We start from the raw sequence: 144179 nt of genomic DNA, 5'->3' as shown, positions 1-144179 counted from the left end.
CAGAATTTAACTCCTTCAAAAGAAAAGTGCAACCAAAACTTAGACACAGTATTCATGACTAAGAAGGATGAAAATCAGTTTTATGCTCATACTAACAATCCAATGAACTTTTATAATGCCCTGAAGCCTATTTATGGGTTAACGATCAATGGTGCATCTCAACTAGTCTGTTCTTATGGAGCCACATAGATTAGTAGTAAGGATATGAACCTGGAAAGATGGAGCATTTTTAACAGACCATCATCAATCAATGCTGAAGCCATTGATTATTTACCTCAGGTTGAAGTCAAACCCTTTCTAGCTAAACTTCTAACTGAAGAAGAGGTTTTGAATGCCATTTGGCTCTGATAGCATGGTAAAATACTTACTGAGTCTATTCTAACTGAGATTTATAAATAAAAGCGTCCATTTCTCATATAAAAACTGGCTTAAATCTTCTGGGATATATGATATTCATGAATTAAAGAATTCCTCCATTGTCCATCTCACAAAGGAAAAGGAATTATGACATCTTGTAACAATCATGAGGATGAGTGGGTTGGGTGACTCTCTCTTAGTCATTGTCAACAAGATTCTTTCCAGTGAGCTCTTTAACAGGCTGATCCTTCACCTGGAAGATATTTATCAAAGAATCAGTGTAACCAGAAAGAACCAAGAAATTATTGATATAGTCTTTCCTGCCTGGTAACTCCAAGAGAAATTCCAGGAGCAGAACAGAGATATGTACACAGTATTTATTGTATATCTGTCAAGGCCTTTGATACTGTTAGTAATGGGTGCTTGTGGAAGATCTTGATGAAATTTGTTTGCTTGAAGAAGTTCATCAATATTGTATACCAATTCTATAATGGCATACTTGGAATGATGTAGAGTTATGTGCTTACTCCCATGCATTTTAGCATAATGTTATCTGTGGTGTCAGACATCTTCAATAAGGATGAAAGTGGCATCAAGGTCAACTATGGTATTGATGGTAAATTATTTAACTGGAAAGCCTACAAGCGAAGACTAAAGTGGAAGGAGAGCTGGTGAGTGACTTTTTGTTTGTAGAAGATTGTGCACTCAATGCAGCTTCTGAGACTAAGTTGCAATAGAGTATGGACTGATTTTTCTGCCATTCATGATTATTTTGGTCTGATAATCAATATCAGGCCAATAAACAGAAGTTTTCCTTCAGGTAGCACCACATCAATCCTACATGGAACTATTGGTTCCAGCAAATAGAGAAATTTTGAATGCTGAGAATAAGGCTACTTAGGTTGGCAGTATATTTTCCTGGGATGTACACATAGATGATGATGTTGACACATGCATTGGCAGAGCTAGCTTAGTGTTTGAGAGGCTCTGGAGGAAAGCATGGGAGAGAAGAGATATTAGGCTGCCTGCCAAACTGAACGTTTACAGAGCTATTGTGCTGACCTCATTGTTATATGCCTATGAAATCTAGACTGCCTACCAGTTCCATGTCAGGAAACTGAATTACTTCTATTTGAATTGTTTTAGGAAGATTGTGAAGATCAACTAGCAAAAGGAATTCTCAGATATTGAGTTCCTTTCTTAAGCAGAACTTTCAAGCATTCAAACTCTATTGCAGAGAGTGCAACTCAGATGAGCTGACCTTGTTGTTCTTATGCCAAATGTATATTTGCCTAAAAGACTACTTTACAGATAATCCATATAAAGTAAGTGTTCACATGGAGGTCAGAAGAAGTAATACAAGGATACTCTCAAAATTCTCTCTGAAGAACTTTGGAATTGACTGTGAGATGTGGGAGACACTGGCACAGTATCACCCAGCATAGCATGCCTGCATCAGAGAAGGTGCTGTATTCTATGAACAAAGCTAACTCAAAGAAACTCGAGGTGTGAAAATTAAGTGACATCTCAACTCCACATGGACCATTTGTGTCATACCTGTGGTAGAGCCTTCCCAGCTCATATTGCTCTGGTCAACCAGTTGGACACATTTGATCCTAACATAATGATGTTATATTGGTCCTCTTTGAGCACAAAGGATAACATTTTATTAGTACTTAACTATATTCCCGGAACCATGGTGCCTGTGATACATAACCAGTGATCCAAAAACAGAAGTGAAAAGATTGACTGACAGTCCTTGCCCTCCAAAAGACTTATATTCTTCTGGAAGAGATAATGCCCATATATTATATATAGAATATATTGATACTTAGGGGGTACCTGGGATCAGTAAGACCTAAATTCAATTCATGTCTCTAATAAATGACTAATTGTATGACCTTGAAAAAGTCACCTAGCCTCTATGTATCTTAATTTCCTTATCTTTGAAATGGAAATAATGATAGCACCTTCCTTAAAATATTGTTGTAAGGATCAAATGAGATGGTATCTGTAAAGTATCTCACAAACCTTAAAGCATTATATAGTTGCTACTGTTATCATCATCATTTTTATTATTAATATTTGTAGAATGAATATGAAATAGGTTTGCTAGTTACCAGGAAGCCAAAAGTAGGTAAAACAAAGCACAGTTAAAACTTATAAATGTAATAGTATATTTTCCCTAATTATTGATTGTGCCCAAATATATACATGTGTGTATATATATATATATATATATATATATATAGGTATATAGGTATAATAAATAGATATATTTATATAGAGAGAGTATATTTATAGAATATAGAATAATTCTATTTTATGAATAGAAGTTATTTTGGGTGCAGACTTTCTTTTTGTATCCATAGTATCTGACATATTGACTGTCACACAGTAGGCATTTATTAAATGTTCATTGATTAGCATATGAATTATGTTTATTTCTTAAGTAAACAATAGTTCATTACTTAATTGTGTCTATGGACATTCCAGTCAATGATCATGTTCATTGCCTATCCATGCCTTATCTTCTGTGATTCTTGTCCATTTCTCATCAATCCATAAAGGATCTGTCCAATGTGCTGGAGGCCTTCCTTTAGGCCTTTTAATATTTCATGGATACTAGCACAGTAGCACTAAGGCTGGCCATCTGTTATCTCTGAGATTGACTGGAATATAGAGTACATTGAATGAGGGGAGTAGTGACATGAAATCAATATGGAAAGAAAGGTTTGAGCCAAATAGTGAAGGACTTCAAATGCCAAAGGAGTTTGTATTTTATTCTAGAGACAATAAGAAGGAGAATAACATAGGATCACGGCATTCTAGACTTAAAGCTGAAAAGGATTTTAAAAGACATCCAGTCCAAACTGAGTTCATGAGAGGTTAAGTGACATTACCAAGGTCATACCAGTAATAACAGAGGCTAGATTTAAACCCAGGTCCTATGACACTAAATCCAACATTTATTTTTATTAAAAGTCAGACTCATGCTTTGAGTATATAAATTTAGTGAATACTGAGAATATGACTTGAAGAGAAGACACTATAGGCAGGAAGAAAAATAATGAGACTATTGAAATAGTCCACTTGAGATGTAATAAAGACCTGAATTAGGTTAGTGGTTATGTGAGTGGAAAGAAGGGCATGTATGAGAGAAATGTTGTGAAAATAGGATAGCTAAGATTTGATAAGTGATTGGATATTATTAGTAAAGATATGGTAAATGAACTTTTGAAAGGTAATCAGCAATTACAAAGCAGTCTATATGGCTTCATCTAGATATATCACACTCCTTTTCCTTTTAAATGAGTCACTTAATTGGCAGATTAAGAATGCTATAGATCAAGATTATCTAAGTTTTAATGAGGAATTTGATAAAGTTTTATGTACTACTGTGGAAAATATAGCTAGATATGAACTATATAATTATTAAAATCCAAAGAATTCAGAACTTGTTGAATAGCAAGACTTAAAATAGTAATTAATTAATTCACAACATCCTGAAAAGAAATATTCTGGGATCTGTGTTTGACTCTGTGCTGTGTCAGTGATTTGGATAAATTCATGGATGTCATGCTTATGGAATTTGCCAATAACACTGAGCTCAGGGAGATAAATAATCCATATAAGGACAAAAATCAGGATACATAAAGATATTAACAGGTAAACATATTGTGTTGAATTGAAATAGATAAAATTTAATGAGGATAAAATAAAACCTTACATTTCTGTCTTGAACTTGGGCTCAAGGAGTTGATTTCACAAATACATAATGAAGGAGGCATGCTTAGCAATATGAATGAAAAAGTTCTCAACTTTTGATATATGTAGATTCAATAGGATATGTACAACCACACATGTTTTTATGCATGTATATGTCTTATAACATGGTTAGCTATTTGATAAGAAAAAAATAAGTACCATAAAATGTAGCAAAACATCTTCCTAATTATTTCTTGTAATAATTTTATTTATTTTTAATACACATTGCTTTATGAATCATGCTGGGAGAGAAAAATCAGAGCAAAAGGGAAAAACCATGGGAGAAATAAAAAACAATAGAAAAAAAGAAGTGAACATAGCATGTGTTGATTTACATTCACTTTCCTTAGTTCTTTTTCTGGAGGAAGGTGGTATTTTCTGTCCACAACTTCCTAATTGTTAAATGACTATAAGAGGTATTTTAAAGACTCCTAGTTTTGTTTTTTTCCAGATATATTTTAATGAAAAAAATCATGACATATAAATGCTATTTCTCACCTTTTCTAGTATCCCACAGAGCTGTTCTCAGTATGGAACACCTTTTGACATCAGTAGGAGCTTATTGTTTGAATTGCCACTGGGGCCCGCTATAGGAGCTGTGTAGAGCAAAATGATAAATGAAACTATACCTACCCTTATTTTCAGTGTCAATTTTCATACTCCTTGATTTTTACCCACAAATTTCTCATAAGATAATGATCATATGAGGCCACTCAAGGTGGAAAAATCCACATAAACATGTCCAAGATAACATAAAAACCTTTTTAAAGGCAATACTCATAAAGTGATGTGATAGTAGGAACAATGGGAATATGGGTTTGAATCCTGCATCAAAAATGACAGAATGCTATCTCAATCTAAGGAAAAACACTCAACATCATAGTAATACTAGTCTATGCTCCAACCACTGATGCTGGAGAGGCAAAAATTACTCAGTTCTTTGAAGACCTTTAAAATCTTCTGAATTCATACCAAAAAAGATGTCACATTCATAATAAAAGACTGAAATGCTGAAGTAGAAAGTCAAAAGATATTGGATTAACAGGCAAATTCATCCTTGAAGTACAGAATGAGGCAGGTCAGAGATTAACAGAATTTTGTCAAGATTACTTGTTAATCATAACATTCTTTTTCAGCAACTCAAAAGGTGACTTCACAAATAGATATCATCAGATGATCAATATGGAAATGAGATTGATTATATATATTGCTATCAAAGGTGGAAAACTATCTAGTCAGTTAAAAGAAGACTTGGAACTGGCTGTAGATCAGGTCATGAACTTCTTATTGCAAAATTTAGACTTAAATTGAAGAAATTAGGAAAACCATCAGTTTTTTTTGGCTATCCCTTAAATGATATACCTTATGAATATGAAGTAGAAGTGACAAAATTAAATCTGGTAGATAGGATGTTCATAGAACTATGGACAGAAATTTGTAGTACCAAAAGACTTCCCAAAGAAAAGAGCAAGAAAACAAAATGGCTATCTGATGAGGTTCTTCAAAAAGCTGAAAAAAGAAGAAAAGGAAATGGGAAAGGGAAAGAGAAAGGAAAAGATATATTCAACTGCAGAATTCCAGAGAATAGCAAGAAGATTTTCTTAAATAGCATTGTAAAGAGAGAAAAGAAAACAATATCATGGGAAATGCAAAATGTCTTCACAAAAGTTAGAGGAATATTTCATGCAAGAATGGACATGACAGAAGACAAAAATGGTAGGGGTTTAACAGAAGATGAGATCAAGAAGAGGTAGCAAGAATATACAGAGCTATGAAACACTGATTCTCATAATAGTGTGATCTAGAACTAGACATTTTTGTATAATGAAGTCAAGGGAATCTTGGGAAACATTGTTAACAATAAGATTAGTAGAGGTGATAGAATTCCACCTGAATTATTTAAAATCCTAAAAGATGATGCTGATAAAGTGTTTTACTCAGTATGTTAGCAAATTTGTAAAACTCAACAGTGATCACTGCAAGCTAGGCTTTAGCAATATATGAACTGAGAATTACTAGAAATTCAGAATGATTTTCATGGAGGAACTGGAGACCAAATTTTCAATTATATTTGTAGAATCTAGATTATGGAGAAAACAAGAGAATTCAAGAAAAACAAATCTACTTCTGCTTCATTTACTATACTAAAACCTTTAATTGTGTGGATCACAATAAAATATGGCATGTCTTCAAAGAGATGGGAGTACAAGATCATTTTATTTGTCTCCTGAGGAATTTGCATGCAGTTCAAGAAATAAGTTAGAACCAAACATGGAAACATTGATTGGTTTAAGATTGGGAAAAAAGCATGAAAAAGCTATATATTGTCACCTTTATTTAACTTATATTCAGATTACCTCACATAAACTATCAGGCTGGGCAATTTTTTTTCTTTTCTTCCTTTCTTTCTTTTTAAATCATTATAACATGTTGACAGTACATATGCATGGGTGATTTTTTACAACATTATCCCTTGCACTGACTTCTATTCCAATTTTTCCCTTCTTTCCCTCCACCTCCTCTCCTGGATGGCAAGCAGACTTATACATGTTAAATATGTTATAGTATGTCCTAGATAAAATATATGTGTGCAGAACTGAACAGTTCTCTTGTTGCACAAGAAGAATTGGATTCAGAAGGTAAAAATAACTTGGGAAGAAAAACAAAAATGCAAACAGTTTATATTCATTTCCCAGTGTTCCTTCTCTGGGTGTAGCTGCTTCTGTCCATCATTGATCAATTGGAACTGAATTAGATCTTCTCTTTGTCGAAGATATCCATTTCCATCAGAATATATCCTCATACAGTATCGTTGTTAAAATGTTTAATGATCTCCTGGTTCTGCTCGTTTCACTCAGCATCAGTTCATGTAAGTCTCTCCAAGTCTTTCTGAAATCCTCATGCTGGTCATTTCTTACAGAACAATAATATTCTATAATATTAATATACTACAATTTACCCAACCATTTCCCAATTGATAGGCATCCATTCATTTTCCAGTTTCTAGCCACTACAAAGAGGGCTGCCACAAACATTTTGGCACATACAGGTCCCTTTCCCTTCTTTAATATCTCTTTGGGATATAAGCCTAGTAGTAGCACTGATGGATCAAAGGGTATGCACAGTTTGATAACTTTTTTGGGCATAATTCCAAATTGCTCTCCAGAATGGTTGGATTCGTTCACAACTCCACCAATAGTACATCAGTGTCCCAGTTTTCTCACATCCCCTCCAACATTCATCATTATTTTTTCCTGTCATCTTAGCCAATCTGACAGGTGTGTAGTGGTATCTCAGAGTTGTCTTAATTTGCATTTCTCTGATCAATAGTGATTTGATTACTTTCATATGAGTAGAAATAGTTTCAGTTTCATTATCTGAAAATTGTCTGTTCATATCCTTTTCCCATTTATAAATTGGAGAATGGCTTGATTTCTTATAAATTAGAGTCAGTTCTCTATATATTTTGAAAATGAGGCCTTTATCAGAGCCTTTGACTGTAAAAATGTTTCCCCAGTTTGTTGCTTCCCTTCTAATTTTGTTTGCATTAGTTTTGTTTGTACAAAGGTTTTTAATTTGATATAATCAAAATTTTCTATTTTGTGTTCAATAATGATCTTTAGTTCTTCTTTTGTCAAAAATTCCTTCCTTTTCCACAAGTCTGAGAGGTAAACTATCCTATGTTCCTCTAATTTATTTATGATCTCGTTCTTAATGCATAAATTATAGACCCATTTTGATCTTATCTTGGTATATGGTGTTAAGTGTGGGTCCATGCCTAATTTCTGTCATTTGGCAATTGGTCCCATCACTTCTTAGCATTTAGAGAGAGAAGAAATGGCCTCTGTTTTAGACTTTAGACTCTTGGTCCCAAAGATCATTGCAGAAGGTGATTGTAACCATGAAATTAAATAATGCTTGCTCCTTTGAAGAAAAGTCATGGCAAATATGGAAAGCATAGTAAAAAAGTAGAGATATCACCTTGCTGACAAAGGTCTTTATAATAAAAGATATGATTTTTTCTAATAACAATGTATGGCTGTGGGAGTTACACTATACAAAAAGCTGAAGCTGGCAGAATAGATACTTTCAAACTGTGATTATGGAGGAGACTTTTGAGAGTCCCATGGAAAGCAAGGAGTTTAAATTAGTCATTACTTGATTTAATTCAGACTATTTATTGGAAGGCCAAATGCTGAAGTTGAAGCTTAAATGGTTTGGCCACTTTGTTGTTTGTCCTTCAGTTAGAAGATGATCAACAAAAATTCCCAGGATAATATTTTGACTTCTGTGTGAATTGAATTTAAGTGAAGCAGAGTTGCATAAAATCATCACCTTTTTTCTGGAGCCATTGAAGTCCAGTGGCAAGATAAAAGTCAAGACAACTGGTGATAATCCAGGATGTAGTGGATGATGTTGGTGTCTTCTGTGTCTGAACAAACTCATAAGTGTTCCACAATTCTCTACCTTCATGGATATGGGGTCTTCACATGTTTGGGGGAGACATCTGCCTAATTTACTAATGGCTTTGAACCTTTCAGTAGCCCTCAACTTAATTTTGCCTGATTTTGCTGATATGGTTTTATTGTGAGATGGCTGCTGTGTATCCTACAGCTTCTTAGAGTCATAGGGGAGAGGTAGGTGAGATGTGGACCAAAGCTGAATAAGTAGCAAATTCTCACATTAGAGATAGACCTCCATGAATATACTATACATACTTTTGGTCCCAGAATGACAAAATGGGACTCATTGGAAAAGATACTGGTGTGGGGAATGATTGAAGGCAAAAGGAAAATGGAATGCCAGAGGATGAAATGGATAGAGAATGTCAAAGAAGCAATGAATAAGAGCTTGAGCAGACTTTGAGAGATGGGGAAGTATAGAGGACCTGGCATGCTGTAGTTCATGGGGTCATAAAAAATCAAACAAGATTGAATAACACCACCACCAAATAATGCTGGTGTTCTGAAGTAATCTAGTATGAAAGAAAGACTACTGTATTTGAAATCAGCAATCTGGGTTTGAATCCTAGTTCTTCATAGCTATGCATTGTAGAACTGTCATAGGGTCAGAGAAGAAGAAATATGCTGTTAGTTACAAAAAACTCCAATCTGACACAGATCAAGCTATGATTTATCAGCAACAAACTAAAGAATCTGGAAAAGAAAAAAAGGCAAATATGATGATTATCAGAACTGATTTAATGGTGCCTAAAGAATCACATGCAACTTTGATGTTGCTAAAAAGCCACAATGGAGCTTGATGGCACTCAGTAAAAACAAGAAAAAAGATGGTTTAATTGAGAACAACTTATTCAAGAGAAAGTTTAACAGAAAGGTTTAAATATTATCCTTGAGTTGTAGTTTGATTTGGACAAAACAGGTGATGATGTAGTAGAAAATGATTCAAATAATATTTAATCCCTTCTTCATTTTTCTCAGCTGTAAAGTTTTGAAGTTGGATTAAACCAAGGATTACTAATCTGATTTTTGGTCTCTATGCCTGTTGACTTTAAGCAAACTTCCTTATGCCCTTATTCATTGTTAAAAGAAATATACTCTTACTATTTACATAAACAATGAAATAGAATAACAGTTAATTGAATTTTCATAAAGCTTTAATTCAACATTTTTGGTTTTATAAAAATTGTTTTCTTTTAAATCTAGATGTTCCCAAAACTAACTATACTACTTTTTGAATATGTCTATAGGATGAAATAGTTATTTATTCTTATGATACCTGGACAACTTTTTGTATCTTTTGAGGGTATGTATAACCAGGTTAAGAGCTTAAATGATATTTGAGGTTCCTTTGGACTCCAAATATTGTTACCCATGGAAGTCACAAATTTAAAAGCTAGTAAGGAAGACTGAAACAACTGATAGCCAAATTAGAGGGAGGAGGAAAAGCCCCTAGAAAACAGATAAAAACCTCAATAAAGCAGTCTCAATTGGTTAGGGTCATTCAGCGCTAGTACAAATAATTCTACATACCTCAATGACTGCTGCAGAAGTCATTGGATTGATATTAACAATGATGACAATGAATCTTCAGGCAAAAGTTAGGTGACATTCATTGTCCCTTTTCCAATAAAACTGGGGAGTATATACTCTATTTGCATAAAAAGATTATCATAAAGTAGTAAAAAAATTTAAAAACTCAAAAAACCCATGGTAATTCAATGATCTAGAATGTATACATGTATTCGGAAAAGCTGCATTTCCCAACTCAGGAATCATCCCTCATTAATCCAGCATCTTCATTCAGGGATGATTCCTGAGTTGGGAAATGCATTTCACTTGTCCAACAAAGTGCTTTCAGAATCAGTAAAAGAAAAATGTTTGAAATGAATTCAAAGAACAAGAGAAATATTACTCTCAATTTTCCAAAACAAGATAAACAAACCATGAGATCTCCATTGAGAAGTATGTTCGATAAAAGAAGAACTAAATTCCTAATCTCGCTGCCAGAAATCAGGCATTGATTTAAATTGAGAGCAGTTTCTGCTGAAATAATAACTGATGAACTCAAAGTAATTACTAAACTGTGTATTTTTATGCCTACTAATCAATTATAACAGACTTCTTTTAGAGAGTTAATAAATAAAACCTTTTTGAGACTCACTGAGTTAGACTAAGTCAAGAATAACTTGGCTTTTGCTATAGGACATCTCACTCTAATGCACAACAATTTTCTCTGTGAGAAGCTATGAGAGTGAATTGAGCATGCTCCATTTCTCTTCATCAGTGTGGTCTTAGAAAAAAGTACCTATCAGAGAGAAGAAGAAAGTGTTGTAAAATCTTATATTGACTAGAAATGAGTATGTGAGTACTGCAAGGGAAATTAAATTATCTGTCATTTGGCAGTCAGATTTATTGAGTATAGAATTGCATGACCAACTCTTTGCTGAAAGTTTGAACTTTCCTACTTTGGCTTTTTGTGCTCTAGTGCTGTGTTTGAAAAGGCAGCCTCTAAAGTATAGATTCTTTATATGTCTCTATCAGTAGACTTAAGTTCCTTGGGATTAGGAGTGGTTTCTTTTTGCCTATTATAGCCTCAGGCCTCAATATAGTTCTTAGCACATAGTAAACACTAAATACATATATGGTGACGGTTGGACAGCATAGTATATTAAAACTATGACATGGTAATAGCAAACTCTGTAGTTGTAATGGTCTTTTATATTTGTTCTGAAATGGTGGTTGAGTTCTCTGCAATGTTTCCTATCTGGAGAGTTTATGGAAAAGAATCATGTATGATGAGGAAGTATTGTCAGAATAATAACTCACATTTATGTAGCATTTTTAAGATGCTTCATCTTAAGTGCTTCAGAGACATTCTTTTATTGGAGCCTCACAAAAGCCCATGGGGTAGTACAAAGAGAAGAACATTGGCTTGGAAGTCAGAAGATCTGAGTTTAAATCATATCTTACTATATAATCATAGTAGCAAGGAACTGGAAATTGAATGGATTTCCATTAGTTGGGAAATGGCTGAATAAGTTACAGTATATGAATGTAATGGAATATTATAGTTCGATAAGAAATAATCAGCAGGCAGATTTCAGAAAAATCTGGAAAGACTTACATTAATTTTTGCAAAATGAGTAGAACCATGAGAACAATGTACACAGCAACAAGATTATCTGATGATCAACTGTGATGGTCTTGGCTCTTCTCAGCAATGTGGTGATTCAAGACATTTTCAAAAGACTTGGGATGGAAAGAGATATTTGCATCCAGTGAGAGAACTATGAACATGCATCAAAGGATAGTATTTTCACATTTTTTGTTATTGTTTTTCCTTTCCCAGGTTTTTTCACCTTTTGATCTGATTTTTCTTGTGCAGCATGACGAAGGTGGAAATATGTTTAGAAGAACTGCATATGTTTAACCTATATTGAATTGCTTGCTATGTAGGTAGGGAAGGAGAGAAGGGAGAACTGAGGGAGAAAAATTTGGATCATAAGATGTTGCAAAGGTGAATGTTGAAAACTATCTTTGCGTGTGTTTGGAAAAATTAAAAGCTATTATTAAAAATATCATCAACATAAGCAAAAACTATTTAAATGACTCTAAACAAGTCCCTTCCCTTATTGAAATCTCAGACCTTTCATCTGTGCTTCTAGATGGCTTCTGAGAGTCCTTCAAGCCCTATTTCTATTTTTGATTTTTAAAGGTAGGTCATATTGATTTTGTGAAATAGGCACTTTTGTTATTTTCATTTTATATATGTGAAAACTGAGGATCAGCGGGGTTAAGTGATTTGTCTAGGGTCATTAGCCATAAGTTTCTATGAAAGGATTTGAGCCTAAATTTTCTTCACTTCAAGTTGAGCACTCAAGCCACTGTACTGCCTGAGGTATAGGGTGTACTCATATCAATGAGATCATGAATCCAAGTTCCTGAGCACAGAGTGAAGGTGATGCTATCTTCCCAAATACTATATTAGCAGGTACAATGGAAAGAACACTAGATTTGGAGTGAGAGAGCATGGGTTGATTATACATATTGTTCAGTCATTTTTTACTTCTGTCTGACTTTTTATAACATCATTTAGGGTTTTCTTGGCAGAGACCAAAGTGGTTTACAATTTTCTTTCCCAATTCATTTTACAAATGAGGAAACTGAGGCAAATAAGGTTAAGTAACTTGCCCAGAGTCATACAGCTAGTAAATGTGTAAAGCTGGATTTGAATTCATGAAGATGAGTCTTCCTAACTCCAGACCTGGCACTTTATCCACTGTACCACCTAGTTGTCCCTGTTTATACACAATGGACATTTAATAAATGTTAATAAATAATAAATGAATTCCTGCTCAGCTACTTATTTCCTACAGAAACATGGAAGGCCTTTACTAGGTCTTAGTTTCCCCATTGATAAAAATATAGGGTTGAACCAAATAATCTTTAAAATCATTTCAACTCTCTATTTAAATCTTAACCATTTTACCCTCTGCTGAACTGATTTGTTTACAGTGACAGATTTTCAGACTTAATGCCTGTACTTTGAGGACCAGAGTAGCTGAATTCATAAAAGATTATCAATACAATCTTGGCCACCAAGGGATAAAATTTTTAGGTTTAGGCAGCCCATGAAACTAAGAGATGTGTGTGTGGGGGGAGGTAGGGGAGCAAAGATGGACTGCAACCTGTAAAGCACCAATACCAGTGAAATCACCCAGTTCTTTTGAAATATTGAAGAATATCACATAGTACTTTCAAGAAAAGATTGGCTGTCTTCCTGTCAGGGCTCTTTTAAAGGAAATTTCTGCACTGTACTGACTGGGAGATTGAACTCAATGACCTCAGAGGTCCCTTCTAACTCTGTGATTATGAAATGTCAGGTCACAAGAAAGATTCATGAGGAAAAGGTCACAGTGAGATGACTTTTCAATTTGGGCACCTTTTAACTGGGTAAAAAAAAGAGAGCCCAAGCCACAGTTTCTTCTTCCATTCATTTAATGCTTTTAGGAATCTTTGCTCAGTGCGTGAGAGAGAGGGAGTAGAGACTAGCCTATAGTATATGAGTTGAGCTAGATGGCGGCTAAAGTCCCTTGTTCTCAAATTCTGTGATCATACGACTTCCCTGACTTCTTCAAGAAGAGCAGACCACTTTATTCTCTTTCTGCTTGGGTAAGTAAGTTATCTTGGCTTGTCAATTATCTTGGTTCTGATGTGTCAGGTAAGGCGGAGGGCTATGCCTTTAAGAGCGACAATTGTCTGTCTCTACTAATAGCCTTAAGACAGGAACCCATTCTGTTTGGTCAGTCTTGCAACAGGATGGCAGAGCTGACAGTGTTGCTGGCAGCAGCAAAACCCTTTAATGTCTTAGGAAGATGTGTTGCTAACAGCCTTGCTTTCCTACTTGGGTTACCCTACCAAAAAAATCTACAAAAATCCACCAAGGTAGAATTATATCCATGTCTTTTTTCTTCCATTTGCCACAAGAAAATCAATCAATCAACATATATTTATTAAATTCTATTATGTGCCAGGCACTGTGCTAAGTTCCAAGTAAACACAGGTTTTATTTTTCTGGCCTTAGTCAGCCTTCACAAAGTAGCCTGGGTAAGATCCCATGACTTCAGGCTCCTGGGTAAAGGTCCCAGGGTAGCAGGCTACTTAAAATAATAATAGATCATATTTCTGCAGCACTTTACAAAGCACTCTCCTTCCAACAACCCTGAGAGGCAGGTGGTACCAGCATGCCTTTGGGAAATTGCACAGTTCTTTTAATGACCTCAAGCCTCTCCCAGAAACAATGGCTCATCTTTTTAAACATCAATTTTCTTCCAGTGATAGTGTATGATTGTGAGTCATGGAACACTATAGCCCCTGGAGAATCTGAGTTGATGATCACCCAAAGGGCAATGGAGAAGCATATAGTGGGTATGAGCAGGCTGAAAAATTATAAATGAAGAATCATTAAATATGAGAGGATTAAAGGATGTTTATAAGAGAAATATGTATGTATAAAAACTGGCATGCAGACACAAATGTGAGTATTTGTGAATACATACACACATACACACAGAAGCTTGGGGCAAGAGGTTTTGTATATCAGGACTTGATGAATTGCTTACTAGCAGTGAGAACCAATTTATTAGATGGAGGAGAGGTGTTTGATTTGTACCTGGAAAAATATGTGAACTAATTACAGCATAAGAGTGAGGACTAACCATTGGATAGTCCACACATTCTACCAATATTCAAATGATTTTAGAGAAATAGAGTAAAACTCCCAACGCAAAGAGACACTTTATCTTACTCTCTGGACTTAGAGGAGATTACGCACCTGCATAAATTGTAACTTGTATTGTTGAAGAGGTTACTTACATTATTAAGATTATAGATCCTTTGAAATATCAAAGTAAGATCATACATTTGGAACAGAAAGGGATGTTAGAGAGTTGCTTAATCCCCAGCTTGTTAAAATGTGATTTATGACCCTATATGAGGTCTTGTATTTGGGGCTGCAAAATCATGATTTATTATCAGTAAATGTAAATTTGTATACCTATTTTATATACCTGGGATCATATGAAAATTTCTTGGGCCAAAAGGTATGATGAGTGGAAAAAGTTTAAGAAGCCCTGATCTCATTCAACCCCTACTTTTACATATGAGAAAAGTGGAGTAGCATGTTAATTCAGTTGATAGAGCACTGGCACTGGAGTCAGAAGGATTTGAGTTCAAATCTGGTCATAGACACTTACTAGTTGTATGACACTGGGCAGGTGACTTACCCCAATTTGCCTTCCCTCCCAAAACAAACAAAAATACATATGAGTAAATAGAGGCCCAGACTTGTTAAGCAGTGTATTTAAAGTCACAAAGTTTTTATATATCCAAACCAGAATTTGAACCCAGGTCCCATGACTCTGAATTTAGCACTCTTTCTGCTGTATCATGTATTTTCTATTACATGAAACAATCCTATAAAGATTACAACATTTACTCATCTAGCAAAAGTTCTAGTTTGAAACAACACATTCTTAGCGCTATTCAACAATGAGATGATTCAAACCAGTTCCAATTGTTCAGTGATGAAGAGAGCCATCTATACCCAGAGAGAGGACTGTGGGAATTGAGTGTGGATCACAACATAGCATTTTCACTCTTTTTGTTGATGTTTACTTGCATTTTGTTTTCTTTCTCATGTTTTTTTTTTTCCTTCTTGATCCTATTTTTCCTGTGCAGCAAGATAACTGTATAAATATGTAAACATATATTGGATTAAACATATCTTTTAACATATTGACATGTATTAGACTACCTGCCATCTAGGAGAGGGAGTGGGGGGAAGGAGGGGAAAATTTTGAATAAAGTTTTGCAAGAGTCATTGTTGAAAAATTACCCATGCATATGTTTTGTAAATAAAAAAAAAAGAAACAGCATGTTCTTACCATGTTGTGTTCTTTCTCCTTTTCTGTAGTGCCTTCTACTCAGGGTTTTAAGATTTAGAGTTAAATGAGGTCTTAGAGATTGTATATTCCAGGGTCTTTTTTAACACATGAGTATATTGAGGATATGACAGGTTAAATGATTTTCCAAGGTCATGTTGATAGTAAGAAGCCAGGATCTCAAGTCAGAATCTCTGCTTCCAAGTCCAGCATCATTTCTAATATATGATGCTTCTTTCTACTTGCATTTCAATATTTCCCTGCTTCTACCAAAACTGTTACCACCACTACCACACCTAGTTCAATAAATTCCCTACATAGACCATAAAAATGTTTAATTTTAGTTGGAAGCCATCCAATTTGGGTTTATCTTTTGCTTATTTCAAGTACTTTCCTTTATAAAGAATCAACACACATGCACCCCCATATATATACATAAACACACATCTAGAATCTCCTTTCCCTCAAAACACACACACACACACACACACACACACACACACCCCTAAAAGTGGCAGGAAGTACTGTACACCAAGACCTGCTGAGTTGCTGACCAGCAGTAAAAACTGATTTATTAAATGGGAGACAGTTGTTCAGGCTGCAACTGTTACCCAACATGCAACCATGGAACTCCATCATACCTGTCACTCTCAAATATAGTTGTGCAGGGCTATAATTAGAGTAAAAGCCAAATGAAAATCGAGCCTATATAGCCACATTAAGAAAGAGTGACTCATTTATTCTCTATGGAACTTTAACCCTTTCAGAACTAGTAGGCAGGAATTTTGCCAAAGGAATCCATTCTTTAGAAAGGAGACTCAATAGCATGATATTTGTGGAAATATGTAGAGAGGAATCACACATGTTCAACATATATTGGATCACTTGTTGACTGGGGGAAGGGAGAAGATGGAGAAAGGGAAGGAAAAAAATTAGAACACAAGAGTTTTATAGGGGTGAATGTCAAAAATTATCTATGTATATATTTTGAAAATAAAAAAACTTTAGTTTAAAAAAAGAGAAAGGAGACTCAAAATTTTCTTCCTTTAAGCATGGGGTGGCCTTTTAGTCACTGGGTAAGCCAGAAAAACTAGTAGGGAAAAAAGGTCTATGTGAAACAGCTTTAATGGCAAAGGGAAAACACTCCATATCAACAAAGGCTATGTTTTCTAAGCTTTATTTTCTGAATCTAATATAGCATAAGCTTCTTGAGGTCAAGAGTTGCTTTTCTTTTTCTCTTTGCAGCCCTAGTCCATACCACAGTATCCATCATGTAATAGTCACTTTAATGACTACTTTTTGATTAAGTTTTTTTTTTAATCTCAAGTTTGGGGCAGAGAGGTGGTACAGTAGATAGAGCATGGACCCTGGACTAAGTAGGACCTGAGCTCAAAGCTGGCCTCAGACAGTTGTGGTTATATACACACATACTCACGGAAACTTGGGGCAAGACGTTTTGTATATCATGACTTGATGAGTTGCTTAATAGCAGTGAGAACCAATTTAATAGATAGAGGACAGGTATTTGAATTATACCTGAAAAAATATGTGGCCTGATTAAAGCATAAGAGTGAGGCTTAACCAATAGATAGCCCACATGTTCTACTAGTATTCAAATATTTTAGAGAACTAGGAGACAAGTCACTCACCCCCAATTGCCTTGCAAAAATAAGAAAGAACATCTATTAAAAAGTATTCAGTAGATCAGCAATGCCCAGTGGTTACAGATTTATTAAGTGTCAGAGTTGGAATTCAAATTGTACTCTTTCTAACTCTCCAAGCTTAGCAGGCAGTTCACCATATCCTGTAATTTTTTCTGGCTGACAGAACCCAGGGGAAAAAGAACTCAAGAAAATGGATTTTTTTAAAGGATTCTACATCAATTCAATTTTCTGAATATATGTATAAATGAAATTTTGTATAGCACTGTGGTGAGGATACAAAGGCAAAAATAGAAAGGGCATTTATTAACTACCTACTGTGTGCCACACAGTTATTGTGCTTGGTGTTGGGGATGAAAGACAAAAATCAAGTAATCTTTGTCTTTACATTCTATGGTAGGAAACAGTATGTATGTACATATGTATATATGTGTGTGTATATATATGCTTATATGTGTGCAAGCATATATACACATGTATACAAGAATGTATGCATGCATAATTTTCAAAATAAAAGGTGATTTTGTTAATAACAGCTGAGATAATTAGAAAAAAAAAACTTTATGACCAATAGAAAGTGATATTTAAAGTAAACCTTGAAGGAAGCTAGAAATTTTAAGACTGAGAAGAGTAAAAGGATTTTATTCCTGGTTTGGGGGGACAGCTAGAATGAAAGTAATGAAATACCCTATAAAAAGAATGGAGGGCAAATCAATTTGGGTAAAATGGATAGTTCATGAAGTGGAGTAATAAGTCTAAAAAGGTAGTTTGGGGATAGGTGGTGAAAGGTTTTCCATAACGAATGGACTTTACGTTTAATCTTGGATATAAATAGAGAGTCACAGAAGTTTATTGAGTAGGGGAGAATTGACGGTCAGATCTATGCTTTAGGAAAATCACTTTGATATCTGTGTAGAGAATGGACTGGAGTGGGAGATATGAGGTAGGGTAATTGATTGGGAAAAATAATTTAGGCAAGAGGTGATGAAGACTTGAACTAGGATTGTAGGTTCTGTAATTGGAGAGAAAAGTACAGATGCAACATGTGAATAAAGAAATGACAGGTAATTAAATGGATATTTGAAGTGAATAAAAGTAAGAGTTTGAAGATAACACCGAAGTTATAAATTTGGTGGCTAGAATGTTGGTGGTACCTTTAAGAGTAATAAAGAAATTTGAATGAGGGATGGGTTTTTAGAGAAAAAATGCGTTCTATTTTTGGACATGTTGCAATTGAAATGCCTTTGGGACATCTAGTTAGAAATGTTCAATATGCATTTGTGAGGTATGATTGGTACTCAAGTGAGACTCATGCTGGATATATAGATCTGGAAGTTACCTTCAGAGACATAATAATTAAACCCATGGGAACAAATGAGATTACCATGTAAGTAAATGTAGAATAGAAGAGATCCCAAAATAGAGGCCTGGGGTGTACCAACATTTAGAAAGCATGATATAGAGAATGATACTAAGAAGGAGTAGCCAGACAGGTAGGAGGAAAACCAGGTGAGGTTAGTGTTATGTACACCTAGAGATTAGATGGTCTTCATGAGTTGCTATGATTGGAGTTCATTGTTTTACTGTAAATATTTTTGTGTTAAGTCTCTTTTCAGAACTAGGCCAGCCCTTACAAATTGTTGCCAGATTTTACTCAGGTTTTCTAGGTGCTGTGAAACTGTGCTCAAGTGGCATAGACTTCAGGAATCTAGGGTCACTTTCATGCCATGATGAAGAATCCAAGGAAGACATTGACATTGGTTCTATATTTGTTTAAATTAATATGAATATTGCTAACAGTGACCAAAGAATTTGCCTAAAAGCCCAAAGTAAATTGCAGAGAAAGGGCTCGTATTGGTGTTCTTAAACTATGTCTGATGCTCTTTGCCATACATAAGAATGTTTGGATTGAGATTCTTATATCAAACGTGGACTTTCCATAAAAAATAATCCATATTGCCTTTCTCCTAGCCTAAACATCATTGTTTAAAACCTTAGTTGGTCTAATATAGAATTTTTGTTTGATTCATGTAATTTAAAAAAAAGGAGCTGTGGAACTGTACATTAATATACACATTTGTGCCACTTTAAGACCACTTCATCTAAAAAAAATCCAAATTTGATTAACCAGCAAAGTTAAATTGCCAAAGGATCCAAAAGGGGTAAGGGAGTGATTTTTCACTTTTATAATAATTTGTGTCTACAATTTCAGTTTCTTTATATAAAAAGAATACTTTTGTTGATATCTTTCATTTCCAAATATGTCATCTATTCCCAAATGGTCATGTATTTTGTTTACAATTCTATGTTACTCCCATAGTGTGCTGCTAGGAAGAATTTGATGTATATGGAATCTTTATTTCTTCTTCAATTTCCATATGGTGTATGCCTAGAAGTCTCTTCTAGTATTGTTTAAAATACTACTAAATATATTAAAATAAATTTATTCATTAAAAAAGAAATACATCTCTGGAATAAAATAAGGCATCTTTCTACACATATTGGATCTTACCCTGTTCCCATCTCCCTTTTGCTAGAATTCAGCATACCTAATATGATAGTGTCATTCTTCTACACTTTCACCTCAGACAGAATTAATTGTATTTTATTTCTCACACCTGTTTGTTCCAGTATTAAGCTTACTTCCCCAATTTTGATGAGGTCATTTTGGCACAAAAGGTGAAATTCTTTTTTTTTTTAAATTCATATAAGATTATTTTTTAAATAACAAGCTTTTTATTTTCAAAACATATTCATAGGTAATTTTCATTATTCACTTTTGCAAAATCCCAAATTTCAATTTTTTTCTCCCTCCCTTCCCTCTACTTCTTCTCCTAGATGGCAAATAATCCAATATATTAAACTTGTGCAATTCTTCTATACATATTTCCACAATTATCACACTACACAAGAAAAATCAAATGAAAAAGGAAAAAATGAGAGAGAAAACAAAATGCAAGCAAGCAACAATAAAAAGATGAAAATACAATACTGTGATCCACATTCAATCCCCACAATCCTCTCTCTAAGTGCAGATGGTTCTCTTCATCACAAGACCTTTGGAACTGGCCTGAATCACCTTGTTGAAAAGAGCCACATCCATTACAATTAATCATTGTATAAACTTGCTATTTTTATGTACAATGTTCTCCTGGTTCTACTCACTAAAAAGTAAAATTTTTAATAGAGAATTCCAAAGGGCATATTTGTTAGTTTGCTCACATTAATTATTTTTTTAAAAGAATGGCTGTATGGAAGAATTAGCTTACTGATGAATCCTGACAGGCTGGAAGAGGAGGCTTAAAATAACAAAATGGAACTTGATCAGCATAAATACAAAGTTTTTTACTCAGGGTTCAAAAAATCAACTATCATATTGAACCATTTTCAAGAAGTTCTATTTAACAAACATTTATTAAACATCTAATATGTATATAAAAGCAATGTATACTTTGTATCCATAAATGCTGTGCATACAAAGACAGAGACAGAGAAAAAAAGTGACAGATTCAGGTGATCTGGGCAGGAAGGATGATGATGGCATCAGTCCACATGGCCTGATGATCAGTAAAAGAAATATCTGTAGGTGAAGTTAACAAGTTGCTGTCATACTTCAGAGATTTTCTGCTTTTTATATTGCCTTCACATTAGGGTCTGGCCCTTAGCAAACAAGTATAGATTATGACTTGAAGGAGGTAAGAGACCTGAAGGTGAAACAGGTCCCTACTTAAGAAAAGCAATGAAAATGCCATAATTACCTATCATCAAGTTCTTTAGCAGCTCTTCTACTTAAAAATCAATAGCTCCCTCAGGCTATATAGATAGCAGATCCCAACATCATTATCAATGACACACATGTACATTATTGGTCTAGTATAATCTTGTCCCAAAGCAGCTCTCAGTTCTGAAAGTCAAGTCAAATTAATTTGTATGCAGTTCAAGTAGAATTCAGATCTCTAACACAAAAGGTGAATGAAAATGCTCTGGATGTTATTTCTGTTTCTGTTATTAAAAAAATCTATTTTATTTTCAGATATTCTCTCTCTCCCACTTCTAAGACAGCAATAAAAGCAAAATCTGTTATAAGCATGTACAGTTTAGCAAAACAAATTTGCACCATGTCCAAAAAAGATTCCTCATGTACTTTGAGTCCATCATCTCTCTGTCTGGAGCTTTATTATGAGTCTCTAGAATTGTTGTGGTCATTTTGCTGCTCTGAATTCCGAAGTCCTTCAAAGAGGTTTTGAGAATTGTTTTTAAAAATATCTTTTAGGGTGGAGGGAGGGAGGGGAAAAATTGGAACAGAAGTGAGTGCAAGGGATAATGTTGTAAAAAATTACCCTGGCATGGGTTCTGTCAATAAAAAGTTATTTAATAAAAAAAAATTTAAAAAAATATCTTTTGTCTCAATTTCTTGTTTCTTGCTTTTGTTCCCTAATTCTGAATGATTTGTGAAAGATTCCATTTATGCTAATAGGAGTTGGACTCGATAATGATAGATACAAATCCTTATTGAATGATATCAGGGACTGTTAAATGAAGTTTTGTTTTTCCTTTAATTTTTTAAATGAGTTGTTTCTTTTTACAAGCATTTTGAAATTTCACAAATATTTGACATCAAATTAAAATACCTCTAAGAGAGTGACCCAAACCAGATGGGTTCTTCTTCACTTGGTGATGTTGTTGCTGCTACTATAAATCCAATAAACAAAAGTTGCAGTCATCTATCTGACTGATGTTTTAACCAACTCAGAAGAATAAATTATCCTTTTCAACTAAGTTTGATTTAAAATAAGAATTGAGCCTATTGCCTTCATTATCTGCTTACTTGCTGCAACCTAGAAAAAATGTTTGTATTTTTAGCCAGAATTTGAAATTACAGGAAACTATTAAATTATTCAAAATATAATTCTCTTCTTTTTCCTTCTTCCTCTTCTTTACCTCCTATTCCTTTTCCTTTTCCTCCTCTCCTTTTTTAATCTTCATTCTTATGAAACTTGAAGTCAGTCTCTCTGATTGGAACTATGAATCCCAATTTTAAAGGTAATCTAAAAAGTCTGGAGATCTCAGAACACAAAGGGAGTCTGTACATCTCAGAAGTACAGAATTTCAGAACTATGGAATTTGCAAGTTGGTATGGACCCTAGTGTTTTCTAGTGCAATGTATGCAATAAAAGTATTCTTAACTATAATTTACATGATAAATAGTTATTCAGCCTCTGCTTGAAATCTTTAACAGACAGAAAGTAACTATCTTTTGAGACTAACCATTTAACTCTTGGACAGCTGCTATTGTTAGAATGTTTTTTTAAATGTTGGACCTAAAACTTTCCTTTATAATATCTTGCTCTGTTCCTAGTTCTTATCCAAACAGAACAAGTCTAGTTCCTCTACCCCATCTTCAAATACTTGAAGATGGCTATCATATCATTCTCTGAGTTTTTTCCTCTAATTTAAGAATTCTTATTTCTTCCTACTAAGACTTATTCGACATAGACTCAAGGTCTTTTCCTATCCTGCTTGCCTTTTTTATGGACAGTCTCTAGCTAACTAATATCCTATGGATCCAAAATTGGTGCATTACTCCAGATGAGGAAGTTAGAGCACAGTGATATTCTATTACCTTCCTATTCCTGTTAGCTAAATCTCTCAATGCAGGCCAAGAGTGCATTAACTTTTTGAACTGCCACATCCTACCGCTGACTCATCTTGACTTTATAGGCTCTTTTGTTAGTGTTTTCTGAGCTACGTTAAAAAAAATTATAGGGAAAAACAAATCAGTTATTCACTATTCTGGTACTTTAAGCCATTTTCCCCTTAAACAATCATCTTACTGGTTTTTCAAAGTCCATGACCATGTCATTTGTCTCTTAGTCATCCCCCAGTGGGGGAACAGAGCTATGTAATTGCAAGCTTGCTATTTTATAGTGTTTAAGATTTAAAAATATTGTATGCTCATGATCCCATAGCACAGTATGTCAACGTATTAGCGCTTGTTAGGTGCTCACTGTATACCAAATATTATGTGCTAAGTGTTAAGAATACAAAGAAAGGCAAAAACATAATATCTTACTCTCAAGCAACTCACATTCTCATGAAGAAGACAATATTGAAATAATTATGTATGTACCAGATATATAAAGGGTGGATTAAAGGTACTTCAGAGAGAAGGCACTAGTAGGATGGAGAAGCACAAAAAACTCTTTCAGAAGATGTGATTTGAGGTGAGAATTGCAGGAAGGCAAGGAAACTTGGGAGCAAAGATGAGGAGGGAAAACATTCTAGACATGGGGGACAGCCATCACAAAGGCAATAAGGAAAGAGTATTAGTGTTTGGAATATTAATGATATTCTGAATGATACAATATGAGGAAAGGAGTAAATGATGTGGTGGGAAGAGGCCATGTTATGAAGAATTTTAAATGTCAAACAGTAGATGTTCTACTTTATCCTAGAGATAAGATAACCACTGGATTTTATTGAGTAAGAGTCAGAAAGGTGAAATGATATATTTATACTTTATGAAAATTACTTGGACAGCTAAGTGAAGGAAATGAAGAATCCTGAGTCACAAGGAGTCAAATTGCAAAAGTCCAAATGAAAGGTGATAAAGGTGATTAGGTGGAGCCTATATTTGTGGAGAGGAGATATATAGAAGTTATATCCAATGTGGCAACAAATTGAATGTGTGGGATAAATGTGAAAAGTTGAGGATCACACTGAATTTAGTAGCCTGGGTAACTTGAAGGATAATAGTGCTTTAGGTAGTAATAAGGGTAGTTCAATGGTAGACAAGTCTCTAATGGAAAGATTCATCTTCTTGAATTCAAAGATGACTTATGAACTGGGCAACAGGGGCAAGTCACTTAACCCTGTTTTCTTCAGTTTACTCAACTGAAAAGTGAATTGGAAAAGGAAATGCCAAACTACTTCAGGATCTTTGCCTAGAAAATCCCTAATGGGGTCATGAAGAACCAAACATGCCTTAAACAATACAACAACAAGTAATAAGGAAGTAAGCTACATTTTGAACAGTTAGTTGAAGGTGCTTGTGGCCCATCCAGTCCTAGATGCCCCAAAGACAGTTTATTAAGCACCATACACAGTATACCAAAGGTGCTTAGTCAATACTTATTGGCTAAAATAGTGGTTGAAAGTGCATATTTAGTTAAGATAGCTCTAAGATACTACTACACACTTCTCAAACACACAGGAAAAGATAATGATGAATACTGGAGGGGATGTGGGAAAACTGGGACACTAAAACATTTTTGGTGGAGTTGCAAACTGATCCAGAACTATGCCCAAAGGGCTATCTAACTGTGCATACAGTTTGATCCAGCAGTGTTTCTATTGAATCTATATTCCAAAGAAATAGTAAAAAATGGAAAGGGATTTATATGTGCAAAAATGTTTGTAGCAGCCCTTTTTTGGCATGGAAAGGAACTGGAAACTAAATGGATGCCCTTCATTTGGAGAATGGATGAATAAGTTATGGTATATGAATGTAATGGAATATTATTGCTCTATAAGAAATGATCGGCAGGATTATTTCAGAGAGAATTGGAGAGACTTACATGAAGTGATGGTAAGTGAAGTGAGTAGAACCAAGAGAACATAGAAACAAGAAGATTATACAATGATCAATTCTGATGGATATGGCTCTTTTCAACAATGAAGTGATTCAGGCCAGTTTTAATGATCTTATGATGAAGAGAGCCATTGATACTCAGAGAGACGAATGTGGATACTGAGTGTGGATCACAACATAGTTTTTTCACTCTTTTTGTCGTTTGCTTTTTGTTTTCTTTCTTATTTTTTTCTTTTTTGATCAGATGTTTCTTGTGCAGCATGATAATTGTGGAAATATGTATAGAAGAATCACACATTTTTAACATATTAGATTGCTATCTAGGGGATGGAGTAGGGGGAAGGGAAGGAAAAACATTTTAGAACACAAGGTTTTGCAAAAGTGAATGTTGAAAATTATCTATTCATATATTTTGAAAATAAACAGCTATTTTGTTATACATGTTTAAATATATGTTAAAATCCAATATGTGTAAACATATTTATACAATTCTCTTGCTGCACAAGAAAAATCAGATCAAAAAGGAAAGTAAATGAATAAGAAAACAAAATGCAAGTGAACAACAACAAAAAGAGTGAGAATGTTATGTTGTGATAACACATTCAGTTCCCATAGTCCTCTCTCTGTGTATAGATGGTTCTTTTCATCACAAGATCATTGGAACTGGCATCAGTTATCTCATTGTTGGAAAGAGTACTGTTCATCAGAATTGATCATTGTATAATCTTTTGTTGCTGTACAATGATCTCCTGGTTCTGCTCATTTCACTCAGCATCAGTTCATATAAGTCTTTCCCAGGTCTCTCTAATCCTCCTAATCATTTCTTATAGAATAATAATATCCCATAGCATTCATATACCATAACTTATTCAACCATTCATTCTCCAGCTGATGGGTATCCACTCAGTTTCCAGTTTCTTGCCACTACAAAAAGGGCTGCCACAAACATTTTTGCACATGTGGGTCCCTTTCCCTCCTTGAAGATCTCTTTGGGATATGGGCCTAATAGATATTCTGCTGTATCAAAGGGTATGCACAATTTGATAGCTTTTTGAACATAGTACCAAATTGCTCTCCAGAATAGTTGGATCCATTCACAATTCCACCAACAATGTTTCAGTGTCCCAGTTTTCCCACATCCCCTCCAAAATTCATCATTATCTTTTTCTGCCATCAGAGTCAATCTGAGAGGTGAGTGGTATCTCAGAGTTTCCTTAATTTGCATTTCTCTGATCAATAGTGATTTAAAGCACCTTTTCATGTGATTAGAAATGGTTTTAATTTCTTCATCTGAAAATTGTCTGTTCATATCCTTTGGCCATTTATCAATTGGAGAATGGCTTGAATTCTTGTAAATTTGACTCAATTATATATTTTAGAAATGAGGTCTTTATCAGAACTCTTAAATGTAAATGTAAAAATGTTTTCCCAATTTATTGCTTCTCTTCTAATCTTGTCTGCATTAGTTTTGCTTGTACAAAGACTTTTTAACTTGATATAATCAAAATTATCTATTTTGAAAAAGATGGGATAAAGCTAATTTTATCCAATAAGTTCATGAATTTACCCAGGGTTCACCCAGCTAGTAAGTATCAGAAAAGAATTTGAATTTGGTTTTACTGACCTGTGTTCTATTCCACTGGGTCTTGATGCCTCTCTAGGAATCAGTTTTCTCATTTATATAAGATGGGGTTTATACCAGATAAGCTCTGAAGTTCCATACAACTTTAAATCTTATTGGTGATATTATACCAGGGAAATTCAGTTAAATGATTTTAAATCCAATGATCTTAAAGCCTTATAAGGGTCCCTTACTGTTGTTATTGTTCAGTCATTTCTGATTCATTGTGCCTGCAAAGATATTGGAATATTTGCCATTTCCTTCTCTAGAAGGTCCCTTATACAACATGGTTAGGTGTATATTGTTTCCTTTATTTTTGGCTAGGCATTTTAATGGGGCTTACTGTTTGATCATTTTGACAACTCCCTGACCCCTTTTACTGGTCACTGATGCTTCTTATTAAAATCTTCCTGGTGTTGTGTTTGCAATCACCTTAAACAATAAATAAAATAATAACATGAAGATCCTCTGAAGTCTCATAAAATTATAGTTCATTAGACCTTGAAGGGGCCTTAAGGATCAGTTCTGGATTTCATGTAAAAAAAAAAAACTGAGAGTAACCCACTTCTAGTGGGTTTTGTAGTGATTTGTCCAAAGTCAAGTAGAAAGTTAACAGAGAGAGTTAAGGCTACTAAATCCTCATTTGCGACTTCTCTGATTGATTTCTCCACTCTGCCCCTGCATCCCATCCTTTCCTTGACCATTCCCAGTCCTTCCCTCCACTTTTTAAGTTTCCTGTTGTGTTCTGTCTTCCATCCCCTATTAGATTTGAATGTCCTTCACAGAAGTGATCCTCTTTTATATTGGCATCTCTAGTATTTAGGACAGTATCTTGGCATAGGAATATTGTATGTGTTTAATAAATGTTTATTGATGAGATTATTCATCTCATAAGTCGAGAATTAGAAAGTGTTTTCCACATAGTGTCTTTGGAATAAAGTATAAAACAGATATTTTTACCTGTTTTATGGATGGACAAACTGAGGCTCAGATATATCTCAGATTGAAAAATAACTTTCCTATGGTCATACATTTCATTGATGTCAGAAAGAGGACACAAACTTAGGTCTCCAGATACAAAATTCAGCATCCTTTTCACTACATTACCCAGAACTCATATGTTTAGACATCAATCCAGCAACTATTTCCATTAAACTTCACTGCCGCTAATCAGTGAAGAGTAGTCAGGAAGCATGACAAAAGTCATATGTGAAAGAATGAAAGATGAATTAATAATGGAGACCTGAGATAAGGGAATTAAAAGAAATGCTTACAACCCAGAGTAGTTCTCTGAATATAACTTTAAAGACTTCAGAAATGTCCATTTAAAAACTTAATACCAACAACTTTAGAATAATTTAGCTAATACATAACTATTACTCTACTCTGGAAATATACCTTCCATTCAGATATTTCTTGATTAAGGAAGATGTTCAGTTCTTCCATAGGTATGATTGACTTTCCTTTGACTATTGAGTTACAAATTTGGTCTCTATGTACTTATTTGAGAAAATTTCTAATTTCAGGAGGTTATGCTGATATTTGTTGGAATTTTTTATTGACGAAGTTTTTGGAAATAAATTAAAAATATTCCATTTTTCATGCATGTGTAACAATGGAGTATTTTCAAAGATCTATAATTGCAGTGGAGTGAAAACTACTTTCATCAATACAGATTGTAACCTACTTAAAACTTGCATAAATCTTAGAGTTAGTTTCCTGAGACTCAGAGAATTTGGGTTTTGTCCAAGGTCATAAAGTCAGTAAGTATTAGAGGTAGTATTTGAACTCAGGTCTTTCTGGTTCTAAATCTAGTACTCTATATGCTATATTCTACTTTTTATGATAATTATACATGTCTATATGAAACAATGCTATGACAATGTCCTTAAAGTACCTCAGTAGTAGCTCCTCAGATTAAGTGCATTCACTGGAATCATCAATGAACAGCTAATTGTCACTGAAGTGTGCTGACATTCACATTTCTGGGATTCCACTGGAAGCAGCTGTATGAACTCCAGCCACAAAGACTGGATTTTTCCAAGTGAAACCAACAAATGCATTTTCCTGCTGTAATCTATTAAATTGATCCAAGTATTTTAAAAATAAAATCTCTTTTAAAGGGGAAATATGCATGCTAAAAAACAGCACTAAGTGTAGGTTATACTCAGATTTTATTTGAGTCAGAGTGGGTTAAAAGTGTTACCATCTTGGTTTATGATAGGCTGTGGATTTTATTCACAAAATTGCTCACTTCGGGCCTACTAGAAGACAGATACTCATATAGGGCTATTCTAAACCATTAATGTTATTTCTTCTATTGGGAGAGCTGGCAACATTTCTCTGCCTTTCAAAGTAATCAAGGTCTGAATATCTTGTGTCTTCTAAAGCTGAATCAAATCAGAGATAATTTGATATTTGCATTATTCTTAATCCTTCAAAGTAGGTTTATGCTTCTAAAATGTCCCTAAGTGGTTGGATAGCTGCCCCACTCTGCGAGTGGTCACATTTACCTATATGGGTTATAACATATGTATCCAGGAAGGGTTTGTTTTCCAAAAGTTCCCTAAAATATAAAATAGCTTTTTATGACTTCTTAATTTGGGGCCCCTCAAGGGAAGCACTACTTAGTATTTGTTCACACTATCTCCTTTGGCAGGAGATTTTGAATACAATCAAAGGAATAAATTGGAAATTTGATACATCCCCCAGTGTTGATAATGAGGTTTCAAGTCTACTAAAGATGTTAGTCAAGCCTTTCCCTTGAATGATAGATAGGTCAGATGTTCTCTAATAGTGTTCAACACCCTGGGTGTGCCTGCTTAGAATTTCAAAGTGAACCAAAGTGAGAGTTAAAGATTTATGTTCTGAGCCAACATTAAATTGTCTAAGCTAAGGCCTAATTTTTTTTTCCAATTTAAATTAATCTTTAGGTTGGGACTTTTAATTTTATGTTGTAAAGAGATAGAGTAAAAATTAGATACCATATGCAAATTTCATAAGTGATTAAAAGTATAATGGGAAAAAATCATGTAGGGTATTAGTGGGCTATAGTATATAACCAGTTGGAACTTGTTTGAGAAGGGATCATTAAGAATCTGTATGATCAAGAATTTTTTTTTAATTTAATAGCCTTTTATTTACAGGATATATACATGGGTAACTTTACAGCATTAACAATTGCCAAACCTCTTGTTCCAATTTTTCACCTCTTACCCCTCCACCCCCTCCCCTAGATAGCAGGATGACCAGTAGATGTTAAATATATTAAAATATAAATTAGATACACAATAAGTTGTATGATCAAGAATTAAGAAAAGAAGAAAGAAATAAAATGAAGGAAAGAAAGAAGGAAACAAAAAGGAAAGAAAGAATAAAAAAGGAGAGAAAGAAAGGGAGGGAGGGAGAGAAAAAAAGAAAAGAAGAAAGGAAAGAAAGAAACCAAAAGGAGATAGAAAGGAAGGAAAGAAAGAAAAAAGACGGGAAGAAATGAAGGAAGAAAGAAAAAAGAAAGAGGATAGGAAAGTATATCATGTAGCAAGACTATACCTTTTCCTCACTTCTGCTCTTAGAAATCTAGCATACTTTTCATTCTATCAGTTCCCTTTCCATTTTCTGTGAACTGTTAAATCCCTAGCAATGAGTTAATAAGTATAAGTGTCAATTCTTCCAGAACCATGGATTATAATATTCAGTTTAATAAGAAAAATCAGCTATATAATCTCTTTATTTTATATTTCAACTTCTTAATAATAATTTTGTTTTGTCCTTTCTAATACAAAAATGTGTTACTTTGAAGGAAAAACAGAAATAAAATGAGGGTTGAATAGAGAGGCAGCAATGGAAAGAACAATCATTAAACGTTTACAAATTGCCTGCTATGTACCAAGCACTGTGCTAAGCGTTAGGGAATGACCTTTTTGCTTCAATCCCAGACTTCCTTTTTTTCCTGTCTTCTAACTTCACTTTTGAAACATTCATCTATCTTGGTTTTCTAACGTATCTGACCATTCCAAGGAGATTTTTTTTTCTTTTTGTCCTCAGATAAAAGAAAACAGAGCTCTATAATCTCGTGCAATTCATTGTGGAACTTATCAACTTGATCGAAAACTCCCCTATCAATCCCTCTCACCTCTGCAATAAGATTCTTCTTCCTATGTTGTATCATTTACTCTTTGTGCATCTTGGGGAAAGTATGTAGGCAATTTTCTCTTTTCCTCTGTATTTAAAACTCTCTTTTTCAAATATGTGAAATTCATATATATGTTTATATACAATTTCTATATGCTCCTATATGTTTATATATAGGTGTTTAGGTTTAATTTATATATACTCATATATATATATATATATATATATATATATAAGTTTATATATAGTTGTTAGAATGCATACATATATCTATGTGTGTGTGTGTATATATATATATATATATATATATATATATACAAAACACTGTGTGTGTGTGTGTGTGTGTATATATATATATATATATATATATATATATATATATATATATATATACATACAGTGTTTTGTTTTAAAAGCTTTTGCTTTTATGGCACAATCATTTCTTAATATTTCCTGCCCTTATCGCCAATGAGTTTTCTCAATCATATAAGACAGTACATACAGCAAAAGTCCAACTCTGAAAAAAAAAAAAGATTCCAACTTGAAGTATATTTCTTCATCTCATCCCCAGGGCAAAGACTGGACATTTTAATTCCTCAGTGACAGATTTCTTTTTATTGTTTTTTTTATATCGATTGTTTTAGTCATCTTCATACTCACTTCCTGAGAATCAGTTCATATGACTTTTCCTATATATCTCTAAAGGCTCTGTTTTTGTTTATTCTCTTTTTAGCAAAATAATGTTTCATTATATCCATATAGTACAATTTCTCTGGCCATTAATTTTCACTTACTTTTTTCCAGTTCTTTGTTACTATAAAATATGTCACTATGATTGCATATATATACATATATATTTATGCATATGTATATATGACATACCTATATAAGCTCTCTTTATGTGTGTATATGCATGTATGTAAATGTGTATATGTAGTATGTATACATATATACTTATACCATATTTGACTAACACTATGATTTCTGAGTCACTTATTTCACAATTACAATTATATATTATATGTGTAATATAAATTGTTATAAGTATACATGTACATGCGTGTACATGTATTTGTATATACACGTAATATTTCTTTCTGTATTTGACTTTCTTGGAATTCATGACTAACTGTGATTTCTGAGTCAGTGCATAGTTTTATTACTTTTTTCCCCACACATAATTACAACTGTTTTTTAAAATGATGCTCTACCAACAATGTTTTAGAGTATCTGTCTTTCCATAGCATATTTAGAATTTCTATCTTTTATCATATCTGGTCATTCATATATATGTATATTATTTTTTACTGGTACTTGTTATATGCACATCTTTGGTCAAATGCCCATTATTCCTATATTTTAAGCCTTGGTCCAGACATCCAAATCTCATTTTCAGACACCATTTTGTTAACCAGCTGTTCACTTTCCAAATCTGTTTTTCTCCTCTAAAGCCCCTACCTTCAATCAGTAGCAGTGATGAAAACACCATCTGTGTCCCTTTGGTCTTCGGTTTCTTAGCCAGGACTTAAATGTTTTCTGGGTTCTTTCTGGTGGTTTTACTTGTCAAATGAATAACCAGGCATGGATGATGGTTATTGTGTTTGACAATTCTCAGGAATCTACCAGTCATTCCCAGGTACAACCCTCAATATCAGGTTGACAAATGGCTGCCTTGATTTACCTCAGCAGGGAGTGAATAGCTGCCACAACTTATCCCTTTTTCTTCTTCATTATTGGATGACCTTTTGTGTCACCTGATGGTCCATATCATTACTTCTTATAATACTAAAGTACAATTCCTTTCAGTCACTTCTCAGACATCTTCACTTAGACGTGTCATGGACACTTCAAATTCAACAGGTTAAAAATGGAACTAATTATCTTTTCCCTCTAACCCTGTCTTTTCTGTAAATTGCTCTATTTTATTTCCAGTCCTTTCCTATCACCCCAAATTGAAACACTGCATTTATTTCTCCTTTTTCTTTTCTCTAATCCTAATACCCAATTCAACTGCCAAATTATATTGATTCTAATTGCACAACATTGCTCATATCTGGTCCTTTCTGTGTACTCACAGGACTAATATTCTAGTTAAAATCCTAATTTATTGCTTAGATTATAGAAATAATCTCACTACTCTCCTAGCCTCAGGTCTTCTCTCTCCTTTGTTCTTGTGGTGGCCAAAATAATATTTTTTAGTCATGGGTCTGATTATTCCACTTTTCTGTGCAAAAGCCTTTAGTAGCTAACCTACATTTTAAAGATATAAAATTCCTTAACCTGATCTGACTTTCCTGAGCAAGATTACAGGAATTTATAGCCAAATCATTTGGGAATGTTGTTAGCTATAAATGATCACACATACTGTTTGAGATTTCTGAGTTCAAGGAGAGATTTTCCAGGAGCAAGTGTGTGTGTGTGTGTGTGTGTGTGTGTGTGTGTGTGTGTGTGAAAGAGAAAGACAGCCAGATAGACAGGCAGACACAGAGAGACAAAGGCAGAGAAAGAGACAGAGATGGAGAAAGAGAGAGATAGAGAAAAAGTCCCAGAGCTCACACTATTAGAACCTAGGTAGTGGCAGTGCAGCAAAATCCCTTGTATACCAAGTGGAGAAAGGAAAACAAAGGTGATTATCAGAGAGAATGACTTGCTTAAAGACTTACAATTAATAGGGAAAAGAACTGGGAATTGAATTTAGTTTTCTTCCTTCCTTTCCTTTTGTTCCTCTCCTCCTCCTCTTTCTCCTCTTTCCCCCAGCTCATCCTGAACTCAATACCATTGCTAATAAAAATAGGGACTATGACCACCTTTATTTCTAACCTAGAATAGTTTGCCTGCGTTAGGTAGCTGAGGGGTACTTTCTTTTAAGCAGCTCATCATTTTTTCTGCTTTACATAACATAGTTCAGACATCCAACTGACTTAGTCTACTACATCTCAGAACTCAATTTATCAGCCTCACCTTCCCTCCCCCCCCCCATAGCATGGCTTAAAGAGGCACACCAACATAACTTGCCATTGTTTTGTTCTTGCTTTTTTATGAATAACCATTATGGTTATATTAAATTTTATAAAGACATTTAGACAAGTAACCAAAAATCAAATTTATGAATTAAAAGCAGGGTATAAGTGCAAAAATTACTGACATTGGGGAGGAAGCAAAGAGGAGATATATAATAAACAGAAGTCAGGAAAGATGTCCTTCAAAAAAGCTGGGATTTCAGAAGTCATTTGAGTGGGAAGAAAAGAGTAATGCTATGGGGGCCAGAAGAATATTTTGGATACTAGGCATATCTTGTGAGATGGAATAGAGGCAGAATTAAATATATAAGATGCAGAATGCTTCAAATATATTTTTCTTGGAAGGAAAAAGGTGAAAAAGAGGACAAAACAATCAAACACATCAGAATTCTTGAATGCAGAAATTTTTTATTAAAATGCATTATTTATTTATGATTCTTTTATTTTAAATTTTTGAGTTCCAAATTTTCTCCTTTACTACAACCTGGTTCTAAAACCACTGAAAAGGCCAATAATATATCTAATATCCATATGAAATCATGCAAAACATAATTCCATATTTGCAGAGAGACAGAGACAAAGAGATAGAGAGAAAAAAGAAAGACAGAGACAGAGAGAGAAGAAGAAAAAATAAGAACAAGAAGAGAAAGAAGAATAAAAAGAATAAGAACAAGAGAAGAAGAAGATGATGATGATGACTATGATGATGAAGATGATGAGGAGAAGGAGAAAGAGAAGAAGGAAGAAGAAGAGGAAGAGGAGGAGTAAAAGGAGGAGCAAAGCAAGATCAGGGGCAGGAGAAGAGAGAGAAACCAGACAAAGGAGAAAGAATCTAACCACACATGGTTACTATGGGGATAGAGAAATTTGGGCTTTATCTTCAAAGAAGGATACTGAAGCCAAAAAAAACCAAACCGTCTCCTTCCTTAGAATAATGTCAAATGGTCATCTGCTCAAAAATTCATAGAAAATATTTTAAAAGTCAAATAAGTGAGATTGAGGAAAAATTGTTAAAAAAGAATAATTCAAGAAAAATAAGTTTATAAAAAAGCAAGTCAAACAACTGGAAAAAGGAGATCAAAAATCTTAAGGAAAAATATGACTCCTTGAAAATTAGAACTAGGCAAATGGAAGCTAGCAAAGTTATGAGAGACTGAGAAATAATTTAAAAATATATAAAGAATGAAAAAAAAAAGAAGGCAATGGGAAAAATCTTATCAGGAAAACAATAGATCTGGAGAACAGATCAAGAAAGGATAACAAGAAAAATAGGACTGTCTAAAAACTACAGTCAAAGGAAATATTTTAACATAGCAATATAAGAAATAATTAAAGAAAATTATCTTAAAATATTAGAACATGAGGGAAAAGAAATAGAAATAGAAAATAAAAATAGAAATAGAAAAAAAAAAACTAGTGATCAGCACTTGAAAGAGATTTTAGGAGAAAAGCCTACAGGAATATCATAGCCAAATTTCAAATTTCAAGGAGAAAATATTATGATCATCAAGAAATAAATTATTTCAAATATGTTGAATCTACACAATTAGAATTACACAAGATTTAGCAACATCTATACCAAAAGATAGAAATTCAGATAGATCTTGCAACACTATATATCAAAGACCAAAAGACTGGATTGCAGCCAAAACTATCATGCACATCAAAGTTAAGCATGATCATGAATGAAAAAAAAATAGATATTTAATGAATTGCCAGACTTTTCAGGACTTTATGGAAAAAGATGAAAACTTAATAGAAAATCTAACATATAAGATCTGATAGATATATAAGGTAAATATCAAAAATAAATTACAAATGACTTACTAAGGACAAATTACTTTTATACATGGAATTATAAACTGTATGTCCTTAGTAAATGGATCATTTGAAAGAAAGATTGAGCTGAATATGGAGGTAAAGTTGAGGATGATGTGATTCTAAAAAGCAAAATCATGTAGCAAAAATTAGTTATTATCTCATACAAATGAGATGGGAGTGGAAGTACTGACCCAGAGGAATTAGACAAGGGAGAAGGGTTGGTAGTTCTTAAATCTTATTTTCATCAGAATGGGTTAAAGAGGATACAATATATAGGTATCTAGAAGAGTATAAAAGTCTTCTAAATTCAGAAAGAAATAAGAGCTTAAGGACATAGGGAGAGACAAGAGAATAAGGGAGTGATTTTTGGAGGGATTCCTACTCACATCAGATTTGGGTTCTAGAGAGAACAACATATACATTTAGACAGAGAGTGAATAGGAAAGGAGAAGCATAGAATGGTATGTAGATTAATGGGAATGGAACAAGAATAATGTATATTTGGAAAGATATAAAAGTTCTAAATTCAGATAGAAACAAGAAAGAAGGGAATAGGGTGGGGGGGAGGATAATGACGGAATTCTTCAAGTGGGAGTAGGTTAAGTAATAGGAGGTCAAGGTAATGGGTAGAAGTAAAAAGAGGAGTCAGAAAGGATAGGAATAGGCTCAGAAGAATAGGGAAGAAAATAGGGAGGATAAAAATAAACTAGCAATTATAGCTTTGAATGTGAATTGAATGAATTCATCCATAAAATGGAAACATATTAGATTAACAATTTGAACTCAAAAATATATTGCTTTCAGGAAATTTTGTAAAAAAAAAAAAAAAAAAAACAAGAGATATATGAAACAAAATAAAGAACAGGAGTAGAATTTATTCTGTAAAAAAGCAGAGATGGTAATCATGATCTGAGACAAAGTTGAAGTTAAAATATATTTAGTCAAAAGAGAGAAATAAGGAAACGACATTATATACAGCCATATTAATCAATATGGTTTTAGACTATTTAAAATAGACAGTAGAAGGCTGGACTATTGCTGTAGTATAAGGAATGATGAACTGGTGGATTTAGAAAAATAAGGAAAGAGTTGGACTTAGGAAGGAAGATTCTATCTACCTTCAGAGAAACAAAGAACAAATGGAAATAAGCATAGTACAGTTTTACATATTCGTATATGAATATATATGTTTATATATGGGCATTAGAATTAACTATGCATATATGTATCTATGTTTATAGATGTGTGTTTTGTATCTATATATCTATCTCTATATCTACATCTATCTATCTATATTTGTACTTAGCCTTCTTGGGGGATAGGGGGAATGAAAGGGAAAAAATAAAGTAAAAAGTGCATATCAGAGAACAAAATAAAACCTATAAGTAAAGCAGAGATGGAGCTCTGAACATTATGTCAAGTATTTATTTTATAGACTGTATGGAACAGAGAGAGATAAGGTAAAGAACTTATAGGAATGTATGAATTCTTTTTTCCGTATTTTATTTTCATTATTTCTGTGTTTCCCCTATGACCTGTATAAAATGTGCAGGCTCATATTTACTTGAGCCTTGGCCAGCTAGAAACGTATTTACTTAACCTGAGCTGATGACATTTATTGGTACTTGACATTTATCGATATTTAGTCTATTAGCTGGACCACTATCGGCTTGATTAAGCCTGAAGGCCTGATTTTCTGTTTCCTAGAAATCAGGAGATTTCCTGAAACCTTCCATTCCAATCTGGTCTCCAAATAGCAACAACCAATTAGATGCCTCCCCTCCCCTTCTCAATGCTTTCTCTTTCTTATCTCACGATGGGATGGTTCATACTCCAAAGGTTTTTAATAAACAAATTTTCTGCCTTCTACTGAGTGATCTCTGAGTAGTCATTTTGGGTAAGGGTCTTCTACATCCCTTACATAAACTTTCTTGAAATTTATTGCTTTTATATTTTGAATCCTATTGCATTCTATTGTGCAAATGACATTTTTTTCTTTTTCTTTTGTTTATATTTAAGTTTAAAATAAAAAGGAAATCCTGAAAAAGGAATTGTCTAACATTATTGTTTGGACCAAAGGAGCCAAATCTTTCACAGTTGTTCATCATTACAGCATTGCTTTTACTGTGCATAAAGATCTCTCAATTCTTCTCATTTCATTTTGTATCAGTTCATGTAATTCTTGACAAATTTTTTTCTGAAATAATACCTTTTTTTCCCCCACAACACAACAGCAGTCATATGCTGCAATTATATGCCACCATTTATTCAAGCATTCTCCAGTTGACAAGAATCCTGTTGATTTCCAATTTTTCACCATCACAAAAAGAGCTGCTGTAAATATTTTATTATACAGATAATTTCTTTTACCTTTTTTATTTCTTTGGGGCACAAACCTAGTAATGGATTGTTGGGTCAAATAGTATGCACAGTTTTATAGTACTTTGGGTCTAGTTCCAAATTGTTTTCCTGAAATGTTAGACTAGTTTATTGTTCTACCAACTGTAATGTTCTCTCTAAAATGTAATGTTCTCTACTGAGGTTTTCTTAGGCCTCTGGAAGCAGCCTTTGTTTCAGTTCAGTAATCACCACAAATGCAGCCAGGTGTTAAAGTCCAATCTTTTATTGTCTCCTTCAAAGTCTTATCTCCATTCCTAGGGCCTGGTTAGCTTTCTTATAGTTCAGATCCTTTATTATCTCCTTCCTGAGGCTGGACAACTTTCTGGAGAGCCTTTCAGTCTGGCCTTGATCTTAGTGGGGGAAGTGCAGGAATCCAGGCCAGCCACTAGGAAGATCGAATTGAATTTCTCCCCTTGGTTCTTAAGCTCCTGCATGCCTTCTCTGGCTTCTGAATCTCCCCGAATGTCAGTCCAGGCTAAGGCTCCTAGTTTATATGCCCCCACATTGAGTATACACCAGTTAATGGCTATCACTAGGAAACCATTATTTGTTGTAAGATTAAATCAATGCTAAACTAGATTTAGTCATTGTCTCCTCAATTCCACTTAGTATCTTGTTTCAAATTCTTGCCCATAATATCTGCTTGTAGGATTAAATCATTCATACTGAACCATGCTAAATTAGATAACTATTGTCCCTATCAATTCCACTAACTTAGTACCTTGTAAGAATCATTTGTTTCAAGTTCAGAGTTCTGGCCCATAACAACCAACAATTCATTAAAATATCTACTTTTCTCTCATCCTTTCCAGCAATTGTATCTCTGATGGATTTGAGATGGGACCTCAGAGTTAATTTAATTTACCTTTCTCTGATTGATTGTGATTCAGAGCATTTTATGTGACTATGAATATCTTCTTTTGAAAACTCAGTTTATATATATATGTGTGTGTGTGTGTGTGTGTGTGTGTGTGTGTATCTTTTATTGATTTAAAAATGGGTCTTTTAAAAAAATTTGACTCAGTTCTATACTCACTATATTTCAGAAATATGGCATTTATCAAAGAAACTTTCTATAAAAACATGCTGTTATTTCATTGTTTGTGGTACTTTTTTTTTTTTTTTAGCAAACTGTAGTTTTCCTAATTATCCCTTTTAATTAGTTTTATTTTTGCTTTTGTTTTGTCTGAGATCATGATTGCTACCCCTAACTTTATTTTTTTTAGTTCAACTGAACTATAGTAGATTCTGTTCCAGCCCTTTGTTTTAACTCTGTATGTGTCTTTCTATTTCAAGTGTGTCTCCTTCTAATCCCTTCAGCTATCTGCTTCTGTTTTATTGGTGAACTTATCCTGTAGAATGTAGAATTTTGAAGCCCATCTTAGAACCCTAATAAGGAATGCCTAAGGCAATTGGCTAAGATGCACAGTTCTAGAAAATGATTATTGACACTATTACGAAGAAGAAGTTGGCTGTGAGCAAATATAAGAAACAGGGCAATATCCTGGTTTAGGACTAGCTAGCCCAGATGTAGAAAAGATTGGACATGTTCAAGATCAATCTTGAGAAATTTCCAGTAAACATAAGCTGAAGATATAAAAAAATTCCTAGTTCTGGATATAGTTCCAACATATGAGAACTATGACTGAGACTGACCTCTTGGCCTTTGGAAAATGATTTTGGACTTAGTTGTTGTTAATATTTATTATAAACGAGGTGTCCAAGTTATAATATGCCTGGCCCCTATGTATCAGAAGATAGATCTGATCACCTTGGAAGATCTATATCTTAAGGAACTAAAGAGAAGAGGTAAATTTACTCAAGATATTAGCCAAAGAGTTATGATCTGAGTCACTGAGTTCAACATGGATTATGGTATAGTTTACAAAGAAAAATGGCTATGTAACAACTAATGAAGTCAAAGCAAATGTCGCATGGAAAGAATGAACCAGTGGGAAAGTAATGGAGTATCTCCTGAAAGAAAGCTTGACTAGACTTGCAGGATCCAGAGAAGGAGGTTAACAGTTGCCTGCTCTCTCTGATGATTTGTACCCCCATCTAGTCAACAGATCACAGATGAGGAATTTTCTCTAGGAGATGTAGTTCACTAGAGAGAGTCTAAAAAGAAGAGAGAATAAGATTTTCTAAGGAAAACTAGATTATAATTTTTTAGAAGAAAAATCTTAATTTGCCTCTGCTCACTGAAAGATTTCTAATTTACCTCACACTAATTACTCATTTTTTTTTTCTAGTGCTAGAGGACTCTTAATCCTTATATAATGGTCAATTTTTCTAATATCCTGACAATAATCTGATGATGGAGGTAAAGCAAAAGGGGCAACTGAGACAAAGAGGTGAAACATCCACATGTAAACCCCTTTCAGGACTGTTCATCTTCCATGTTTGGTATCTACTTTCACCCATTTTTCAGCTGTGGTTTCAAGAAGTTGTGCCATGGATAGTGGTCATACTCTGGTAAAATTGTCCTGGTAAAGAGACTAAAACCAGGTTGAGAGTAACCTGATGGGCTTGAAACACATCCCTGAGTTAGAAGCGTGTCTACCTAAGCATGTGAAGATTTCCCCAGTGAGAATGGGTGGATGAAAACACTTTGTTCTAATAGCCATGATAGTGGCTGAAGCAGGTAACATGGAGTGCTTAGAGCTTGGTCGTTCATCACACATGTCAAGGTTATCCACTGCATTCTGAGCCATTGCCTGTTGTCCTGATATTTCTTTTGCTGCTGGACTTTGATGACTAAGAAAGTGAAGTTGATGACTTTGTGCAACCCTGACTCACAAATTCAATTTGTGCATATCAGGGAATTACCCATGATGACGTTGGTCCTCTTAGAAATGGATAAGCTTAGCATAGAAACAGGGTTATGTCTTCTAGTCCAGTCTTTCAAGTATTTTGAAAATGTGTGTGTGTGTGTGTGTGTGTGTGTGTGTGTGTGTGCATGTGCACACACACACATGAAAGCAGGCAAACTATAAGGTTTGAGAGTAAGTATTGTCTCATTATTTATGTTTTGCATTTTTATTGGCTGTCCCTCATGCTTGGGATTCTTTCTTTTTTATCTCCACCTTCTGACTTCCCTAATTTCTTTGAAGTCTTAGCTAAAGTTCCATTTTCTACAGGAAGTCTTTTCCTAATTCCTAAATTTTAATACTACTCTAAGTTGATTATTTCTTATCTGTATATTTTTTATTTGTACATAATTGTTTGTATGTTATATCTCCCATAAATTGTGAGCTCCAGGAGGGCAGGGATTGTCTTTTTTAGCATCCTCAGCACTACAACACATAATTGTTATATAAAAAGTTCTAAATAAATGTTTATTGACCAATATATTTCCCATGATTAGCACAGTAGCAGGCACAGAGTAGGCACTCGATAAATGATTATTGATTGATCAAAACAGGTATATAGTCAGGACATAACACCACCAATATAGAATTAGAAGGGACTTTAGCCATCATCTAGTTCTGCCCACTATTTTAGAAAGAAAAGAACTCAGGCATGGAGATTTTATAATTTGCTCAAGATCGTATTTAGTAAAGTGACAGAATTTCAACCTAGACCTCAATATATATCCAATACTCTTTCCACTATATCTTTTTTTATTATAATAACTTTTTATTGACAGAACCCATGCCTGGATAATTTTTACAACATTATCCCTTGCACTCACTTCTGTTCCGATTTTTCCCCTCTCTCCCTCCATCCCCTCCCCTAGATGGCAAGCAGTCCTATATATGTTGAATATGTCGCAGTATATCCTAAATACAATATATGTTCCACTATATCTTAAGGATAATAATTCTGATTTAAATATCAAGAAAACTGACAATTAGGGCTAGGCAGAGGTGAAAAAGGACAATATAGTTAGAATACTTTTTGGGCAGTGGTAGCGAAGAGTGACCAGCCTGATATCAAAGTGATATTGTGATCAGTGTTTGTGCCAGCTCAGGCTCTCCAGTCCTATGTGGATGAAGTAGGTTTGACAGGCAGAGAGCTCCAAGAAATCCTCAAGAGAACAAGTAATTTCTACATTGATGTCACTCAACAGATTCCCTTCTGACTGTTGTATTTCTTGGCTACTTGACCCTACCTTGGCATTTTATAAATATTTTGAGTCACAACCGAACCTGTGGTCTTTATCCTGTACTATTTGGACTACATCTTGGCTAGGAGTTGGTATTTCCTCAATTTGGAACTCACACTATTTCATTATCTGTTTTTCTCTCTATTCTCTCCTCTTCTAGGCAAATTTTCTGGCCTTATCATGACTTAAATACCGGATTTGTGCCACTGGTCCAGTCCTGGGGGCTTAAATCAAAGTTTGGACTATTTTTTACCCAATTAAACCATCAATATGTATTTTTGAACACATACCATGTGGTCAACACTATTTTGTCCTAGGGAACTAAATAAAGTACTAACTAAAACCTCACTTTTTACAGCAGGGGTAGGGATCTTATATAGTCTGTGAAATCATTTGCTAAGGCAACCGCAGACAATGGTAAGCTAAAAGCTAGGTACAATAACCTTCCACTGCATTAGTTCTCTAAGTTGATAATTTTGTATGGCCCATGAATGATATTATAAATATCCAAATGATCCTTGACAGAAAAAGTTTCCCCAGCCCTGTTCTGCCATAATTCTTTTCTAACTTCTCTTAATTCCAGTCTTTTCCTTTTAAAATTATTTCCTATTTATCTTGTCTAGAACTAGCTTTGTATAGATTTATTTGCATGTTGTGTTCCTCTTTAGATGGTAAACTCCTTGAGGACTGCAACTGCCTTTTGTCTCTTTTTGTCTCTTCGTGTTTCCTTCCTTTGGGAAAATAATAATCCATCTACAATATTTCATCCTGTGTGGCTCTCCCTGTTTCAAAGCTCTTCCCACTCCAATCCATCCTCCATGCTGCTCGCAAAGGGATCTTTCTAAAGTATAGGCTTGATCATATTGCTCTCCTCCTCAGTAAATTCCACTGGCTCCCTGGGTCAAATATAAATCTTTTGTTCAGATTTAAAGGCCTTCACACAATCTTGCCCATTCTTACTTTATAGTTCTTCTGATACTTTATTTCCCCCTCCATATATTCTAAAAGTTAGTCAAATTCTCCTTCTGTTCTTCTTTGCAGATGATACTCCTTTCTTCCAACTCTTTGCCTTTTAACTTCTTCCCCAATCCTGGAATGCTCTCCCTTCTCACCTCTTCTCTTGGTTTCCTTGAAGACTCAATTTTAATCCTATCCTCAGCAGAATTCTTTGTTATTCTCCTCCTTTTGCTCCCCTTTGTTGTGCCCCCAAAATGTTTTCCAATTGACCCTGTGTATATCTCATATTACATCTATGTACATGGCTGCTCGTCTCTTTGTGAGATTTTTGATGGCTGGAACCATGTTTTTGCCTTTCTTTCTACCCCTAGTTCTTAGCATAGTGCCTGACATATAATAGGTAGTGTTTATTAGATCTGATTTCTTTTACATGGCCTTCCATGAATCCTTCAAAAGGCATTCTGGAAGCTTTCATGTAGTCCTTTCTGCATTGCAAAGTGCTTGCTCTATCCATCTGTTACCCTTTTGTGACTTTATCTGTTTAGCCTATCCTGTTTTGCAGTCATATATATCCTTGATCATGTCTTTTATTCCACATTTATATATAAGAATAGAACTGATAAAATGAGAGATCTATACCTATCTTCTTCCCCCCCTAACTGGTGACTCAATTATTTTATGTTTGAAAAGGCTGGATTGTTGTTATTGATCTTATTTACCTTATTTATCACCTTTCCAAAATTTCCATGGCTTTATTAATAACTTTGCTATCTTTGTGAAAAAGAAGTCTAGAGAATTCCTCTCCTTCCCCTGCCTAAAATAAAAGAGGAAGAAAAAAGAAAAAGAAAAGAAGGAAACACAGAAAGAAAAAGAAAAAAAAGATCATGGGGTTTGATATTACATTGTAACAGACAATCCCAGAAGTGAAAATTGCACCTGGGAATTTTTTTTTTTCTTTTCTTTTCAATTTTTTTCCCTTCCATGATCACTGAACTATTGCATATGCTCTGATTAAATCACATTTCTCCTATCTGCAATCAGGCAACAGGAAGTAATTTGACACAGCATATTGCATCAATTATGATCAGATTGTGGCAATGTCGCCTGATAAGCATTTCCCGCCAACTTGTGCATTTCCCTTTTCATGGTAATCAGTGCTAGAGGGAAAGCTATTTCATTTTCAAAGCTTTCCAAGATTCTGAGATCTGAGACTCATGCATTTTGGAAGCTAGAACCCTCCTTTGCTTCCAGTGATGGCCAAAAGTTTTCTTCTTTCTGAAATTCAGTTGTTTGGCCCAACAACCTTAATTTTCATAATCTAGAGTTAGAAGAAACAAGTGTGATTGTCTAGTCCATTCCCATAATTTCACAGATGAAGAAACTGGGGCAAATGAGGTCAAATGATTTGCCCAAGGTTGGATTTGAACACAGGTCCTCCTTTTACTGTTCAAACCATTTCTATAGCATTTTAAAGTTTACCAACTGCTTTTCAAACAATGTTATCATATAGAGAGTACAGTTATATAGATAAGGACAGTCTCTCTCAAAGAGAAGAAATCACTTGCTTTTCATCATATACACCAACAGGATAAGTGCCAGACTTGAACCCAGTTTTCCTGATGCTATATTCAGGGTGATTTCCATAAGTAGTCCAATTCAAAATCCTATCTGCAGACATAGTTCACATATCCAAGATTCCAACATATGTTAAAGATAGTTAAAGAAAACATGGTTAGAGAGAAGAGATATGAAAGAAAATACATGCCCAGGAGTATACTGGAACCAGGTCCTTTTGCCTCACAAAAATTCATTTAAAAATTTTCATTGTGAGCATTTTATCCTTTGTTTTTCATTCTTTTCAGTCATGGCCAACTCTCTGTAAACCCTATTTGGGGTTTTCTTGGCAGAAATGCTGAAGTTATTTGCCATTTCTTTCTCTAGCTTATTTCAAAGATGAGAAAACTGAGGCATACAGGATTAAATGATTTGTCCTGGGTCACATAGTAAGTGTCTGAGGCTGGTTTTGAACTCAAGTTTCCTGACTTCTAGACTTGGAGCCCTATCCACTGTGCCTCCTATGTGATTTGGAAATTGACAAATGCTACAAATCAGAGCTTTATCTGTTTTTTTTTTTTTTGTGAGTGTCCAGACCTAAGAAAGTGATAGATACAATGTTAATAATGCAGATTAAAATATATATATATATATATATATATATATATATATATATATATATATATGTGTGTGTGTGTGTGTGTGTGTGTGTGTGCATGTATGTGTGTATACATATATATGTATATATATATATACTGGGAATTTTTTTGTGTGTGGAGTGCTGCTTGTTAAACATTTCCAGCATGCTCCTGATTCCACATTACATCTTTGTCTAAAAATGTTACACAGTGCATACATTTGATTATACTAGTATTTCCTCTTTTTCTTTTCTTTTATCTTAAAACATTATTTCTTATAGTATTATTATTGGAATAGATCCCTGAGAGGAGGAAGGATAAAAAGATGGATGCTACAGAAAACTATATGTAAAAAACCCCCATATTTTAGATTTTAAGAGGACATATTTTAGAAAAAGATAGACATTTTTCTTTTATGCAATGCTAACAATCCATTGTTATTGTAATTATTATTGTATATTTATGGATTTTTTTACCCTTCTATGAGAGTTAGTATGATAAAATAAAAAGAACACTGATTTAGAGTCAGATGTTCTGGATTCAAATCCTAAAACTGTCATTTGCTAGCTATATGACTTTAAATAAATTGGTTAGCCTCTGCAGGCCTCAGTTTCTTTATAAATAAAAATATTTGCTTTACCTACTTGATAAAGTTGTTTTGAGGATCAACCAAGATAATAGAGAAGAAAACACTTTATATATTGTCAAGCATTATAGAAGTACAGAACTTTGTCGTCTTTCAATAAGACTTCATGAAGAAAACAATAAAGTAACAATAATTCACGTTTTGCTTTCTCTTTTCATGTTTGTATCATGGTGATATCATTCCTGTAGGAGACTCTCACAAAGGAATATTCCATTTCCCCTGCACGTTCAATGGAAAGTAGTTATTGAGCCAGATTCCTGTTCAGTAAAAGACTTTCTAAGAAAAGGAGCTTCCTAAAGTTGAATAGGTTGCTTCAGGAAGGAATAGGTTTCCTACCACAGGAACTTGATAAAACGAGCCTGGATGCATGTGTTCATGATTTAGGCATAAAGAACGAGATTATAGATAAATTAGAGGAACATAGGATAGTTTACCTCTCAGACTTGTAGAGGAGGAAGGAATTTGTGACCAAAGAAGAACTAGAGATCATTATTGATCACAAAGCAGAAGATTTTGATTATATCAAATTTAAAAGTCTTTGTACAAACAAAACTAATGCAGATAAGATTAGAAGGGAAGCAATAAACTGGGAAAACATTTTTACAGTTAAAGGTTCTAATAAAGGCTTCATTTCCAAAATATATAGATAATTGACTCTAATTTATAAGAAATCAAGCCATTCTCCAATTGATAAATGATCAAAGGATATGAAGAAAATTTTCAGATGATGAAATTGAAAGTATTTCTACTCATATGAAAGGATGTTCCAAATCACTATTGATCAGAGAAATACAAATTAAGACAACTCTGAGATACCACTACACACCTGTCAGATTGGCTAAGATGACAGGAAAAGATAATGATGAGTGTTGGAGGGGATGTGGAAAAACTGGGACACTGATACATTGTTGGTGGAATTGTGAATGAATCCAATCATTCTGGAGAGCAATCTGGAATAATGCCCCAAAAGTTATCAAACTGTGCATACCCACTGACCCAGCAGTGCTACTACTGGGATTATATCCCAAAGAGATATTAAAGAAGGGAAAAGGGCCTGTATGTGCCAAAATGTTTGTGGCAGTCCTGTTTGTAGTGGCTAGAAACTGGAAAATGAATGGATACCCATCAATTGGAGAATGGTTGGATAAATTGTGGTATATGAATGTTATGGAATATTATTGTTCTGTAAGAAATGACCAGCAGGATGAATACAGAGAGGCTTGGAAGGACTTATATGAACTGATGTTGAGTGAAATGAGTAGAACCAGGGAGGATGTATTCTGATGGAAGTGGATTTCTTTGACAAAGAGATCTAACTCAGTTTCAATTGATCAATGATGGACAAAATCAGCTACACCCAGAGAAAGAACATTGGGAAATGAATGTAGACTACTTGCATTTTTGTTTTTCTTCCCACGTTATTTTTACCTTCTAAATCCAATTCTTCTTGTGCAACAAGAGAACTGTATGGATCTGCACACATATATTGTATCTAGGATATACTTTAACGTATTTAACATGTATAAGACTACTTGCCATCTAGGGGAGGGAGTGGAGGGAGGGAAGGGAGAAGTCGGAACAGAAGTGAGTGCAAGGGATAATGTTGCAAAAAATTACCCATGCGTATGTTCTGTCAATAAAAAGCTATAATTAAAAAAAAAAGATGCTCACATGTTTGGAGTAATGTATTAAGAGATTCCTGCTTAGGTACAGGTTGAGCTTAATGACCTCTGAGTTCTCTTCCATTTCCAAATTTCCACAATTCTGTTATACAATATTAAGAAATTAGAGCTGAGGTCATTCATTAGTTTCATGAAGATAGTAGAGCACTAAAGTGAAAGTCATATGCTTCTAAAGTCATAAGAATTTATTTTCAATTACTGACTGGTCTTGTTTCTCCCCATGCCATTATCATATTATAGCCATGCAAGGCAGGATGTATTCACATCACTATTAAAGATATAAAAATAACCAAACTTTTTCTTCATCTTTCCTTTTTTCAAAATCCAATAAATATATTTTGGTAGTTTTTATCTAATATTATTTGTGTAATTTCAAGACTAGATGAACAAAGGAAATCAATATAAACATTTCAATAGACTCCTGTCAGATATTATAAAAAAGCATAATCTTAAGGGTCCTGGAGGCTTGGAGTCAAGAATAGGTGAATTTAATTCTTGCCTCTGATACATAATGGCTGTGTGAACAAGAGTGGATCACTTTACCTTTAAGGCAGATACATAAATATATAATCTTTATCAGCAATTCATTTCTTTCAGCTTGGACCTATGATTCCCTTGCATCCAATAAATCATAAACCCAGCCAAATAATAGGAGCAGCAACAACATCAATAATAAGTCAAAAATTTCAAGGAACAGAAGAGAATTTAGTGATTGTTTAACTAGCCCCTTGATTAAACAGAAAAGTAATTGATTTTTTAGGGAAATTATAGAATTTGCCAAAGGTGTCACTTGCCTAATGCAAGTAGCCCAGTCAAGAAGTGACTCCTCAATCGACTGTTTATTTAGTCTGAACCTGCTGCTGTAGGTTCAGACTTTCCCAACTCCCTCCTGTAAGCCTTCTCACACTTAGAAATGCCTATGTTTCTGATGTGCTCCTTTTTTGACTCAAAAGTTACTTCACAGAACTTGCATTTGAGGGCCCACACTCACTTCTCTTGTAACTTTGCTTCTTATCCCTCAGATTCTTATACCCACATGGGTACCTTCAACATTCTTCTACTCTGGCTTTTCAACTCCCTTTGATATGCTGTCTCCTTATTATAATTAAAATTCCTCAAGGGTAGGGACTGTGTTTTTCCTTTTATTTGTATTTCTAGCATTTAGTACAGTGCCTGACTTATAGATAGTGATTAATACTTTTTCATATATCTGTGTTTCATATATCTACATACCAAAACACATGACTCTGTGTTATGATTATTGCAAGGTGCTAACTCACTGGAATTGATAGAGACACTGGGAGATTCACAAGTCAGGATTCAGTCTAGGAGATTCACAAGCCGGAAGGACAAGCCCATGAGAGGAGAAGCCCACAATCCCACTCTTGGAGGAGGTGTCAAGATTCATTCCATTTTCCTCCTTTGTGCTGGCTGGAGGTGTTGCATTCAGAGGGAGCTAGAGGCTGAAGCTGGAAGAGACAAAGGACTAGTAGCAAGAGCTCTTGCAACCAAGGAGAGAGAGATAGGCCTCTAAGAAAACTAACCGGGCTATTTTGAAGGAGACAATACAGGATTTGGATTTTAACAGCTGACTGCATTTGAGGTGATTATTACATTGAACTGAAACAAAGGCTGTTCCTAGAAGCTCCCCAAGAAACCTGCTCACAGAGAACAATATAATTTAGAGAAGAGAACATTACAACTCTGTATATCTTATATATGTCTTTTGATAAATATTAAAAACAACCCATGTTTGCTTTGTTTTTTTGCTGTTCAGCTATTTTAAATGTGTCTCATTTGGGGTTTTCTTGGCAGATACTGACATGGTCATTATTAATCAAAGAAATGCAAATTAAGACAACTCTGAGATACCACTACACACCTGTCAGATTAGCTAGAATGACAGGGAAAGATAATGATGATTGTTGGAGGGGATGTGGGAAAACTGGGACACTGATACATTGTTGGTGGAGTTGTGAACGAATCCAACCATTCTGGAGAGCAGTTTGGGACTATGCTCAAAAAGTTATCAAACTGTGCATACCCTTTGATCCAGCAGTGTTACTACTAGGCTTATATCCCAAAGAGATCATAAAGAAGGGAAAGGGACCTGTATGTGCACGAATGTTTGTGGCAGCCCTCTTTGTAGTGGCTAGAAACTGGAAAATGAGTGGATGCCCATCAGTTGGAGAATGGCTGAATAAATTGTGGTATATGAATATTATGGAATATTATTGTTCTGTAAGAAATGACCAACAGGATAATTTCAGAAAGGCCTGGAGAGACTTACATGAACTGATGCTGAGTGAAACAAGCAGGGCCAAGAGATCATTATATACTTCAACAACAATACTATATGATGACCAATTCTGATGGACTTGGCCATCCTCAGCAATGCGATCAACCAAATCATTTCCAATGGAGCAGTAATGAACTGAACCAGCTACACCCAGCGAAAGAACTCTGGGAGATGACTAAGAACCATTACATTGAATTCCCAATCTCCATATTTTTGACCACCTGTATTTTTGATTTCCTTCACAGGCTAATTGTACAATATTTCAGGGTCTGATTCTTTTTGTACAGCAAAATAACGGTTTGGTCATGTATACTTATTGTATATATAATTTATATTTTAATATATTTAACATCTACTGGTCATCTTGCCATCTGGGGGAGCGGGTGGGGGAAAGAGGGGAAAAATTGGAACAAGAGGTTTGGCAATTGTCAATGCTGTAAAGTTACCCATACATATAACCTGTATAAATAAAAGGCTATTAAAAAAAAAAGATACTGACATGGTTTGCCATTTCCTTCTCCAGGAGACAGAGTGAAGTGATTTACCCAGGATCACATAGCTAGTAAGTGTCTGAGGCAAGATTTGAACTCAGGAAGATGAGTCTTCTTGACTTCAGACTCAGTACTCTACCCACTGCACCACTTAGGTGACCAGCTTACTCTAGTATCTTCCAACAACCATCTTAATAAGAATGAAGTTGAAATTAATTGATTCACCATTGTAAAAACTAAGGGGGAAGGGGGAATCCTCAATAACTATTCTTAAAACTGAAGAAACCCTTTTCCCATTTTGCTTTGGAATATTGAAAGAAATGGATAGGTCTCAGGTAAGACTGATTCTTAAATATGCTTGTTTTCATCTAATCCAGCATTATTTCCATCTGAAGATTGCTTTGCCTTTGTGGAGTGGACCAGTAATGTCCCTTGTTAATAGTTCATGTTGTTTCTTTAAAAAACAGATTGGGGTTAATTGCAGTAGGAAAAATAATGATTAAATCACACCACTGCAGTATTTGTTTGCTTGCCTAAACTTAAAAAATCAGCTGATGTATAGTGTCAATAAGTTCAAAGGCTGTCCTTTTATACAACCTAACAAAATATAGAGGAAGTTTACAAAGCTTGAATTTTTCTTTTAGAGAATGGTCTGTTATGTATTCAAATTAAACATGAAAGAAGCCAATACAGGAGAAAGTGATGAGGACTAAGATTCAAAGGGAATTATCTTTCCTCCCAAACTTTCCTTTTTTCTTCTAACTAAGATATTTCTATCTGTTGTGCATATGGATTTAGATGCTCCACCTCCCATTTTCCCAGACAAATCAGATTTTCAGATTAACATAGCATACATAGTATCTCCACTCAAAGGTCAAAGAGTACTTCTGTGGGATTGGGGTTTACTTTTTCTCACACTTAATCCTTTACCAAAACACATTTAGTCAACTAGTTTTTAAGAAGATTTTAATGAAAATACTACAAGGAAAGCTGGTGCAAAATATGCTTCCAAAAGTCTTTGACAAACCCCTTCAAGTCGAGTCAAGGGTAAAGTGTGTTCAAGCTTAGAAAGTGAATGTGGCTAACAAAAACGCACAGCTCCTGGTCTTTCTCCACTCCATTGCTGAGATAGTTAAAAAGTTTTCTCAGGTGTGCCGTTGTGCCTTTGCTCGGATTCATGTGAAACAATTATTTCATCTTGTCCTGAACTTCTGACAACGCAGACACTGCAAGTAGCTGAACAAAGCAGTGGAGAAGATGGAGCTGCTGGCCTTCTTCCATGTCTGGAATACATTCCCTCCTCATTTCCACCTCATAGGATTCTTATATTGCTTCAATATGCATCTCTGGTATCACCATGTGAAATCTTTTTAGGTTTTCCCCAACTGTTAGTACCCTCTTTCTCCAAATGCCTTATATTTAATTATTTTGAATTTTTAAAAATTTTATCACTTCATATTTATTCTGTATATGTTTATTTAAGTACTTGTCTTTTTCATTAGAATGTAAGCTTTATGGGAGTAGATATTGTTTCATTCATTGTCTTTGAATCCCCAGAACCCAGTGCAGTATCTGGAATGTAGTAAATTCTTAATATATGCTTGCTAATTAATTGACTATGGTGTAGCTAAAAAAAAATTTGATTTGGAATCACAGAACCTGGACTTGAATCCTTCCTCGGTGTGACATTATACAAGCTACTTTCCCTCATTTTGGATCAGTTTCTTATTTTGCAAAATAAGGAAGTTGGACTAGATGACTTCTCAGGTGCCTTCCAGTTCTCAATTAGGATTATATGGCCAAGCTGGAAAGTAGCTCTTTAACTTCCTGTATGACAGCTACAATCCTTCAGGCCCTTGTCACCAAATTGTAAAATTCAGTAAATGTACTTTGTAGTTGCAGCCAGTGATTTGTGTAATTGCAGCACTAACTGTACAAAGGAAATTAATGTAAACATCTCAAAAACCTCTCACCTTGACCACTGTAAAAGTCTACTGACTGATCTCTCTGTCTCTAACCTTTCTACTCCCCAATGTCTACCAAACGAAGTGCTTCTTAATACTCAGTTCTGATGATGTCACTCCCTTGTTCCAAAACATTCAGCAGTTCCCTGTGGCTCAAAGGATACAGTAAAAACTCTTCAGCCTCACAGTTAAACCCCCTACAGTTAGGTTCCATTTTATTTTTCCGTTCTTATTTCATTTTATTCCCCTTTGCACATTGTATGTTCCTGCTAAATTGCCTCACCAGCTGTTTCCCCAAATTGCTGCATGCTTTGACCACTATGGAGACTCTAGGTATTCACAAATTGTTCCCCCTGCCTAAAATGTTCTTTCAGGTCTATTGTATGAAATACTCCTTTTCCTTTGAGGCGCAGCTCAGATGCCACCTTCTCCAAGATGACTTCCGTGATCTCCTCCACTGCCGAAAATGATTTCACTGTCTTGAAATTTTCTTCCAACAATTTGAATGTTGCCTTTTCCCCATTGTACTCTACTTGGTACCATATTTGCCTATAGTTGAAACAAACTACTCCAGCCCCTAATTTTTAGATAAATAAATGTGAGGAAAAATCTTAATGATTGGTTGAATTCACTAAGCCTCTAATTTAGTATTGCTTGGGATTGATCAAAACTAATGATGCCCATGCTAGTGTATTCCACAAAATATCTGATATATGAACAACTTCTGCTATAGGAATTGCTGTAACAATTTTTGTTATATAGTCCGGCATAATTATTCCTTTCTTTTATAATAGCCTTAAAAAAGTCTTTGTAATTTACAATATCTTTATGTCATCCTGAAGTCAGTCAGTTTGTTCACAAGCATTAATTAAATTCTTCCTTTGTGCAAGTTTCTGCAATGAATCAATGAAAACTGGTTAAAAACAACAAGAACAGACCTTGGTCTCAAGGATCTTATCTCTTTTTCTTTTGAAAAAATAGTATTCTATTTTTCCAAAAATATGCAAAGATAGTTTTCAACATTCACCTTTGCAAAACCTTGTGTTTCAAATTTTTCTCCCATTCTCTCTGTCCTCTCCCCAAGGCAGCAAGCAATTTGATATAGGTCAAACATGTGAAATTCTTCTAAATATATTTCCATATTTGTCATGCTGCATAAGAAAAATCAAATCAAAAGGAAAAAAAAAACAGGAGGAAAAAAAAACAACCAAACAACAAAAAAGGTGAAAATACTATGCTTTGATCCACATTCAGTCTCCATAATTCTCTCTCTGGATGCAAATAGAACTTTCCATCAAGTCTATTGGAATTGCCTTGAATCATCTAACTTTTGAAAAGAACCCAGCCTATCATAATTGATTATCACATAATCTTGTTATTGTGTATAATGTTGTTTTGGTATTGCTCACTTCCCTTAGCTTCAGTTCATGTAAGTTCTGCCAGGCTTTTCTGAAATTAGACTGTTCATCATTCCTTACAAAACAATAATATTCCATTACATTCCCCAATGATGGGCATCCCACTCAATTTCCAGTAAGGAGATCATTTCTAATTGAGGAGACAACATGGAATAACTGTGTACATACAAGCCATATATAAGAATAGAAGGAATGCATATTTCAGAGGGAGAAGGCACTAGCTGTCAGAGGCTCAGAAAGGACTTCTGTAGAAGATGAGATATGAGTGAGTTTTGAAGAAAGACCAAGAACAGAGGATTTAAGGCTTGGGGGAACAACTAGAGAAAGGAACTTTTGGGTGTTAACAATTGGAAATGGGGTATGAAAATTAAGGAACTGCAAATAGACCAATATAACTGGATGCTAGAGGACATGTCCTATTTAAGGAGGAAAAAGAAAGTCATTGTATCTGGATCACAGAACATTCATGTCCAGTGAACTGGTGAGGATAGATTAGAGACTAGCTGTATAGGACTTTAAAAGTTAAATAGATTTTTTAATAGTTTATTCCAGAGACAATAGGAAGCCATTGGAATTGATTGAGAAGGGGAGTCTCATGGTTGGTTTTATCCTTAAGAGAAATTACCTTTTCAACAGTGTGAAGGGTGGAGAGACTTGAGACAGAGACAAATTAAAAGGCCATTCCAATAATCCAGGCAAGGGGTGATGTGAATCTGAGCTAAAGTGGAATCCACTAAAGGTAGTGAAATGTGATAGAAGTAGAAATGAGAAGATTTGGCAAATGATTGGACATGTAGGATGAGTGTAAGAAATTGATAACAATGCCAAAATTACAAATTCGGGCTATTGGGCTAAATAGTTATGTCATTAACAAAAACAAGGAAGTCTGGAAAAGAGGAGAGTATGTTGTTTTTATTTTTTGCTCTATGTTGAGTGCTGTGATCTAACATAATGCATTTTTAAGTTGTTTACCCTTTATGTTAAGTAACTTGCTCTCCTTTTATCAATCTTCCATTTCTTCATATTAATTACAAAACAGTCTAAAAACATTATTGACTTAGTCCACTGAACTTAGGACTCCCAAGTTCAAGAGATCCACCAGCCTCAGTTTCCCCAGGAGCAAAGAGTATAAATATGCCCCATGTCTGCCTAACAAATGACTTTATAATGCTTCTGGTTCTTTCCTGTCCTATTTTCAGGGAAACCATCTGGGGACAAACTCTTAAGCCTTCATTTTGGATGCAGTATACTTACAGGAATGTTTTCTCCCTTAGTAGAAATAAGTGCCACTCTGCTCCCACTCTGTCTCCTCATCTCTGAATGAGTCAGTGGCAGTATGGTTTTAAAGGTCTCTTCCCTTTTCTGAAGAAAAGAAAGTCTGTGCTGCTGCTGAGTAGATTATGAGTTCTATATTTCTGACTTACAGACATGCTGAGTTGAAAAGAGAAAGGATTTGGAATCAGAAGATTGTGGTTGGAATTGAAGATTTCCTAGGAAAGTCCCTTAATCTCTATGAGTGAAAATTACTTTATTTTATATGCGAATAAAATTTTTATCCTATTTTTATGTAGTTGTTCTTTTTTTTTGGGGGGGGGAATCACAGGATATAAATAAAGCACAGATCTGAGCACGTTACTCCCCTAAACAAGAAGACCGAGTATTTCAATGTTGCCTTTGGGGAAAAAAAGAGAACTGCTTCAAATTATGCCATAAATTGCTATTATATCAGGGGCAGCTAGATTGCTCAGTAAGTAGTGCACAGGACCAAGAGTCAGGAAAAATCTGAATTCAAATCCAGTCTCAGCAACTTACTAGCTATGTAATGCTGAGCATATCACTTACCTACTGTCCCTACTGTTTGCTTCAGTTTCCTCTACATTTGTTTTTTTATACATTTATAAAATGAAGATAATAACAGCACCTATTTAACAGAATTGCTGTAAGAGTCAAATGCAATAATAATTTTAAAGCACTTAGTACAATATGTGGCACATATTAAGTGCTATACAGTTTCTATTATTATTATTATTATTATTATCTGGGCTTCAGCCTATCTCCCAAGGTTGATTACACATTATTCCCTCTTCTATACTCTATGTTCCAGTCAAGCTGACCTACTTGTTGTTCTTAGATACTTATGTGCTACCTCCTACAGGAGGTTTTTCCTGTTATTAGTTTTATACTGTCCCCAAATTGAGGGAGCTGAGTGGTTAAGTGGATAGAGCACTGCAACCAGAATCAGGAAGACCTGTGTTCAAATTCATGTGATTCTGGGCAAGCCACTTAACCTGTTTGCCTTTATTCAATAGAGTAGGAAATGGCAAACTATTCCAGTATCCTGGCCATGGAGAGTATTGCCAGCTATGGATGAATTGGACACTCATGAATGAATGGAGAACAGTCTGTATTTACTCTGTATTTATTTTATAATTATTATATTATTATTATTATATAGTTACATAAATCAGATAAAAGGGAAATAAATTATATCTATGGGGTGAGAAAGTAGGCCAACTTGATTCTTCAAGCCAGAAGGGGTAGCTTCTTATAGCATGGGATTTTATGCACACACAGAGACATAAACAGACATCAAATATATTTGTATGGTTATATTATAGATAATATATGTACACATGTTTTATATATAAGTCTCTCTATCATCTATCTATCTCAGGGATAGCAGCAGTTAGTATAGGTTGGTAAAAATTAGTAAGAACAAGCTAAAAACAGGTTCATATGTCACCTTCAGTGAATTTCTTTAAGATGTGGTATAAAACTTGTTAAAACCAGGTGGTGATGTTTAGGCAGAAAGATGTAGCACAGATCACTATTCCTGGATATCCTTAGGCAACTAGGGTAAGTAACTCTATGAGAGCGATTAGGAGAAAACAGCTTGGGAAAAGTGGCTCAGAATGAAAGCCTCTACTTTCATGTCACCGTCTTGTAATTATCTTTCAGCAAGCACAAAGTCCCTTCCAGGTACCACACCATGAGATGCCAGATGTTTAATACTGGAAACATGAAATGTGAAAAGAGTGAGATCCTTAGAGAAAAATTATCAAGACTTGATCCCTATTTGATCTTAGCCTTTAATGGACCAAGAAATAGATATTTTATATTGCATATGTTATATATCTTATATAGTGTAGCATAATGCATAATAGTGTAGAATATATTGCCGAGGTATCAAATTCAAATAGAAATGACAGCCACTAATCCATATGTAGGGATCCCCTTCAGGGCCTATACTGCCTTAATTTTGGAATATAATATTATTTATGTAGGCAAGTAGGTACTAGAGTGGTTAGCACACTGGGGTTGGAATCAGGAAGACTAATTTTCATGAGTTCCTAACAGTATAATCTTGGGCAAATCCCTTAACCCTGTTTGCTATGCATATCACACCACACTTTACTAAGTTAAAATATAGTATGTTTTACTATTATATCAAGAGATTATATGTGTTGTTTTTGGAATAGTCAAGAGATCAATGTCATTGAATTGAAAAGTACATGATGGGGGTAAGGAATAAGAAGACTGGAAAGGTAGAAAAGGGCTAGAGTACAAAGGACTTTGAATAATAAATAGACAATTTTGTATTTGATATTGGTGGCAATTGGGAGCCACTTAAGTTTATTGAGTAAGTGAGACAAGATGGAAGTACTTATGCTTTAGTAAAATCACTGTCGTGGGTGAAAGATATATGCATTGGGATGGGGAGAGACTCCTCTATTCTAGTGAGACCATATGTTATTATTATGTAAAGTTCTAGGCACAATATCTTTATTAAAGTCTGACAGGGGTCCTCAGACTACAGCCTGTAGGCCAGATGCGGCAGCTGAGGATGTTTATCCCCCTCATCCAGGGCCATGAAGTTTCTTTATTTAAAGGCTCACAAAACAAAGTTTTTGTTTTTACTATAGCCTGGCCCTCTAACAGTCTGAGGGACAGTGAACTGGCCCCCTATTTAAAAAGTTTGAGGACCCCTGTACTTAGAACAATCAAAGCTTAACTGGAATACATCCAGAATAGAGGAAATAATATATTTAAGGAATTAAAAACATATCATGCAAAGATCAGTTGAAGAAATCAAAGATATTTAACAAGAAAAATAGAGGGAACATGATTATTGTCTTCAAATTCTGAAGGGATGTCAAATACAAGATGGATAAGAATTATTATTGGACACAAGCTAGATCAGTGAATAGAGGTTATAGTAAAACAGATTTCAGCTTAATATAATATATAACATCTTAATAACTGAAGCAGTTAAAAAATTATTTGCTTATGAGATAGAAACTTTCCTGTTAGTAGAGATACTCAATCAGTACATTGTTAAGGATGTAAACATCCTTAGAAGAAAATCCATTTCTTAGGTTAAGTTGGACTTCTAAGGTACAACTTCTAATTTTTAACTGAAAGAATATTTAAGGCAGAGCCAAGGTGGCATATTAGAGGCAGCAACTCTGTCAAACTCTCTCAACATTCCACTCCAAAAAAACTTCAAAATAATGCTTCAAATCAAATTGTGGAGTGGCAGATCCAAAAAAAACAGGGTGACTCATTTTTCATTCTAAGACAACTTGAGGTCAGCAGAAGATGTCTGTGACATAGGGTGGGAGCCAGCCCAAAATGCACGCAAGTGGCAGTACCAGTGGATTTTGGAGGCAGCCAAGACAGCTGCAACAGCAGCAGGAATAAAACCAGTAGCAGCAGCTTCAGGAGCTCTCAACTCAGAGGTAATAAAAAGGTTGTACAACAGGTCAAAAAGAGATTGCAGAAGGCTCTTTCTTGGCACTGGGTACAACTGGTACTAACTAGCAACTCTATGCCCAATATGTAGTTCTGGGTCACAATTCTATGTTGGCGAAGAACATTAAGGAGGAGGGGCCATGGTCACAGTTTTAGGGCAGAGAGGAGCATCTGCGTTTAGTTACAAGGGAACAGAAGGTCAGAAGACAGTAAAAAACTTAAAATTCAAAGGCTAAGAGGAGGTATAGTATGTGTGGCTGTAGGGGACTAAGGTTTCTTCCTGAATAAAGACAGAACACAGACCAAGAGAATGGTGACCATACCTCTCCCCAGATAACACCACCTTGGAAGTACCACAAACTTGCAGACCTCCAGAACTAGTTCTGAAAATAGTAGCACAAAAAAGCATAAAACTTAAAGACAGTGTATCCCTGGACTCAGATGAGTAGAGTCTTATTTTAACATAAAGTTAAGCCTCTAACAATAAGCTGTAAAATAAGGAAACAACAGCAACAACAACAAAGAACTTGACCACAAAAATCTGATATAGTGGCAAGGAAAACCAGGACAGTCAGAAGAAAAGACACAATATTGAAACAGTAATAACCAGTCTCAAAGAAAAAAAAATTAACTGGGAATCAAGTCCAAAAGAAATCCTATAAGAACTAAAGATGGAGATAGGAGTAGTAGAGAAAAATGGAAAGAGAAATGTGAATTATCCAAGAAGTTTTTGAAAAGAGAATTAATAGGTAGATAGAAAAAATACCAAAAGTGCTAAAGAAAATAACAGTGAGGCAGCTAGTTGGTGCAGTGGATAGAATACCAGCCCTGGAAGTAGGAAGCCTGAGTTCAAATCTGACCTTAGACACTTAACACTTCCTGGTTATGTGACCCAAAGCAAGTCACTTAATCTCAATTGCCTCAGCAGTAAAAACAAAAACCAAAATCTGTAAGAAGCAGAATTGGCTTAATGGCAAAAGAGACACAAAAAGCAGAATAAATTTAAAAAAAGAGGTATAAAAATTCAGGGAAGAAAATAACTTAAAAAGTAGAATTATCCAAGTGGAAGAAAAAAGTTCTTAAAAAAGAGAACTGATCAAATGAAAAAGCTCACTGAAGAATATGATTTTCTAGAATTAGGATTGGGCAAAAGAAAGCTAACGATTCCATGAAACACCAAGAAAAAATAAAACCAAATAAAAAAATAATAAAAACAGAAGAATGTGAACTCTTACTGGAAAAAAACCAAAGAGAAATGATTTAATAATTATTGAACTACCTAAAAGCCATGATTCATAAAATATATGAATCATATTTCAAGAAATAGTATAGGAAAAGTGTCCCAATATCTTAGATTAAGAATATAAAAAAGAAATTGAAAGAATCCACTGATTATTTCATGAAGGAAATACCAAAAATATTATGGCTAAATTTTAGAACTCCTAGGTCAAGGAAAAAATATGTTACGATCAGTCAAAAGGAAATAATTAAAATATCATGGAGTCACAGTGAGGATCACAAATTTCATGATTTTTACATTAAAGAAGCAGAGACTTGGAAAATGATATTCTGGAGGATAAAGGATCTAGGATTATAACCAAAAATCACCTATCCAGCAAAATTGAATGTAATCTTTCAGGGGAAAATGGATATTTAATGAAATGTAGAGGACTCCCAGACATTCCTGATGAAAAGACTAGAGAATAGAATAGAAATTTTGACTTAAAACACAATACTGAAGAGAAGCATAAAAAGATAAAGATGAAAGAGTAATCATAAAAGAATCAATAAAGTTTAATTGTTTAAATTCCTATATGGCAATGATACTTGCAACTCCTAAGAACTATATCATTATTAGGGCACTTATAAAGAATCAGAGGGTATGGGTGCGAGTCAATTATGTTGGGATGATGTAAAAAATGAAGAGGTGAGAAAGAGGGATTCATTGGGAGAAGGGAAAAAGGAAAAATAGAATGAGGAAATTTTCACATAAATGGGGTATGCAGAGAAGAGCTTTTACAATTGAGGGGAAGATATGCGTGTGATAGTTAATACTTGAACTTTAGTATCATCAGAATGATAACAACAACCACAAATCACACTATGTATATATATACACACACACTCTTAATTGGGTAAAGAAATCTATTTTACCCAACAGAGTAATAGGAGAGAGAAGGGAAAAAAGAAAAAAAAAGGTGATAGAAGAGTATAGTAAGGGAACCAATGCTCAGAAGCAAAAGAGACTTGAGGAAAGAATAAAACAGAAAGTGATGAATAAACAGAAAATAGAGGAAATGATAGAGGGAAATGCAGTTAGTAATTGTAAATATGAATACGAATGGAATGAACTCTCATTAAATGAAAGTAGATAGAAAAATAGAATAGAAATCAGATTCCAACAATATTTTATTTGCAAAAGACATCCTTGAAACAGAAAGACACATATACACAGAGTCAAAACAAGGAAAAAGAGCAGAATCCATTATACTTTAGCTGAAGTAAAAAAGGCAAGAGTAGTAATCACAATCTCCAAGAAAGCAAAAGTATAAAAAGATAATATGTGAAAGTATGTTTTGATAAAGAGTAGTACAGACAGTTACTAGTAGCAAAAATTTGATAAAAATTTTATCAGAGAGGTCTCTGATAAAGAGCTCTTTTCTCAAATATATAGGGAACAGAGCCAGTTTTATATTAAAAAAAATAAAAGCCATTTCCCAAGTGATAAAATGTCAGGGGATATGAATAGGCAGTTTTCAGAATATTTCAAAGCTATATACAGTAATATAAAATGCTCTAATCACTCTTAATTGGAGAAATGCATTTTAAAACAACCCAAACTTATTCAAACATGACAGATGTCAAAGAGATGAAGGAAAATTGGTATACTAATGAATTGTTGATGGAGTAGTGAATTAGTCCAACCATTCTGATATCAACTTGGAACTATGCCTAAAGTTCTATAAAACTCTGCATATCCTTTGACCCAGCAATACCATTAGATCTCCACATGAAAGAAATCAAAGAAAAAAGACCTACATGTACAAAAAGATTTAGAATAGTTATTTTTGTGGGATAAAGAATTAGAAATTGAGAGTATGCCATCACCTGAGCAATGGCCAAATAACTTGTGGAATATAATAGTGATGGAGTACTATTGTTCTATGAGAAATAATGAAGGATATGGTTTCAGAAAAACTTGGGAAGACCTGATGAACTGATGCGAAGTGAGTAGAACCAGGTGATCACTGTATACAGTAACAATGATGTTGTAATGATGATAAACTGTGAAAAACTTAGGTACTCTGATCAATATAATTAAGAAAATTCCAGACTGTATCATGAAAAATGCTTTTTACCTCTAAAGAAAGAACTGATAAACTCTGAGTGCAAGGTGAAGTGTAGTTTTTCCACTTTATTTTTCTTGCTTTTTTATTGTGGATATGGTTGATATGAAAATATGTCTTGTGTGTTTTTATATGTATAATTGATAAATTGCTTGTCTTCTCAGTGAGTGTGGGAAGTGTGAGAAAGAATTTGGTACTCATAAATTTTTAAAATGCTAAAAATTAATAATGTTTAAAAAACTATATATATGTATATATATATATACACACATATGTCAAACCAACTTTGGGAATCCTTGCTCAATTTGCATTGCAGTGGCAGATGATGTTCCCAGAGCAGAGAATGTTACTTTTCTCTTCAAGAATCTAGGGATTATCTTGTGGGATTGTGACTTGTAATATTATTTCTCTTGAGGTCCTATTTTGTGTACTCATCATATTAAACTACCAGGTGATATTAATTAGCTTCTGTCTATGAAGAACCTATAGAAAGAACGATAGTTAACCAAAAAATTTCCCAAATGAGGAGGAATGAGAAGAAGACATAATAATTTATATAGCAGTTAGTCTGTTCCAGACACCATAATAAGTACTGTTACAAAGATTTGAACCTTACAACAAGGTTCATGCTAGTTAGGTAGCTGCTAGATGCTAGTATTGTCCCTATTTTTATCACTACACACATCTCAAGTTGGCTAAGATTAAAGGAAAAGACAATAATGAATGTTGGAGGAGAAGTGGGAAAACTGGGACACTAATACATTGTTGGTGGAGTTGTGAACTGATCCAACCTTTCTGGAGAACAATTTGGAACTCTGCCCAAAGGACTACCAAACTGTGCATATCTTTTGACCCAGCAGTGTCTCTTCTAAGTCTGCATTCTAAAAAGATAATAAAAAAGAGAAAAGGATGTATGTGTGCAAAAATATTTGTAGCAGTCCTTTTTGTTATGGTGAGAAACTGGAAATTGAGTGGATGTCCATCAATTGGAGAATGGCTGAATTAGTTTTGGTATATGAATGTTACTGAATGTTATTGTTCTATGAGAAATGACCAGCAGGATGATTTAAGAAAGGCCTGGAGAGAATTACCCAACCTAATGCTAAGTGAAGTGAATAGAACCAGGAGAACATTGTTCACAGCAACAGAAAGATTATATGATGATCAATTCTGATGGGCATATTTCTTTTCGATAATGAGGTGATTCAGGCCAGTTCCAATGTCTTGTGATGAAGAGAGCCATCTGCATCCAGAGAAAGGACTATGAGGACTATTTTACATTTTAATTTTTTTTCTTTTTGATCTGATTTTTTTGTGCAGAATGATAATTGTGGAAATATGTATAGAAGAATTGAACACATTTAACATATTGGATTACTTGCCACCTAGGGGAGGCAGTGGAGGAAAGAGAGGGAAAAAATTTGGAACACAAGGTTTTGCAAGGGTGAATGTTGAAAATTATCTTTGCATGTATTTTGAAATAAAAAGCTTTAATTAAAAAGTCAACTCAAAAAAATTAAAAAAGTTTTATTTTTATAGCTAAGGAAATAATCAGAGAGTAAGTGATTTGTCCAGAGTCACAAAGCTAGTCCATGTCTGAGGTGGGACTTGAATTTAATTCTTCCCTACTTCAGTCCCAGTTCTTTTTTTTTTTTTTTAAAGAAACGTTAAATGTTTCATATTTATTGACAAAAAGATAGGAGGAGGTAGGTTTGGTGATCAGCAGGCTAAATTTTAGAGGGCCATATTTGGGCTCCCCTTTTCCACCATTCCCCACTATAATCAACAAAACAGATCCCTTCACCCCCCTTTTGACAGATAGCACTTGCCTCAGAATCAGAATGTTTCATTGGCCTCCCAGAGGGAGGGAGGCAGGAAGTGTGTGTGCCATGCAGAACACACCTTGAGAAATCAAAAAAAAAAAAAAAAAAAAAAAAAAAAGAAAGAAATTTGGCCACTGTGTTCAAAAAAGACTTAAAAAAAACTGTTGGGTGGGGCTATTCCCCATTCTGGGGTGGTAAAGGCTGGTGACCAGGTAGCAGGGAAGGCCCCTGCTTGCTCCTGGCTCAGAGAGTTTTGCCTCTGCCCTTTGAGACGACATCCTCAGGCCGGGCCCATATGTACCACTCCACCTAGGCTCTGTCACAGATGGCCACATCAGGTTTGCAACAGAGATAAGCACCCAAGGCTACATGGCAGCAGTGACGCCTGAACCACAGGTTGCCGCCAAGGGCTTTGACAGGTCTACCTTCTTCTCCGGGAACAGTCTTTGGATGGCTTCAGAGGTTTTCTGCAGGCCTTTTTCAGTCAAGAAGTAGAGGAAGGGGATGGTCAGGGAGCATCTGGGGTTCTGGCTCCAAATCCTTGATACACCCTTCAACACGAGCATCTACAACCTGGAATTGAGCGATTCAATGTTATCTTTCATGTCTTCATAGGTTTTCACAAACAAGGGGTTGAAGGTGACGTAGAACTCTCCTTGAATTGGGTGGGCCTTGCCAGAACTCAGGGGGTACCCCTCTCGCTTCCAGTTCCTTAACCCTCTATCCAGCAGTGAGACAGTATCATGCCCAAAGGCCCTGAACATCCACCACACGGGGGGGGGGGGCGCAGAGAAGAGGCCTTGATCACTGGCATTGTACACTACCACATGGGTGTTGTTCCCCACCCCCAGCTTGCCAACATACTCAGCAAAGTCTACAGCCCTGGGCAGTATGTGGTCATTCTGGTCACTGAAGATGTCATTGTCAAAGAAGGCTGCTCCGGGGATGTGAGGTCATTCAAACTCCTGCTGAGGGTTTCGGTTCATCTTGGGTAGATAGCATGAGGCATCTCGAAGCCTCAGGGGCTGGGACTCCTTTAAGGACTTAGCACCCTGTTGGCTGATACTAGAGCTCTGAAGAGGGATCCTGCTGCCATGATGCTTGGTTCTGGCCAGCTTCTGTCTCTGGAGGCCTCCTGGAACCTTCCAGACTGAGAAAGGTATTCTCAACTCAGATCCTGATTCCAAAATCAACCTTCCTTCCCCTGTGCTACACCCTAGTGGGCAATCTGAACTTCCTCAGCCATGTACAGCTCCTAGAGCAGATCAGCGTCCCTTCCTGGTAGGATTCTCGGGAAGTCTGGATTTTGCTCTCTGCTTCCTTATTAAGGATGGTCAGGAAAGGTGAGACTAAATTTAGTGCACACCCAGGTATATCTTCATTCAAGGCCCAGGCTGGCTGCTTCTTCACCCAATCTCAGTTTTTTTATCCAAAGTACCACCATAAGTTTTTTATGTGGGTCAAGTGGGTTCAAGTTTTTAAAATTTTATTTATTTATTTAATTAAAGCTATTTGTTTTTACTTTATTTATTTATTTATTTGCTTGTTTATGTATTTATTTATTTTTTGCTGAGGCAACTGGGGTTAAGTGACTTGCCCAGGGTCACACAGCTAGTAAGTGCTAAGTGTCTGAGGCTAGACTCATTTCATTTAGCATCAGTTCATGTAGGTCTCTCCAAGCCTCTCTGAAATCATCCTTATGGTCGTTTCTTTCTTTCTTTATTTTAATTTAATAGCCTTTTATATTATGTATGGGTAACTTTATATTATATGTATGGGTAACTTTATAGCATTGACAATTGCCAAACCTCTTGTTCCAATTTTTCCCCTCTTTCCCCCACCCACTCCCCCAGATGGCAAGATGACCAGTAGATGTTAAATATATTAAAATATAAATTAGATACACAATAAGTATATATGACCAAGCTGTTATTTTGCTGTACAAAAAGAATCAGACTCTGAAATATTGTACAATTAGCCTGTGAAGGAAATCCAAAATGCAGGTGGGCAAAAATATGGGGATTGGGAATTCAATGTAATGGTTCTTAGTCATCTCCCAGAGTTCTTTCACTGGGTGTAGCTGGTTCAGTTCATTACTGCTCCATTGGAAATGATTTGGTTGATCTCGTTGCTGAGGATGGCCAGGTCCATCAGAACTGGTCATCATATAGTATTGTTGTTGAAGTATATAATGATCTCTTGGCCCTGCTTGTTTCACTCAGCATCAGTTCATATAAGTCTCTCCAGGCCTTTCTGAAATCTTCCTGTTGGTCATTTCTTACAGAACAATAATATTCCATAACATTCATATACCACAATTTATCCAAACATTCTCTAATTGATGGGCATCCACTCAATTTCTGGTTTCTAGCCATTACAAAAAGAGCTGCCACAAACATTTTTGCACATACAGGCCTTTAAGATTTCTTTGGGATAATAGCACTGCTGGGTCAAAGAGTATGCAAAGTTTGATAACTTTTTGAGCATAGTTCCAAATCACTGTCCAGAATGGTTGGATTCATTCACAACTCCACCAACAATGTATCAGTGTCCCAGTTTTCCCACATCCCCTCCAACATTCTTAATTATCTTTTCCTGTCATCTTAGCCAATCTTAGGGGTGTGTTGTGGTATCTCAGAGTTGTCTTAATTTGCATTTCTTTGATCAATAATGATTTGGAGCAGTGGGTTCAAGTTTAAAAGAGAAAAGGGATGAAGCATGCTTGTAGGTAAAATGTGTGGCCATGTGATTCTTTGTGATTCCTGGTCCTATGAATTATTTTCTTTCTTTATTGAATACCAATTAGAAAGCTTTTCATCTTTACATGGTACTAATCTTGAATCATCATGGCTGAAACTGGTTTCATTATTGAATAGATATCAGATAGATTTTTGTGCATATTTCAGGGACTGTATCCTCACTGACCAGTCTTTTCATTGCATATGTTTAGTTAAAAGAAGATTTAAAAGGAGAAAAGTAGGTTCCTTTAAAGGAAAAAAAAGTAGTCATATAGCAGCTTTTCTTAAATAATAGATATGTGGATGGGTATAATAAGATGCTTGGTGGAGTCATTATCAAAAGAATTAATTTATTTAAGCTATATCCAGTCAGCTTATTTAAGTGAAACAAATTTCTATTTAGGCAATAAAAACAAATTTTTTAAAAATGTCATTTTATCTGAAGCCAGGGTTGATTATTGGATTGAGATCATAGTTTCTGCTTTTCTTGCAAATCTTACTGTCATTGTCATAATCCTAGTTTGGCAGTAGAGCTAATTTGAATTGTTAAAATGTGTATTTTCTCTGAGATAAATAAAAGCACTTAATTATGTACAAAACTGCATGTTCAATTTATATGGGCCCACATTTATAGAAAGAAATTTGTCATATACCACAATCTATTCTAATACTATTATTTTGTAAGAAACAACCAGCAAGGTGATTTCAGAGAGGATTGGAGAGACCTACATGAACTGAAGCAAAGTGAAATGAGCAGAACCAGGAGATCATTACACACTACAACAACAAGACTATATGATGATCAATTCTGATGGATGTGGCTCTCTTCAGCATTGAGATCAAATCTGTTTCACTTGTGCAGTGAAGAAGAGAACCATTTATACCCAGAGAGGAAACCATGGGAACAGAGTGTGGAACACAACATAGCATTCTCACTCTTTCTGTTGTTATTTGCTTTGTGTTTTTTTCCCTCACTTTTTCTTTTTCTTCCTTCTTGATCTGATGATCTTGATCTTGTGTAACCAGATAACTGTATAAATATGTATACATATATTGGATCTAACATGTATTGTACTACCTGCCAGCTAGGGAAGGGGATGGGGGGAAAGAAGGGAAAAATTTGGAACAAAAGACTATTCAAGAGTCAATGTTGGAAAAATTGCCCATGCATATGCTCTGTAAAATAAAAAGCTTTAATTAAAAAAAGAAAGAAATATGTCCTTTGTATTCTGAGACTCAGTCAGTGATAGTCTTGGAGGCATGAGACCTGGATTTGAATCCCACCTCTCACACTTACTTGGTAAGCAACCTTCATTAAGTTACCTTGCGTCTCATTTCTTCATCTCCACTCATCCCCACTCATCAAAGTGGGAGTTATGATTATTGTATTACTATCTTCAAAGACTTGTTGTCAGGAAAATTGAATAACTCAAAACCTTATATGAATGTATGTGATTATTATATGAAATTAGGGATAAATGTACCTAGTTCCCCATAGACTTTTCTCTCCTTATTGCCATTTAGTTTCAGTCAGTCAGTGGATTAACAAGAATTTATTAAGTGCCTACTATATTCTAGGTATTATGAGAAGTGTTGAGGATATAAAGAGAAAAACCATCCCCTGCTTTTAAGGAACATAGACTAAGGAGGGAGAGAGATAATATGCAAACAACAATAATAAAAAAGCATATAAATTATGTATGTATGCCCATACATACACACATGCATATATATGCATGTACTGTTTGCATGTAGCTATTTGCTCATTTTATGTGTGGAGAGAAATCTACATTTATTTATTGATCTATCTAATTTCCTTTGGTTAGCTAGGATAATAAATGGTTTTTAACCCAAATGAATTTCCATATTTTTTAATCAGAGAAAAGTGAAATCATATCAGAAGAGACAAGTGAGAAAAAAATTGAGAGAACTAATTTCATTTGCCAGTTCAGAGTTATCCTTAGATGTGTGATATATCAACAATGAAAAGATTCTGCCAGGGAAAATAATGGTCATGTCTACAATAGTTGGGAAGTGTTTGCCCCTAATAATAGTTTTATTTTTATTTTTTTTATTTAATAGCCTTTTATTTACAGGATATATGCATGGGTAACTTTACAGCATTAATAATTGCCAAACCTCTTGTTCCAATTTTTCACCTTTTACCCCCCCACCCTCTCCCCTAGATGGCAGGATGACCAGTAGATGTTAAATATATTAAAATATAAATTAGATACACAATAAGTATACATGACCAAAACGTTATTTTGCTGTACAAAAAGAATCAGACTCTGAAATATTGTACAATTAGCTTGTGAAGGAAATCAAAAATGCAGGTGTGCATAAATATAGGGATTGGGAATTCAATGTAATGGTTTTTAGTCATCACCCAGAGTTCTTTTTCTGGGCATAGCTGGTTCAGTTCATTACTGCTCCATTGGAAATGATTTGGTTGATCTCATTGCTGAGGATGGCCTGGTCCATCAGAACTGGTCATCATATAGTATTGTTGTTGAAGTATATAATGATCTCCTGGTCCTGCTCATTTCACTCAGCATCAGTTCGTGTAAGTCTCTCCAGGCCTTTCTGAAATCATCCTGTTGGTCATTTCTTGCCCCTAATAATAGTTGAGAAGTGTTTGCCCCTCCTGGTACTAAACTCAACAAGAAAGGAACCTAAGATCTATGACATTATCAGTCTATCTATAAAGGTGAACATTAGGTGCAAATATCATGTTGGAGGTTTAGTTTACAGTGGAAGAATTCCCAAGGAAGGTCAAGGACCTGAAATTCAGAAAAGATAGGGTACATAATTTACCAGATTTAGTGCCTCAGAAATGATCATTCTAAGGTAAGTCTCTGGATGTTTGGAAATTTAAACTGTGTAAACTCTCTCAGAAGCTATTCTGATGTGGGCATATGTGTGTCTTTTGGTACACTGATCTTTAGGAAGAATTGTTCCTTTCCATTTGACAGTTTGCATTTTATACTTAATACCAACATATTTGTGTCAAGGAGTCAATTTTATAAATCAGGTGAATATGTGATAAAGCTATTCTAAGACAATTCAGGCTGCATTCTTGATAAAATCTCTGTCTAAAAGTACCTCATCACTGCTGGGATGTCCTTGGGAGTTCAGACATAATAGCTGAATAGACAATTTAAGTTCTACAGATATTTGTAAATAAGAGGTTAGCTTTAAGCGAGTCCACTAATCCTGAAAGAACAATCACCAAGAATCTTCTTTTCTAAGGCAAAAATAATCTTTTTTCTTTTCACAATTATCATAGCACTTTTAAAAATATCATTTATGTTCCAATCATGTTCTATTTTGTATCTTAGTAATTTTTCTTCTTAGACTGTAAGCTCCAAGAAAATAAACTATTTGTTGATAGAATTGATTAGACAATTCATCTGATTTTCAGATCAAGAGGGGAACAGACGGGACTATTTCACTGACTGAAAGCACCAGCATTTTTGCCTCTACCAAGAATTCTTTGTACTAGTACACCAAAGGACAAAAAGCAATGTTGGCCTTTGTGATGCATACAGGACTAAACGCCATCATTTTTGTAAGGAAAGAAAATTTTATTACAAAGAGAAAAAAAAAGTAAGTTGTTGTTTGATCATGTCTGATCCTTCTTGACTCAATTTTTAGTTTTCTTGGCAAAAATACTGGAGTGGTTTGCTATTTCTTTCTCCAGCAGATTCCTTTTGTCAGGCAATCAGGGGTTAAGTGAAGGCTAAGTGACTTCCCATAGCTGGGAAGAATCTGAGGCTGAATTTGAATTCAGGTCTTCCTGATTCTAGGCCCAGTGTTCTATGCACTAAGTCACTGGCTGTCTCCAAGAGACAAGTAGAATCTGGTTATGATGTTAATGTGGTTGCCATAGTTCTATGTTCCTTTGTTTGTGCCCTTTTCTCTCTGTAATATGATTTTCTACTGGTGCTCTGACCATCACAGAAAGACTGCCAGGAAAGTGGAGAGTATTTGTGTTCCCCCAAAAGTGTCTCATTTGTCTGAGGCCTTGGCAACCTGCTGTGTTGGGATTTGAGCACTGCTAACATTATTCAGAATAGTTGATGATAACTCTATTTTTCCCCAGGGTCAGCAGGACCTATATATTCATTAGAGCTGCCTGTGACTACTCTGCCTGAAGACATGCTCAATAAGGGTTAAAGGTACAGAACCAGGTTTTATTTATTTTTGTATCTTTCAGTGCTGTCTCCACACACATACACACATGAATAATAATATTTATAAAGTGCTTTGCAGACCTTAAAGTGCTAGGCAAATGATATCTATTGAAAGGACAATAAGCATTTAATAAGTATCTCTCATGTGCCAAAGATTGTGCTAAGTGCTTCATGCTCAGTGCTTTACCAATAATATCTCTCATGATCCTCAAAACAATCCTGTGATAGGTGCAGCTATTATCTCCATTTTATAGTTGAGGAAACTGAGGCAGAGAGACCTTAAGTGATTTGCTAGTAAGTACAATGCTGTCTTGTATGTTGTATACTATTCATTCAATTGTGTGATGCAGGGATGTGATCTTCTGTTTGTAAAATATTATTGTAAATATTTAATTGTACAATTGTAATATTGTAAAATATCATTTGAAAAAACTTCTCTGTTGAATGAATGAAAAACATTAATCTGTTGTTCTTGATATTTATATATGATTCTTATTGGTGGGAAAGTAGGCAAAAAGATCAGTAACTGATTTGCTTATCTATGTTTGATATTTATAAAAGCCAAAATTTTTTCTGTTTTTAGAACTTTCCCCTCATTTAGATCATTTTAATGACAAGATCATTCTCCTACCTCCCTTATAATTTTTACACAGATATGCTCTATGTACTTGACTTAGTTCTTCTTTCATAATTACTATTAAATGTTCTAGTAAGCATCTGAGGCCAGATTTGAACTCTGCCTTCCATACATCAAAGCTTATACTCTATGCACTGTGCCACCTAGAAGTTTTATTATTATTTTATTATACAGTAAATATTTGAGGATCATCATAATATGATGATCTTCAAAAACCTACTGTTTGTAGAACTTTGTGCAATACAATGGGTTAAATTCAAACTTTAGGTAAGATACAAAGATAGCCAAGGAATTGTAGACTACATAAAAATCTCATTGCTCATATCATAAAAGCATTCTTTAAAAAAAAAAAAAGACCTGTATTTGACATAATGAGTTTACTTTTGAAATTTGTGTTGACTTTGGCTGCCATGGTAGGAGACCAAAAGAACCTTAGTATGGTCAGAATCAGTAGGTACTTCTCAGGAGGAGAGAGATAGCTGTTAAAGGTAATACTGCAGATAAATTTATTTGTAAAATCTTACATATGAAGGAAATGATGGAAGTTATTAGCATAAGAGCTTCATAGAACTGAGAAACATTTTATGATAGACAAAATCAGAAAGATCAGAAAGGCCTCCAGTGTGAGACCTAACTAAGCAAAATCATCTTGAGAACATTTAAAAATAATTATTTAAGGAGGACATCAAGCAGTAGAAAATGGAAAATGGACTTACATATACTTATAAAATGGGCAGAAATGGCATTAAAGCAGATTAGGATGGGGACAACAGCTGAACTGAAGCAATGTGAGGGAGTTGGGGGAATGATCTTGTCATTAGTCTTGTCACAAAAAAGTTATCTAAATGAGGGAACAATTTTAAAAAGTTAGAAAAATTCTTGGCCTTTATTAATATCAAAAATAGGTAAACAATATCAAATATTGATCTATATGCCTAATTTCTCACCAATATAAATTTTTATGACAATTATCTATACACATCAAGGGCATTTTCAATGAAGGTATGACTAAGGAATAGAGTAATACTTTTCATTCATTCAACAGAAAGGTTTTTGCGAATATTTTACAAATAGAAGGTCATAGCATTGCCATCACCCAATTGAACGAATGATATACAGTATAAAGGATATCAATATACTTATTTTTGTTGATTATAAAACAATATTTGGAACACTAAAACTCTACCTGAAAGGCTACATACATTAAACTTATTCAAGCTTCCTTGAAAGAAATAAAAATCAGGTAACCTTGCTTACTAAATCTTTGATCATAAATGTCAGGTAAGGCATAAAACAGATAGTAAGGTGCAACTCACCAATGATTCTCTATTTTTGTTCATATCTATTCTGTTCATCCTTTGTTTTTGTTCATCAGTGGAGGAAATCACATGCAATGACCCTCCTTCTACTAAGGCAGTTTATAGTCATAGAGAGTTGTCTGGTGCCCTGAGGATTTAAGTGACTTACCCATGGTCATTCAGTCTGTCAAAAGACTTGAATCTGGATATTTCTGACTCTTGAGTCCACCATCCACTATATTATAAAGTCTTTTACTTTTCTACTTCCCTTGCTTAATTTTCAATCATGTAGCTAATGTTTCTCCCTCTTAATCACATGGATATGGTGGTAAGAAGCTTTGCCAACTGCTTTGTGGGAATGTAGATGTAATACATCTTTGGTACTTCTTAGTTCTGCTAGTTTAGTTATTTTATTATAATGGAAATGGGATTAATCTGGCATGATTTATTTTTGATGAACCCATATTGTCTCAAAGTGATCCACCTTTCCCCTTCTAAGTATTAGTGCTCTGTTCTAGAACTTTGCAAGGATTGACAATCAGTGAACCAGCCTATAGTTTTTTATTTTATTCACTTCTTTCTTTTTTGAAAATCAAGATGATATTTTCCCAGTTCCTCTGCTATTTTCTTAATTCATGAAGATGATGATGGTTGAATAGTCGCATTTGCAAATTCAATCAGTACTTTAAGATGAAGTTTGTTTGGGCCAGATAATTCATTTCATGCTAATCTATGCTCTCTCCACTCATCTTGATTTCAATTCCTTCCTTAACTGCTTTTGTTCCTGTATAATGATGATTCTCTATGATAGAAAAAACAAAGTGAAATATTGGTTAAATAATTGCTTATATTTGTCAGAGTTTTAACCTACCATTATACAAATGGAACTTTTCATCAGGGCAAGTGGAGGCAGGTGGTAATTAGTTCCTTCCCTACCTTGCCTAATCTCCCAGTCTTAAAATAGTCTGAGTGATAGATGCTCTTCTCCTAGACTATCTTCCCTTCTCCAGTATCTAATTGCAGTAGTCTTCTTCTTAGAGGGCCTGAGTTCTTCCCAATTCCTGTGTGAAGCAAATTTAGATTGTTCCCTCTCTCATTGAAATTGAACCCATTATTGAACTGACCTCCTAATCAATAATATCCTACTCCCTTTTTTAAGTAGGAAAGGGGGATATGGGATATTGATTCCATATGTAAGGAAAAGTATGCTTTTATTTTAGTTGGCAGAAAAGGGAGAGAAAGGAGAAAGCCATATAAAGAAATGCCAAGGTTTCTATCCACCCATTATTCTTGGATGCTTAAGATGATTGTGGGTAAAAACCCTTTAGTTTAGATCTTGAATTGTCTCTGAGTGAAAATGTTCCTTCTCAGGATTATATCCTCTTTTGCTTATTTGGTTTTCTTCATCCTGGCTTCAAATAGGTCCCTTTCTTGTTCTTTTACTTGACATAAATATAGCTAGTAATGTTGCTCTACTTTTTCCAAAAAAAAAGTATTCTTAGAACTATTAAAAAAGCATCATTGATGTCCATTTAAGTTAATTTGACTGAGTACTTGGTAGATAACTTCATGACACCGTGGAGAGCTGCAGAACTTGAACTTAAAAATCTATATGTTGAAAGCCTCTTTCTGTTAGGTTGGCTCACTTTCTGCATTTGACTCTTCAAAGGTGGTCAAATTCTTTCATTAATTCCAAATACAAGAGAAAAGGTCCTGTATTAATGCACAAGTTGTGCAAATATATGCAAATTATCATTCAAATGATTTAACACTAAAAGGGTCAGGCTTCCCTGAGTAAGTCATTTTCTTTCTTGCCTGTCTGAATTATTTCATTAAGTTGCAGTGATAAAGAGAAGCCTATACTGATGTATAACTTATACAAATGGATGCAAATTATTTGCTTGGTCTGGAAGACCTCAGAATTATATTCCTGTATTCCTTGGAGACCGCTTTCTTCCTCTGCCCCCCCCCCAATTCCACCATTATATATAGATAGGCTATCATTATTATTATAAAGGGAAAATGAAGTAAGAGCAGGAATATGATTATTATAAAGAGTTTTTGTGTGTGTGTTTTGGGGTGGGTGAGGGGAGAGGATCATTCATGCAGAGGAATTCTTGATTCAGGCAGAAGAAAGCTTTAAACTGGTGCCAAACTTTGCACAGAGGTCCATGAACCTAGCTATAGCATGTTTCAAATGTCCCCTGTTGTTATAAATTTGTAGGAGTCATCCTAATGTTTACAGTATAAATCAGTGTTCAATTTTGAACCTTTTTTAGTGGAAAGGGGGAGAATGGGATGTTGATTCCATATGCGAGAGAAGGTATTACTTTTATTTCAGTTGGGGGGAAGGGAAAGAAGGGAAAAAGGGATATAAAGAAATGCCAGGGTTTTTATCCACCCACCATGTTATTTGCTGGAACGTTTAAGATGATTGTGGGTGAAAACCCTTTAGTTTAGATCTTAAGTTGTGTGAGGAAACAAGGGCATTGTTAACATGTTCCACTTTAATAAAAGTGACACTTTTAGAACTTCTATTTAAAATTTTCATTTTTGTTTTTAAGTATGTATGTATTATCTATCTACTTTAGCTCCAGATTACTTATTTTCTAAATAGCCAAAGATAACCTATATTTTCTGTATGTTCCTAACTAGATAATGAGAAATTCTCCCTTGTGCAAGGTTACTACTTTCAATTTGGAGACAAAAGGGAAAAGCAGGAAATCGTGATAGTTCACATTGTATATTTTGCAGTAAGTTCTGCAACATGCTGTGTCCACAATGCTCTTGAGAATTAGGTGGAAAGAACACTGAATTTGCAGTCAGCGGCTCTCAGTTTAAATCCCAACTTTGCCATTCACAATCTATGTGACACTAAGAAAGTTGCAATCTCTCTGGGCCTCAGTTTCCAGATCTATAAAGGGAGGGATTTTGATTGGATGCCTTTGAAGGTCCAACTCTAGATAAATGATCCTGTGATCCTGTGAAATGAAAAGCAAATATACAAATATTAATATTACCATTTTATAGATGAGGAAACAGATTAAAAAAAAAGAATTAGGCCAAGTTACACAGCTAGCAATTGTAAAAGAGATGGTATTTACTAAGTACTTTATCTATCTATCTACATATATGTATGTGTGTATATATATTATATATAAACTGATACATATAGAGATAGAGTGTGTATAGATAACATTACTTGGGATAAAATAGGTAATTAATAAATGCTTTTTCATTCTCAATTACTATGCAGATATAATTATCAACATTGATATAGTGTGATACGGTAGAAAACAAACTCTGGTCTTAGAGAAAGAAACTCTTGGCTTGAATTTTAGCTCAGACACATATCAAGTTAATAAAGTGTGTTTGTAGTTCAGTCATTTCAGAATCTTCATGACCCCATTTGGGGTTTCCTTGGCAAAGTTCCTGGAATGGTCTGCCAATTCTTTTTCAATCCATTTTATGGATGAGGAACTAAGGCAAAGAGAGTTAAATTACTTGCCCAGGGTCACAAAACTAATAAGTGTCTGAGGTCAATTTGAATTCAGCTCTTTCTGGCTCCGAGGCTGGTGCTTTATTTACTGTGCCACCTAGTTGTCCATAAAATGTGTTATTAAACTGACAGATGTCTGTGACATTCTCTCTCTACCAGTTTGTAGCTAACAAAACATCTATTTCATATTCATTTCATTTGATCCTCACAGAAATTCTCTGAAGTAGGATTTTAGTTTTAGTATTTGCATCTTAACAAATGAAGAAACTGAGGCTCCAAGGAGTAATATCTACTTGAAGGCAATATGGGCTAGTAAGAACTAAGACTCCAAGGATATTCTTTTGCCTCCAAGATTAGTCTAAGCTGTGCTGCTTCTCAGAAGGAGGTGATGAAATAGTTTACAGAAAAATAAAATGAGATTTTTATTTTAAAAAAGCAGAGTTGACACTGCCTTAGAAGGGGGAAAAATAACCAGTATCAAAGGAAGAATCGGAATCCGGATTTTCTTCTCATTTAATCCTTTCTTGACCTGTACATCTGTGACCTTGTAAATCCTTGAGGACTCTGTAACATAACAAAGGTGTAAAGGATGTTGACAGGGAAGCTAGTAAGAGCCTTCCCCTTCCCTTATGTTGGGCTGCAAGTCTGCTCAAGAATGTGAGGCAGAATTCAGGTCTGAGGTTTTGTCCTTCAGACGCCTCCACCTGTTTTTGAGCCCTTGCTGTAATCTGTCATGCAGTGAGATGAGGCGTCAGCCTCCAGAGGTGTGAGACATTGCCTCAATATTGGTGCTGCTGCCCCTGAGAAGTGCACTGAGGATCCCAGCCTTGGAAATCTGAGGTCTTAAAGGGGAATTTATAATGAAAAATGACTCAGTTGGGGAATTACATCAAACAGATGATTCAGACAGAGACCATAAACTCTGATATTCCGGTAAGCCAGGCCCGGCAATTGCTGGAGCTAATGAACTCTGCTTTCACATTGGATCCAGGACATCTAACAAAACTCAAAGCATGCTGGGAGCAATAATGGCTATTAGGGAAAATTGAAGGTGATCCAGGAAGTCTGAGGCCTGAGACATTGCAGAAAGGGACACCCATGAACAAACATCAGAGATCACTCAACACAGTACTGAAAGATCTGCATTTTCAAGCAAACTTGGGATTTTAAAAAATAAAATGATAGCTTAGAAATGTTACTGGGTATGTTATTCAATATTTAAAATAACTTAATGTAAATAAATTTGGAGTGTGAAAGTAGAAAGAAGCTGGAAGGAGAAGAAGGCAGAGGGTCAAAGTACTAACAGGAGAGAAACAATTCACTGGGAAATACTGCTCTTGGTAAATACTTACATTCGTAAATACTTCTCTCCAACATTTAAGGAAAATGGCACAGTAAAGGAGGGAGCATTTTTATCCCTTAGCCTGATGTAGTAGGATGAATATAGGAACTGAAATCAGAGAATCTGTTTTTGAATCTTGACTTGATCACTACTTGTATAACCCTGTGTTATACACCTGTTAACCCTGTATGAAAGTCATTTTTATTTCTGTACTCAATTTCTTCATGTGGAATAGATAATCTCAACCCTATTAAATTTTTCCTGCCTTGATTCCATGGTAAAATAAGTATGAATGATAAGTGATAAGTATAGATGGAGACTGAGGGATGAATAAATCATTCTGATCATTTCAGAATTTTCACAAAGGGTCCCTATGTTAGTTGCTATCCATTTTCTCCATCATTACAATTGTTCCTTTCCAATTGTTTACAAAGATGGACACACTCAGGTTATTGTGTTCCTCATCTTCATTTTCAGATACCACCTACTCTAATAACTCGGGACCAATAGATCACAGTACCCACAAACTTTCAGCTTCTGATATCATTCCATATGGAATTCTCTAACAAACAGGCTCTTTTCTCTTTGTTATTCAGTCATTATAAGTCATGTTTGACTCTTTATGACATGATTTTGGGGTTTTCTTGGTCAAGATAATGGAATGGTTTGACTTGGAAACAAGACATTCTCAGAAAGGATAGGCTACCCTCAGCTTCAAGATTGGTGCTTTATTCATAAAATAGTCTTGCTAAATTTCCCCTAAATGTCTGTCTTTCCTATTAGAATCAAGGAATTATATACAAAGAGCTAGAAGGTTCTTTGGCAGTCATTTTGTTTAATTCCCTGATTTTACAGATGAAGAAATTGAGGTCTGGATAGGTATAAAGTAACTTTCCCCAAATTACATAAGTAATAAGCAGCAAAACAAGATTGAAACCAAGATCTTCTGATTTCAAATTCATTCTGACAGGACATTGTATTATGAAAAAACTTGACAGGCTGAAATTATGAGATTTTTAGGAGTAATATCTGGCAATGGATGAGGGTGATATTCTGGTCATATGAACAAGCATTGATTATCTGGGCTCCACAAATGGGTGGAATCTTGACACAAAACATCCTTGTCTAAGGGCTATCCTGGAAAAAAAAAAACTTTATTTAGATTCAAGAAAGACCTGGATTCAACTCTCAATTTTGCCATTTAATATCTATGCCATCTTGGATAAGTTGGTCCTCTCTGAACTTCATTTATTTCCTCTGAAAAACCGTTTGGAAGAAATGATTTCTAAGATCTATTCTAGTTTTAAACCCGATGGTTCCACATGGCTGCATCTCAAATTGTGGTTGTACAGGGAGTCATTATAGCATGTGGGGAGCTGCTTGGTGGTACCAGGAAAGAAGATACACTGTTGATGGTACTACTGTTATAACTTGAAAATTTGAGTCCATCTCTACCAAGAATAGAGAATTGCTAAAAGAGGAGGATGAATCCTTTAGACTCCAGAGACAAAATTTCCTTTGCTTCTCCACTAGAATATAAACTCCTTGAGGGCAGGGACTATTTTACTTCAATATTTGTATGCCGAGAGCCTGGCATATAGTTAAGTACCTAATTGACCCTTTTTCATTCTTTCAAATAATAGTAACATATGTATAGCATATTTAGGCTCATAAAATACTTTCCTCATGAGAAAAAAAATAGTGCAAAGTGAATAGTATAATCCTTATTTTGCCACAAGGAAAATGAGACTCGGGTGAATTGGCTTGCTCAAGGCCATCCAGCCAATGAGGATCAGAAGTAGAATTTAAAGCCAAGTCTCCAATATATCAAGTTCAGACCTCTGCTCACTCAGCCTTGCTATCTCTAGACTTGAACTAGATGACTGGAAAAGAGAATAACTTATTAGAGATGGTAGAGTGAATTACAGAGGAGATAAAGACAAATTTTCAATGATTTATAATAGCATCATCTTCCCCTCAAATTTGCAATAGCATCATACCTCCCCAAATAGATAGGGTGTACATCACTTCATTAAGATAAGGTCACTTTGTGGAGCACCAGTGGTAACCTTTTAAAGAATCCACTCAGGTTGTTTTAGTTTTCATCTCACAACCAGAGAAATGACCTTGTTTTATCAAGTTTTTGATTCTTGAGAAAAATTCAAAAAATGAACTATCATTATTTCTATGTAAAATTGAACTCCCTTGCTTTGCAGAATGAGGAATATTAACCAAGTTTATTTAAAGCCTATTTAAAAAATTATTTCCTGTTTCAATCAGTCACAAATAATATCTCCAGGGCTTCTCCCGAGCTGTATGTCCCTTTTTCTAAAAGCATACAACCTTTTGCCCACTCACATATGGCAAACTGTCTAAAAGAGATTGAGCAATCAGCATTTGATATCAGGGTATCAGTATATGCCTCTGATGTCTGTTCCCTACTGTTTTCCTTCTTGACATTTTGACTGACATCCTTAAAGTGAAACTACCCTGTATTTGCAGTCAGAGGACTTAGGCTAAAATCTCAGCTCAGCTGTAACTGTCAATAAGTCATTTTACTATCAAGGGTATTAGTAAAATGAGAGGACTGATTTCAAAAATCTCCAAGAATTCTATCAGCTTTAAGTCTTCTGATCTACATTCTCAAACTTACCTGGCCAGACCTACAATAGCTAGAGTCAGAGATCCTAAGAACTAGAAAGTACTTTAGTTATCATCCAATTTAACTGGTGTGTGTGTGTGTGTGTGTGTGTGTGTGTGTGGAGGGAGGGACAGTGACAGAGAGAGACAAAGAGAGAAGGGGAGAGGCAAAGGGGAGAGGCAAAGGAAGAGAGAGGGGGAAAGGGGAGGGGAAGGGAGGAGGGGGAGACAAATAGAGACAGTGAGTGACATAGACAAATAGAGACCATTCATTTGGAGATGGAACCTTACAGATTTTTTAATCCACCCCTCTCATTTTGCTAATGAAGATTCTGAAGAGGCTGCCCAAGGTCACACATCATTTAAGTAGTAGAAATGAAACTTGAACTCAGGTCTTCTATAATAAATGCTCATCCACAGCTCACTTATTTTGCCATAGTGCCTTTTTATGTACCCTTCTATGTGGTAGCTGATTTCCCTCCATATGCCTGCTTAACCCATACTGTCTATAAACCCTATCTAGTAGGACTTATAATCTGTTAGTAGACAGTTTGTCTAGTTGCTCATACGTAATGTTAAAAATAGTTTACTGAATTAATGAATTTGTTAAAGATTTGTTCAATTGTCCATAAATGGTATACATGCATCACAAAAGGATAGAAATCACCATATCTTCTTAATTTCCTTTGTATAAAGCATCATGAGCAGATCAGCATTTCAAAAATGCTATTTTTGGATAAAGCAATCTTACTGGGTTTCATTTCTTTCATCTGTAAAAAAAATGGGATTAAATTATATCAAATGTCTCTTTGTATGTAGTTTATATAGTTCAGAGGAAGGAAATAGGTACATTTTTCAATCCATGAACTGGATACTTTGGGATTAAAATGGCCAGTCAATAGGCTGAAATCTTAATGGGATTTATCAAAAGTTAAGCTTTAGGTAGACATTAGTAAGAGGACTTATTTTAGAATCAAAAGACTCGTAAGTCCTCAGAATGATGCTATCTCACACTAGCTGTAGAAGTCAGTTTAACTATGGACAAGTCACCATGATTCTCTGAGCCTGTGTTTCCTGACCTCTACCAATGGAGGATGGAATATATGATGCCCTAACTTCTTTGTCCCAAATTAGGCAGTCAATAAACATTTTACTGATCACCTACTATGTGGAAGGCACCATGCTAAGTAAGTACTAGGGATACAAAGAAAAGTAAAGTATTTTCCATATTCAAGGAACTTGTGATCTAATGGGGATATGGTATGTAAAAAACCATGCTAAAAATAAGATATATTGCAAATTGGAAATAACTGACAGAGTGAAGGCTTTTGAACAAAGAGGGATTGGGAAAGGTTTCCTGTAGAAGGTAAGATTGTAACTGGGACTTCAAAGATGCTTTAGAGATCAGGAGACTGAGATGAACAGAAAGAGAATTCCAAACATAAGGGGGAGCCAGTAAAAATAATGCCTATGGAGTCCCAAGTACCAAGCCAAGACTAACCATTTGACTTTTATTAATTGCACCTCCATTTGGGGAAGAATCCTAGTCCCAACCTGTTTAACTGCCCTTTCCCTCTGGTTGAGTTTCTCACTTTCTGTACTTTACTACCATGTCTCTGTACTGGCACCCTCACTGCCCTTGCTTTACCTATATCCTATGTTTTCCAATATAGCATGGGTGGAAAGAAAGAAAAATAAATCCTTGAAAAAGGAATAAAATTATTTCTTCCCTATTCAAGTTATGTGCTAGGATTTTGAAATTGGAAAATATCCATGCTGTTGAGTAGGAAGTAGGGAGGCAGGACTACTATTGAGGGTCTCTGGCTCAGGATTCTGGGCTATCTTTATTGAGGCCAGAGGAAAGATGGTACAAAGAGTGGTTTGATCCACCTGGCATATGCTGCCTCCTGTCTCTCCTTCAGGATGCCTCGCTGCTTCAGCTGCTGCTGACTTGTCTGCCCCTCTCCTATCAGTAGTCATTCATCATACTATATGCTAGTATTGTGCTAAATTCCAGAAATAACAAATACCAGCAAAAAGAAAGACTTCCTACTTTCAAGGAGCTCATATTTTAGTGGGGGGGGGGGGGAGAGACAACATGTAAAAGGCAGCTGAATGCAGGATTGGGAGGGGAGGAGATAATTTGACTGAGATCAGTGGGTTCTCAGTATTGGCATTGGTTGTAGTAGAGTTTACAATCTGATTATGTAGGTGGTGCAATATAAGTCATCTTGATCTATATATGGCCACTGGACTCAGATGGCTCTGGAGGGAAAAATGAGGCAGGTGACCTTGCACAGCCCTCCATCACTTAAATCCAATTCACTTGCAAGTCATAGCATCATCTCCCTGATGTCATGGTCCTCTTCAATAACAAAGGACAAAGAACAACAATTGTAAGATAAGTGTATTTAAAAGTTACCAAACAAAATGCTACATGAGGTACTAAACAGGAAGGGAACAATAAAATCAGGAAAGATTTCATGGAGGATGCAGAATGGCAATGTTAGGAATATCAGGAGGACACATGAGATGACTTTATCTTGAATAATCTGATTCCTTTGGAAGGAAACCAGAATAAAAATTAAAGGTCTTATTGTAACTGTTGATTTATCTGTGAAGGTAATTTTGGATGCATGGAGCACCGCTCAGAACAAAGACAAACTATGCTTCTCTAAATATAAGGAAGTCCCAATTGGGGATGCATTTCTCCTTCTACAGCTTTCTTGGGCAGCAGAATCTTTCCTAATCCATAATGATGGGTCTGAAAAGAATGCTAATAGGAGAGAAGGATGGGAATACACACATAGTATCAATCTTTGCCCACTCTGAAAGGCCATCTGGGTGAGGCTACGCATCAGACATTGATCAGTACACATGTGAGAATCCCTTGTAGCCCTTTGGTGGATAAGCTAGGAAAGATCTTTGGACTTAGTAAAAGTAGGAAGGATTAAAATACTGTTGTAGAAGGAAGCAACAGGGGCCAGGATGGCCTTGAAAATCTAGTAATAGATTGGGAGTCAGAGACCTGGGTTCTGGTTCCAAATTCAACTATATAACCTTATTTAAGTTGGGGCAACTGGGTTGTACAGTGGATAGAGTGCTAAGCTTGGAGTCAGGAAGACATGAGTTCACATCCAACTTCAGACACTTACTAGTCATTTGACTAGTAAATTGTGCAAATCACTTAATGCTGTTTGCCTTAGTTTCCTCATCTCTAAAATGAGCTGGAGAAGGAAATGGAGAATTGCCATCATATTTTTGCCAAGAAAATCCCAAATGGAGTCATGAAAGGTCAGAGATAGCTGAAATGACTAAATTATAAATTGTTCTCTATTTTGACTGTAGTATTATGTTTAATTCTGAGCACCATATTTTAGGAAAGATGAGAGCATCTAGAGAAAGGCAATTTAAATATCAGAGTTCTTTGTGTTCCAGTCTCATGATTATATGAGGATCAGTTGAAAGAATTAGGGATATTTAGTCTGGAGAAAGAATGATTGAGGGGGGAATATGAAAACTTCAAATATCCAAAAGGACATTAGGTGAAAAGAGTTAGATTTGTCCTGTTTGGCCCCAGAAGTCAGAAGTGGGATCAATGGTTTGAAAGTGCAAAGAAGCAAGTTCAGAGTTGGTGCAAAGAAAGATTTCCTAACAAATGTTTCTTCAAGTGGAATGAACAAAGAATTTTGCCTTCACTAGATGTATTTACACAAATATTCAATGAATATCTTTCAGCTATCTTGGTGAGGAGAGAAGTAACTGGAGGCACAGTGAATAAACCACTGATGCTGGAGTCAGGAAAACTTGAATTCAAATCTGGCCTCAGGCATTTATTAACTGTGAACCTGTGCAAATCACTTAACCTCTGTTTGTCTTAACAGTAAAATGGGAATGATAATATTACCAACTTTAGCTGCTGTGTTATTCAATCTGATGAGATAATTATAAAAGCACTTAGCACAATCCTTAGTACACAGCATTATATAAAAGTTTATTTCTTTTCCTCTTTGCCCCAACATACGTTCATTTGTCTCTTTGTTACCCTCTAATTCTCAATTTCTGTAATTATGTAACTCCAAATCTAGAGCTCTTTCTACTATATCACAATCAAAATCTTTAGCTGCTCAAATGATTATCTAAGGTTACAATTTTAACTATTAGCTACCATCAGTAAAAACTTTTAAAAGGTTAAAGGGGACTTCCCAGCATCACAAAAATCATTGTGACTCTACTCAGAAGAAGAGTGATCTGTGCATCAAACTTTTCAAAGAACACAAGAATGTAGTTTGGATTAAAACAAAACAAAACAAAACAGAAATTACTTATCATTTATGACCATTTCTCTACCCAGGGAAGAAGTAACTGCTTATTACATGGTATAAATTGCGTAGCCCAAGGTCTCCCAAATCCTTTGCCTGCACATCCAAGCATATTGGTCTAAACTGCCTACATTTCTTGGTCTTTTGAATTGAGTTCCTAAAATACTCTAATACAGATCTTTATATACAAAGAAATAAATGACATAACATAAGGAAAAAAATGTTTGATCTCTCATGTGGAGTGAGACCCATGACTAGAATATGACTTTAGATAGATATATCTTATTAAAAACAAGATCAGAATTAGAAAACTGATGAGAATTTTAAAGAATTCCAAAAATAAAAGTTTTTTTTTTAATCTTAGAGACAATAGGGAGCTACCCAAACTTTTGAACACAGGAATTATGTTGTCAGATCAATACTTTATGTTAATCAATTTGATCATTCTATGGAAGTGGAATGAATCAAAACCTCCACAGAGGAAAAAAACCCAAGGAAACCAATTGGGGGATATTGAAAGTCCAAGAGTAGGGTAATGAAGGCATGAACTAGGGTTGGTAATTGTGGAAGTGTAGAAAAAGGGACAGATTAAGGAGATATAGAGGTAAAATGAGCAAAATGTAGTAAATGATTGGATTGGAAGAATGAGGAAAAATAATTCAAGGTGATAGCTTCCTCCATAGAAATATATAAATGCCCAATAAAATGTTTTCTAGAAAATAAATACATAAATGAAAGATATAGTATTCAATTCATTATCGTTGAATGCTTATATAATATGTTGTATTTGCAAAACTGGTCACCATCATTTTAGTAGTTAGTTCTTAAGTTTCCTTAGAATTATTAAAGCAGATGAGGCCCATAAAACAGTAAGGATAACAACTCACAGCTAGGAAAAGTAATTTGGCTAGTAAATATTGTCAGAATGTGTTCTCTCTATTTTAGTCCTCTAATATACTATTCACAAACATATTTTCTAAATTGGAATTGTAGTGTGGCTGATAATAACTTGAAAAAATTGTGGAAAACATCTACAATGACTACAATATGGAAGATTTAGGAAGAAAGGTTATGAGGTTTATTTTAGATTGAATAAAGATATCTATAGGACTTCAAGATGAAAATAAGTAGGGTGTAGATGGTGACATGGGATTAGATCTGAGAAAAACAATTTACAAGTAAAAATGTAGACTTGGGGGTCATTGACTTAAAAATGATCATCGAACTCGTGGGAGATGGTAAAAGCAATGAAAAAGAAGAGAAAGGAAGAGAGCTGAGTTGAAAAGAAAAGAAATAAGGAGAAAAGAGAAGAAAAAAGAGAAGAGAAGGGAAAGAAGGAGTGTCCAGAAGAGTATAGCTGGTAGGAAAATCTATTTATTTAAAGGAAAAGCTAATCAAATTGCAGAGATAGATAGTAAAATTATAATAGTGGGAGACTTCAAAGTATTTTATTCAGACTTAGGCAAATCTAATAAAAAGATAAACAAAAATGAAACTGAATAGAACTTTAGAAAAGTTAGATATGAAGGACAATTGGCAATTATTGAATGGAAGCCAAAAAGAATTTCTATATTTTACATCTGAATATCTTTATAAAACTTTACCGTGAATTGGGGGATATCACTTTTTTGTTTGAATTTTATTACTTTGAAAAGTTTTAAGTGATATTTAACCGCTTGTTATTACAATGAATATTATTGTCAAACTATCTAGAACCCTATACTTGACTAATAATTAATCAGCAAACTATCATGTGCTAAATGGTGGGATAAAAACAATAGGAGAAGAAGAGGCCTAATATTAATCTGCTCTCAAGGGACTTAAAATCTAGTTGGGCAGATATGATTAGTATTCACAAAAATGAATGATTAATGTAAGACAAAATTTAATTAAATAGTAAATTATCTTGTTTAGATTTATAGAAGGATAGAAGATGATAAAGTCATCCAAAGAAATGGTGTCATGGAAAGAGCCTTGGATTTAAAGTGAAAGGAGGGAAATTTAAGTTATAATTTGACTACCTGATTCCTTTGTAACCAAGAGGTAGGATGCAAACTCAAGTATTCCTGACTCTCAAGTCCAGTGCTCTAATGCATTGAACCACCAGCTCTCTTTCTAAAGGGAAGAATTATTATTTATTCCTAGGTGATATATCTCTGTGAATGTAGTCTAAAAGAGCATTAGGGTTTTTTTTTTAAATCATGTCTCACTGTTGATATATATTAAGCTTGCCATCACCAAAATTTTCAAATCTTCTTCACATAAACAACTGTCTAACCATGTATCCCCCTCTGTCCTTCTGCTGAAGTTGATTTTAAAAAATCAAGCATAAAACTTTATATTTATTCCTATTAAATTTCATCTTATTCAATGCAAATCGTGCATAGAACAATATCGTGTTCTAGCCTGTCAAGATCTTTTTGAATCCTTATTCTGTCATTCACTGTGTTGGCTATCTCTCCCAGCTTTGTGCCATCTGCAGATTTAATTAGGATTCTGTCTAAGCCTTTATCCAAGCCATTGATAAAAATGGTGACTAGCACAGGGCCAAACACAGATCCTGGGGCACTCCACTGGAGATCTCTTCCCAAATTGGCAGTAGATTTTAAAAAGACATGTACAGAGGATGGAAGCAAGCAAAAATGAACAGAAAATGAATACAAACAAGGCACACTCTTAAAAATAGTGTAAAGAATGCTAAAACTCACAATAAGCTGAGGCTGATGGGGAAAAGAACAAGGGACATCAAAGTTTATTTTGTTTTATTTAAAAGCTGCATCAGATAAAATGAATGAGCAGACAGAACAAGTTGAATGGGATGATGATAACTGACAGAATGGAAAGCAGAACTCCTCAAATCTCATTTGGCTTCTTTTTTCTCCATCAAGGAGAAAGATCTTTGGATTGGGAAGAACAGGAAAAATGACTAATAGGGAGTTGATAACCTAGATGAGAAAGAATAATTAGAGAGTTTCTAGCTACTCTTGATAAATTCAACTCATCTTGCCCAGTAAACTACTTCCTAGATTGTTAAAAAGTTGGGCAGATTTGATTGCCCAGACACTGTCAGTGATCTTTGATAGATTGTGAATAATTGGAGAGATACTATAGTATTGGAGGAAGACAAATATCCTCATATCTAAAAATGGGAAGAGTACAGGCTATAAACCACAGGCTAGTGAGCTTGACTTTGATTCTTGGCAAAGTTCTAGAATGAATCAGGCAAGAGACTATTAGTGAACATCTAGAAATGCAAACAGGGATCACAGAGAGTCAGCATGCTTTGGTTAGAATAGATCATTCTAGACTATTTCATTCTTTAACAGTTACTAATCTTATCAATAAGAGGTATGCTATATATCTAGATTTTGTAGATTTTTACAAAATGACTGACACATGAAAAGAAGAGGGAGGAAGATAATAATCATGTATACCATGTCTGCTATGTGCCAGAAGTTGTGCTAAGCTCTTTACAAATTCTATCTCATTTGATCCTGACAACAATCTTGACAGGTAGCTTGATAGGTAGCTCTTTACAAATATTGAATCATTTGATCCTGACAATAACCTTGATACAAGAAATTAAGATAAATAGAAATTAAGTGATTTCCCTGGTCACACAGCTAATATGTGTCTGAGACTGTTGCTAAGTGGTGAATAAAACACTGAGTTTGTGATATATGAATCTTATGAAATATTATTGTTCTGTAAGAAATGAACAACAGGATGACTTCAGAGAGGGCTGGAGAGAGTTACATGAACTGATGCTGAGTGAAATGAGCAGAATCAGGAGATCATTATACACTTCAACAATACTATATGATGATCAATTCTGATGAATGTGGCTCTCTTCAACAATGAGATGATCCAGACCAGTTCCAAATGTTCAGTAATGAAGAGAGCCATCTACACCCAGAGAGAGGACTATGGGAAATGAGTGTGGATCACCACATAGCATTTCTACTCTTTCTGTTATTGTTTGCTTCCTTTTTTGTTTTCCTTCTTGGGTTTTTTTTTTACCTTCTTTCTAGATCCATATTTTCTTGTACAGCAAGATAACTGTATAAATATGTATACATATATTGTATTTAACATATACTTTAACATATTTAACATGTATTGGACTGCCTGTCATCTAGGGGAGGAGATGGGGGGAAGGAGGGGAAAACTTGGAACAGAAGGTTTTGCAAGAGTCAGTGTTGAAAAATTACCCATGCATATGTTTTGTAAATAAAAAGCTATAAACACATACACACACACACACACCACACACACACACACACACACACACACACACACACACACACAAACACACACAGAGTTTGGAATCATCAAGACTCATCTTCATGAGTTCAAATCTAACTTCAGATATATCCTAGCTGTTCAACTCTGGACGAGTCATTCAATCCTGAATGCTTGTTTCCTTATATGTAAAAAGAGTTAGAAAAGAAAATGGCAAACTACTCTAGTATCCTTGCCAAGAAAGACCCAAATGGGGTCATTGACAGTTGGACACTACTAAACTGACCAAACAAGAACTTCTTGACTCCAGGTCTACTATACCAACTAGCTTTCCCACATGACAAAGAATAGTGACTAAATGACCCAAAGAATACTCAAAGCATAGTAATTAATGATTTGGTAGATGAGCACTTTAGTGATCATTCTTTTAAGGCATTCATTCCCCTTTTCCTATTCATAATAATTATTTTATTGTATGTCCTAGGAATTTCATTCTCAAGATTTTATCATAATTTCCCGACTTATTGTCCTTATAGAATGTTAGTATATTGGCATGGCCTCAGTGGACTTTTTTTGTTATCCAGTGGTTATTTTGATTCCTGTGACCCATTTATTTTAATTACATTTATTTTAAATTTTCAAAACATAAGCATAGATAATTTTCAGCATTCATCCTTGCAAAACCTTGACCCATATAGTTTCAAGGTAGTCCAAGCCGAGTGATTTCCATTTTTCAAGTGTAGGAAACTTTTATATTAAGAATGGTTTCTTGTATTTCCTTTTCTTTGCATATTAAACATCAATAATCTTTAAACTTATCATTTGTATGTTAAAAGTTTAACAAATTTTTCCCTGACTGAAAATTTTGTAAAATGTCTTATCTCAACATTTGAAAATATGGGTGCCTTCTTCCAAACATGTTCTCAGGGTAATTATTTGTATATAATTGTGTAAACTACCTATACTGAGATAAGTGCTGTTTCTCAAAGTCACTAAATATGTGTCATTTTTAGGCTAATGCTGAGACAACTTCTCATTTTCTCTAGAAAAAAAAGTGGTTACTTTTCCATTTTTTTCCCAACTCTCCAACCAAAACCAAGTACCTATTTCTAAGCTTGGAGGATTGGAATGTAGGGTGAGTTCCCTAAAAGACCAATCATAAATTCAGGAAAAAGAAGTCTTAAAACAAACATATAAAATAACTGTCTAAAAGATCAGGAATCAGTTCTCTAGTTAAGTATAGTTCCCAAATATTCAAGACCATGAAGTAAAACCTACATAAGCTATGTTAAAATTGAAGCTTTTTTTCCGAGATAAGCAAGATCTGCCCAGACTTAAATTGCTTTGTTGTCAAAGACTTGTGCTGTGACTTTTCAGTGGCTGCTAGTGTTTATATTGGTGTGGCAAAAACTTGTGTATGAACAAGAATTCTATAGGTCTAGTGAAGATAAGTGGAAGGAAACAAATATTTTGTGATTAGAATATATTACAAATCACCTGGATAGAAAGAGGAAATGGAAGATAAGTTTGGGAAATAGAACAGAAGTTGGGCCTCAGTAATTATCCAGAGTTTGTATTAGAGATGGGGGATTTGGAGAAAGCAGATAGGAATAAAATATTTATGAAGCCAAGATAGCTTAGAAGAGATGGAAAATCCTTCAGAAAGAAACCATGAAGACATAAAAGAAAATAATTCTAATGAGAAAGAAAAAAATGGATGCTGTCTTTTAATATGTATGTATATAGATCTCAAAAACATATAGTATGTATGTATGTATATATACATGTACATTTTAACAGATATGTATAGATTATAGGGAAAAGAATAGGGAATAGAAACTAGTGAATACAAGAATGTGGCATGGTCCTATAAAAATGTCAAGAGTATTAAAGCTCAGAATGATTTGAGGATATTGAGGTAAGTTAAGGGGGAAAATGTTATATTAAAAAAAGGAAGAATATCAAAGAAGTGATAGAACTTTTGCCCCAGGGAATAGAATGATGATAACCGATTACCAAGAGAAGGAAGAGCTGGTCAAGTCTCATTTTGCTTTTCTTTTCTCTTACAAGGAGAGCAGATTTTGCATTGGAATGAATTTTTAAAAATAACTAAAAAGGAGTTGGAACCCAAGATAAGTAAGAAAATTGTAAAAGAGCATCTAGTTTCTCTTGAAAAATTCAAGTTACCCAATCTAGAAGAACTATGTCTTTGGATACTGAAAAATTTGATGGAAATGATTATGGAACTGTTGTTGGTTTAATGGAAAACAAGAATGTTACCAAAAGATTGAGTAAGGTCAATGCCATAATTTGTGATATGTTTCTTGAAATTTTTATCCACATCCTATGTATTACTAAATGGTCTACAATCCAATTTTTTAAAATAGTGATTCTTGACCCCATATGGGATCTTTTAATACAATGTGAGGGTTGCAAAATTATGACTTATTGTCAGTAAATGTCTGTTTTGTATATCATCTTTATATATCTATATATTTGATGTCACATAAAAATTTCTTTGGCAAGTGGAAAAAGTTTAAAAAGATTTAATAATTCCCCGAGAATATCCTTTCTCTTCTTACTACTATTGACCTTTAACCGAAATTTTTCCATTACTCTGGTTCCTGAATTTCCTCATTTAAGAATATTTTTTACATATTCATCAGGACTCTATACCAGAAGTCAAACACCATATAATGCTGACTCCCAAATGCAGCCCAAACCAGATGAAAATGTAATTGGGAAAATTTAACAAAATAAATAAAACTATAATAGAAGATAGATAATATTAATATATGATTTTCTAAGTCAATATGCAGCCCACAGAGATCTTTTTCTAGTGTTTATTACCCTCATTTCTATCTGAGTCTGACATTACTACTAAACACCTCCTTAGCCCATAATTTTTATTTATCTGTTTTTTTTTAACCTATATGTTTTGTTTTTCAGTGAATAAGATACTGTAATGCAGTTACTGGTCTCATCCTATTTTTCTCAGTAATGTTTATGAGACCACATTCTTCTTTGTATTAGGATATGTAATTCCTTTTTCTTGTAATGTTTAAACTTTTTATTTATTTTTAGATATCTGAAGCCATGAAATTTATCACTCATTCCTTTTCTGGATCTTAACTCCTGTGAACTTCAAGACATCTTATCTACAATTTTTTCTTCTCATCTAGTACCTACCGCCTGTGATTTTCAACTTAGTGGGTATAACTCCATTTTTTTTTTTACATCAAGTTTTAAAATTAGATTTTCAAGATGCCTAACAAAAGCATCATAACCAATCTTTTTTATAACGTTGTCCATCCCTGAATTGTCCTGTATGTTTAGTTACTAGTCCAGAAATAGAAATACTATTCTCACTTTCTTAATCAGCAAATGATTATCAAAGTTTGCATTTTGCCTCTGAACCCATTGGCTTTGATGTGCAGCAACGATGAAGACTCAAGCCTCCCGTCTAAGACTTTTCAGTTTTGAGAAATGTTTTTGTGCCTTCTAGTCCTAACATTTGTGCCTATGTGAACCATAGTCAGCCACTTTGATAAATCCTTGGTAATGCTACCATATTTTGTGTATGTGTTTTGGGAAGAGCCTTATACCTCATCTGAATGTCACTGACCCTAAAGAATAGTATTTTCATCCAATGGCCTATATTCCATGATGTCTTACTTGACAACACTGGTGGAACCACAACATTGCTCCAAGGAGAACAAGCAATCACTTCTTTAGATTATCTAGCTTTCACCTCTTTACTTTATACTTGTTTCTTAGTCTTCTATCCTCTTCCATCTCAACACACATTAGTCAGGATTCTTTTCTGCACCTATTTCTCACTTTGTTTTCAGTCAGGTCTTCATTTAAAAAAAGAAAGAAAGGAAGGAAGGAAGGAAGAAAGAAAGAAAGCAAGAAAGAAAGTTTTTTTTTTTTTTTTTTTAAGCAGACCTAATTCAGTCCAGATCTGTTCTCTCTCAGGGGCTCAATTAGTTCAATATCCTAGAGCTCTGGGAAGGGTACCTGCTTTGAAGTAAGATGCTATCTATGACCTTTATTACCTAGGTGATTTATAAATCACTTAACCTCACTAAACCTTAGTTTCTTCATCCACAAAATGAGGGGACTGCATATGATGGCTTCTAAAATCCCTACTTGCTTTATATGTATGGTCCAATGCACGTTTCTCCTTCCAAAACACATTTTGATTGAGAAATAAGGTGTTTATGAAGTTTGAAATGTTAAAGACTAACTGAAATATTGCAAAAATTACACGAGATTAGAAGTTTTGATGGTTTGGGATATGCATCATGGGGACAGTGATGGCAGGGAATACCTGTGGTGACGAGATTAATATGAAACACTGCAAGAAAGAAAATTCGCTTGTTATTTGGACGGGTTCATTCATTGTGCCTAATTGATTCAAGGGCAGTGGGAAAGAATCCTATTCAAGAAGCTCTAAGTCTTGGTGGAGTGGAAGGAAGTGAAGGGGAAAAGAGAGGTTGAGAGAAAGGAGCAGGATGACATTTTGGGGAGGCAAGAATTTTTGCACTCCTTGGCCCTGAGTTTGAGAACGTATACTTTGCAAGATCACTCCCGGCATGATGCCGAAAGGCTCTTGGCCCCTGCGGAGTGAGTGGGTGATTGATTGCTGATAAGACTGGTGAAATACCGCTGGCTGCTCGATGGAACTCTGCCCTGGAGTCGGGGGCTACCTGTCCCTCCGAATGACTTCATTTCCAGCGATTTTCTGAGGTTGAGCTTAGTGGTCTGCAGGGGGCCTAGCAGCAAGCTGGCTCCAGAACAGCTGGGAAGCTGCCTCTGCGTGGCCCCCAGAACTGCGCCTCTTTCTCTGGCTCCACGGCTGCTTTGCATGCAGCGAGCGGCCCCGGCGCAGTCCTGCTGATACGGCTGTTGTAGAGCGGTTATTGCTTCAACACATTTAGACACAGCACCTCTGTAATTTGTCTCGACGTGATATCATCTTTTGTCTCAGCAAACTGACCCTTTTATCAGTCTTCGTTCTGCTTTCTTTCAGCTCCTCCGGATTCCTTGCCAGCACCAGTCTGGGACAATGGAACAGAATTGGGGGGAGGGGGAGAGGAAAGATGCAGATGTTGATGGGAGCGGGGAGGTGGGGAAGGGATGGAAGAGGGAGGATGACCAATTGATTTCAAAGTTGTTTACTGTTCAAGGAAAAAAATGCCCAAGCAGCAGCCTTCTTTCTTAAAGTGCCTTTCAGTTGCCCTGTAGGCTTGTATGGGTAAGGTGTGAGGGTACATCTTACTTCTGTTCTGGAAGTGGGTGGGAAAGAGAGTCTAGATAGAATATAACCAATGATAAAGTGTTTCTGGGACTGGGACCTTGAAAACCTTTTATTGATTATGACCTTTATTAATTTGCCTTTTCCAATTGAACCCACAACTTTTTCTTACATCTAGTCCAGTGAGAATTTTTAAAATTCCATTTACTTTTATGATCTTTGTCATTTAGCAGTCATGTTAACCTTCTACAGGTACTGTATTTATTTATTTATTTGGTCCTTTTTTAATCAAGGCCTGGTACTTTCCCAAAGGGAGTGTAGGGACTTCCCTGCATGATCAATCAAGAATTTTACTCTTTAAAACAGAAGGATTTTACATACAAGCTGAAAGGAGTTAAAATGAAACCCACCCAAAGCCCAACTATCTGTCTGTCTCTCTGTCTCTGTCTAGCCTCTTTTTCCCTCTGTCTTCTTTGTTCCTTTCTCTGTGTATCTCTCTCCTTCTCTTCATCCTGTCTCTTTCTTCTTTATCTTCTCAACCCCCCACTTCTTGTTCTCTCTTCCTGTCTTTCTCCTAATCTTTTTTCTTCATTTCTCTCTTTTCCTCTGGTTGCATCAATCTACTCTGTCTCAATACTCATTTTTCTCCTAATTACCTCATCTTTCCCCCCTTTCTGTTTCTCCCTCTTTCTGTTTTTATCTCTGTCTCTTTCTGTCTGTTATTTGTTTCAATCCTGAATTTTCCCCGATCACCTCACTTCTCTATTTCTCTGTTTTCTTTCTGTCTGTGTCTCTTTTTCTTTGTCTTTCTAGTTGTCTGTTTCTCTCTTTGCATCTTCTTGCCTTTCTCTTGAGCTTCTATCTGGGTCTCTGTCTTCATATCCCTGCTTTGCTATTGCTCTCTTTTCCCTCTCATTTCATATCTCTCCCAGTCCCCTCCCCCATTTCTGTTCTTTTCTCCCCCTTCTCCATGCTACTTTACCAATCCTTCCTCAGTATATTCTATTTCTTGCTTCACTCTCCCCACATCTACTTTTATCCCCCCTCTATCTCTCTGTGTTTCTGTCTCTCTGATTCTGTCTTTATCTCTTTCTGTCTCTGTCCCACCTCCTCCCCCTTCCTTTTCTCTTTGTTTCTGTCTGTCTGTCTTTCTCTCCCCACTGCATCAATTCTGTCTCTCAGTTCTTTCTTCCTCTCTCTTTCTCTACAGAAGGGCAGCATGTGCTCTCTCTTTCTCTCTCTCTCTCTCTCTCTCTCTCTCTCTCTCTCTCTCCTCTCTGTCTCTCTCTCTCTGTTTCTCTCTCTCTGTTTTACAGTTTGACATAATAACAGCAATGGTGGCTCTTCAGCCATTTCCCCCCAATGCCATAAATCGTAGACTGCAAATAGAATTTCCAAACAGGCACTAGGGGAATTTGTGGCGCACTCCCACTCCCTTTTTATTGAAGGTTTATGAGACATGGCAGAGCAGTTATCAGCAGGTTTACAGTAGTGTCCAGGGAATGACTTTGAATATCTTGCCTTGGATTTGTCTCTATTCTCCCTCTGTTCTTTCTGGTTCCATGACCTTTCACCAAAATCAGTTACCCAGAAACCCCCAAACAACAGAAACAAAAACAACAGCCCACTCCAAATCTCTTCAAAACTGATTTCAATCTATTTTAAATATTTAGATGTTTAACTTTTTTTTGGTTTACACTTAAATCTCAGGTTTAAAATAGTTAAAGGGTAGAGTCTGCTTGTTCTGCCAGTACCATTTGCATTTCTATTGTTAGGGCTGTGTTTCCCTTTGTGTGAATAATTAATGTTTATGAAGCACTCTAAGGTTCCCTGCTGCAAGGGGCAAAGTACTCTTTATTATTGGACTCGTTTTGGAATCAAGAGATCCTTTCCCCTCTCTACCCCAGCTTCCAAAGTTTTATCTAGATTGAACTTTGAAATGCAGTCATGGTGAGAAAATGAAATTTGGTTCTTGCATGCCCTGAGTGATGACCGCCCACCTTCCCAATTGTATGTAGGAAAGGCCAGTGTGTACCAAGATGAATGGTAAGATCTCAAAAAGGGAGGGAGGAAAAGAGCAAGGGATGGGCTCTAAACTGCCACAATCCCTGCAATTTCACACATGCTGGGTGGCTCATTACTTTCCAGCTACAGGCTGGGGTGCCAGAACTCCCTGATTTGCCCAATTCTCTTCTGCTTTCATGCTATGGAATTCATTTTCCCATACAAACAGTAAGAAATGGTTCTTAGGCTAGTTCATAAAATCTCATTTAATGCATAATGAATCTGAAATATAGCAGGAAGGAGAAAAAAGAAGGGGAACAGGAAAGAAAGAGGGGAAAGAAGAAAAAGAAGAGAATATGTGGAAGCAAGGAAAGGACAAAAATTGTAGAAAGCAGAGCACAGCCAGCTCAAAAGGACTATGTAAATCAGGGAGATTCCATCCACTTTCTGGCCTTAATAAGCTTCTTGGGATAGCTTGGGATCCTCATTCCTCCTGCATTTTATTTCTGGAGAAAGGTGAATTACCCACTTTCTAAGTGACTTCCAAAGAAACTTTTGGAACACGATCTATTTTGTACACAGATCCATCCTATATCTCTGAAACTGACAAATGAAAATGATTTTTTAAGACAAAAGGAGCGTTTGATTTTGGGTCTCCCTGATAAATTTTTAAGTCTAAACCTATCTAAATTTTTTTGGAGATTTCAAAATAGCTAGAGTCAGTTGTTTTCATCATCTATCTGCTTTTTCTTCTTTCATTTAATTTTCTTTGCCTCTTCTTTCTTCTCTGTTTATTTTATCTAAATTGGTACATCTCACATCATCTGGTGTATTGTTCTTAACACAGTTTTGTTGTTGTTTAGTTATGTTCACTCATGTTTAACTCTTCATGACCTTATTATTATTATTTTTTGTTTTGCTTGTTTGATTTGGGCAAAGATAAAACGTAGTTTGTCATTTCTTTCTTCAGTTTATTTGACAGTTGAGAAAAGTGAGGCAATCAGGATTAGGTGACTTGCCCAGAGGCACAGAGCTGGTAAGTATCTAGTTATTCAAATCTAAGATAGATTTGAATAAGGGAAGAGTCTTTCTGACTTCAGGCCCTGCACACTATCTACCTCTCTCCCATGACATCGTTGGTGTTTAAATATTAGCTGTCATTTATATAAAGCTTTATGGTTTGCAAAGCACTTAGCATATTTTATATAATTTCATCTCCACAGCAGCCTTTGCATGGCAGATGTTAGAAAGATGACTATTTTACAGAGAATGAAATTTGAGTTTCAAAGAAGTGGAATTGATTTGTCTGTGGGTAACAAACCTAGGAAATGTCAGAAGAATTTGAACTCAGATCTCTCCAGATATCAAATTTTGATCTCTCTCCTCTATGCTTCACCATATCTATAGTAATAAATGTTGGTTGAAAAATAAATGTTGATTGAAAATCCCATTTGCCCCTCTCCAGTTGTAATGCCACAGTAATGCCATAGTCTCCTTGAATTGCCCTACCTCAGTCATTCTGCCTCAAACCTCAGGCTATCATACTACCCTTCCCCCTTGATCATCAGAATAATTGATAAGGATAAAAGATCTTATATTTTAGAATATCAGATGCTGTTCTTCCCAATCTATTAGAATAGCAGATACCCTTCCCCATCAGAATATCAGATAATCTTCCCATCTCCAGTGCCTCCCTATCATGTCATCCGCTCCCCATTATGTTATTGTTTCTGACTCCCTATAAAGAATCTCTGTACCCCACATTCGATACTGGATACTTGGAGACAATAGTCCGATCCAATCAATTGAGTTACTCTCCAATAATTTAAATATAACTCTCTAACCTCTATCTCACCTCAGTTTCTCTGTCATTACACAGTGAAATTAAGTGGATTATGGTAGGTTGCAAGAGCATCCAGAGAAAGTGATACACTGGTGAATCCGTAGGCAAGATAATCATAAACTTGGCAGGTTTGCTTCAATATCACTTTGAGCAAGTCATTTAACTTCTTTGACTTTTAGTTTTCTCTTATTTTAATGCTGGAGAAACTGAGGCAAGTTAGAGATTAGAGAGTTTTAATATTTTATTGAAGAGCTTAATTGATTGACTGGACAGGACTCTCATCTCAAAGTATCCAGTGGTGAATGTGAGAATTCCAGGGTTTTTTTGTAGGACTCTAGTAAGATGAGAAACAAATGCAGGAAGCAAACAGCAGGAAGTCTCAGGACCATAAATTTGGTTCTAGCAGGATGGGGGGGGGGGAAACTACAAACTACAAATTCTTAGGAAACCAGAGTCAGGATGTCTAAATAAACAGAAGTAAAGATGCCAATTAGGTTTCCAAAATAGTCTTATCTTTTGGAATGTTTAGAGGGAATAGTGCAGCCCTAATGGACAGGAAAAAGGGTTGGATACCAGCACTCAGGACAATGGAGATATAATTCAGGGAAACTAATGCAAGGAAACTGAGGTAAAACAGTTCAAGAAGATGGTGGCATAACAATATAAACTTGAAATTGAATTAGAAAAGTTTGTGAATTAAAAAAAATGGATATCTATTTCAACAGAATATTTTTGGTAATCATATATATTTTATTTTATATATTTAAAAACATCATTTTGAAGAGGGGTCCATTGACTTCATCAGAATGCCAGAGGTATCCAAGATGTCAAATGTCTTTTCCAATCTTAACAATCTATGATCTCTTATGATAATGAGGTTACTTAGGGGGTCTCATTTTGGGCTGCCCTTACTAAAAAGCAGGTAGTAGAATGGAGAGCAATTTTACAGAGATGTTTGGGATATTCTTAGTCTGTTTCCTTAAGACAGTCACTTTCTTGTTGCCTTATTTTAACTTGGAATGTGGAAAATATTTAGATTCTCTAGGGAGAAAAAAGTGGTAGCATCATCTTCAGAAGTCAATCAAGTGGAAAGAACATTGATTTAGGAATAAAGAATACTAGGTTCTTTGGAATTTGAGCAAGTCTTTTTGAGTCTTGGTACCTCGTTTCCTCATCTATAAAATGGGGAAAATGATAACATCCTAATCTGGCCTTAGAATTATTGTAGGATAAAATAAGATAATGAATGCAAAGGTTTTGGGGAAGTTTAAGGTCACTGCAGAAATATAAGGCATTCACTGTGATCTTTAGTGTCCCCTATCCAGTATACCTAGCGTAAGCCATCTCAAAAGTCTTAAGATTTAATAGTTTTATCAAGTTTTGGTAAAACATAGAGCCATAGAACCAGGGATAAGTCATAAAAATATATAACTATAGTAGTATGAAATGACAAATGCATTGGGGATGGAGGCAAGGGAAACAGTTTAAGCTTTAATAACTTAAAGTTGCTCTAAGACTTTTGGGACCTCATGTGATAATGTCAGTTTGTGTTTCTAATAGGTTTTTAACGCTTATAAAATATTTTCCTCAAAGTAACTCTGGGGATAACTAATATTATTTTCCCTATTTTTCAGATGAAAAAAATAAGGCTAAAAGAGACTTGCTCTTGGTCACATATCTTGTATGGTCAGAGCAAAGATTTGGAAACCTTTTAATACTCTCCTTTTATCTATTTATTTATTTGGGTTTTAATTTCTCAAGTGATAATAGAACCAAACTGTCTCTAAATGAGATTGCTTTGTTTATGCAGTCCTATGGTTCAGTACATCTGGAAGAGAATTTAATGTTAAACTGATCAGAGGACATAAACACATACATACATACATACCATAAATCTGATACTGCTGATATTGGGGGATATAATTCATTTATTCATTCAGTAAAAACATTTAGTAACTATTTTAACTACATTATGTTTGCAGTATCTTATGCTATATGCTCTTAAAAATTCAAAGTTTTGATGAAACATGGTATAAGTTTAAGCTTTAACAGAATATCAACATTTTGATAAAATATGGTCCTGATTCTCTTGGTCCCTTATGCTTTAGTAGAGAAATAAGATGAAAAGACATAACAGATAATATTACATGATAAATGAGCTAAAGAGGGGGAAAATGGTGTTATGTGGGTCAGAACAGGAACACCATTACCAAGAGGGAGGAATCAGAGAAAGTTTAATGGAGGAGGTGGTATTTAAATTAGATTTAAGGGACAGGCAGGAATTCAAGTGACAAAAAGGATGAGGGAGGCTGTTTCATGCATAAAGAACACAATGGGCACTCTCAGAGCTGGAAGGGTGCAATGTGCTTCTGGGAGTCAGGGGAGGCCTCTTGGGCTAGATCATAGACTTCATGAATGATAGGGATGTATTTTAAAGCTGGAAAGGTCAAGTGATTGTGAAGAATCCTGAATACCAGGCAAAGGACTCTGAACATGATTGGGCTAACAATAGGGAACCACTAAAAATTTCAAGAAAAATGAGTGATTTGATCAGTTTTATACATGAGAAAGAGTATTTTAACAGTGATATCTAAGTAAATCTATATGGCTTGGAGTAAAATGAGTTGTAGATTAGCTCAAAGAATCACACTATCTTGAAATTAGAGATAATATAAGAAGTCATTTAATCAATTCAACATTTTTCCAAATGAGAATCTTTCCCAAAACCTCCCAGCCAGGTGGTCATCCACTTTGCTAGAATATCTGTGGGAAAGAGGAATTCACTACTTTCAAAGACTGTCCATTCTACTGCTTGTGTCATTTCAGTCGTATTTCACTCTTAAGTGACTGCATTTGGGTTTCTGAATAAACTTAATCATTTGAAAGTTTTTCTTTACACCAAGTATTGAGCCACTTCTCAACAACTTCTACTTATTACTTTAATTTTCATCATCTAGGGTCAAGCATTTTAAGTCTTAATCCTTCTCCCATAGGATAAAATACTTGAAGAAAAAAATCATTGATTCTGTCCCAATTTAAACTTTTCTAGGCTAATTATTCCCCAGTTCCTTTAGCTGATCCTAATCATCCAAAATGGCCAGCACATCTCCTTACCTGGACATTATGCCAATCAGTGCACCCTAAGTTTACACTGACCTTTTTGACTTTTTTATTAAACTTATCATCCACTAACACACCCAAGTCTCTTTATAGGTATTGGTATTATCTATGAATTCTCCATGCAATAAATGTAGTTGATTAGTTGACCTAAGTTTTGGATTTATATACCTCTCTATCAAAATTTCATCTCATATGGAAAATGCCATCGCATCGAGAGAGAGAGAGAGAGAGAGAGAGAGAGAGAGAGAGAGAGATAGAAGAGAGGAGAGAGTGAGTGTGTGTGTGCTAGCGAGTGAGCTATGGAGACTGAATTTGGATTTTAGCATAGTATTTTCACTTTTTTTGGCCTTTTTCTTATGTTTTTTTTTTCTTTTTTGATCTGACTTTTTCTTGTACAACATGACAAATATGGAAATATATTCAAAAAATTGTACCTGTATAACCTGCATCAGATTGTTTGCTGTTTGACGGAGGAGAGAGGTAAGGGAGCAAGGGAGAAAAACATTGGAACACAAAATCTTATAAAAATGAATCTTAAAACTATCTTTACATATATTTGGAAAAATAAAATACTAAAAAATTCATCTTATTAATTTTTGTATAACATTCTATCCTGCAGGATTCTTATTCTGTTATCCACTTGTTTCTCCTTTGTTTCAATGGATGCAAATTTTAAAAGAATGCCATCGTTCTTTCATCTGTGTCATTAATGAAATCTCCAAGCACCACAGAATCAAAGACTGATCACTTGGGCTCTTCTCTAGAGATTTCTCTCTAAATTCAAGCTGGGAGAAATCTAAGAGTTATCTACTCTCCTCATTTTAAATATGGTAATGGTACTCAAAGAAAGGAAGTAATGTCCAAGGTCACACAAGCATTAAGTAGCAGAGCTGGGTTATTAACTTAGATTCTTTGACCCTAAAAGCAAAGCTCTTTTCACTATATCACATATATAGTCTCCTTCTAAATTAATGATATTTCTTTTAATTTGTTTACTTAACTACATCTGAATCCACCCAACAATTTTCTGTATCATATATGTATAAAAAGATATAGATATCATGAGAAACTTTATCAGGAGTTTTGTAAAAATCCAGGTGTACATTTCCTTCATTTATCAGTCTAGTAACCATGCCAAAACAGGCAATATGGTTAGTTTGGCATGACATTTTATATAAGAAAAAATATTTATGCATTTTATTTTTACATTGAAGTCACTTTCATATATTCCATCCTTTCAATTCAGCCTTCCATTGTAATAGAGGAAAAAATGTTTAAGCAAATACCGACCAACATGACAATTTTATCTGATACTAGATGCAATATTCAGCATTTATAGTTCTCCAACTTTTTAATGAGAAGATGGAAATAATCTTTATTTTCCATCCTCTAAAACCAAAATTGGTCATTAATGAGTCCTTAATCTAAACTAAGCTTCCTTTAAATTTTGTTTTCATTTACATGATTGCATTCGTTCGTGCATTGAACTTACATATTATGCTGGTTCTATTTATTCTCTAGTAAACCTGAGGTCTCCTTAGTAAGAGGATCACATGGTGGATGGTAGTATAAGGTATAAGGACATATGGGCAAGTGTTTGGTATGTAGTGAATCTGTGGTGTTTCCCCTCATAATAGGCATTTATGATGTTTTGAGATCCAAGTTCTTCTGGGAAGTGGCAGTTCCCCTGAGAAGGAAAGGGAGAGGGTTTTGATTAGTTACTGGCTCAAGAGCAAATCCTCTTCATGTCTTTTATTGTTCTAAGTTTGATGCTGTGGGAGCCTGAGATTTTTGAAAGGTGATGTTGGTTACCCTTTCAGGGAGTGCCATGTGCTATGCTACTTAGGTAGAAATATATGAATTAGAAAGAATACATTGAAGGTTTCCAAAGTATATACAGGTCTTTCATATCAGATATGAGCTTCTAAAATGAAAGTTACAAATTAAGTAGTATATCATTATTGCTAATTTATGATACAGTAGAAAGAGAATTAGATTGTGAACCCAGAACACGTGGGTGTTTGTCACCCAGCTTTGTCACATAAACTCCATGTGGCATTGAGTAAGTTATTAAAATCTCTGATTCTCAGTTTTATCTTCTGTAAAATAGGGGAATATGATTATCTAGGTGATCTTTAAATGGTTTTTAAAGTCCATTTTAGTTCTAGGTCTGTGATCCAATGCAGAAACACATAGCATATATTGTCTCTCTCCATATAATTTGCATTATGGGTTTTGTTTATATAGTATACTCCATTCTCTGTGAACTTTGAGGAACAAAGCATGACATGGATGCTGATCACCATAGCCCTGACTTTGGCCTCTAATACATTCCCTAGACTTTTCCCTTCAGCCTCAAAGTTAAACCTCTTGCTCTTCAGCAGCTGTTCTGGGAATGCTGCAGGGGAGGGGAGAAAGATGGCAAGCCTGAGGATGCCCAAATGAGATCTGGAGTCATTAGAAAGGCATCTCGTGGCTTCTTTTCCCATCACTGAGACTGAGGGGGAAACATTGGCTAGGCTCCTCTGCTTCCTGTTATTCACCTGCGGGAACCAAGTAAACATCGCCTCTGGCAGAGACTCAGGCTCCTGCAGCTTTATCTTGGCTCAGCAGGCTGGTCTGCGCTGCCACCAGTCTCCTCCCATCCCAGCTGGCTGCCTTCTCCCTGCTCGGTGGCTGTGGAGAGAAGCAGCCAATTTGGCCAACGTCCAGAGGAGACCCAAGACTCCCAAGATGGAGCCTTCACAGCAGGTCTGTGTTGTCAGAAGCCCAGTTTTGCACCTGGACAGGTGCAAGTGGAAACCTTTTGAGCTATAAAGAGACAGTGGCAGGAAAATGGAGAGAAGGCAGGACAGAAGTAGGAATTATAAGGAGGGAGGAGAGAAGAATGATTAAAAATTTTGAGAAACTAAAAATAAAACATACAAGAGACTCAACAATCCCTAGACTGTTGGTAGATTTAACAAGAAGGAAGAGTCAGATCCCAGTATGCCATCTCTATCCAATTACCAAAAAAAAAAAAATCCAACTCTTTCCCTGCCTGTCACAGTGCTTGAAAATCCTACTATTATATTCACTCAGTTTGGGGACTGATAACACATAGATAATATAGTTTATATATAAAACTTCCTGTATATAATTCTACTACATAATCTCGCTGAAAAAATTTGTCTTCAAATCTATCTTTGTTTTTAGTGCCTGCGCTTGATTAGTTGATTGATTTATATGGCTTGTTTAACTGGCATAATTTGGGCATGACTGAACCATGTGTTATATATTGAATGACAATATAACCCTGTACATATACTTTACATGTTTCACTACTATACATGACCCACAGGTATAGAATAATATGTACTTGTAGGTTTAAATCACACTTGCATGTCTACTTGGTATAATTTGCAGAAGCTTGCCAATTTTTTAAGTGGAAGAAGAAGGTAGCAAGCATGGGGTAATAGGAGTCAAAGAAATCCCTCCTTTCCATGCTTGCAATAGAAAGGTAGCCTGAAGGCAGATGAGCAGAAAGCCCTGAACAGGAACTTCTGAGTTAAAAATCATTTGGGGATGAATCCAAGTATGGATTGGAGATAATTTGGGAAGCCTGGGAAATATGGGGCAACTGTGAGGCAGGTAAGAAAACTACGCCAAGAAGACTAAGATCAGGTGTGGGTTATGTGGGAGGAATCATTACAAGTTGTTTGAACTACTCCAGTCAATGGCTGTACTGCAGAAATGCTAACCTTATACTTTCACCAGAGAACACACAATCATAGTTTAAATTGGGAAGGGCCCTTATGTCATTGTGTCCTCCTGTGTAAAATAAGGAAACTGAGATCCATGTGACAGAAGATGTACTGCTTACTTCTCTCTAGGGCAACTTAAAGCTCAATTTATTTTTTGTGTATTTATATCTGGGTTTTTTGGTTTGTTTCCTTCTGTACTCTTTGAAAGGATACTTAAGCTGCTAATTTATCTCCCTATTCTGTTACTGGATTGGGGATTCATCTCTTTAAATTGTTTTTCTATTTGAGACCTATGTGTGTGTTCCTTATGTTTTTGTATATGTGCTTGTGTATATCTATCTGTCTTTCTGTCTCTGTCTCAGCCTCTGTCCCTCTGTCTCCTTTTCTCATACTTCTCGAGACTTTTAAGAACCTCATTTCTCTGACCTCATTCTTGTATCCTTGGCTTCTAAATACTCCTAAATATTAGGATTTAGAATTTGAACTGATTTAGATGCAGATTATCATTTTAAAGCTGGAAAAATACCTAAAAAGATTCCTAATGTAACCACTTTATTTTATAGATGAAGAAATAATGTTGAAAGGAGATTAAATGATAGTTAGTAGAATCTGAACTGAGATCTTTTGCTTTCAAATCCCATGTAACATTACCATTCCCTCTTTTAAAATTAGGTTCAGGGATAGAAATGATTGGCTCTCAGGTAGTGAGTGTTATAATTGGGATTTAAGTACAAATCTTCTAAATTCCAAAAGTAGTGCTGTTTTAAATATGCCATGATACCAGGAAGGGAATTTAAGGGTTAATTTAAATATTATCATGCAGGAAGGATTTATTTTTCTAATTAACATATATTATCATCCATTGTCAGAAAGGAGATTAGGGGCCTTAGGGAATAGGATACACATAAGACCTAAAGTCATTCTACCATCTAGTTTTTGTTCCAGAAGGGACCCTAAAAATTATCTAATCCAACCCCTTAATTTTTCAGGCCAGAAAACTGGGGCCCAGTAAAGTGGGTTCATTGAAAGTCACATAGCTAGTTAACTGCAGAATTAGGTCTAGGATCCTGATCCCTTGATAGTAATGTAGGAAGATTTGATTTGTCTAGCCTTGACCCAGGGGGGAGACTAGGAACAAGGGATAGAATTTGCAGACTTTGGTTTAGGCATGGGTTAGTCTAGGTGGTCTCAAAGTCTATATCCAGTGCTAACATTCCATAATTTTATGACTCAAATCAGTATTTTTCCCAAGTATATTCATCTTCATAGGTTATATTGGGCATGGGAAAGAGAAAAATGCTAAGTTTAGGGTAGGGCACCACAAAGAGGGGGATAATGAGCAAGTATGTAGTATCTTGAGGAAGGGTCATGCTGGGCTGCAAATAAAATTTCTCTCCTTCCCAGTTCTGGTCAGACTCCAACTAGATCCTGGGATATAACTGAATGCATTAAGGTACAGAGAGCTTCTTATTAAGTTTGCCTGGGCAATGGGAGAGGAGGAAAAAAGCCTAGTCTTAGAGTCAATGGGGAAATCATTAATTCATTTCAAAAGTTTTATGAAACACTCATCTTTTGCAGAATTTTGTGATTTTCTAATTTTCCTAAGCTTTAAGAGTTGGACTATATTCTGTCAGTCAGCTAGTTAGTAAGATCTTATTAAGCTCTTACTGGATAGAACCCTGGATCTGAAATCAGGAGTGGTCTCAATTTTCATCCATTCCCTGAATTTTTATGATTCTGTTGTTCTGAGCAAGTTATCTGATCTAGTTGAACCTCACCTATAAAATAGGAATACTAACAGTGCCTGTGATAGCTACCTAAGTTATCTGTAAGGTTCAAAGGAGATGATTTAAGGAGAGATTTGGCAAACCTTAAGGCTTATGTTAAAAGCCTTCTGTTCGGAAGTCTGCATATTTTTTTTTTTAGTCTGCATATTTCTAATTGATTTCTTTCTAACCAGGACCCTTTCTACATAAAAACTAACCCTCATTTCTGTAGCTTTTTCTTAAAGGTTTCCAAAACATTTTCTTCACTATAACACTGTTGGTTGCTTGCAGCTAAACCTAAACCCAAGAAGATAAATAAGTAATGCCACCCAGAGAAGAGCCTCTAGTATATTTTGTAGAAAGAAGGGAGGTAGAAATAGTGGAGAATAGTGGAGAAATATTGGAGAATAGTAGAGAATAAATGAAAATCATCTAAACCAGGGACAAAGGCAGCTCTAACAGAATAAGATGTTAGTGTTGGAGGAAAAAGGAAAGGGGAAAGGTGAGGCAATGATGTAGTGATGAGAATAAGTAGGGAGAGAGGAATATTACATTAGTAGCCAGGAGGCTTGAATTGTAATCCCAGCTCTGCCATTTAATAACTGATTTTGGAGAAGTTATTTCCTCTCCTTGACTATTATTTTGCTTTTCTGTAAAATGGATATATGTGTGGATATATGTATGCATGCATGTATGTATGTATACGTGTATGTTTGCAGGGGTGAGGAAAACTGGATAATATCTAGGTTTCTTTTCATCTCAGAAATTCTCTTTATTTATAGGGGAGAGGAACCTAAGAAGTCAGTTTTAGATGGTAAGAACCAGAAGAGTCCTCAGAATAGATCATGATGGGAGGCCTGAGCAGATCATAATGTATGGCAGACTTGAGAACTCTCCACTGCACAGCTCAACCTCTCTTAACTCCAGGAACACCTAACACCAGAAGATATCTGGATAAAATGAATGTCAAGGGCAGATTTAATCAATGGAACCTAGAGTACAAATCATTAGGAACAGCAGTAGCTAGGTAGAAAGCAGCATGGGGAAAGAGCAGCATGTGGAAAGAGCACTGCATTTGGAGTCAGAGGATCGGCTTAAGTGGCTCTATTACTTACTATTAGCTGCAGTGTGTGACTTTGAGAAAGTCAAAGGACTTTGCACATAGTAAGCACTTAATAGATGTTTTCTTTTTTATATTCATTTATCCATTAACATTTAACATATTCTGGGTCTTAGTTTCCTTGTGTATATAATGAAAAGTGATGTCCTTTCCAAGGCTAAATCCTATGAACCTACAAATATGACCAGGAAGATGTCTACAAAAAATCAGCCCATGGTTATATTATAGACACAGGATGTTTATTTGCTGGTTATAATTATATATTAGTCCGTTTGTGCTACATTCTTCCTTTTCAGAGATTTTTATGCTTCTCCCCAAGTACAGGGCAAGAGAAAAAGGAGAAAGAGAAGGAGAATAGAACAGAAAGGAAAAAAGCAATAGTTTGTACACATTCAGGAATGAGGCAGAATATCAAAATCTCTTTAAAAAATCACATTGCATGTACTTAACATCTACTGGTCATCCTGCCATCTGGGGGAGGGGGTGGGGGGTAAGAGGTGAAAAATTGGAACAAGAGGTTTGGCAATTGTTAATGCTGTAAAGTTACCCATGCATATATCCTGTAAATAAAAGGCTATTAAATAAAAAAAAGTCAGATATATTGTTTTAGCTAAATTAAATTTGTACTAAAGAAAAAATATGTGCTAATGATGTTACAATTTTTATGTTATTGAGAAATAAATCATACTCGAGGTCTATGAAAAAAAATCACATTGCAACCTTTTATTTGTCACTTTCATTATCTGAATATCACTTATCCGTTTTCATTTCTGAATAAATCCCTCTACCTTCCCCTTCTCAGAGAGCCAACCATTATAATAGATAATAAAAAGAGGGGGGGAAAAGCAATTCAGCAAAACTATCTGACACATCGAGTCTGACAGTGCATAGAATCAAAGTTTCTAAAAGAACTAGTCCCTTTCTTTTCATTCTACTTGGAATCTTGGTATAATTGAGTAGGTCTTACTACCTTCCCCTCCTCTTACAGTGCAGATATAATTGAGTGGGCCCTAACAGCTTCCTCTCCTTATAGTCTATTTGTATTTGGGTGTATTTAATCACTCTCTTCTCCTCTTTTAATGTAACTGAATGGGTTCTACCACTTTCCCTCCTACACCCATACCAGCACTCCATCATATAACCAAGTTGAAATATTCTTACCTACTTCTTATCCTTCAGAAGAAGATACATGTCCATGAGACTTAGAATGGCTTGGGTCAGCAGATGACTCCAGATTCTTCAAATGCAAAGTTTTCTCCTTTCATTTTCTTCTGTGCTTGACAGAGCAGCTCAAGGTCACAGAGGAACTCAGCAGTATTGAGAACAGTTAATGAACACTTTGTTGTTGTTTTTTCCAAGTGGTACAAATTATTATTTGTGATTATTGCCAACTTAAGTAGTCAGCAAAGTTGCATTTGGAAATTTTTAGCTTTGAATTCCATTCCCTTTTTTCCTCGTTTCCTGACATCTTGTCATTTCCTCTCTCAAAATCAGCTACCAGCTAAGCTAATGATATCAGTCATTAATACCATTGTGCATATTTAAGTCCCTGCATTTCTCCTTCCAGGAATGTTCATATTGTAGGTTATATGTCTGTGCAATAAAGGATCCTGGTAAAAGGATTGAATGTGGTAGTCAATGATCAAGGAGATATTTTGAGGTCTTTCTGGAAATCCTGATATCTCTCTCTCTTTCTCTCTCTCTCTCTCTCTCTCTCTCTCTCTCTCTCTCTCTCTCTCTCTCTCTCATACACACACACACACACACACACACACACATACACACACACACACACATATACACACAGAAGGACCAAAATATATATATTTGACATTTCTTCCAGTGAGTGAGCCCAATCTTATTCTTGGGAGATTTATGGATATTTGCTTCCCCATATATTTTAATCCTTCAAGATAAGGTGATTTCAAAGGTGTGTGTACTCTTTCTTTTACCAAAGGCTATTCCTCCTCTATGACTATAGACAAATTCCTCATTTGAGAGAGAGCCAGAGAGCCACAGAGAGCCTATATATATATATATATATATATATATATAGAGAGAGAGAGAGAGAGAGAGAGAAAGAGAGAGAGAGAGAGAGAGAGAGAGAGAGAGAGAGAGAGAGAGAGAGAGAGAGAGAGAGAGTCGTACTGTGTGACCTCTAAGTCTGGATCTCCAAGTTCTAAATGATAGGTTCATAAATCTAGGGACCTCAGTGGCCATCTAGTCCAACCTTGCCCTCATTTGACACATGAAGAAACAGAGAAATTAAGAGACTTGTCCAAATTCACAAAATAAGCATACGATAATCCCATGATCCGACATTTTAGTAAATTATCTTCTTCTACTTCTATGCTTATTTCTATCACCCTGTGACCAAGCTGGAGAAATCTCTCAGATATTAGTCATTCTGGTCTACAGAGGCCTGACATGCAATTTATCACTTGGCTTTTCCAGCTGAGTATAACCTGCCAGAGTTCAAGCTCTATTGGCATACCTTTTGAAAACCCAGGGTCATCTCCAACCAACGAGGCCTCTGTGGATTGTAGTGGACGGCTGTTCTATATAACTGATGTTAATTGATTTATATATAAAGGGTTTATTTATATACCATATGTCAATAGCTGCTAGTGGCACTATATGTTACCACCACTGTATAAAGCACTTTGCTTTTAACCAGAAACTGTATTAATGGTAAGAATTTGAGGTTCTAGGCTATTGAGAGAGATATTTATGTGTTGGGCATCTATTAAATATTAGGGAATAGGGACTGAACATGTGATTTCATTTATATAGGAAAATTCACCTAGTGATTGAAGTTTGGCGTCTTCTTTGTCATTTATGGACTTAACAATAGTAACTGAAAACCTGACAAAGGTGTATGATTTGTTCAAGATCACATAGCTCATACTATATTTTACTGGATCTTCCCAAAAATTATATTGGGTTATTAGGGTGAGTATTTTTATTTCCATTTTAAGATGAGGAAACTAAGGTTTGAAGAGATCAAATGATTTGCCTGAATTTATGTTACATATTTCTCCTTCTCATGTTTAGGGATGGCTCATCATAAGATTTTTTAAAGTACATTTGTATAATAGCATTGCATAAAAATATCCTTTAGCCAATTCCTTAGGAATGAATTGGATTCATAATTATTAGTGATCTTGTAACTGCTGATATCTGCTCTGCTGTGGTACACTTCTGAATAGTTGTAGAGATTGGTCTGATGGTGTTTTGGACCTGGCATGGTGTTTCATAGTAATTTTCAAATTGTTTTTCTTTGGCAAACCTGTGGTAGCTTATGTATCTTTTTGCCAAGCACTTTCTCCCTTAAATTTGAGTGCACTATCTGGATCAAAGGGAATCTAATATGCATTTTTTTAATTCATGTGGGCTTGGCTCAACAAAATGCTGTTCATAAAGGTAATGGCAACTAGGGAGGTTCTAATAACTTCCATTTATATAGTACTTTAAATTTGCAAAATACATTAGAGTCTCAACAGCAACCATGAGATAGATGCTTTTAGTACCCCCTCCCCTCCAACCCACTATTTTAGAAATGAAGAAACAGACCCAGAGAGTTTAAGCAATTTGTCTATGATCACAGAGCTTATAAGGGTCTGGGGCAGAATAGGAAGCCAGCTCTTCTTGACACTAGTATGTGAAAAGGGATCTTTTCTTTCTTTCTTTCTTTCTTTCTTTCTTTCTTTCTTTCTTTCTTTCTTTCTTTCTTTCTTTCTTTCTTTCTTTCTTTCTTTCTTTCTTTCTAAATTAGGACACTCATGAGAAGATTTTTAAGCTTAACATTGACAGAGTTGAACCTGAAGCTTCCCTTACCTTAATTGGTTAAAGGCATTTTTCCAGTTTCATGCCTTTGAATCCTCATCCTTGACAATTCTATTTACAAAAATTTTCTCTGTATTTGGCAGGATGGTTGCCACCTGGAACTCACCTCTACTCCCTCCTGTGCAGTGACACACTGTGATCTCTCCCAACAATCTCCCCCATCCAATGGCATGTCCCTCCTCTGAATAACAATTCGGAGCTCATACTGTGTCTGCTGCACATTTACACTGTCTTGTGTTAGTTACCAGCTAAAATCCCACCTTTTATTATTCCTTCCCCAATCCCCTCTTAATTCCAGTGGTTTCCCTTTGTTAAGTATTTCCTGTTTATTCTGTGTATAACTTGCTTTGCATGTAATGGTTGCATGTTGTCCCTCCTTCAGAGCAAGCCCATAATTTGTGGATGAATCCTTAATTCCTTTGACTGGCTACTGATTGCTACTTCAGGCCCATTCATTCCTATTTCAGCTCAACCCTCTCCCTTCCTCCCCACCCCACCTTAGATTGTAAGTTCTTTGAAGACAAGTACTGTCTTTTGCTTCCTTTTGAATTCCCCAGAGCTTAGCACAGTGCCTGGCACATAGGAGTTTAATAAAGGTTTATTTATTGATTGTTATTGTGTCCTGCTTTCCAGAGGCCCCAAGTTGGGGTGACAAAACGTACTGTCTTAGTGAAGGAATGATGAGGCCAGACTCCTGAAAAATATGGAGGCCCTTTATTCCAAGGTCTTCCCCCATTATACACCCTAAACACATTCATTAAGTATATATGCACACGTGGGACCACATAAACCATTAGCTATTGTACGTAGTTTGCCGCCTGATACCAGTATCCACTTTCTATCCTTAGTATTATTCTTTTTGAAGGCTGAATTCCACCTGGTATCACTGCTTCAATCACAGCACAGGTTGTCACCGCCCCCTGACTTCTCAGGAAGGCCCAGAGCCCTTAGGGGAGATGGGGAGCTGAACCAGACACTGTCAGCCTCACCTACAATTCCCCCACTGTCTATGGCCCTCTACAGATTATTGTATGGGGAAGTGGAAACCCCACTGGACCTAGAACTAGGGACAACTGGAATCCAAATTCCAAAGGCCTGGCTATAGACAATTTGTGTGACCTTGGGTAAGTTCATGAAATTCTCTAGGTCAATTTCCTCATCTAAAAAATGGAAGTGACAGTATTTATACTATAATATAGTAGATTATATAAATGCAATTTGCCTCAAAAGAATATTATGGAAAAAATACTATATAAATCTTAAAAATACTACAGGAATGTAAATCCTCATTATTACTATTATTATTAATAAAAATTAGCGTTAAAGTAGTGCTTTATAGTTTGCAAAATAATTTGCAAATGTTAGTTCATTTTATCCTCATAACTCTGGGAGCTAGACATTATTATTATTCACAATTTACAATTAAGGAAACTGAGACGAGTAAGAGATAAGACTAGGGTTACAGAGCCTATGTCTGAGGCAGGTTTTGTCATTCTGACTTCAAGTCCAACTTTCTAACCATTGTGGTATCTATATGAGTATATGCTATATTTTCTATGTTTTCTCTACTAGATTATAAGCTTCCTGAGATCTGGAATGATTTCTTTTACTAATATTAGTGTATCTCTACAGCATTTGGTGTAGAACTTTTGCCATAGTAGATAGGAGTTCTACTTATCTTATTTTCTTCCTTCCTCTTTCCCCTTCCTAAGTTTTCTGCAAGGGAACTTAGATATGGGATCTTTTCCTAGGAGCTGAGTTGGAGGCTGAGCTCATCAGAGGAATATTTGGTACTGAGGGCCATGAACTGCTGAGAGTGGTGGTCTGGGCAAAAGTTGCTGTTGGGAGTTAGCGCCTCCTAATTCTGGAAGACCTCATGATGTTCATATCCTCAAATCCTATTCCTGTAATAGATAGAAAATGAGACTCACTGACCTTACTCTACACCCGAGTAGTTCTTCTATCGTTAGTGTTATTCTTTTTGAAGAAGGCATTATCTCTAGGAGGCCCTTGCTAAAATATACATCTGCTTGGGAAAGGAAAGAGAGCAAATTAGTTTATTAGACTATCTAGCAGATGTTTTGATAGTCAGGCACAAATATATAGAAAAATGGGATAACTGGCTCAACTTATTACATATATGACCTTAAGTAAATCAGCACCCCTCCTCATGTCTAAGTTTCCTCTTCTGTAAAATGAAGGTGTGACACTAGATAATCTTCAAGGTACTTTCCAGCTCTAATATTCTCTGATTAATATTTATCTCTTGCATCTTAATCCATTCAACCAGACTGCAATGTTAGTGATGATCAGGTACACAAATTTTCTGCATGTATGAACAAATAGATGGAAAGGTTAGGATGGAAAAATCTTTCATCTCCTTCCAATTCAGTTTGCTCATAGTTCTCCTTTCTTTCTGCCCTCATCATTGTGTTCCAAGGATTGATTCCATTCTTTCCCACATGACACTTTTTGTACCAAAAATTTCCTTGTCAAAAATATTCCACTGGGAATCTTGCTTCCTGTCAGTGACAGAAGGAAATCACTTCTTTCTCAAAAGGGTCTTGTCAATGATATAAAGTTGACATGGTCCCCCAACATGGACCCTTGAGTATTTGACAGATGGTAAACAGTCATTTGCACATATCAAAAAATATACCCTATAAAAGGGGCGGGGAGAATTATTCAATATATTAGAGAATTGAAGGAACAGTATGAGATAGAAGAAGAAAGGTAACTGGTAATAGTTTTAATGGATTTTTAATTAACTAAGGTTTCTTTTTATAATAAAAGTAGAAGCCTATAAAATTATTGACAGGAATTCCCTGATGTTGAAGAGCTCTCTGGCCACTTGTCCCTTCTTTGATGGTACAGCCAATATCAAATTTCATACTGTGAGCCACAGTTGAAAGTCTTTAAGGATTGCGTGAATGGAATCTTCAACTACATGTTGGTATACTAATCCCTACTCTTTAGTCATTTGATAGGATGATAGCTATACATTCAAATCATTGCATATAACTGCCTGTTATTTATATGTTCTAGATAGAATAAGAAATCTGAGAAAGGGAAATTCATTGATCTTCTGTCTATCTGTGACCAATAGAAGGAAAGCAGGTAGCTGGCCAGAGTAACTTAGATTATGAAAGAGGGTAACTGACCCAAGAAGTTTAGACCATGAAAGATCATGGCTCATGTTATTTCTGAAAGCCAGACTATCTTGACTCTTGCCAGAAAAAAAAAGTCACTTCAAGGCATTTCCTGTCCCTTTTATTAATTTTTAACATCAAGGAAGAAGGAAACAAAAACATAGTTCTATCTGACCTTTCTTCACAGTGACATTCCAACAGATAAATATATATAAATCACTGACACAAAAGTCGGTATGTTCTGCAATGGTAGTTGAACTCCCTGTGGGTATTGCTACTGGGTGAGAAGGGAGGGTAGAAACAGAATAAATGTCAGTCTTGTAAATGAACTATGCCATCTCAGACTATTGTTGTATAGCATTATCAGTCAATCAATAAATACTTATTAAACACCAACTATGTGCTAGTTGTACTTGGAGACCCAAGTACAAAGTGTGAAATAACCTCTATTCTCAAGGAATTTGCATTCTCATGGAAAAGACAACAAGGACATTTTTATATACATACATACATATATGCACACATATATGCATGTTTAGGTATTGTGAAATAAATAAATATAAATATGAAAAGTAGTTAAATATGTTAGATTGAGAGGGAAAGCACTGAAAATTGGGGGGAATCAGAAAAGACTTCATGAAAATCATGCTTGATCTGAATCGTAATTGAAGAGAGGGATTCTGAGGTAGAATTAAGAAAGAAGTATAGTGCTGGCATTAAGGTTAGTTAATGAAATGGACTGGAGATGGAATGTCATGTGGAAAGAACTGAGAGAAGGCGAGTTTGATTGGATTGCCAAGTGCAGGGGTGGAGGAAATAGCCAGTGAGGCTGGACAGATAGATTGGAGACAGTTTTAAAAGCTAACTGGACATGTTGATACTTCAGTCTAAAGGCAATTGGAAGACACTGGAGTTAATTCAGTAGGTGAGTCACATAGTCAAACATGCTTTTTTAAAAAAAAATCACAGCAAGAGTAATTAGGATGCTATTACACTAATCTACGCAAGAGGTGATGTGGGCTCAAATTAAAGTGGTAACTCTGTGAGGAGAGAGAAGAGTCTGATGTAAAGGGTGTGAAACTAGAAAGACAAGATCTGGCAACAGATTGGGTATGTGATGCAAGGGAGAATGGGGAATTAAAAACAATAACATGATTTGCAAACCTGAGAGGCTGGGAAGATTGTGGTACTTTTTACAGAAATAAAGAAATTTAGAAGAAGGAAAGATTTAAAATATTGAGTTCAGTTTGGACATATTGAAATTAAGATTTTTCTTGGACATGAAAAGTGATTTGTCTAATAAACAGCTGATGATAGAAGATTCAAGTTCAGTGGTGAGACTGAGCCTGAATATATACATGCATGCATATATACATACATACATATATAGTCAATCTTCATCATTGAGGTATTTAACTTTCTAGACTTCAAGCCTTTGAAACATTAATAACCTCATTTTCACTTTCTCATTGGCAATGGTGCACAGTTGGGCTATGTGCAGTAAAGAAAAAAATGAGAGGTGTGATGCACATGTTTCCAAAAAAATGAGAGGTGTTCTACTAGGTCCTTCATTGGTCTTATTCATTGTACCACCATATAGTAAAGAGCACCCTGTGCATTTGCTAAATATTTTCATTGTTTGCTTTCAAAACCCAAATTTTGTATTACAATTATTTTCCCAAAGTATAGTAAGTCCTTTGGGCTCTAAGCCCATGCATGTAAAGTCAGTGATTCAGCTTAGTGAGAAAATAAAGTGTTAGATAAACTTCATGTTGCAATGTCTGCAGCCTCTGTTGACTGATTTTAGTGTTAACAAATCCACAATTCCTTATATTTTCAAAAAAAAGGAGGAAAATATTCCAAAAATGTGTTTGTAATTCTTCTCCAGAAAGTTCATATTAACAGACTTAATGTTTTGTTATGAAAAAATGTATTCAGAAAACTGTATTTTTAGCAATTCCTTACAAATGATTACAGCTTTTGGAGTTCTTAGGAACGTAACCCCCTATTTCTCATAGGTTTGGGGTATACACATTTGAGTTTTTGACTTTTGTACCATTTTCTAGAAACATTATCCCATGAAAGCTGAGGATTGATTGCATATAGATATAGTCAGTTTTGCTATAATGTGACATATGTATTCCCCCAAAGCATTATATTATGCAAAATCATGCCATAAAACCACAAAGCTTATGGAGAAAATGGGGTTGGGGAAATAATGCTGAAAAACTTCATCAGTAATATGTTAAAAATAGGAACCCAATATATAACTGTGGCACACTTTTATAGCTGTTAAATGGTTAAGAAACATATAAATATTACAATAATTAATAGTTGTACTCATGACCTTGGACTGCTACTTCGCCTGGAACTCAGTTTTCACAGACTGGGCCAATAAGGCTGGCAAAATCTTTCTAAAAGTTGGGCAGGTTTCACCTTCATGACTGGAGAATGGCAATTGGAGAGTCCATACCAGCTTTTCTCAACTCCCCAGTTATGCAACATTACACAGACACAGACACAGGCACAGACACACACACACACACACACACACACACACACACACACAGACACACCCACACACAGGACCCATAGCATTTCACTATGATAAAGACTTGAAGTTTGCTTCTGGAAGGGAGAATTGGATGGATCACAGTTTGTGAAGTATTGTGAAATGGTGCAGTTTCCTGTATTACCAATATTTCTTGCAAAAGAAATAGTCTACAAGCAGATTCAGAATTTGCATCATGCTGAAAATATTCCCTAAAATCTCAGTCTCATTGCAACAAATTCACATTTTTGAAACAAGCATTATAGTAGAACTAACCATATCCTCTTTTCTCTCTGTCTCTGTCTTATCTGTCTCTCTCTCTGTCTCTGTCTTTCTCTCCAGTTTTAAGAAATGTGACTCGACCAGGGTCACATCAGTGTTTGAGATAGGATTTGAACTGAGGATTTTCTAACTCCAAATCCAACCTTTTGATCTGCTGAGTTCACTAGCTGAGTATATGTCTTGTCTCCTGGTAGAAAGTTCCTTGAGATCTTAGATTATTTCTTATACTTTTTATTTCCACAGCACCTGGTAAAATACTTTTGCATTTGTAGATGTGATTTCCCCTTTCATTCTTTTCTCATATACATACATATATATATATATATATATATATATATATCCATATGCACATGTTCATATAGATTCACACACATTTACAAATGTATTATGTGTGTATATATCAATCCAACCATCTATCCATCATTTATTTATGTTTCTTTCCATCTGTTTATCCATCACATAAGTTGTCATACATTTTAGAATGAAGTAATCAAGAGATTTTGAACCTTGAGCCTATAATCTACTATATAGCACCTCTATAATAATATAATAAGATTTATATAACACTTTAAAGTTTTCAGAGGGCTGTGTGTATTTCATCTCATTTGATTGCAGGATTTTAGAACTAACGGGGCAGGTAAAAATGATCTAATCCAACTCTTCCCCTCAACTTTTATTTATTTAACAAATGAACTGCTTCTGGATATGGAATGAAAGGATCTGTGTTCCAATCCTTGCTCAGATGTTTACTACTTATGTGATCTTTAAAGAAGTTATTGTATCTAGAATTTAGTTAGATATCAAATGGGTAAAATGAATATGTTGGACTGAATGATCTCTATGGTTTCTCCCAGTTCTAAATCTATCATCTTATGATTGTGTGATCATAATTGATTTGTCTAAAATAACCTAGGCAGCTGAGCAGCAGTGCTGAGATTTGAAACTTGGGCCAACTGACTTCAAATTCAATTTTCTTTTCCATATACCATGTTAGGTCAGATTCACCCTTTGATATTAGTGTGTCCCTCTAGCACTCTTTATATTTCTCTCCAACTCCATAGAGGCCAGATGTGAATTTGTGTGGCTTCTTCTGAATTAGTCGGACCCTAGAGTTACTTGGATCTGGCTGGGTACTTTTGCCTGGAGGGAGACTGTACCTTTTTATTGCTCCAGGAAAGCTGTGGACAGCTCCCTTTTCCCTACCCTTCATTCACTCCCCCCTCCTTTCTTCTCCTTTCCCCACCACATTCCTCAACTTAAATCGATTCAACCTTTTGTCTGCTCCTACCCTCTCTGCACCATCTGCCTGCTCTCCTGGTTAGTGCTTTGGCGTCCTGCAGAGCTATAGCTATGAACCTTAGAAAATCAGAGTTAGGTTTAGCAGAAAAAAATGAATTTGAAATTCTTTCCTCTGTGCTTCCCCTCTGGTATCTGCTCCCTCCCTTCTTCCCTCATCTTCCGTCTTCCCCTCCAGGGCTAATTTATCTGTCAGTCCAGCCACAGAGCAGAGTTGGGGCCAAGTTGGCACCTTGCCCATGCCCAGCAGTTTCTTTGACCAGATGACAGCAAGTGCAATAGACAGCTGAGAGCAGGCCTGGGAAAGCCCCGTGTGTATGCAAAAAGCCAGCCAGCTCCTTAAAGGGGAATCACAAAGGTAGGGAGGACTGGGAGTTTTAGAAATGGAGATGCTTTCTTTTTCCTTAGATTGTAGAAAGCGGGAGAAGTGGGGCAAGGAGGGGTTAGCTGGATCCATGCTGTTCTGGGAAAGTGTGTGCCCCTGGGTATTGTATGTAGGTAGGTGGGGGAGGGATAAAGCCAATACTGTGTACTCATGCTTCTTGCCAGCATTCTAATAATGTCTCCACCTGTTTTACCCCTTCCCAATCAAGCAAGTGTGCTTTAGGCAATTTGGAGCTCATCCTAGCCTTCAGACCTGAGCCCGAGGCCTCTGTTCTTCACCCCTTTTAAGTTTATAACTCACTGTTATTGAAAAGTTTGCTGGCTGATGCCTGAGATGGGGAGGTCAAGCTATATGCCTTTTTATGATAGCAGGAAAAATGTATTCTGGTCTGTTGTATAGGGAATAGTCATTCCTTGACTTATTCAGCCAGCATTTATTAAGCACTTACAGTGTATTCAATATTTGGCTGGTAGTGGAGTAGGGGACTTGGAGAGAATGATGGCAATAAAAAATAGTGAATTAGTCTTTGCTTTCAGGAGGATTAAAGCTAGGTAAAGCAATATAGAGCAAACAATAAGAGGTAGAATTGCAAATATCTTCAAGGTTTCAAAGAACTCCCTCATTTTATGGGAGCCATGAATTCATCCATGAGTGGAGAAATGACTTGCTCAGGATCACACTGTATGAATTTGTATGGTGGCTCATTCTCCTTCTAAAGTCCTTCTCTGATGCCTTTGCATGGTCTGAGGGCCAAGCTGGGCTCTTGAAGACTCTGCCATGGAATGTTGGCTGCTGCAGTCGGCCTTATCAAGCTAGAAAGGTTAATAAAAGTAAAGATGCAGTGGCGGACCATAAATTTGTCATCGGAAAACTTAGGTGGCGAAGTTCAGAGTGGTGACTCTTTGCCAAAAAGATGGCCAGAGGGTAACAAATTCTTCAGTTGCTGCAGCTTGCAGAGGCAGTCTGTGAAGACATGAATAAAGCAGCTACATGAGTTGAAACATACAGATAATGCCCTCCACTGATGCAGATAAAGTTCCTCCATGAGTTAATAGAATAACTTTGTCAGTTATTGTGGCATTATACAACATAGAGGATTGAAACATAGCTACTGAATTGAATGACATTAAATCTAGAAGTCTTGATTTACCAGGCCAGTGGAAATTAAGGGTAAAATTATGTTAGAGAATCCAATTCAAAACTCCAGGAGGTAGACTGAAATTAGTCTGATCATGGGAAAGATTCTGGGTTAGCTCTAGTTTTTCCCATCTCTACAACTAACCACTTGTATAATATTGACCAGGTTATTTCAACCTGGTTTCTAGTTCTCTATCTTTTCCAATTCACTGGATGTATGATATCAAGGTACTCTTTGTGCCTAGTTTCGCTCTTCTGAAAAATGAGGTAGCTATACTAACCAATCTCTAAGGAGCTTTCTAGATTTAATAGTTCATGATCTCATGATCATTCATAGAATAATGGCTATTCTGTGAATGAAAGTAAATGAAATAGGTCCTGTATAATTTTGAATAGCCTACAATATGAGCAGAAAATCAGAAGGGTAAAAAGAAGTCATTCTTTACCTAGAGATCCCTTCCAATCTCTAGTTTCCTTCCAAACTCAGTTCAAAGATTACTTTCAATGTGAGCCTTTTTCTTGTCTACCTCTTTAGTTAGTTTTTCCTAATTCCTCCATTTACCTTTTATTTATGCATATTTTGTATTTATTTTTGTATATGCCCACACTGCCTCTCTGATAGGCTATAAGGTCTTTGAGGATGGGGAATGTTTTTTGCATGTTTTTTTTTAAATTTTTGTTCTTTGAGGGTCTATCATAGTCCATGAAGCACATCAGGAATCTTAATAAATGCTTGTTGATTAATGAGTTGATTGAATTCTGATTTAAATTCCAATATTCTTCTATTCCTGTTCATTCTATGTATATCTTTATGTATGTATGTGTACATAGGCTCATGTGCATATATTATATATATACACATATACTATATATATATATATATATATACAAACATATATATGCATTTTAGATATAGTATGTATGTGTGTTAATCTGGGCCTATGATTTCATAGACATCAGAAACTCCCCCCTGAGCAAACTCTCTTTGCTAATGTAATGTATTTTGCCAATTAAATTTTTAGAGACTGGCTTAGGGCACTGTGAAGTTAAATGACTTGTCTAGGTTATGTATCAGAGGTAGGACATGAATCTGGGTGTTTCTGACATCAAGGCCACATATCTATGTATTAGTCATATTCTTAGTTCTGCCTCTGTATATCTTTCTGTCACTTGGGAAATAAGCATACAATCCACATTTATCTTGTAGACATATAAACATATACATGTGTATATATACTCATGAACATACGTATATACATGAACACACATGGGTATACACAAGTAGATAGTAAATTTTAAAGTTAGTTGTGAATTCCAGTCCACACAAATAACCCATTGTATCTTTTATTCTTCTATCAAGTCCCAAGCTCCTGAAGGAAAAGAATAGAGTGTATTCTATCATGTTCTCCATGATAGTCTGAAATATTGACATTTTAGTAACTTTTCAATTCCTGTTTGAGGAATCAGTAATTCAAAAGCTTTGAACTTACAGTATAAGAATGACTGCTCTTAGATATCTACAAGACCCACTAGTGATCTCATAGTGTGAGGAAATATGGCCGGTTAGTTGTTGTCCTTTGTTCTTAAAGAGGACCAAAATAACATCACTATGTTAGAATCAAGTTATAATGTGTCTGACTATGGCAGATCAGGCCAAAATGAGGTGGGAATGTTTTAACACAGGTCGGGCAAACTAAGAACTATAAATATTGAATGGAGGCCAACATCCTCCTCAAATAACTCACCTTGATCTTTGAAAGGGTACACTGCAAAGAAACCACGCATGGACTATTTGCCACTGACCAGAATTTCCCTCTCTGCTAATCTATGCTCTTTTAAAAAATTAATTGAGACTCCTATACTGGGGATTTGACACATCTGTCTTTTTGTTCTGATATCAAACAATCCTTCTGACAGTCCTTGCTTGCCTGCAGACTGTGTCGAGGCCAGCTGCCTCATGGCCCTCTCATTCTCTGCTCACAGATGCTTCTGGACAGGATTATCAAGCATGGAGTGATGTGTGTTGTTTTTATCTCTCTCTCTCTCTCTCTCTCTCTCTCTCTGTGTATAGGGAAGAGATATAAAAATGGGCACATTGCTTTTGTCTTTCTTAGGTAGTGCTCACAGAATATTAGAGACCTTAGGGATCATCTAGTCTTTGTTGTTCACTCATTTTTCAATTGTTTCTGACTCTTAAAGAGTCCATTTGGGGTTTTCTTGGCAGAAACACTGGAATGTTTTGCTATTTCTTTCTCCAGTTTATTTTGCAGATGAGAAACTAAGGCAAATAGAGTTAAGTGATTTGCTTGGGGTCATACAGGTAGGAAATATCTGAGGCCGGATTTGAATTCAGGAAGAATCCAGACCTAGCCTTCTATCCACTGTGCCACCCAGCTACGTATCTAGTCTAAACTTTTCCTTTAACAAGTAAAGAAACTGAGGCTCATGAAGGGACTTGCCTGAAGTCATACAGATAGCATATGTCAGAGCTGAGATCCAAATCCCAGGGTCCAAGTATTTGGCCTTATGAAATCATAGAATCTTAAAACCCAGTACACTGAGTTATTTCTGAATATTGGAGTAGTCTGTCTTAGCTGCCCAATTAAACTTTTGCCATTTTTCATCTCTAGTTTTTTTTTTTTTTTTTTAATGACCAACTTAAGAATGTTTGAAAGAAGGATATGAAAGAATCATGAAATAATAAGCACAGATAATGATCTTCTGATATCAGGGGTTGTTCCTTGTCAGTCCTTGCTCTAATATTCTTGAATCCCTGCTTTCACCTTGGTAGTCAGTTATACATAACTTGACTTTTGGTAATATCTATGTGCCTTATATTCACTGCCTATCACTAGCTTCCTTCTTCATAGATGTTTGCCTTTGGTCTCCCAGAACTGGTATTATTTGAAGGGTACCAGAAAGGTCTCTGAACAGAACTGTCATTTCTATGTGTTGGTCCCTGTGAATGAAATTCCAACAACAATTTTAGCTTTGAGTAGATTGTAGGCATCTCAATCTAAAATCACATCTCCTTCAGACTAATCCAAGGGGATATGAAGGCACTGATTCACTGGGAGCATGGTTACCCCAACTTTTTCAGAATTTAGCATCTTCTCAGAGGACAATTAGGTGGCTCAAATGATAAAATACCAAGCCTAGAGTCAGAAAGGCAGATATTTTTGAGTTCAAATCTGGCCTCAGACATTTACTAGCTGTGTGACTCTGAGCAGATCACCTAACTCTTTTGCCTCATTTCCTAATCTGTAAAATGAGCTGAAAAAGGAAACAGAAAATCACATTAGTATCTTTGCCAAGAAAAACATGGGCTCACAAAGAGTTGGACACAACTGAAAAATGACTGAACAAGATATTATCACATTTTGTCTATTCTTTTCTACCTGAAAGAAAAAAGGAATTAGTAATTCCAATTACCCTCACGAATTTCAACCACCATGACTTCCCAACAAACCTTCTAGATAAAAGTATGTCTCCTATTCCATTACTGGGGAAAAATACCACACATACATACATACACACACACACAAATGTGTGTGTGTATGTGTGTGTGTATTTATATATATGATGTTATGATTATCAGTAAGTCTTTATTGACTTAATAAGATTCATAATTATTCAAGTTTGGCCTAACTATTCTTACAAAATTATAAGAATTTATTTTAGAGAAGAACTTTAAAGGAAATCTAGGGATTTTTATTTAATTCCATTTAACAATGATTTATTAAGTGATTTGTCCAAGATTAGTTATACAAATAATTTAGAGTAAGGATTTGAATCCAGAAACCAAAATCAGAGAACTCTTTACAAGTTGGGAAGAAAAGATCTGGTGGGACAAGTGGTTGATGAAAACTATCTATTATTTATATACCATCAATGGGCATCCATTTTTATCCTTGCTTTCCGCTGTGCCTTTGGGCAAATTGATTCCTCTCTACAGGCCTCCCTTTCCTCCTCTATATAATGAAAGGTTGTATTAGATGAATTCTGTAGTTCTTTCCTGCTGTAAATTTTGGTTAGAGGAATTAACTTAAATACTTAAAAAATGTTAGTTTTACCCATACAAGTATCTATGAAACCTGGTGTAAAGGATACCATCAGAGAAAGACATGACTTGAGATTTACAAAGCATTAGTGAAAGCCAGTTTCAGTGCTCCATAAGTATCCATGTAATGTGAAAAGAGCTTGAGGAAGACTCCTAGTGTATTTCCTAGATCCATTGTAATAAATATATAGAAGAAAATAAAGGAGAGTTATATAGGGTAGGTGAGTTACAACCAGAATTACTGAAGGGAATGACACAATTTTGGAGGAAATAACTACATGGATGAGGTTAGAGATCCATTGAAGTACTGGTATACTATTTCTTATGCACTTTCTGGTTATCTCCATATATGCTGCCATGTTGCATTATCCTTATTCTCTTCCCATCATCAATCCTGGACTCTGCCCCCAAGTCTTTGAGCTCAAATAAGTGAACTTTTGACCTCTCTTGCCTGGAACCAAGCTTTTATGCTATTTTTGACCACATCTACTCCCTATTATCTCCTTTTCCTTTCACTTCTACTTTCAGTTCTCCTCTACATGTCTTCTTTCTCCATTACAACGTAAGCTCCATGAAACTAGAGATAATCTTGCTTGCTTGTACCTGTACTTCAATGTATAGAAAAATATGTAACACATATTAAGGACTTAACAAATTACCAATCATTTATCCCTGCCTTCTCCCTACCTCCCATTTACTTTTAGCAGAGGAGCAAAGTTTGTTTTCTTGTAGGGGAAAGAGAACAATATAATGAAAAGGACACTAGATTCAGTGTCCTGAAACCTGGATTTTTATCCTTGCTTTCTGCTGTGCCTTTGGGCAAATTGATTCCTCTCTACAGGCCTCCCTTTCCTCCTCTATATAATGAAAGGTTGTATTAGATGAATTCTGTAGTTCCTTCCTGCTGTAAATTCAATGATCCTGTTTAAAATGCCTTTCAGCTCTAGCATTCTATGTGCTAACTCACTCATGTTGAGATGTGAATGAATGATCTAAGATTAATTATATTTCCCAGGGGCATTTGCATTTAAAAAATTAAGTCTTGTGGGAGCAATGCCTTGACCTAAAGGAAGCCATGATTTCTGTCGGTTGAAATGGCAAGGCATTGTGACAGTCTGATTGAGATGCTGGGGCAACCCCATAAAATCATGCCACATGGATGACTGTCCTGTACACCTATGTGTACAGCCAGCCTTATTCCTAACATACATACTCTATCTGGGAGAGGGGGAAGAGATATAAAGCTGCACAAAATTACTATAATTAGTTAGAAGAATTCTTAATATTATTTCTTCTGCATTTGGAGTGAAAAGGAAGCTAGAGACTTCACAAGACCACCTCTTCTGAGCCCTGCCTGACACTCTCTGCTAACAAAGGTAGCTGCCTTGATACATTGATGTCCTGCTATTGTAGTTCTCAGTATATGCTGGGTATTCCCCTTGCAGAAAAGGAAAAGAGAAGAGGGGTGTTATGAATCCTCTGTTGTGCTGAGCTTTGCTCTATGTCAGTCTTCCATAGCAACAAAGACAAGGGAGACAGAAGGCAGCAAATACAAACCTTCTGGAAAAGCAAAAGCAGGGCTTTCTGGCTAATTCTGGCAGGCGGGTTGGAAGGCTGCATCGAAGAAGGATGCCACTGAGACTTTTGCTCTTAGTACAAGGGAGGATTGGGGATGATGTTTTTCCCTGGGGCTATCCTTTTTCCATAGGCCTGACTCCCTGAACTGAGAGCCACCTTGGAGAGCTCTTCTGTTGCATCCTGCATTGGAAACAAAGAGGAAGTGTAGTCAAATGGGAAGAATAGTAGGTTTGGAGTCAGAGGCACTATTCCTAAAATTCCTATGTATACCTAAAAAATCTAGAGGCCCTAGATTTTTGAATCTTCAATGCTATTTATTACTTATGGGAGACTGGATAAGTCACTCACTTGAAACAGTGTCTGGACCTTTATTTCTTAATCTGTAAATTGAGGGATGTATCTGTGAGAAGACAAAGGACAAAGGGTGGTAGTCTTAACTGGACAGACATGGGCCCTTTCAATTCTAAATTATATGTAGTTTTTCAGGGGAGATTTCAGCGGGACAGTAACAATTCCACCTACTGTGCTGGGGTGATTCTAGTCTGAATCTTTTCTTCTAACAATCTGAGAATCACAGTGACTCCCAGGAGCAAATCTACAGACATTCTTTGAGATGTAGAGGATGTAGGTAAAGGGGAAAAGGAAGGGAAAACGCAAATGTAGATCAGTGTGTTGCCAATGTAGTGAATTTAAATCAACCATTCATTCTCTAAGTATGGGCTATGACACAGACTAGATTTTGTGACCTTCGAGAAGTCATATGACTTCTCTGGGCTTGGTGTTATTTATGATTTCAATTACTTATTAAATTTTTACAGGGATTTTCCTCCCAAAAGCTCAAAGTGCTGCACCAGTAACTTTTAAATGGACCAAATAATTTTTCATTGAGTATTTATAAATACTCACAGACAGTAAGTCATTAGCAAAAGGAATGAATTGGGGGAATGGTATGGAAATGGAGAGGCATAATAATCAGAGAAAGGAGGTTAGAAGGGACCTTAAAAGTCGAACAGCCATTTCCCATGCAAGAATTCTCTCTACAGTATTCTCATCCAGCCTTTGATTCAATATTTTCAAGGATGAGAAACTTACTGCCTAATGAAGCATTCTGTTCAATGGTGGGGCTATTCTACTTGTTATCAAGTTTTTGCTTATTTCAAGTTGAAATTTGGCTCCCTGTAATGCTAGTCTCACAATATTCCACAGAGAATCGCTGTCTTATTCCCTTGTTGATGTGGTTGATTCAATGATATTCTCCATGTGACTACAATCAGGAGGGCAGGACAATCGATCTGAGGGGCAGGAGAACAGTAGTTAATGCCAGGAATTCTAATGAGGCCAGCTTTTCTTCCTCCTCAGAGACATCCTAAAGCCAGATTTTAAAAACAGAGCTAGACTAGGCATTTAGGTTGATCTTTCTAGACTGGCTCTTGTATTGCAGAGAAGAATGTGCTGGCAGAGTTGACAGGAGGAACAACTAGAAAGGCAGATGAGATCACTGTGTGGGTGATAAGGGGATATAGGTAGTCTGATTATCTGAATGATTTTTCCTGTGTGTCCATGTTTGAAATTTGCCTTTGTTCTTCTACATTGCAGAGTAGGTGCATAATAAATGCTTCTTTAATTAAACTGTGTGTATCTCTGGGGAGATATGTGTATCTGGCTTTACTTCAAATCATTAGAAGCAGCCTTCATTAAAGGATACACCATTAGGTTGGTTAATGATTATAGGGTTATAAAATTAGCAATATCTGTATTATTGATAACACATTCTGAGCTCTACTCGTTTTCTTAGAACTGTCTGTTTGAGGAGTCACAGGATTCTTCCTTTACATTGTTTCCTATTGGATCAGCACTCCAGGAATGTCTGTACTATTGCCCTCTCAGGGCAGATATTTATCCTGTGTATAATTTGCTTTATATATATTTGTTTGCAAGTAATCTTCCCCATTAGATTGTGAGTTCCTTGAGGGCAGGAATTGTCTTTTGTCTTTTTTGTATCCTGCGTATGCCTGGCACATAATAAATGTTGCTTTCTTGATTTCCTGTAGGGGGGTTTGGGTTTTTATATAGGTCATTTTGCAGTACACACCTTAGCCTTCATGTGTATTTTCTAAATCTGAGAAGTCTCCAAGGTACCTTCTAGTGTATCCATTTGTCTATAGGTTTTGCTTGATCATTATATCAAAGCCTGGGAATTCTACTTCCAGTTTGAATAATTATCATCTTCAGCTTAGCTTCTTTGATAAAATTTTCATCCCTACTTGCAGAATTATGACCAACAGTTGATACAATACAATAAGCAGTTAGCTAGTTATACCTAGAGGTAATGGACAGTGCCAAGCCACTGATAGTTGTCTTATTGAATTACTACTACTGAGTGATATGTTGGGGCAGTATCAATGGAATATAGACAGGAGGAAGGCTAATTAGTAAGGTGAACATATTTTAAAATACATTTTATTAGTCTTCTTTTACCTCATAGTTTTCACCAGTATCCTTTTCTTTTTCCCTATGGTTCCCAGAGAACCATCCCATAGAACAAATAGTAGTTTTAAAAGAAGGAAAAAAAGAAGAGAAAAAATCAGCACAATCCATCAAAATGTTAAAAAAAAGTGCAAAAGCAATTACAATCTGCAACACCTTTAATTTTCTATTTCCTTGAGAAAATAGATTTTCTCATATATTTTCATTCAAATCATGTTTGATCTTTATAATTTAGTTATATTCACTATTGGGTTTTTTGCATTCTTTTCATTATAATCATTGCATTTTTTATTTTCTTTGCTCTTGACTCTATTTATTTCACTCTTCATCTATTCGTGTAAATCTTTCTATACTTCTCCATTTTCTTCACACTCATTATTTCTTATAGTACAGAAATGCTCCATTACATTCATATATCACGATTTCTTTAGTTATTTTCCAAAAGATGAGCATCTACTTTGTTTTCAATTTTGATATCACAAAGTGTTATTATGAATATTTTGTTTTATATGGTCACTGTCTTATTATCAATATTTCCCTTGGGATATGAACCCAGGAATGGAATTTTTAGTTCAAGGAGTAGGAGCTATTTAGTCACTTTATTTCCTCAATTCCGAGGAATTGCTTCCCCAATTGGTAATGCCATTTCATGTTCTACTATCAATACATTAGTGTAACTATTTTCTTACAACTCCTCTAACACTGATTATGAGACCAGTAAATATAATCAAATTATTTCAATGTGGAGTCTTTCAAAAGACTGGGTTCTTTGCACAGTAAGCTTAAGAAATAAGTTTTTGGCTGAGAGAAGGACATAGCTAAAATTGCTATTTTTCAAGAAGCCTCTTTGACAAGGACCTGACTTTGTGCCTCTTCCTTGGTATACTGACCCACAGGTAAAGATCCATGGAAAATGTATTTCATAGTTTGATATCTTGTAACAGTACTTGATATTGTTTCTTCATGGCAAGGGATCACTGATTCTATACAGGTTAGGCTGTGATAAGAAGATTTTCCTGAAATAGCTTTGGATGCATTTCTAAAATTACAAAGGATGCATTTTAAAAGGCCTGGAATTAACATTTCTCTTTTGTAATTTTTAAGCATCTGTGACTCTATTGGTTTGACCAATGCTGATAACAGCTGTTCTATATACCTTCTCATCCTATATAATTATGTTTTTCCCAAAAATCATCCATGGAACATCTATTTATTGGTCTAGATCAATAGTATCAAAGTGAAAGAGAAATGGAGTGCACTAAACAAATGATATATAAGATCCCTGTAGACTACATATTGACTTAGAAAGCCATATATTAACATTATCTATGTTTTGTCATATTTTTACATTTAACATGATTACGTGTTAAATATATTTTAATTTTTTTCAGGCTGTTCTCAGGAATATGTTGGGCTGTATGAAGCCTTCAGGCCTTGTATTTTATACCTCTGATCTAGATAATTTAGATCGTAGTTCGTTAGAGAAGACAGACTCTATAGGTAATTTAGTTTAATCCCTTCACTTTAGAGATGAGGAAATTGAAATTTAGCCTGACAGAGTAACTTGTTCAAGGTTATATAATTAGTATGTGGCAGAACAGCTGGCCTGATGATGTATGTCTTTAATCCTTGCTTCCAGGAAGGTTGGCAGATTTCTTGAGCAAAAGGGAGGGAACAAACATTTATGAAACACATATTATCTATAATGAATACTATACAGGCATTGTAATAAGGATTTACAAATTTTATTTCATTGAATCCTCACAAAGCTCTAGGAAAAGCTGCTATTATCCTCATTTTATAGGTGAGAAAAATGAGGCAAATAGAGGTAGCAACTTATTTAGTCATATAGCTAGTAAGGTTCTAAGGCTGGATTTGAACTCAAATCTTCCTATTTCTGGGTTCAGCATATTATCTACAATGCCATCTTGTTGCCTAATCTAAGATGTCTGGGCTTCAGTAGCCTGTACCAATCAGGTGATGTCACTAAATTCTGCATTAAGATAATGAGCACTGGGGGTGGGGATGACAATAATCATGGAAGATGAGTGTTATCAGATTATCTAAGGAAGGGACAAGCTAGTCTAAGGCAAAGCTTCTGAGTAGACCAGTAGTAGGATCTGGCCTCTTGAAATTAGCTCTTGTATTACATCCTAGGTAAGATGGGAGTAGGGAGTAGTCTTAACAAATAAAACTCAAATTAAATGAAAGTGAAATTGACTTATTAGCCAGGTGATGGATTTCAAAGTTGATGGTATTTTTACTATGTCACAATTTCTCATTAGTAAATTCCTTTCACTGCTAGAATACTAAAAATTCCTTAAATTCTCTGTAGGTCTTTTTGTTGTTATTGTTGGTCCTCTGAAATCTCAGATTTTTTTTTAAATTTTGCAAATGGGATCCTCTGCTCTTCAATTTATTCTCTTGTAGTACTAGTAGAATTGAAAGTATTCAATTAAAGATAACACTTATTAAGTACTTGCTAGTTGTGAGACCCTATGAAAAGTGGAGGGAATATAAAAGTGCATATAAAGTCTCCGGGGATCTTAAGGAATTTAAGAATATGTTCAGATGCTCATAGAATGTGAGAGCTGGAAGGTCATCAAGAGATCATGAATTTATGCTATACTTCATTGAAAACATTTAGATAGGTCTTATTTTTTTAGAAGAGGAAAATTAGGTAAAATTGTTAGTTCAATGTCATATAATAAATAAGATACAAGGATGAGGTTTAAATCCAGAGGATCTGTGTTCAAGCCTTAATTTTCCTATTTAATGCCTATGCAACCATGGAAAAGATATTTTCCCTCATAGTCTCCTATACTTATAAAATGTGAGTTAGATTAGATAATTTTAAGTCTCTTTTAGCTCAAAATTCTTTCAGGCTAAACTTCCTAGTCCATTTTTCTTTTGATTGAATCACACAGCCTCTCTGTTGGGTACCACAAAAGCCTATATCATATAAGACTGAGTTCACAAGGAGATAGCTTTCTGTCTTTTATAAATTATTTTAGAAAGCCAGAAATTCTTAAGTTAAATTAACTTAGGTCAGAGATTCTTAACTTGGTGTTAGTGAACTTGTTTTTTAAAATACGGTAACTACTTCAACCTAATTGGTTTTCTTTGTAATCCTATGAATTTTATGTAATAAAAACATGATTCATAAAAGAGATACATAAGCTTCATCAAGCGGTCTATGACCCTAAAATGCTTAAGGACTCCTGCCTTAGATGGCATTGGGTATCCTTTCTGCAGAGGAAAATATCTCAGCTGCTTAGTGACTAGCATACTTTTTCATCTACTTTTCTAATGTGAGTAATTAGAAAATTGTTGGTCAAATTACTTGGGAACCTCTCCAAGCATTTGTGTCCATGGAGACCAACATCATCTCTGCTCTCCTCTTCCCATCTCTGGTACTATAGCATGAAAATTTCACTTTTAGGAATGAAAACACTGATAACCTGCACCTAATGGCTCTTTTTAATTGGAATAACTTCATTGGTGGGAGGGGGGGAAGAGCAGAATGAATCCTTGCCACTTCATTTCATTGAGGGAAATAGTGAGGATATTAAAAAAAAAAAAGAAAAAGAAAGCAATAATCAAAGAAAGAAAGAAAAAAGCGATATGGAAGGAAAGAAGGAAGGAAGCCAAACAAAGTCAATAGAAGCATGAATATTTCCTATGTCAGTCCTCTATCTGGGACCACTTTTCCATCTTCCATTTCTTTTATATTTCTGGAGATTTAGTGCTTTTAAAAAATTTGTAAAGTAGAATTGTGAGGAACAGCTAACAAAACAAAAACATAAAGATCAGTAACTCACTTTGAAAACATAGTCCTGGGCCCTGCTGGGTGAGAAATCTGTTTCTTGCAATTTGGGAGGGGCAAAAATCTGTTTAGGTCACCTGGGTCTCATTCACCTATCTTATATCCAGGCAGAATTTGGCCCTGAAGTGTCACTTAAATGCTAAATAGTCAGATATTTTTGCAAAGTTGATTACTATTTCGTAGATAAAGTCATCATAAGGTTACTTGCATTCTCTGGAGCAATGTGATATAGTATATACTAGTGATGTAGTGAAAAAGAAAAAAAAATAGTTAAGTTCAGCCATTTCATGATAGCAACACAAAAGAAACCTTTTTAGAGAATGAACTGGGTCCACTCTATTCAAGAACAATGACCATGAAACTCCAAGACACACAAGGATTATTGCATTTAGCTGTACTTTTAAAAATCTTTTTCATGTTTAAATTTAAAGAAATTGCAGAAGTTTGGGTCAGACTATTTCATCCAGTTCACTGGGCTTTCTTTTCTGAACATGAAGACTTTGAATGACATAGCCCTTGGAAATCTTTGGTTTAACTCATTCTATACCTACCATCCATGATTTTATATAAACTCTTTTTGAACCTACTTATATTTTCATCTTGCATTAGCTCTTTGGGCCTCAGTTTTTTCTCCTAGAATGTGTCAGATTCAATGATACAAATTCAATGATTCTTTCAACTCTTACATTTTATAATCTGATCCTTTGGGGTTTTTTAGTGCCAGTAGTAAATTTTAACTTCCATATAAAGAAATATTTCCTTTTTCACCCCAATGAAAATATTTCCTTCAGCATTCAAGGGACCTTCCTCATTTTAGTCTCTTGGAATTTAGAGAACAAGTTAATATTTCTGATAATACAGGACACCCTGAAAGAGAGATGGGAGACTGTTTATTTCACTCTGGTGGAATTAGCATCAGCATCATCCCAACTACCACTTCACCAGAGCCCTGATCTGTCTATATTCAGGAGATCTTGAACCCTGGAATCTAGAACTCTGAACCTAAGAGTCTTAGAAAAAGCAGTGAGCTGAAGACCAATATGGCTTCTAGTACGGACCATCAAAAAAAAAGTCACTAAAAACAAAGGGCCCACCTTTCTTGCCACTATCAATATCTATGGCCAATTGACTGCCAACAATGGGCAGATAAGCCTAAGAACCCTAAAAGTGACAGCACACCCCAGACCACTGGTCCTGTTTCTAGTCCATTACCTGCAATCATCATCGTTGGAACAATTCCTGGGGAAATAGAGCCTGACAACTGCTTCTGAGGGCTTCAGTAATAGTTATGGAAGAGTCAGAAAAATATATTTTTCCTTTTCAAAGTCCTTGGCACGTTAAATCATTCAGCATCAGAAACATATAATTTTTATTAGTACAAATGACATTAAAGAAGAGAAATTATCATCTTATTTATGGATGTTTCTTAAGCATGATGGGATGCTTCTATTTAACTTGCTGCTGAAACCTACCATATGTGTTGTCTTCCCTATTGGAACATGAGCATCTTGAAAGCAAGGACAAGACTTAGTTTTCCACTTCCTCCAAGCTTTGCACAGTACTCTGCACTTAGTAAGCATTTAATGAATATTTTTGATTCGTTCATTCATTTATTCAATCATTTATGTTAACCTTATCTATCCCTTTATATTTCTCTCAGAGACTGATCAAATATCCCCTCATCAAGTTATTAGAATTTGAACTAGAACAGATCTTAGTTATCATTTATTTCAATCCTTTGTTTTACTGATTAGGAAATTGAATCACAGAGAATTTAAATGTTTTTTCTCCATGATCAGGTAAGAAGTAAAATACAGGATTCAAAACCAGATCCTCTGACTTTATCCTTTTTTTCTAGCCTGAAGAACCTAAATCTTATTATCTATATCTTTCAGGTGTGTCTGTAAGAATTGGGGCCAAACATTTTATTTGTACTACATTGCACATTCGTGGGATGATTCTTCAATCAGGAAAATGATTCTTTAAAACGTTTGTATAAGGAACTTGAAATTTCTGAATATTTCTTCACCTCACAATTCTGAAATAAATGACTGTGCTCTGTCATGGTGAAAAAAAATAAAAGTAAGTAGTAGGATTATAAAATTATCCAAAGAGCTATAGAAAATTCTTTTCACAATACTATCCCCACTATTTTGCCCATGTTAAATAACAGTCTTCAAAATATCAAAACTGGAAAAAACTGTGTTATTCTACAAATATCAACATAAAAAATAAAAATAAGAAATGGCTGTGTTTCTTAAATATCTCATGCAATTTAAAAGCATTGTCCATTTTGATGCTGAGTTCCCTGAGGCTAGAATTAACATGCAAAATAAATAAATCATCTATTATTCATCCAGTATAGCATTCTACCTCTTGACAACTAATACCTGTGGATTTAGGAAACCATGAAATCTGAACTGCAATGGACAATAAAATTTAGGTGTATATTGTGAAGTCTGGGCTAGCTCCCTGGAGGGCCATGGGGTCAGCCAGAGTCAGGATAAGTAAAAGTCCTTGGTCTTTAGGGGGAGAAGTGAAAGCAGCAGGCAAACTGCCCTGAGGCTTGCCAAAGATATATCCTGGATTCTCGAGTCCAAAGTCACTAACTTCTCTCCTCCTCATCCTGCTGCAAAGTGACTCTCTCCCCCTCTCACCCCACCCTCAAATCCTTGTCTCTGCTTATCGTAATACCAAACATTCAATAAGCACCAAACAGTAAGAAAAACCATTTATCTAAAACATATGCTAAGAGTCATCTCACGTTGAATAGGTAATTAGCCTTAAGTGCTTGGTTGTCTGATTCAAGCACACCTTTTTCAGAGTTTCAGCCCTTTACATCTCCTGCTTTCTTTTGTTTTAAGATATAAGCGGTCATCACACCCCTGACTTCTCAGGAAGAGAGATAAAAAACAACAAAGGGAAGTCAGGAATCAAGCCACATATTGTTAGCAGGATTCTGGGCTGAAGGATCTTACTAGAAACAGGTATGCACAAACCCATCAGCATAGGAGGTATTACACAAGCACATAACAATAAAGCACAGGCTATTCATGATGACTCTCCCCACAGCCAGTACAGGCACAATGTGGTGTAACAAACATGAATTGTACATGCAAGTAGTGATATAATAAATGATAGGAATCAACATGGTGTTGCAAAAGATTTTCAGAAGTCCTCAAAGGAGAGTATGTAAACAACAGTCACACATATGCCTCCTTCAGCAGCCATGAGATAGTCCAAAACCGATCTATTGTCCATTACTTCATGTGTCAGGGAATCCAATGATCCCTGCAAGTTTTTGAAGTCCTGCAAGTCTTTTTATGTGTTAGGGAATCCAATGATTCCTGCAGATTTTGAAGTCCTGCAACAGTTTCATCATGTGTCAGGGAATCCAATGATTCCTGCAGATTTTGAAGTCTTGCCACAGTCTTATCATGTCTTAGAGAATCCAATGATTCCTGAGGGTTTTGAAGTATCATTAACAATTTTAGATGTCCATGAGTCAATTGCCATAACTGTCATGCTCTATCAGTGGTGGGCACAATCAGCAATGGAACCACCCAATGTTTCTTGGGTCTTCTCCTTCCTTTCAAGGGTCTACTCCATCTCTCTCTGATGGACTAGGCAAATATGGCTCATTGGCACCCATATGATCCCTCCTCCACTTGTAGAGATACAGGCAAACCCTCTCCCCCAAGCAGTTAATCTATCTGGTCCCTTCCATTCACTGCTTTCTGGGTCTCTCCACATCACCTGGTGATTATCTAAAGATAGTGGAGCCGCTCAAACAAATTTTCACTGTTTTCATCATCTAAATATTTGGTTTCTTTGAATTCCTCATTTTAGTATTTCTAGCTACACAGTAATATACCATCACATTTACATTTTCCAAATATACATTCTCTTTTTGAGGAGCTGAATTTTGTTTCTTATTATTTGTGTATATTTTCCCATAGCTCTTTCAACATGTACTGTTCTCATCTTTTGTTATCTTTGCTAATTTGTGTGGTAAGAAATGAAATCCAAGTTGTTTTAATAAGTGTTTATCTCACTATTTAATAACATAGCATGTTTTTATGGAGATGTTGACAATTTGCAAAAAAAAAAAAAAAAAAGTTTATCTTTTGATTATCCATCCATTGGGGAATGGTTCTTGGTGTTGTATATAATTATGTCAATTTCTTGTATATTTTGGATATATGATTTTTTTGAGTAACTTTTTTCACTTTGAACTAGGCCTTTGATTTTGGTATCAGGAATATCCTGGTGAGGAATGAGTTACTGAGAATCTAAATGACTTGCTTCTAGTCACACAGCTATTGGGTCAGAGTCTAAACCCAGGTACTTTTGATTCTATTCCATGCTGGCCCTCTCAATGATAACAGAAGTAAATATTTTTACACTTCATGTTTTCTCTTTGAAATATTTCAAAATGTATTTTATTCATGCAAAAGCCTTCTTATTTAAGGTGCTCAACATTAATTTATTAAAATTCTGAGGCTGGTCTATTGCTTAAGAATTCTCTTTAGCCAAATTTTTTTTTAAATTGACTAGTCTTGTTCTTTTCTATCTTTTAAGGATATGACCAATTATATTTAATTTGAATGTGGTACTCTATGGTAAAGTAGCTAGAGGTGCAATGGATAGAGAATTAGGTCTGGAGTCAGAAAGGTTTATCTTAATTTTAAATCTGGCCTTAGGCATTTACAAAACTGTGAGACTCTACAAGTCACTTAAGCCTGTTCATGTTCATTTCTTTATCTAAAAAAGGATCTGGAAAAGGAATCACCAAATCACTCTAGTGTCTTTGCTAAGAAGACTTCAACGAAATCATGAAGATTCAGACTGAAACAACATACCAACAAAAACAACTCTGTGGTAAAAGATCATGTCAAAAAAGTAATTTTTGACAATCGGATTTCCAATTTTCCTTTCAGTTTACATAAAATACTCTTACCCTAGTAGTTTATGTTCTTGGTTTAATAAACATTGGGGTTCTATTTTTGTTTATTTCTATTTCTTGTTCATCTAGTCCGTTCCATTCATACAGACATACATACAGATAAATGCATATATATCTATGTGTATATCTGTATGAGTATATGTGCATATATATTTAAATTTATATATATTTATATAAATATGCACTTATGTATTGCTTGGATATATATATGTGCGTGTGTGTATATATATATATATATATATATATATATACTAATATAGGTATAAATATATATATAATATAAATTTAAATAAGTATAAAATTATTTTCATAATTGCTACTTTATAATATAGTTTTATATTTCACAATGGTATTCCTCTTTCATTTACAATTTTTTCCTTATTTCTCTTGAGAATGACTTTAAAATATTTTGTTGGGGAAGGGGGTGTTGGGCTAAGATTGTGGACAGTAAACTGGTTTGTCTGAGCTCTTCTTGGCTTCCCTCAGATCAATAACAGATCAAGCCTCTGAATAGGTTTTGGAATGGCAGAATCCATAAATATTTGAAATGTAACAAATTTTTGGGAGAAGATATTTTGAAAGAACTTCAGGAAAGATCTGTCTCAATAGGGCAGTGGGGGGAGGGGGAAGTTGCCAGCTAATGTAGGTACAGCATAACACAGTCCAGTGCAGAATAATTAGGATAGAGAGGCTTCAGTTTGCTGGGGGAAATTGGTGGGAAGCTCATAACAAATATTCAGCAGCATTTGCTACTCTGTCCTGGTTCAGAAGCCAGTGGATCAGCAGATTAACTGTGAAATTTTCAATGCAACTATAGAAGGAAAATAGTGAGCCCCTGAATGGAGCAGGGACTTGGTCAGGCCCAACCAGCATGGGAAGGAAACCTGCAGAAGCTGACCCAGGGCAGCATGAGGATGCTATCTCCATAGAGGAATCATGGGACAATCTTCCCCTAAGAGCAGACCTCAACTTTTAAAAATGAGCAAAAAAATCAAAAAGAGTTTGACCATAGATAGCTTTTATGGAGACAAAGAAGAACAGATCCTCAGGTTTTGATGACACTAAAGGCAAAACATCTCCAGATGAAGCCTCAAAAAGTGATATAAATTGGTCTTCATGTCACAAGGCTTTCTTGGAAGAATTCAAAAATTATCTTAAAAGAGAGAAGAAAAATGTGGAAAGGAAATGAGAACTCTGGAATAGGAAACACAGACATTGTCTGAAGAAAATCACTTCTTAAAAATAGTTTTGGTAAATTGGAAAAAGAAAACAACTCTTTGAAAAACAGAATTGTAAAATGGAAAAAAAAATCCAAAGAACAAATAACTCATTTTAAATTTCAATTGGCCAAATGCAAAAGGAGATTAAAAGCTAAATGAAGAAAATAATTCAATAAAAATTATAATTGAACAAATGGAAGTGAATGACTCAATGAGATATCAAGAATCAGTCAAACAAAACCAAAATAAAAAAGAAAAAATAGAAGAAAATGTAAAATATCTTATTGGAAAAACAACTGACCTGGAAAATAGATTCAGGAGAATGCTATTGAAGAATTATTGGACTACCTGAAAACTATGAAAAAAAGAGCCTAAACAACATCTTTGAAAAAAAATCATCAAGGAAAATGGCCCCAATGTCCTAAAACCAGAGGACAAAATAGTCATTGAAAGAATCCCCCAATCACCTCCTGAAAGAGACCTCAAAATGGAAACTCCAAGGAATATAACAGATAAATTTCAGAATTATCAGATCAAGGAGAAAATACTGCAAGCATAAAACAAAAGCAGTTATCAGACTCCATTAAAAACTAGAATTCCACAATAAGTTATTTACAAACATTTTACACACATTTTATTGCACACATTTAAAGGAAAGTAATACTTACAAAGTAAAGGTAAAAGGCTGGTGTAGAATGCTTTAGCTGAAGTACAAAAGTGGGGAAAGCAATCCTGATCTCAGATCAAGCAAAGGCAAAAATAGATCTTATTAAAAGAGATAAGGAAGGAAACTACATCTTACTAAGGGGTACCTTAGATAATGAAGTAATATTAATACTAAATCTATATGCACCAAGTTCTTAGAGGAGAAGTTAAGAGAACTGCAAGAAGAAATAGCAAAACTAACTATACTGATTGGGGAGCTCAATGCTGCTCTATTAGAACTAGGTAAATCAAACCACAAAATAAACAAGAAAGAAGTTAAGGAGGTCAATAGAATGTGAGAAAAGTTAGATATGATAGACCTTTGGAGAAAATTAAATGGAGACAGAGAGGAATATACTTTTTTTCTTAGTGGAAAACATTCCACTTAGTACACAAACATTCATCATGTATTAGGGTGTAAAACCTCAAAATCAAATACAGAAAGGCAGAAATTGTAAATTCATCTTTTTCAGATCATGATGCAAATAAAATTAAATGTAATAAAGTGCCAGGAAAAAATAAACCAAAAATTAATTGGAAACTAAATAACATAAAGAATGAGTTGATGAAACAACAAATCATAGACACAAATGATAATTTCATCCACCAGAACGACAATAATGAGACAACATATCAAAATTTATGGGATGAAACCAAACTAGTTCTTAGGGGAAGTTTGATGTCTCTAGAAGCCTACTTGCATAAAGTAGAGAAAGAGGAAATCAATGAATTGGGCATGCAACTAAAAGAGATAGAAAAAGAACAAATTAAAGACCTCCCAATTAAATACCAAATTTGAAATTCTGAAAATAAAAGGGAAGATTAATAAAATTTAAAGTTAAAAAAAACTATTGAATTAATAAGATTTAAAGGTTGGTTCTTATAAGAAACTCAACAACATAGATAAGCATTTTATTAATTTGATTAGGAAAAGGAAAGAAAATCAAGTTATCATCAAAAAATGAAAAGGGTAGAAAAACCTTCTACCCATGAAGAAAAACAGAGCAATAATTAGAAGTTATTTTGCCCAAAAGTATGCCAAATGTATGATAATCTAAATGAAATGAATTGAATATCCAAATTAAGAGGAGGCAATATTTTACTTAAATAGTCCCATTTTAGAAAAAGAAATTGAAGAAGCTATTAATCAGCTCCTAAGCAAAAATTGCGAGGGTCAGATGGATTTACATGTGAATTCTACCAAACATTTAAAGAGCAATTAATTCTAATACTATGCAAACCATTTGAAAAAATAGGGAAACAAGGAATCCTACCAACTTCCTTTTATGACACAGATATGGTGCTGATACCTAAATCATGTAGGGTCAAAACACAGAAAATTATAGAACAACTTTTTGTGGGAAAAATGGAACACTAATGCATTGTTGGTGGAGTTGTGAACTAAAGCATTCTGGAGAGCAGTTTGGAAGTATGCCCAAAGGACTGTTAAACTGTCAATACCTTTTGATCTAGCAGTATCTCTACTGGACATGTATCTCAAAAAAAATCATTAAAAAGGGAAAATGACCCACATGTGCAAAAATGTTTGTGGCAGCCCTTTTAATAGTGGCAAGGAACTAGAAATGGAGTGGATGCCCTTTGATTGGAGAATGGCTGAATAAGTTTTGATAGATGAATGTTATGTAATATTATTGTTCTGTAAGAAATGATTAACAGGATGATTTCAGAAAGGCCTAGAGATACTTACCTGAACTGATGCTGAGTAAAGTGAGTAGAACCAAGAAAACATTGTACATAGCTACAACAATATTATAAGATGATCAATTCTGATGGACATGACTCTTTTCAAATTTAGGTGATTTAAGCCAATTCCAATTAGTCTTTTGATGGAGATAGTCATCTGCACCTGGAGAGAGGACTGTGGGGACTGATTGAGGATTACACATAATTTTCACTTTTTGTTATTGTTTGCTTGAATTTTATTTTTCTAAATTTTTTCCTTTTTGATATGATTTTTCTTGTGCAGCACGATAATTGTTGAAATATGTATAGAAGAATTGCACATCTTTAATATATACTGAAGGGGAGGGGATGGGAGAGAATGTAGGGAGAAAAAATTTGGAACACAAGGCTTTGTAAGGGTGAATGTTAAAAACTATGCATATGTTTTGAAAATAAAAAGCTTTAAAATATTTTTGTCTAGTGTTTTAAAGAATTGTTAATTTCATTCCAATAAACCTGAATCTATAAATTAATTGGGGTAGCATCCTTTTTTATTAGTATGGCCCAGCCATGAGCAGTTAATATATTTTCAATTTTTAAAACCTTATCTTTATTCTGTTGAAGACTTTTTTCATTTCTTATGTAAATACTGCAGGGATTTGTTATTTGGTCATTCCAGTTCCAGAAATTTGATGCATTCTGTAGTCATTTGGTATATAGTTTCTATTTTAATTTCTTCTCAATTTTTGTAGCATTTTTATGTCATAAAAACACTAATGGTTTTGTGAAGTTATTTTGTATCCTTTTACTTTGCTAAAACTATTGACAATCTCTTTTAATTTCTTTGCTGAAAAAGTGTTTCACATTCATGAATTTCTGCATTATTTTTGCACAAGGGCCATGCTAATCTTGGCATTACAACTGTAATATATGTGCTCCTTAACTGAACTACATACCTATACTTCAATATACTGATGGAAACGTGATCTGGCAGGTATAGGTGCTTCTTCTTTCATTGCATCTGATCCTAATGTATCCATGACATCTTATCTTAGAAAACAAATGCTTGTATTTTGCCATTATTTCCATAGAAGATTTATTAAGGCTTTAGAGGCTATCTTTTAGATTCCTAAAAATTCACACAATTCATTGCAGCAGTTAGACTGTCCATAAATTCAATTTCACTTTTGTTACATAATCAGCCCATCTCACTTTCTTGTTATCCTTGATGATGTTTATTTCTGCTACCTCTAATGATGAGTCATTATTAGTAATATGCTTTAGTCTACTTAATTCTCCTTAATAGTTGATTATGAATATGTCTACAGCAAATGGTAGAAAATTGATAGCCATTCCCCAGAGTAAAGTCATAAGTTTCAATAAAAAATTAAAATGATTAAAAGACACATATATTTATCTCAACTACACCACAGTGACTCTAGCCTTTCTAAGTGTGGAATATGATTTTAATGTCAAAAAATGTCATGGACTCCCGTGTGGTACTTGTACTATTTATATCCATTGATTAAGATCCATCATAATAGAAAACTGCTATCAATTTAATAAAACTTTTTAACATATTGCATTTTATTAATCACATCTACACACATTTGAAAAATAGAAACACACATTCAGGCTGAAAAATGTTCATTCCTGATATACATATAGTTTAATAGATCTCTTACAATAATTGTGCAGTACCCACCCCTAGAGGGACTACTGCTCTAGCAAAGCTGGAGTTAGAGGGAAGCATGTTAGAGAGCACTCTTGAAAAAAGATAATCCTTGAAATGGTGACCTAGTTTGGCAAACCCCTGTAGTTGTAACTTCTGTGACATTTTCTCCAGCTAATACTTATAAGTATCTTATAACTATAGACTAGCAGCAATATAAAGAGTGATAATAGTTATAAAATATTTAATTTTTCAAAGGTTTCATATGTACAATTTCAGTTGGTCCTCATAACAATTTGAATCAGTGCTATTATTATCCCTATTTTGTAAATGAGAAAACTGAGATTCACTTAGGACAAATAGCTTGTTCAGGGTCACATAGTATTTGATAAGGGATTAGAATATGTCTTCTTAAAGCCAAGTTTAGCATTCTTATTGTTTATGTTACACAGCTTTTTTCAATATTTTTTTTTAGGAGGTATGAAAATATATGGGTGGGACTAGGAAGGACGGTACCTATTTTAATTGAACAGAAGAATGTCATTCAGAGTCATTGGTTTCAGTACCTAGCTGATGCATTTCTATAGATACATTCATTATGGTTTATTTATAAATGCTTTTTGTGGAATGCCTAAACTTTTTTCTTTTCTACTGATAAAATTACCAGTGGTTGCATTTTGATTTCATAATAGTTATAAATAACTTATCACAAAAGAATTTTCTGGGTGGGGGAAACAGCCCAAACTTTTAAGAAGATTTGTAAAAAGGACAAAAGTGGTTTATTCTATAATTCCACAGATTGCTTTTGACACATTGATTATAATACTCTGGAAATGAGATAGGGAATTCTTGAACAAAACCAATAGTGACCAACAAAACTATCAAGTAAGAATCAAGCAGAAACTAGAAAAGATTAACTGCAAAAAAGAAGAATTGCCTAAAGGAAAAAAAAAAGTGTTCTTGAAATTTGGCTAGACTAATTCTGCACCTATGGAATTTGAGTAGGCATTTGAGTAGGTTATTAGAATAAGCACTTAATAAGTACTTTCTAGGTACTAGTTATAGTGCTAAGTGGTCTAAAAGTTTCTTATTTATGCACAATATCTTCTAAGAGCAGGGGAATGCTGACCATTTGGATCAAATAACAACCTATCTATACAATGATCATATGTCTCATATCAATCTGTTGGGTACTGCATTTTGGAAATTATTGTTAAACTAAAATTGGCTCAGAGGCAGGAAATCAGGATAGTGAACACACAAAGGCTATGAGGCATTTTAGGATATACATAGCTTTTTAGGCTTGGAAAGAAAAGACTTAAGGAAAAATGATTTCTGAGTCCAAATGTTTTGTCATGCAGAAGATAATTTGACTTGTTTTTCTTGATTCCAGAACTCAGGGCTAGGAACAATGATGGAAATTTCAGGGAGGTAGATTTTAGCTCAATATGAGAAAAAAAATTCCAACAATTAAAATAGAATGGGCTACCTTACAAGGTGATAACATCCCTGACACTGGAAGTACTTAAGTCACAATCCAATGGCCCCTTGCCAGTGATGTTATAAAGAATATTCATACTTAGGGAAATTTTTGTATTACTAGATGATCTTT

General features: G+C 35.3%; 1 long non-coding RNA gene and 1 pseudogene across 1 annotated transcript; one reads left to right on the top strand and one right to left on the bottom strand.

Moving 5' to 3' along the window:
- Window positions 1-64197: 64197 nt before the first annotated feature.
- On the bottom strand, window positions 64198-65050 carry LOC100913830 (annotated as a pseudogene).
- A 5521-nt stretch (window positions 65051-70571) lies between these two features.
- On the top strand, window positions 70572-137312 carry LOC116421481. The gene is made up of 5 exons (XR_004231852.1): window positions 70572-70873; window positions 91953-92081; window positions 134217-134403; window positions 135186-135308; window positions 137095-137312. It is a non-coding gene; the product is annotated as an uncharacterized LOC116421481 (long non-coding RNA).
- The last annotated feature ends 6867 nt before the right edge of the window (window positions 137313-144179 follow it).

This window comes from Sarcophilus harrisii, chromosome 2 (assembly GCF_902635505.1).
Source record: "Sarcophilus harrisii chromosome 2, mSarHar1.11, whole genome shotgun sequence".
Taxonomy (NCBI): domain Eukaryota; kingdom Metazoa; phylum Chordata; class Mammalia; order Dasyuromorphia; family Dasyuridae; genus Sarcophilus; species Sarcophilus harrisii.
This window is presented reverse-complemented; position numbering and strand designations above follow the sequence as displayed.